Genomic DNA, 144179 nt, shown 5'->3' with positions numbered 1-144179 from the left:
GATGCACAGCATTATGATTTTCTTTTAACAGAGCTGATAGGCTTGCCTTTTATTCATTGCTGACATTGACTGTGCTGTTATATTTTGTTGATATTTCCTCCTTGAAGCTATAAGGAGGCAGTGCAATTCGGGGAATGAGCACTGTGCATTTAAAGTACTGTTGATATTATATGCACATTGTAAATTGGTTATGCCCGGTACATTCATGCTGTTTTGTTGGCTTTTAGTACTTCATTGAATACATTCATACCATGTGTGTGTTATTGCTCTTACCTTTTCATTGCAACAGTGGGGAACAACGAAAAAGAAGGCATCGAGCATTTATTTTTTATTTTACACAATTCGTGATCTTTTGTTTTGTAGTACCTTTGTTTCGAATAATACAGTGTTGGCCATTTGTGCTCATGTGTATGTCATAACTTGTCGAGTTTTATTCATGGATTCATCACTAATGACATCGGTATTCAGTCGTCTGTCTGATTCAATTGCGAATCTGCATTTTTATATCTAAACATTTTCTTTTCACAACTGCAGATTCAAATTTATTGAGGGCTATGCATTACATAGCGGTTGGCTTTCACACCACTTACTTGCTGCTCCAAGCCAGCTTCACATTGTAGACGTTTCCATCATATGCACACATCAAAACACGTTTTCTCTGGACTGTTGCAAACTCTTTCTGCTAACCTGTTCGCCTTGCCAGGTGCCCACAGCAGTCCAGAAAGCAATGTGGCAATTCCCAGCCTCTCCTCGCGCATGCAATAACAGTGACAAGCGACGGGGAACAGGGCGACATTAAAGGGAGATAGCAATCATAGAAATTTGAGTAGAGCGTGCATCAGATGTAGTATGTGGTTATTTTTGTTGTATATCAAAAAGGAAGGAAAAGGTGTTTGCCTGCCCCCATATCTGCTATCTGAAGCACCTGAACTGGGGCGGCGGAAATAGAGAGATTGGGGAGAAAATTTGGGCCAGGGGGCGCTGCGCCGCTCTGTGCGTCAGCGCCCTCCATGGAGACCCCGTCAAAATCTACGCGCAGCCCGGCCGCGTCGTCTGCTAGCCGCCGCATAGGGGAGAAAACCTGGGCCAGGGGGCGCTGCGCCGCTCTGTGCGTCAGCGCCCTCCATGGAGATCTCGTCAAAACCCACGCGCAGTGCGGCCGCGTCGTCTGCTCATAGGGGAGAAAACCTGGGCCAGGGGGCGCTGCGCCGCTCTGTGCGTCAGCGCCCTCCATGGAGACCCCGCCAAAATCTACGCGCAGCCCGGCCGCGTCGTCTGCTAGCCGCCGCATAGAAAAGCATGTTGTCGTCTGCTCCGCGCTGCTTTCTAGCACGTGCTTGCGCGCGCGCGCTCGGTTGTTTCTCTCCTCCTCCGACCGCATTGTGGCCATCGTCGCGCTCTAACAATGAGGGGGGGGGGGAAAGAAAGAAAGAAAAGAACTAGAATGAAAAAAAAAATGACGGCGCACTTTTTTTGCGAAGCTTGTGTGGAAACGGTAACGGAAAGGTTGTGGGCCTTTCCTTTTTTTTGGTGGGGGGGGGGGATATCTCGTACCGTTCGTGTGTCGTACTTCTCTAACTGGCGGTGCCGAAGCAGCCATCGTGGAACCGAGTCGGCCTCAAGAAACAGATATTCGTCATTAATGCGATCACTTTACGTCAATCATCCTCTCCTCAACGCGATCCTGCTTCGGGAGCTCAAAACTGCGCGTTCGCTATAGGAGATAACTGAACTAGGAATTGCGCAGCGTAACAGTGGAATTAAGAAGACAAAGGTTTTCGTGGAGAGATGTCTCCGTCTGCATGGAAAGTCGTCAGACATTTCCTCGCTGTTCGTCTCGTGGAGAGGAAACTGCCGCAAAAATGGCATGCCTCGGCTTCTGGGGAAAGACCCAAGTCGTTAGGAACCCCTCATCGTTAAATGTAGATAGGTCATTGATTTCGAACGGCAGCGCCGCAGCAGCAAACTTCCCTTGGCCGGTGTCGACAGGAACCAAAGGGTAAGGCGGCATGCTTTGTGCCTTTGTAGGGAACGCATCCTAAACGCGCCGAAAACAGGCCCCACGGCGCCGGCAGCACTGCCTAAAACGTTTGTCCCCAAAGAGCTGAATAGGCCCCTTTCAAGTGACCAGTCACATAGGGAAAGGCCTCGTCACTGTGTACAAGCCTATCGGTTATTCTCAACCAGAAGGCCGGACCCCTCATTCTGTGAACATGGATAGAGGCATCAAGAGGTGCCGCCTCAAGTCCTTCAAGATACCTGTCGTTTGCCTCCCGCCTTCAAGTAGCGAATTCGCGTTCATTTTTTTTTATGTCTGAGCCTGCCAACAAGCGCTCTTTGAAAACAATGTCCGGTGATCAATTAATCATAATTTCTTGCTTTCGAAAGCACCGATAAAAAACATGCCTCCAGCCAGCCTCTATGTCAGCCGGGGCACAGAAAAAAGCAAAATTAAGAAATCCCACTGGCAAAGAGCGCCGGCTTTGCGCGCGAAGACGCGCCACCAACCCCCCTCGTCCTCATTCTCCTTCTCCCGCTCCGCGTGCACGCGCGGCTGCACGTAGCACGCGCTCCCGAGCGAGCAGGCTGCGCAGACTCCGCTGACAGCCGCGCGCAGCGCGGGCGTGAATGCGCGTTGCTTTTGTAGTTCCTCTCCGCTCCGCTGGAAACCGAGCGCTGGCGTCGCGGAGCAAACTCCAGCTTTGGTTCCCTATGGGTCTGGTGCGCTGCAGCTTTGGCCGAACATGTGGCGCCGTCTGGGAGGCGCCGCTGTAAAACGCGGCTGTCTGGATCCGCAACCGTGGGTAGCACCGACGCTGTGTTCCGATTTCTTTTTGGGTCCCCGTAAGAATAAAAAAATAAACACCGACTGAAACAAGGGCCTGTACTTACTTACTTACGCTAGGTTTTTTTCAAGCATGCACGAGCGATCGCTAGCACGCGAAAATCACAAAATAAACGGGTCTTTTTTTTTTCTTTTTTTTTTACTTCTGGACCCAACTTGAGCTCTAAAAGTTGTGACAACTACTAAAAGTTGTTGTAACCAGAGCTGGCAGGCCTTCGGACACGGCCTGTATTGTAGAGAGCGCGGAGCCTTCCTGCCCAACGGGAACTTTTTTTTTTCTAACGACTTCCTAATGATAGTTTCCAGCTGTTCTCGGCGCTCGCTTTTGGGAAGCCTAGCCTGACGTAGAAGACGTAGAAGCACGACATGGAGAGCGAAGCACATTGGAGGAGTGCGCGCTTTCTGTCTTGCCACACGTTCAGAGAAAACGTCCTTTTAAACTAACAGCTCGATCTGCTCTTGTGTTTATGGGTGTCATAATAGTTATAAAAAAAAAAAAACCATCGGGAAGCAATCGAAAATCAAGTTTTTTTTTTTGCGATTTCCTTGGAAATCATACGAGAGCAATGTGTCGCATCGTTAACAGTGGCACCCGGCCTTGCAGACGCAACTGGCATCCGTGATATTGCGTAGGTTCGCCAACAACTACATAAAAAAAAAAGAATTACATATGTGGTGAAGAGATGCCGAAAGGGCCGAATAAAACTTACCTCCAAGCTGACGTCGTAGAAGGCGGTTTTCATTTCGGCAGCGCATTTTCTGAAGATATCCGAGGGCGCTGCACTGTGAAGTTCCCCGCGCACTCCATGCACGCGCTGGCTTCGTACAGTTTCTTACCGCGCACCAAGCAGTTATTCTTAAATTAAGTCTCAACATTCCCGATCGCCCAAAATCCCCCGAACAGCACGCGCTGTGGAGCTTGCTTAGCCATGGCTGTTTTTCCGCGCACTGAACCGTCACCACTCGTTTCGACGCATCGAGTAGAAAATAAAAACTACGGTAGAAATGCCGAGCGCCGAAAAAGCACGTGCACGAAAGGCCCGTCGCCTTAAGGCCCGTTCACACTTGCGACTAGCAGCGGTCGCGCGACCGTTTTGGTCGAAAAGCGACAGTCGCAAATGGTCGCATCGGTCGAAAAGCGACTGCCGCGGACCGATCGGGCACTGCTCGAATTTTCAGTCGCGCGACTACTAGTCGCAAACCATTTCACCAATCAGCGAGGTCCCGGAGTACTCGATCGAGCACCTTCTCAATGCAATTAAAGAATACCCCTACCTTTTCAACAAACGGCACCCGGAATTCAAAGGCAGGGAGCAGGATATGGCCTGGGAGGAGTTTGAAAAATGGGTTTTTCACGCAGGCGCAACATTTTACATTGACACGTCGGCGTTCTCCTGGAAACACGAGAGCGCGGCATCCGCACGGGCTCGCCTAAAAAAGCTGAAGTGTCTGGCAAGCGGCTGTATACCGACGTTCGCTGTCATCGCCTAGCAACTCTCCTACTCTCAACTCGTTCGGAACCAGAACAGAACGAGAAGGCGACAGTCGCAAGTGTGAACATCGGTAGTGGCGAGCTCCTCTTCTCTGTCGCGCGACTACCAGTCGCGTGACCTCATCTAGTCGCAAGTGTGATACATCGCCATATACAGCCTGCTTGTCCCGTCCTGGGGAAGACGTGTTTTTTTTTCTTCTTTTTTTTTTTTTAGAAGCCTTTTTATTGACCAGCGGAGCCCAGCTCTCGGCTGTCGCTTCTGGGGGGTCTAGCATGCCGTTTCCACATACACTAGCTGCCACCGAAGCGAAAAGCCAGTGCTGCGCATTGCACACTGGCTTAGTTTGTGTTTTATTTGTTTTTTTTTTCTTTCAAAATACCATATTGTTCAGGTTCCGAATTCCTACTTCAAAGAAAAAAGCCCGTAGAGCCGCCAGCAGAAGCGCTAGCGCGCCGACGATGCGCTGCGCCCAAAGCGCCGGCGGCCTTCTACCAGACGGGTCTGGCATGAATGGGTAGCGGCTTTCTTCGCTTTGCTTTTGCTTTATTTTTCAACACACACACATGGTACAGTACTCACGGATTGAAATAGGACACTCGGAGCGCGTGGCCGTCGCTGCATGCAAGGCAGTGTGGTAAACAACAGGGCGGCTTATTGGCGACCGGAAAGAGCAGTTCTGCTTTTTAGATGTTCTCCCCCTCTCGCTATACCACAATGCAGCACCTTGATTCCATAAGCACCCACGGGCGGCGCTGGATGCAGCGACGGCCACGCGCTCCGAGTGTCCTATTTCAATCCGTGAGTACTGTACATGTGTCTGTTATGTACGCGTGTGGCAGGAGGCAGGAAATGACCGACAAAAGTTTTCTTCTCACAAGGTTTCTGCCGAGAAGAGTAGACTTCGCGTTCACTCCGCCGCCTCTCTCCGACGAGTAGACATACCACATATGGGTGCGCCGGCGGGAGGTGGCGCTACTTGTTCCGGAGCAGTGGCGCCTCCATACCAGCGCACTAGGCAAAGCATGTTGTCGTCTGCTCCGCGCCGCTTTCTAGCACGTGTTTGCGCGCGCGCGCTCGTTTGTTTCTCTCCTCCTCCGACCGCATTGTGGCCACCGTCGCGCTCTAACAATGAGGGGGGAAGAAGAAAGAAAGAAAAGAACTATAATGAAAAAAATTATGGCGCACTTTTTTCGCGAAGCTTGTGTGGAAACGGTAACGGGATGGTTGTGGGCCTTTCTTTTTTTTTTTTTTTTTTTGGGGGGGGGGGGGGGGATATCTCGTACCGTTCGTGTGTCGTACTTCTCTAACTGGCGGTGCCGAAGCAGCCATCGTGGAACCGAGTCGGCCTCAAGAAACAGATATTCGTCATTAATGCGATCACTTTACGTCAATCATCCTATCCTCATACGCGATCCTGCTTCGGGAGCTCAAAACTGCGCGTTCGCTGTAGGAGATAACTGAACTAGGAATTGCGCAGCGTAACAGTGGAATTAAGAAGACAAAGGTTTCCGTGGAGAGGTGTCCCCGTCTGCATGGAAAGTCGTCAGACATTTCCTCGCTGCTCGTCTCGTGGAGAGGAAATTGCCGCAAAAATGGCATGCCTCGTCTTCTGGGGAATGACCCAAGTCGTTAGGAACCCCTCATCGTTAAATGTAGATAGGTCATTGATTTCGAACGGCAGCGCCGCAGCAGCGAACTTCCCTTGGCCGGTGTCGACAGGAACCAAAGGATAAGGCGGCATGCTTTGTGCCTTTGTAGGGAACGCATCCTAAACGCGCCGAAAACAGGCCCCACGGCGCCGGCAGCACTGCCTAAAACGTTTGTCCCCAAAGAGCTGAATAGGCCCCTTTCAAGTGACCAGTCACAAAGGGAAAGGAAGGAGCACTCGTCGCTGTGTACAAGCCTATCGGTTATTCTCAACCAGAAGGCTGGACCCTTCATTCTGTGAACATGGATAGAGGCATCAAGAGGTGCCGCCTCAAGTCCTTCAAGATACCTGTCGTTTGCCTCCCGCCTTCTAGTAGCGAATTCGCGTTCATTTTTTTTTTATGTCTGAGCCTGCCAACAAGCGCTCTTTGAAAACAATGTCCGGCGAACAATTAATCATAATTTCTTGCTTTCGAAAGCACCGATAAAAAACATGCCTCCAGCGAGCCTCTATGTCAGTCGGGGCACAGAAAAAAGCAAAATTAAGAAATCTCACTGGCAAAGAGCGCCGGCTTTGCGCGCGAAGACGCGCCACCAACCTCCCTCGTCCTCACTCTCCTTCTCCCGCTCCGCGTGCACGCGCGGCTGAACGTAGCACGCGCTCCTGAGCGAGCAGGCTGCGCAGACTCCGCAGACAGCCGCGCGCAGCGCGGGCGCGAATGCGCGTAGGTTTTGTAGTTCCTCTCCGCTCCGCTGGAAACCGAGCGCTGGCGTCGCGGAGGAAACTCCAGCTTTGGTTCCCTATAGTGAGGAAGCGGTAGGGAGAAAGGACAGGGTAGGTAAAAAAATAAAGATAAATATGTACATTATGACACAGTGTGCAGTAGTTCGCTAGAGGCCCGCCCTCAGATGTCTTAGGTGACTAAGCACTCGGCACATCGGGAAGGCATTCACAATAGCTCCAAGGGCAGATGCACAAAGGTCCAGGTACAGACCTGCCTCAGAAGCACTGGGTCTATTTTATTTATTTTTTTTTTGTGCGGATAGTTTACCGCATTTCAGAAAGTCGCAAATTGATTCCTGGAACTCTGATTCGTCAGCCTAGGCAAAGCGGCCTTAGTCAACAGGGATCCTGGACCTGGTAAGACCGCTCGAGTACACTAAATGATCAGTGAAATTTACTACTTTGCGCTGTTCTTTTCGTCGCACGGCCTGTTTTGTGCGACAGCTTCGATACGTAAGAGCACGAAAGCACTTGCAAACGCGCGCGCGCGCGCACGCACGCACGCACGCACGCACGCACGCACGCACGCACGCACACACACACACACACACACACACACACACACACACACACACACACACACACACACACACACACACACACACACACACACACACACACACACACACACACACACACACACACACACACACACACACACACACACACACTCCCTTTTGGTGATCATGAATCAAGTCGGATGGAACTGCGGGAGGTTTGAATCACTATACATGCTAACAAGGGACATTAATTGTACAAGCTCCGTTCATCAGCCCAAATAATGAATGAATGAAAAAAATAAGATTTTTGTAGAGGGAGGGTACGGGAGCGATCCTTAAGGTGTTGCTCCTTACAATCACTAGGTGAGCCCATTGGCATCGGCCGCAGCCCGGGCTCGCTCAACCAAGGCCCGCTGGAGCGTCAGGTCATAGTAACCGAGCAGGGCTGCAGGGACTGGGAGTCCTCCTGGGAAAGGTTGGGTAAGATTTGGGTTTTTTGACATGCCCTCACCACGTGGAAAATGTCCGAGGACTTCTCCTCACAGTGCTGACATTTGCCCGTGCAAGCAGAGTCAAAGCCAGGCACAGCAAAATTTTGATGTAAAGGCGAAGAATAATGCACTCTTCAATTCCTTTGTAAGGTCCTTGCAGGGCTTAGAATAGATGGATTGGTAGAATTGAGTGATCTCTTTGAAAGTATAGGCGATCCTTTCATCAGCCCAAAGCTTTCACAAAACAGGAGGCTACATGCAAACGCCTAGCTGCTCTCCCCATAAATAAATAAATAAATAAATAAATAAATAAATAAATAAATAAATAAATAAATAAATAAATAAATAAATAAATAAATAAATAAATAAATGGTTCATAGGAAGGGAAAGGCACAGTATCGGTCACACTTGCTCTGTGGACACCTGAACTGCGCCGTGAGGGAAGGGAGGAAGGTGGGAGTGAAAGGGTAAAGAGAGAAAGGGGAGCCGTAGTGGAGGGCTACGGAGGAATTTCGACCACCTGGGGATCTTTAACGTGCGCTGACATCGCACAGCACACGGACCCCACTTCGTTTCGCCTCCATCGAAACGCAGTCGCCGTGGTTGGGTTCGAACCCGGGAACTCGGGCATCTTTCAAGCTATCGTTGTAGCTTTTCGCCCGAGGCCCATTTCCTGTATATTACTGGAAATAATTTTTTTTTTTCAAAATTTTTTTTTTCAACTCTGGCACAGTAGTCGGGCGTCTTACCACTGCACCACCCCGGCGGGGCTGCTGTCCCCATCATTTGCATTTATCGCATAATATATGTTCCTTGCCAGTGATTCTAATCAGTGCCAACTTTTCTCGGCGATACACACAAAGTTAGAGTCGGAATATGCCCCCCCCACCCCCTTTCTGTCCTACGAAACATAGTCCCTGTTGCAGTGAATTTTCTTTTCAAATGTTGCTGATAACACTCACTTTTTGAGGCATTTCTTTCTTCTTTTTTTTTTACGTTGATGGGTTTCAATCATCGGCTCTCTTCCTCTGCGGTAAAAAGGTCTCGAATCTAAAAATAGCTGCTGCCATTTGTATTTATTTACAGGAAGGGGGCGGGGGGGGGGGGGGGGGGGGGAGACAAATATCAGCAAGAGCAGTCTGCACATATATCAACTGTGTAGGCACCGCGGACACTTACATGTTCGCAACGCTCGGTTTCAATCAACAACAAAAAGAAAAAGAACAGAGTTATACATACTTAAACACGACATAAAAAAAAAACAAAAAAACAAAAAGAGAATTTATTGGGTACATACATACATACAAAAACACACATTACTCACAAAACAAAGCACTATACAAAACACTATAGGGTACATATGCATAATAAACTAAATAGCAGGTGATTCCCTTAGAGGGGAAAAGAGTATGAACGAGGAGGGTTCTAATAAAGGACGACAGGCATCTCAAGTCTGCTGCCTCGTGCAACATAGAAGCGCGTGTGCCAGCGCCGCAGAAACCGCGTCTCGCAGTCAGTTTTTAACTGTCCAGGGGCGGGAGTTCGGCGCGCCTCAGAGAGGCACGTGTGACGCCATTAACACAAACAGAACCACACTGAACACAAGGTGTTCAAAAGGTGTGCGCCGGCGCCTAACGCCGAAGGACACAAAGCATAGTAGTGCAACAAACACACCGGAGATAAAAACAAAGCACCAGTGGCTAGATATGAAACGCTGCAGGTGTGTACAGCAAGGTTGAGGGGTGCGTGACAATATTTTGTGGTAAATTATTCCACTCATGCATTGTTTCCGGAAAGAAAGTGTATTTAAATAAATTAACCCTAGACCTTTATTCTCGGACTTTCATCGAATGATCAATTCGACGAGACTCTTAGGTTGGCGGCTTGATTAATATGTCGTTATCACTTTCTGTTCTACCTACAAAAATGTTATATAGCAGGCACAATTATCTTCTATTCAAGTGGTGGCCAACGTAACTCATTTCGAATCATCGTAGTGATTTTTGTGTAGTCATAGTCTTCATGGCACAAACCGAGCTGCACGTTTCTGCACACGCTTAAGCTCGTTGATATTTTCTTGGTGTAGGCGTCCCATGCAGGACAACCGTATACCAGTATTGGACGGACATTAGTCAGGTATAATATTTGTTTGAGTTCAACAGCGACGTGCCAGAAATTTCTTTGAATAAATTTAAGCACGCGGCTAGCTTTGGATGATAGGTAGTGAATGTGAGTGTTCCATGACACATGACTAGTAAACATAACTCCCAGGTATTTGTATTCTGAAACTGCAGTGGACTCGTACACCACCCAGATAAGAGCTGTTGATTTTAGTTTTTTTTTTCCTTTTTGTGAACGTTACATTTTGAAAGGTTCAGGGTCATATTCCAGTTCTAACACCAGGAAAAGATGCAATCAAGATCCTGAACCTGTTTCACGAAGAATACTGCGGTAGACATAACAGTTGTCTACATATAATCTGATTGAACTGGGCACACGTACTGATAGATTATTGCCATTTATATAAAAAAAAGTGGTCCTAAAACACTAGCACCATGCACTGCTTTCGCTCACCCAGATGCGCCTTAGCCATGTCAACAACTTATCCGGTACTTTAAGGGAAAATAACTTCTGTGATAAGAGTCTGTGTGATACAGAGTCAAATGCTTTTTTTAAGTCTAAAAATATGCAGTCCACTTGACTGCCAGTGTTCTTGATTCGGCAGTGTTGTGCGTATATTCTATCAGTTGATCCTGCACCCTACGTATCCTTTTTAACTACACGCCCTACACGTCATCATCATCCCAGTGCACTTACTCCATACTTTGCTCTAACTGACACATTTAAATTTTCCTTTTTCCCACGTACCATAGCAGAGTGGAATCTTCCGGCACAATGATTGACAGCGCATAGTCATGCTGCATGTTTCGTTTCATTTTGTTCATTTTACTTCGTGTTTTTGTATTTGTAATATCTACTTGTGTATTTGTTCTGCTTGGATCTGTACAATGATCTGCAGTATGAAATAAATAAAAGAAATAGTAGTTCTGAATCCATGATGAGTTCCGCAAAAAAAAAAAAAAGAAGAAGATGATAGTTAGATTAGTGTAGATTACATGGTCAAGAGTTTTGCAGATAACTCTTGTTAGAGAGGTCTGTAGTTGCTTGTGTTTGCTTTGTTTTCAGTTTTTAGTACGGGAACATTTGCACACTTCCAATCAACATTAAGAGATAGAAATCGTGCAGAGTGGGTCAGAGAAATAACTCAAGTTACCGGCATTCTAGTGGAAATTAAGAAGAAATGGACATGGGCAGGACATGTAGTGCGAAGAGAGGATAACCGATGGTCGCTGAGGGTAACAAACTGGATTCCAAGGGAAGGAAAGCGTAGCAGGGGGCGGCAGAAAATTAGGTGGGCGGATGAGGTTAAGAAGTTCGCAGGGGTCAAGTGGATGCAGCTAGCACAGGACCGGGTTAAGTGGAGAAATATGGGAGAGGCCTTCGCCCTGCAGTGGGTATAATCAGGCATGATGATGATGGTGATGATGAATCAAGTGGTAGTTCACCTAATTCAAGGGACATTGTGAATAACGTGGTCAAGTTAGGGGGAACAGAAACAGCACGCTTCTTTAGGACGTAATTGGAAATTCTGAGCCAGGAGCTGAGGATACCTTCATCTTTTGCTGCAATAATGTGAAACCGTCTTCAGTTAGCAATATGTCACTCGTTTGTGCAAAACTGAAAAATTCTGGTATTCCTTTAATCGCATTTGTCGGCTGTGTGAACATTGGTGGAATGTATGAATTAAAATGTTCTGCCTTTCTTTCAGGCTATAGTCTATTGCATCGGTGACATCTGGAATTGTGCTTTTGGTATATTTCTTGCTTTTTACCTGTTTCCATAATTCTTTTGGGTACCTTGCAACTTTCACAGAGGCTCTTAGTGTACAAGCTTGCTTTCTAAGGAAGCTAACGTTCTCTTGCCGTTAGGTTGCAACGTTTCCAGCGCGTGGCGTCCAAACACGATTGCAGCTGAGCTGGGCAGAGGCTAGGCCTTGTGCCTCCGTTGCCAGGCTTGCGGAGGTAGCTTTGCCGGCGTCTTTTGCAGCAGCACCAGATCTGCAACCAACACCTTAACTTCGGCCCCAGGTGCATCTTCTTGCTCCTGGTTCATTGGCGGCGGCACCCATCCCGCCTTCCCGAAATGCTCAACAGGAAGGAAGTGCATGATCTGCTTCCTGGGCGCTGATCACGCCAATGGCCACCCAGTCTATATACTCCGAGTTGGGCCTCCCACTGTACAGCACGAAGAGTCAACCCTTCCAATGGGCTTATCAACACCACCAACCGGGATAGCAAGCCCCCATGCCTCTCACAAGCGCTGTTCGGGAGACAACAACAACAACAACAATAATAATAATAATAATAATAATAATAATAATAATAATAATAATAATAATAATAATAATAATAATAATAATAATAATAATAATAATAATAATAATAATAATAATAATAGGTTCACAGGAAGGGAAAGGCGCAGTAGCTGTCACACTTGCTCTGTGGACACCTGACCGCGCCGAGGAGACAATCAACCGAATCCATATTTGGAAAGTGATGACTCTCAAGGCAAGCGCTCCTGTCTTGTAATCGAGAACCCGGTTGCACCTACTCCAGGATCGACATCTTATAAAGTGGCCATTAATCCTTTGGCCAACAAAAGCCTCACGAATATACCTAACATGATTTTCCAGGCTAACTTGGACGCGTGTATCGGAACCAGAGATTTTCGGATCTTCCCTGCCACAGAAGTCGAACACTACGCTGTATGACTCTCGACTCTCACTGCTGTCGAATGATTACAAACGCTGACGAGTATTTCACTAAAAAGCGAGATCTCAGTGTTTGACCAGGTGCATCTATAGTTGAAGTTTCCAACTTGCAGTGTTGGGTCGTTTACAACGTCGGTGTCAACGAGAATCAGGCTGCAGTTCAGAGTGAACCCCACGAACCGTGTCATCCAGACCCGACATACGGGAAAGGGGCGCTCTTGCATAGTCACCATGCAAGGCCCTCTGACACTATACCAGCCTGCCTGTACTACTATGGCTGCATTTTAAGGCCTCGGCCATATAAACCGAGTGCAGTTTATTGCTACAACTGTGTCTGTACTGGGCAAATGCGCAAATCTTGCCCGGTGTCTTTCATCAATTTAGAAAAACGCCAACGGATAATTCTGCAGCATTACTGCTACGGTATATATTGCTACGAAGATGACGAAGCGAGCAGTGGCGCGGGGCGGAGCGTTCGTGCCAGGCCCGCTGGCCATTGAAGCATATTTCATCGTCATATCATCACGTCGTTCTGTTTCTGTTGTGTCGCCGTGTTCCATCGCTTGTCATGCCACCACGTAACATTTGGTTGGAGGTGCGGTTCATCCCCATCATCGCCTTGCACCGTCGAAGCCAACCATACGCCGGGTCCATCGGCCGAGAGCCCGTGGAGATCTAGATATATCGCCGCCCAGCTTTGCCCCAGCCCTTTGTGCTCAGACCCGACCAGCCGCTCTCCCCAGCCCCGTCCCCAGCCCTGACCATAACACATGACGACCAGGAAGAGCGCAAAGCCGACCCGACCGACCCCACTTGAAGCGACCTCACGACCACTCAGCGAAGACAGCACCCCCGCCCAAGCCGTTCGGCGTGTCCATGAGCACTGGCCTTCGGCAAACGGTGAAGATTGGACCTGTTGCTCCGGGGCAAGCATTCATCCCATCTTCGCATTCATTGTGGTGTCCAGCGCTTCATGTCCTAATCCTGCATATGTGTTCATCGTCACTTCATGCAATGGATTTCTAGCACTCGATAGGGACGATCGCTCGGTGGCCCCGGGTAGTGCTACGAAGATGAGGAAGTGGGCAGTGGCGCGGGGCGGAGCGCTCGCGCCAGGCCCGCTGGCCATTAAAGCATATTTCATCGTCATATCATCACGTCGTTCTGTTTCTGTTGTGTCGCCGTGTTCCATCGCTTGTCATGCCACCACGTAACAATATGTTCAACCAGTTGTTCAACCTTACATCCGTGATACTACGGGTCGTCCTGGTATGCTGCAGTTGAACTGCGGAGGCATTTCCACGAAGGTGGGAGAGCTCAAGGCTCGGCTATGAATTAACAAGCTCTGGGTGTGGACCATGTTGCTTCAGTTCAGTTCAGGCGTTCAGTCGTGTCCGACTCTTCGTGACCCTATGGACCATGTCACGCCACACTTTCCGGTCTCTCACTATCTTCTTAACATCACATAGCTTCATCTGCAATGCCTCGAGAATGCCATCTAACCATCGCGTTCGCTGCCTACCCCTTCTCCGGCGACCCTCAACCTTTCCCAACATCAAATCTTTCTCCAGAGACTCCTCTCTTCTCATCAGATGACCAAAGTAGCTGAGCTTTAACTTTAGAATTTGACCCTCCAATGAGCAGTCAGGGTTTATGGTCGACAATATCGGCTGATTTGATCTTCTGGCAGTCCAAGGAACTCTTAAGAGTCTTCGCCAGCACCACAATTCAAACGCGTCAATCCTTCGGCGGTCAGCCTTTTTCACAGTCCAACTCTCGCATCCATACATCACAACTGGAAAGACCATAGCACGGGTTATAGGGATCTTGGTTGGCAGACTAATGTCTCTGCTCTTTACTAGGCGGTCAAGGCTAACCATTGCTCTCTTTCCCAGAAGCAGGCGTCTCCTAATTTCATGGCTGCAGTCTCCTTCCGAGGTAATCTTGGCGCCCAAGAACAGAAAATCTGTCACAGCTTCCACTTCTTGTCCATTGATGCTCCAGGACTTGATAGGGCAGACGCCATGATCTTCGTCTTTTTAATGTTCAGTTTAAGCCCAAACTTCTCACTCTCTTCTTGTACGCTACATGAAGTATATTGGGCGGTTGTTCGATATCCTCCAGGCGTCGCATTTCCTGGGGTTGGAAGGTCTTCTGTAAGCTTTGCGGACGGGGGCCAAGGGGCGGCGTTCAGGAGAGGCCTGCTCGCGTCGAGGGGGCTTGGAAGATCTCGTTGGAAAACAGGTCGTCGTAACGCAGCAGCATAGTTATTGCTGTTGGTTTTTGAGTCGGAGCTGTTGGAGCCGTCGTTTCAGGAACGCCCAGTGCCTTCTGGACTTCTTAGCAGACGACGTCCGCGAGCGACGCCACTTGAGGTTGCATGGACGGCGCAGTTCCTCACGCACGACATCGCGGATGAGTTCCTGCAGGCTATCTGCGCTTGTAGCTGCAGCGTCGCTTTGACTTGCAGTAATCATGTGAAGTGGCCGGTTGTGCTGGCGCGTCCTAATGTCCAAAGTCTTTTCAATTGTTACCGCTTCCTTGCAGACCTGCGCCATCGTCTTTGGCAGCTGGTGTAGAAGACGTGCAAATAGTTGATCTTTCACACCGCGCATGAGCAGGTTCAGTTTGGTGTCCTTGTTTATATTTAGATCTGCGTGGCAGAGACGCTTCATCTATTCAACGTAAGCCAGGACCGACACATTAGGGAGCTTAATACTTGATTGGAGGAGGCACTGGATCCTTTTTTTTTTTCTCGTGTTGTGTCCTACTCTTGGTCCTCGATCGTTTTTCGCGCTACCTTCAAAATGAGCCAGATTCAACTGGCCCAATGTTCAACCTTACTCTTTTTTTTTCATTATACTCGTGAAAGCCTTCAAAATTTTCGTCTTGAATGTGTCGCAATCCTTCAAATAAGTCTCATGATTCTCAAACCATATTCGGGCTGGCCCCTGGAGTGCACAGTAGACTTGCCTTGGCCTCGCTTTGTTGTTCCAGGCGTTGAACGTTGCGACGCGTTCGAACAGGTCGAGCCAGTCTTCCGCATCCTCATCTGGTTGTTCTTGAAAGCAGGGGCCTCACGAGGTTGGACGAAAACCAAAGGTGTTTTCTGCTCTGCCTTAAGTAATCCGCAGCACGGTTCGCGAGTTCGGAGAGCTTGTCCAGAGTGACATCACCCGCAACCACGAGGACCAGGACCATGTTCTGGGGAAGTTGCTGGAGAAGCAACTCACACAGTGAACTTTCCGGCCCCGAGGAGGAGTCTTCAAGCAGCTGTCGCATGCAACGGAGGCTCTGCGAAGGACGGCTATCACCGAGTTTGTAGCGGTAAGGAACTGCTGGAGTTGGCCGCGCTCAGACACTGATTTGCGGTCAACTAGAGTCTCTTTCAACGTTTCAAAAGGTTGGGCCGTGTCCGGCGAGGCGATAATGTCCGCTAATTCCTCAGCGACGTCAGGAGGCAGGGAGGACATGAGATGGAGGAACTTATTGGTCTCCTGGCTGGCGATACACCGCAAGTGGAATAGCGCCTCAACCTGGAGTAGCCAGACACGAGGGCTGTTGGGCCAAAGTGGTGGTGGTGAAAACATTTATTATAATACATAGAGGTATATGCACTAGGTGGGATGCCTAGACAGGCACTCCATTGGCGTTTGCCGCAGCCCGGGCGCGCTGCGTTAAGACCTTTTGGGCCTCTAGGGTGCAGCAGCCGGACAGGGTCGCCTCCCAGTTTTCTCGGGTGGGGTTAGGGATAGTGGGCAAAGATGGGTTTTTCTGGCAGGCCCACACCATGTGGTAGGTGTCAGACACCTCCCCACAGTGCGAGTACAGCCCGTCGAATTGCGGATCAAAATGTTTTAGAGTAGCCGGGCACAACATTGTATTGGTGAGCAGGCGCAGAAGCACCCGCTCGTTAGCCTTCCCCAGCCCTTTGCACGGGGTGGGAAGAGTTTGGCGCGTAGATCTGTAATATTCACTTATTTCTTCAAATTTGTAAACTGTGCTGAAATCAAAATCCTGGTCCGCGTCTGGTCCCGTGGGAAATGCCCGGAGAGAAAGCGCGCGGACGGCGGCGTCGGCTGCCTCATTCCCTTGGAGACCTTGGTGACCTGGAGCCCAAACGAGAGATCGGTACGCGGGATCCGAATCTCGACTGCAGTTTTGGTATATGCGGTAAGCTAGGGGAGAGTGATGGCAGGCTGACTGGTTGGAACGCGGCCAACGAAGCGCCATTCCTGGGGCGGGTCGCCGGCTGTAGAAGGAATGGAAGAGCCAGTGGAATCCGTGTAGGAGGGCGGGGTTGCGTGGTCTAGGGTGCCTCGATGCCGAGTCACCTAATATGTCGGGGCTAAGGCGAGGCGCTACACCCCTGACATGCACCGAGAGTGCCTTCGGGTAGGGCACATATAAACCAGCCAAACATTATGTAAACGCGACAGTTTTAAATTATGTTATTATCGATCACATACTATGTTTGGTCAGAGTGGCGTGTTGAAAGCGACAACATAAAAACATTAAAATACTGAATGCCAGGTTGTGGTCAAACTATACATGCATCTTATGGTATCCTGCATTGGTTTTGTTGCAGTTATTTGTATGACCTTTCTGAATGGAGATGCACACGTGCAGTGTCATCTGGAAAAGCAATTGAGAGAAACTGACAGTTGCCCTTGGATCTAATCAAAGCTCAGCACAGTTAACTTCGATTTTATTGTCTCTTCTTATGCAGGAGGAGCCCATCCTGCTTTGTCCAGCTTGCAAAACCAGCAAAACCAGCAAAGGCTAAGGATAGTGGCGGCTCTCGGCATCTCGGCCGGAGGAGGCCGCGCGCAGACAACACCCTCTCTACTTTGCTAAGGCCTCTCCACCGGTCGTATGATGTCACGCCAAGGGACCGTGCCGGCGGTCCTTTCCGCTAGGGAGCCGCGACGCAACATGTAGGCTCCCTATACTTTCCGCGATCTCAGAGCTCCGCGCCCGTCTGCGCTGTTCGGGTACTGCCGCACGTAGCTGCCGAGTTCCGAGTAATCTTTTGAGTATTTAATTTTAAGGCGAAAGCCTTTCTACGCCCATGGAACGAAATCCCATGCGCGAGATCTGTCATATTCCACTAGATTCCGTGAGATATGTTTTTGTCCGGCGTTCCTGCCATCTGCAATCCCACACTTGAACGCGCGCCAAGGAACGCCACGTGACATGAGCGATGGTGTACCGGTATGGTTTGGTTTGTGGGGTTTAACGTCCCAAAGCGACTCAGGCTATGAGACGCCGTAGTGCAGGACTCCGGAAATGTCGACCACCTTGGGTCCTTTAACGTGCACTGGCATCGCATAGCACACGGGCGCCTTGCTTTTCGCCGCTACCGAAAAGCGACCGCCGAGGCCGGGATTCGATCCCGTGCCCTTGGGAACAGTTCGTCCGATCTCGCATCTTGCCGGAGTGTGTGTGACAGATACTGCGTCTTTCCTCTCCTGTAAACCTATTATTAATTATATGTATCACTGCAACGAATGCCGATAAGAGGCAAGCGATGAGCGGCAAATGATAAGAGAGGAAGGATAAGTTTTCACCATTCTCCTCTTAGAAGACAAGAGACCCTATATTTTTTTTTTCGTAGTTGCTGCAAAAAGGAATGCGCGAGTTTGTGCGTGCCTAAGACCTTTATCTTGTCCGCTTTACATATAACTTTTCTTTACTGTAGACACCTTATTCACAAACGTATTAAGCAGTTAAGCATACAGCCACCGATTTCTTAACACAATATTGGTCCTTACTATAACAAGGTTTTTTAGTTAATTTTAATTAGTCGTCTAAGTATTACACTCAATCACGTATGTGATGTCCGCCTTACAGTAAAACCCACCTGCACAGACCGGACATGCGTATCTCGTTTTAGAGCGCAGCTCTTTGGCGCCCGTTCCTGGGTTTCGCGGCGTCGGCGTTGTCCCTCGTAGTTCACTCCCACCTTCCTTCCTTCCTTACAACGCGATTCAGGTGTCCACGGAAACAAATGACAGATACTGGGCCTTTCCATTGCTCATATTTAACCAGCCAAATGACGAGACACAGGGAAAAAGAGGACAGGACAAGGCTGGACTAGCAATTGAATGCTTATTGAACGGAAGAAAACAACGAAGACTCCTTCCGAAAAGCACGCGCACAACCCAACCGGTGGAATGGCAGGAAATTGAGAAGAAGATGAAGAAGAAAATTCAAAGGCAATTCGAAGTCAAGGCCTAACTAACGACTTTTCTAATGAAGCGAATTCTTTACAATGAAGGCTAACCGATGCCTTAGCCACACACTTGTCCTCAGCCTTAGCAATGTAATATGCTTCAACCAACTCTCGACAGAATTGTTTACTATTGCTGTAAACTACACCCGTATTACCGAAATCAGGCACACAAAGAGACGGATCATCCTCCGACTTACACTCTCGGGATTGCACATGTAGCGCCAGATTAGATCTCGGCTTCCCTCCCAGGCGCTGCATATGTGTGTGTGTGTGTGTGTGTGTGTGTGTGTGTGTGTGTGTGTGTGTGTGTGTGTGTGTGTGTGTGTGTGTGTGTGTGTGTGTGTGTGTGTGTGTGTGTGTGTGTGTGTGTGTGTGTGTGTGTGTGTGTGTGTGTGTGCGTCGACGGCCGATAAGGGGAAGGTCTGGTTCTTCGTCTTCCCGCGCAGCCTCGACAGGTGAACGGGACAAGCAGTCAGCGTCGTTGTGCTAACGTCCAGACTTATACACGATGGTCGTGTCTAACTCCTGTAGCCGTAAACTCCATCGTGCAAGGCGTCCGGAGGGGTCTCGCAAGTTCGTTAACCAGCACAGAGTGGTGGTCACTCACAACCCGAAAGTGCCGGCCATAAAGATAGGGTCGAAATTTCATCACCGCCCATACAACAGCCAGACATTCTTTTTCGGTGGTGGAATAGTTCGATTCGGCACGGGACAAAGTCCGGCTGGCGTATGCGATAACTTGCTCGGCACCATCTTGCCACTGGACGAGTACAGCGCCTAGACCCACGTTGCTGGCATCTGTGGGAACCAGAGTCTCGGCATTCGCATCGAAATGGGCAAGCACAGGTGTTGTCTGCAAGCGGTGCCGTAACTCGTCGAATGCCTTTTGCTGTTCGTCCGACCAGGTGAAGGTGACATCATCCCGGGTGAGACGTGTCAACGGAGCGGCAATGCGTGAAAAGTTTTCAATAAATCTGCGGTAATAGGCGCAGAGGCCCAAGAAACGGCGAACTGTCTTCTTGTTATATGGAGTAGGGAATTTGGTGACGGCAGTTGTTTTAGCGGGATCGGGACGAACTCCTCGATGGCTGACGACGTGGCCCGAGAACAGGAGCTTTTCATAGCCAAAGTGACACTTTGTGGTTTTAACGTGAGGCCGGCAGATCTGATAGCCCGTAGCACAGCGGAGAGACGTTGGAGGGGTTCCTCGAACGTTGGTGAAAACACAACAACGTCGTCCAGGTAGACTAGACACATCTGCCATTTAAGACCAGATAGAACTGCGTCCATCATTCGCTGAAATGTCGCTGGAGCGGAGCACAATCCGAAAGGTAGGACTTTGAATTCATAAAGTCCATCGGGCGTGACAAACGCTGTCTTCTCGCGATCAAGTTCATCGACTTCGATCTGCCAGTAACCGCTCTTAAGATCAAGCGATGAAAAGTAGCGCGCGTGGCGCAGCCGGTCTAATGAGTCATCAATGCGTGGCAGCGGGTAGACGTCTTTTTTGTGACTTGATTGAGCGTCACACGCCTTACCACACAGCCCTTAAGCCACACAGAACCTTAAACTTCCGTCATTCTTCTTAACGAGGACAACAGGCGAAGCCCAGGGACTCCTCGATGGCTGTATGACACCGTCATTTAACATCTCGTCTACCTGTTGAGCAATGGCTTCGCGTTCCCGCGGTGACACTCGGTAGGGGTTCTTTTACGCCCTGCATCAGGTGGCGCAACTTCGCTGATTCTGTCATGTCGGGATCAGCCCGTCGGCAGAGACGGGTCACGTCCTCAGCGAACATGGCCACGCTCTCGTTAGGTAGTTGCACACGAGCTTCTAGGAGGCGGCAAGCGCGATCACGGCGGCCATGGCTGGCAAAAGTGTCCCGCAGCTGCTGGCGAAAGGAATCCCAGCTTTGAAGACTGGCTTCCCTATTCTTATACCACGTTTTTGCGTAGTCTTCAAGGGCAAAATATACATTGCGCAGCTTCTGAGCAGGGCTCCACTGATTGAATTGCGCCACTCGCTCGAACTGGTCGATCCAGTCGTCGACATCTTCCACATTAGCGCCATGGAAACTGGGGAGCGTACGAGGATGCTGAAGCAGCAACTGGTGCTGACTTGCCTGTGCCATTACAGAAGTCTCGAACTGCTGGCCAGCTGGCGTCGGTTCAGGTCGAGGAGCGAATTCCGGCGCCAGACCTCGGAGGCGACGGCTGCAGCGATGAACGGGTGTCGACACGAGCGGAAGCCGGTTGGGACTCGATGAGCGGCTGCGAGAGGCCCGAGACATGTAATTCAAGGCCTCACCTCCACCAGTGTCACGTAGCCGTTTAGGCCCGTAACCAGAAGGTTGGTTTTAATAGGGGGTTGACATAGCAAGCACAGAAGAGCAGTTTCAGAGAGCACTGAGTGACAGCAGCAGACTTCAGCTTCTTCTCGAACGTCACGGGGCCACTTCTTCGAGTCCGCGCTCGAGACTCTCGATGAGCAGCCGCCTAGCGGCTGCTGTTGCACACGCTACAATATATATATATATATATATATATATATATGCCCCCTCGACCTGTGCGGCTCTCCGACGTCAAACCCCCGTCGTAACAACTTGGTGGAGGTGCGGGTATGAATACCCTCACGATGCATCCTCAATCGCTGGAGCCTCGCCGAAGCCGTCGCCCCGCTGGTCTTCCTCCTATTCCTCCGAGAATGCAGCAGACAACAGAGCAGTCTCGAACATCAACATCAAGCAGGGGAAGATGTTGATGAGTGGTTCACTCACTTTGAACGTGCGAGCCGCTTCAACCGCTGGGATTCGATGGCGAAACTAGCAAATGTGGTATTCTTCTTGACACAGACCGCATTGATGTGGTACGAGAACCACGAAGACTCTCTGACCACTTGGGAGGGCTTTGTGGAAGCTATCAAAGAATGTTTTGGAGATCTCACTGCAAAGAGGAAGCAGGCTGAGCAGACACTCGCTCAGAGAGCTCAGACAGCAGGTGAGATATGCACCACATACATTCAGGCAGTATTGAAATTATGCAAGACCGTCGACAGTCGAATGACCGAGGAAGATAAGGTAGGCCATCTGCTCAAGGGCATTGCAGAAGACGTCTACCACTTCCTCATTTCCAAAGAAAACTTGAATTCAGTCACCGACGTTATTCGACACTGCCGGACATTCGAGGCCCTCAAGACCCGCCGGATTACACCGAAGTTTGGGCGACTGGCAAACGTCACTACCGTGGCCAGCATCGAAGAATCTCCATCCCCAAGTCTCCTGTGCGCCATTTGTGAAATTGTTAAAGATGAAATTTCACGACGTGAGCTGCTTGCCCGGCTGCCCTCTGGCTTCGCGGCTGAAGCATACGCTTTTCCAGCCCACGCACGTACGGGCCCACCAACGTCCACCTACACACCAGCCAATGACGCCTACTTCACCTTCCGGGAAGACCTGGACACCCGCGACCAAGGCCCAACCAGATTTACCGACAATTCTCTTATCAGCGCAGAGACCCTCGGTCCTACTCAAACCGTACACCGCGCCTACCGCTGGAAAGCTACGTCGACCCGGAACCTACATTTCAATATTCGTCGCGTCCCACCTCGCAAGAGTCCACCGAAGCGCAGCTGTTTGATCGGCCTATTCCCGTGTGCTACCGGTGTGGTGTCGCGGGTCATATTTCCCGCTACTGCAATCGGCGCGCACAGTTCAGGAATCCTTCGATGGCATCGAACCGAATAATCGTTCAGCCCTACTCGACAGCTATCGGCCAGAACATCCATCCCGGAGGAGCCGTTTTCAAAACGAAGGGCTCCGCAGCCATTCTCCAGCAGCGTCTGACCGTAGTGTGACACCTCCTCCGTCATTTCGTGCGCGCCGTTCCCCGTCACCATGGCGCCGATCTCCACCACCAACGCAGGAAAACTAGCCAGCGCGGCCAATGGAGGTGAGGTCGCTGGACAATGTGCGCTGCTACCTATTATTCCTCCATCAGTGTTCATGTTAAAGAACAAGGTTAATGTGTTCGTTGATAGTTTACCTATGATGGCGTTGGTAGACACTGGTGCCACTGTCTCAGTAATGAGTTTAGATTTTAAGAACATTTTGAAGAACAAAGTTATGTTTGTTTGGGACAAAACTGCTAATTTTTGTGGAGTAAGTGAGAGTTATTGTGCCTGGTTGGGGTATGCAGCGTTAAAGTTTTTTTGGGGGGCACAGTATTTCCGGCGGAATTTGTAGTACTGCCCCGATCAACACACGATGTAATCTTGGGAATTGACTTCCTGCGTATGTGCGGCGCTATAGTTGATTGTCGAACGGTAGAGCTAAGTGTTAGTGGTTCTCTTCCTCGTGAACTTTTGGAAGAGACGTCAAATTATGAAGACGTTTTGTGTGTGTGTGTGATGAAATCGTCGTACCGCCACATTCTGCAGTGTGCGTTCAGGTGTCCTGCTCCTGACCTATTGATGACTCTTTTGAGGTTACTATTGCGCCTTTTAATTTACAATGCGTAAAGAAAAATGTATTAGTGCCGCATTGTTTGGTTTGCGTGAAAGCGGGCGTACCGGACTGTGGACTATAAATTACTCACCGGAACCGGTTGTTTTTCCAGCGGGCTCTAAACTAGCTTCATGTAGTGCAGCTATCCCGAATTATGTGACTCTCCTTACTTCTTCCCTTGATAACCCCGCTACTAACTCACCTGCTGACGGAAGCTTCTTCCGATCATCAGCGCATCGTTGAACACCTCGCAACGACAGATGTTGAAGAACCTCTTGTCCCAGCACATGTCCGCCTTTGATTTCGCGCAACCCGACGGCTCTCAACGTTTTCCGCTGCCGCGCGCACGCCACAGGATTAACACGGGATCTGCCCAACCGATCCGCCAAAAGCCGTATCGCGTGTCACCGTCAGAGCGCCAGGTGATCACCGAGCAAGTAAAAGACATGTTGAACAGGGGCGTAATTCAGGAGTCCTCCAGTCCTTGGGCTGCTCTCGTGATATTGGTAAAAAAGAGGGACGGAACATGGAGGTTCTGCATCGGCTACCGTCGCCTCAACTCCATCACTAAAAAGGATGTGTATCCTCTCCCGCCCATCGACGATGCCTTGATTGCCGTTTCTCTGCATCTTATTTCTCTTCGGTTGATTTGCGATCGGGGTATTGGCAGATTCCGATGGACCCCGCTGATAATGAAAAAAAACTGCATTTGTTACGCCGGATGGCCTATTTGAATTCAATGGGATGCCCTTCGGCCTATGTAATGAATGCGCCGGCCACTTTTGAGAGATTTATGGACACAGTACTGCGTGGCCTAAAGTGGGAAATCTTCATGTGCTATTGACGACGTCGTTATTTTTGGCCGGACTTTTACTGAACATAACACACGATTCGCTATTGTTTTAGATTGCCTGCAGAAGGCTGGCCTTGTCCTGAATTCTAAAACGTGCCGTTTTGGCGAGCGGCAAGCGCTGGTACTCGGACATCTCGTCGACCGCGATGGAGTTCGGCCAGATCCACAGAAGACTGCAGCAGTTGCAGCATTTGAAAGACCCCAGAATCAAAAGGAGCTCCACAGTTTTCTGGGGTTGTGCTCCTACTTTCGACGATTCATCCCAAGGTTTGCCGACGTCGCTTACCCTCTGACGTCCCTTCTACAAAAGGACGTTCCTTTCGACTGGACCTCAGATTGTGACGCGTCTTTCCACCAGCTAAAGTTTCTGCTTACGTCACATCCCATACTACGGCACATCAACCCCTCCGCTCCGACGGAAGTTCACACTGATGCAAGTGGGATCGGTGTTGGCGCTGTGCTTGTGCAACGTTCGCCAACAGGCGAGCATGTAATTGCGTATGCAAGCCGTTTCCTCAGCAAACCTGAGCGTAACTACACTGTTACGGAGCAAGACTGTCTCGCTGTAGTTTTCGCTGTTCAGCGGTTTCGGTGCTACCTATACGGACGCCATTTCACGATTGTGACGGACCATCAAGCCCTCTGGTGGCTCGTCAACCTTCGTGATCCATCTGGTCGTCTGGCATGCTGGGCCCTTCGTCTGCAGGAATACAATTTCACTGTCTCGTACAAGAGTGGCCGCAAACATGCCGATGCAGACTCCCTATCACGTCTTCCCCTTCCCACGACCGAATGTGACTCTGCTTACTTCGATCACTACATCTCCTCCGTTGTTCCCGAGTTTCCTGACGCCTCGGCTCTGCGGACTGCGCAAGAGTCCGACATAAGCCTCGAGCCACTGCTTGCGGCTGCGCGGGATTCCACAGCTACCAGCCCATTCTGTCTCCGTGATGGCCTTCTGTACAAAAAGCTTATTCCAGCACCGGCACGAATTTTCTACTTGTGGTTCCCGAGAGTTACCGCTCGTGCATCCTGCGTGCCATGCATGACGACCCCACTTCCGGTCACCCAGCTGCACGAACCCTCCACCGTGCCCGCGACCGGTTTTATTGGCCGGAGATGCACCAGACGACTGAGCGATATGTGGCGAGCTGCACTGAATGCCAACGGCACAAACGGCCTACGTCCACGCCACAGAGCCTGCTGCATCCTGTAACGCCACCACATGGTGCATTTGAGAAAGTTGGAATCGACTTTATGGGTCCCTTCCCGAAATCGTCTGATAGAAATCGGTGGATCGTGGTTTGTGCCGACTATCTCACCCGCTACTGCGAAACAGCCGCTCTTCCTTCAGCCACCGCTCACCACGTGGCCATGTTCTTGCTCCGTTCCATCATCCTGCGCCATGGACCTCCGCGAGTGATCATCAGTGATCGAGGTCGGTAGTTTACGGCAGATGTTGTGGAAGAGCTTCTCCGTTTGTGCTCGTCCCATTTTCGACACTCCACACCATACCACCCTCAAACCAACGGTTTGACGGAGCGCCCCAACCGCACACTCGTCAAGAGCTTCTCCGTTTGTGCTCGTCCCATTTTCGACACTCCACACCATACCACCCTCAAACCAACGGTTTGACGGAGCGCCCCAACCGCACACTCGTCAAGAGCTTCTCCGTTTGTGCTCGTCCCATTTTCGACACTCCACACCATACCACCCTCAAACCAACGGTTTGACGGAGCGCACCAACCGCACACTCGTCAACATGCTCTCTATGTACATTGCATCCGACCACAAGAACTGGGATACAATACTGCCGTTTATAACGTTTGCCTTCAACACTGCAACACATGAGACGACCGGCTACAGCCAGTTTTTTCTTCTCTATGCCCGTGATCCTCGGTATTCCCTCGACACCATTCTTCCCTATTCCGTCCATGATGAACCTTGCATCGCCGGAACTCTTGTCGGGCCGAGGAAGCTCGCCGTCTCGCCCGTTTGCGGATTCTGGCTTCGCAAGACCGTTCCAAAGCTCGGTACGACAGACAGCATCGCCATGTGTCTTACGCACCTGGAGACTTAGTGTGGCTTTGGCGACCTCTCCGGAAACGTGGTTTAGCCCAGAAAATGTTGGCACATTACGCTGGCCCTTACGTTGTCCTCGATCGCATCAGTGACCTGACTTACGAAATCGCACGCATGACCGCATCTGGTCGTCGCTCAGCTACAACAGAACTCGCTCATGTCGCCCGGATGAAGCCGTACCAATCCCGTGGAAACGACTAACTCCCTCACCCAGGGGGGGCTTCGGCTGTCTCGGGGGGAAATGTAGCAATCCTGAGAAAGAGGAAAACACATAGAAGAAGAAAGGGAGAAGGACGTTGAGAAAGACGAGGAGACTCTCGTGCCCGTGCCGGACTCGCGGCCGTTCGCCAGCTGAGTTCTCTGCCCCCTCGAACTGTGCAGCGCGCCGACGTCAAACCCCCGTCGTAACACACACACACACACACACACACACACACACACACACACACACACACACACACACACACACACACACACACACACACACACACACACACACACACACACACACGCACACACACACACACACACACACACACGCACGCACACACACACACACACACACACACACACACACACACACACACACACACACACACACACACACACACACACACACACACACACACACACACACACACACACACACACACACACACACACACACACACACACACACACACACACACACACACACACACACACACACACACACACACACACACACACACACACATATATATATTGTCACGTATACGGTGACTAAGGATACCAATTAAAGCAGGGGGTAGCTCAGACACAACAACACAGCAGCACAGACGCAAAACGTGCCAGCGACACTTTTTCGTCCTCTTCAACTTCGTCCTCCTTTCACACCTCAATCATGCGCCACCTGGCAACGCTAGATGGCGCATGCCACCTAGCGTTGCCAGGTGGCGATATATATATATATATATATATATATATATATATATATATATATATATATATATATATATGTGTGTGTGTGTGTGTGTGTGTGTGTGTGTGTGTGTGTGTGTGTGTGTGTGTGTGTGTGTGTGTGTGTGTGTGTGTGTGTGTGTGTGTTTTAGTGTCGACAATCTATGTAATTTGTCAATGAAGCCTTAAAAGAATTGAAAAATGCTGTTTTTACAACCGTGCATGCTGGTGTGCTTATGCGCTTGGCATGTTTTCAGAGTACAGTGCATTTTTGTAAAGCTCAGCTATTATATGAGCCTCTTGGATGGAAATTTTAATTGTATACTGCTGTTAGTGAATTATTATTAATGAAAGTATAGCAGAAAACAGGAAACGTAAACACCTGTTGCATATTATGTTGTATGCTTTACTATTTCGCAACAAGGCATTGAGCCCCAGTATGTAACTGAAATTTCCGTGACACATGCTTCCTGAGTTTTAAAAAAGTGTTATTGGCAAGTTTTTACACCAATAGTAAGTTCCGGGTAAGTTCCGGGAAACGTAATCCGGATTCACAGACGATAGTCCGGCGGATGTCCGCGGTAGGCATGCCGAACATAAACGGATTTCCGTCGAACGTTAGAACCTCCGAAAAAGGACGTCCGCCGGTCATCCGTTCGTCCGTCGTACATCAGTGGCCGCGTGGGACCACAGTCCCTGCGTATGGTTTCTGGATTTCGAATTATTGTCCACCGTTTTTCTCGGCGAAAGCTTTCGCAAACTACCACGTGGCAGCCTCTGTAAAAAGCAAATATTTGACGAGTTTCTGTCTGGCCTAATGCTTGCCTAACTTTGTCCAGTGGCAGACATACCGCGTAGAATGCGCGTAAGCAGTAAATACTCGCTGTTTCGGCATATGTGGTTCCATAAGTCCCGTTAGAGGGACGCTGTGAGGTACAACTCTATAAAATTTGTGTTTATATAAATCACCTATACGCCTTTTCTTAGTTAAGTTGATTTTTTTCCGGCAGCAAAGGACGCATTTATAGATCAGCTTCCAAAAATTTCCGGCAACCTGTTGTGCTCTCATCACGGTCTACTAGAGCTCGTTCTCGTAGGTGGCCCGGCAGGTCGCCCCGCTCGCCCCGCTCGCCCCCAACTCTTCACTAACAGGCATCGCTTGCGAGAGGGCCGCTCTGCGCCTGCGAAGATTTACGATATTGGTCTCTGGACCTCTGAGCTATTTCAAGACGTACAAGCCACCACGGAATCAGTCTACACGGAAGATCCTCTGACCCTCTACGACTCACACCTGCTCGCCCTATGGCATCGCAAGCAGCAGCTCACTTTCCAAACGCGCAGGTATAAGCTCGACCGTTATGCACGTAAACAGCTAGCAGCGCTGAACAAAGAGATTGAACCCTACGCCCTCACTCTGGATCGCCAAAATTTGGATGATTTATGTAACGAACTAGATAATAACAAAAGAGCAGATGCGTGGTGCTTCCTGCGTCATCTCATAGACCCCTCTAGCATTCGTGTAGAGAACGCCCAACAACTGGAACGCCTCCTACATCAGTTGCCAGGCTCTCTAGATGAATTGCTCGCCCAGCTGAGGAACAAATACATCAATCCGCAGCTCTTTACTTTGCTCCCAGACGAGACGGGTCCCGGCAACCCTTCTCTCAGCGCCCTGATCACAGTGGCTGAGGTCCATGCAGGCTGCACTAGCTAAGTTACGTCCGGGATCGGCAACCGGCCCAGACCGCATCAATAACAAGATTCTCCGTAACCTCGACGACCGCGCTATTCATGCACTCACAGTCTGCATGCTGCAATGCTGAGGTCCGGCGTACTCCCGAAGGAATGGAGACATGCAAAAATAATTCCTAACCCCAAGCCAGGTAAGCTTCCAAGCCTCGACAACCTCCGTCCGATTTCATTCACGCTGCGTGGGTAAGGCCATGTAGCACGTTATATTGGCGCGGCTCTCGACATACATAGCGGATCGTGATCTCTTCCCGCCAAGCATGATCGGCTTTCGGCCCCATCTATCCACGTGTGATGTTATGCTCCTACTCAAGCATGAACTCCTGGACCACAAGACTCGAGACACTCAGGTCATCCCGAGCCTCAAAGTCGCTAAAGCTTTTGACAACGTTCAGCACACTGCTATTCTCTCCAACCTCCAGAATCTGCAGGTGGGCGAAACTCTGTACAGCTACATCCGCGATTTTCTTATGGATCGCACTGCCATGCTCGTTGCCGGTCCCCACTCCCTCGGGGATATCTCCCTGGGCAACAAGAGCACGCCGCAGGGCTCCGTCCTCTCTCCGCTACTTTTTAACATCACTATGATGGGTCTACCGGCTCGGCTCGTCCACCACGAGGGCCTTCATCATAGCATTTACGCGGATGACGTCACCCTCTGGATGACTGGCGACAGTGACGGACACATCGAAGAAACCAACCGCGAACCACGGACCCTTTTTTTTTTCTTTTTTTTTTATCTCGCCGAAGCGAAAGCGGATGACGGCGCCGTTGAGGCGGAAGCCTAAACGGAAGCCTGTGTCAATATCTCCTCTCGTGTTCGTCCTATATTCGGCGCACCGATAATGTCTAACCAACATACCCAAGAGTCTACCTTATCAGACCGTTCCTCCCGCCTCGTACTTGGATAAAAAAGCGTTCACTAGAGCGCTTCCGGGCATTGGCGTTGGAAAGAGAAACGTACGCGGAGGAACGTTATTTGCGCCAGTATCGCGGCGGCTCTGCACGAGCACTCATGTGTTCACCCATATTCCGACGACGTGCCGCACAGTTACTAGGTGAGTTTCTAACTGCGACTGGCGCCATCGACAGGGAATTGCATGCCGCCATTCTCAATACATAGCTACTGGCAAGGGGGGGTCGATCCATGTCGATGTGTGAATGACGCACTTGGAAGGATAGAATTTACTACGGTTTCTAAACACCACATATCAAGTTCCTTTCGCTGCCAAATCCTCACTTGACGCCACACTACGCGGAGCGATTGGGGGGCATCGAGGGTGCAACCATGAATATGTTGGTTTCGACCGTTGTGTGAATAGTAGCGTGAGCCTATCTTTCCTTTTGTCAGTGAATGTTTTGCATGTCTGTCGGACCTGCGCTGCACTAGGAATGTGGCTGCTGCACTTTGCAAGGTTTTCCGCCGCGTGCGTTTCTCTGGAACAACTTCCACAGAATAAAATGCTAACTCTGACCAACAGAGGCTAACCCTTTGCTGAGATATTTTCAATGCAGCATGTTTTCAATGCAGTTTTGCGCTCGGTGGGATCCATGTGTAGTTACGTTCCGTGGCAGAGTTATGCCGCACGTGGGGAAGCTCCTATTGACAGAGGTAACTCTTCGCCGAGGTAAACAGCATGCTTTCAATTCAGTTTTTTGTTCGTAACAATCCTTGTGTAATTTTTTTTTGTGGCAAAATTATGTCACGCATGGGAAACTGCCATAAAGCGCAAATATTGCTTCCATCGTGGTCGTGAGCAACTGTTTGATTATTAAACTCGCTGAGAACCGCCTAGGCCTCTTGATATGTATAAGTGTTTCTTTGCCTTTTTGACAGGTACAAGTCGCCTTGCATTATTCGCGCACAAAGTCAGAGCTACTAAGCGAATAGCGAATTAAAGCAGTCAAAAAATCGTGGAAGTTTTACAACTCAGAAATTTCCCTTTTAACGTGAGCTCTTTGTGAGCGTCGCCTCCTCGCTACCCTGTCTTACCTGATTACGCCAGATTGGTATATTTATAACGTTGTGGACACCGGGAGAAAACGAGTGTTTATCTAGAGGCGCAGTATCTCTCAGCTAGCTTCTGTCAATGGTTTTTCTGCTTTGCATACAATTCTGAAAACTGATCGCAAGAGTACCAAGTCAGGTTGCAGCGCACGGTATGCTCCATTCGTGCATCCAGCATTACACTCTTCATCTTCAGGCTAAATTTTCCGCGTCCCCTTGGCAACGATTTGAAAATGCATAATCAGTAATGGTAGACACTATCTGAGCGAGTCATTGAACGTAATGTTTTTAACACGTCTAACTGCAACAAACTATCGATATCTCCGCAGATCCTCCCAGGGAAGGATAATAGTAATTTTGCTGTTTATTAAAAAATGCCACTGTTTTTTTTCTCACATTCTGGATTGCTTGTCGTAAACGCAGGACAAACTTCATAAACGAAATTTCACAGCATATCATATTGTTACGGGGATGTACTTAATGTGACAGCACTGCGATGGGCTGAACTCGACGCTAAGACTTCGGTAGCCGTGCAGAATCTACTCTCTCAGCGTCGTTCTCTTTTTCAACGCTTCGTCGTGCCCGCGTTCCTCGATCGTCGTCTTTGTCAGTGAGCGCACTTTGGTCCCGCGTTTCCCGGTAACACTACCCCCCTCGGCAAAAGGCACCGTCCCGGTGCGTATTAGGCGTGCGGTGTGGAGGGGGAGTAATATGGCTTGAGGCGGGCGACATGTACAATTTCGGAAGTAGGTGTAGCAGTCGGTGACTTCGGGTGGAGCGGTGCAATCTCATAGGTCACGTCGGTCACTGGGCGTAGTACACGGTAAGGACCCGTGTAGTGGGGCAAAAGTTTCTGACACAATCCCACACGACGGCACGGACGCCAGAGCAGCACCAGAGATCCGGGGGGATAGTGCACATCGCGGTGGTGAGCGTCGTAGCGGCGTTTTTGAGCTTCTTGAGAGACGGTGATATTGTGACGAGCAATCTGGCGAGCAGCGTCGGCTCGGGCGATGGTATCGCGGGCATAGGTTGTGACGGGGCCAGCGGCGGGAAGCAAAGTGTCGAAGGGCAGTAAGGGGTGTCGTCCAAAGAGAAGATAGAATGGAGAGTACCCAGCAGTGTCATTACGCGAAGAGTTATATGCAAAGGTGACAAATGGCAGACTAATATCCCAGTCGCGATGACTGTCGGATACGTACATTGCGAGCATGTCGGTGAGTGTGCGGTTAATACGCTCCGTAAGGCCGTTCGTCTGAGGGTGGTACGCAGTGGTGAACTTGTGCCGAACGGAGCAAGAACGAAGTATTTCCTCAACAACTCGGGAAAGGAAACAGCGGCCACGGTCGGTAAGTAGTTGACGGGGAGCACCATGATGTAGTATGACGTCGTACAAAAGGAAGTCAGCAACGTCTGTGGCGCAGCTGGTTGGAATGGCGCGAGTGATCACGTACCGCGTGGCATAATCGGTGGCCACAGCGATCCATTTGTTTCCTGACAAGGACTCGGGGAAGGGCCCTAGGAGGTCAAGGCCAACACGAGAAAATGGCTCAGTCGGGATAGCAATCGGCTGCAGGTGTCCAGGTGGCAGCACAGGGGGTTTCTTCCGGCGTTGACAGAGGTCGCAAGCGGCTACATAACGTTGGACAGAGCGGTAGAGTCCAGGCCAGAAGAAACGCCGGCGCACGCGGTCGTATGTGCGTGAGAGGCCAAGATGACCAGCTGTAGGGGCGTCGTGCATTTGTTCTAGAACGGCAGAGCGTAGGTGTTGGGGAACGACGAGCAAGTGCTCAGCGCCATCAGGTCGCATGTTGCGGCGGTATAGCGTATTCCCATGAAGGAAGAATAGGGCGAGGGAAGAGTCACGGCTGTGTGTGCGGAGGCGGTCGATAAGAGAACTGAGGGTTGGGTCCAAGCGCTGTTCGTCGGCTATGTGAGAAAAGTCCGATATAGAGAACACACAGGGGTCCGACTCGTGGTCAGTAGAGGAAGGGGGATCGACGGGATAACGGGACAGACAGTCTGCATCCTGGTGGAGCCGACCTGATTTGTATACAACGGAAAAGGTATACTCCTGCAAGCGCAGTGCCCAGCGGCCGAGGCGGCCAGCAGGATCCTTGAGGGAAGAGAGCCAACATAGGGCGTGGTGATCGGTAATTACAGTGAATGGTCGGCCAAACAAGTAGGGTCTGAATTTTCCAACGGCCCAGACGAGAGCCAGGCACTCCCGTTCCGTAATAGAGTAGTTCTGTTCCGCTGATGACAGGAGACGACTGGCGTAAGCAATCACGCAGTGTTGGCCGCGTTGTCGCTGTGCAAGAATGGCACCAATCCCGTGGCCACTGGCGTCGGTGCGAAGTTCCGTCGGGGCAGACGGGTTGAAATGGGCCAACACAGGAGGATTGGTGAGAACAGCGATGAGGGTGGAGAATGCGTTAGCCTGCTCTGGTCCCCATGAGAAAGGAACGCCTTTCTTCAGGAGATTGGTGAGAGGACGAGCAACAGCGGCAATGTTTGGGACGAACCGGCGAAAATAAGAGCACAGTCCTATAAAGCTGCGGACATCACGGGGTGAACGAGGAGATGGAAAAGCACTGACAGCACGAACTTTGTCAGGACCGGGTTGCACGCCGGTGGAATTCACCAAATGGCCAAGCACTTTAAGTTCGCGGCGACCAAAACTGCACTTCTTTGAGTTCAGTTGAAGTCCGGCACGGCGAAAAAGTGCGAAGATGGAAGAAAGGCGACGAAGATGGCTTTCGAACGAGGGCGAGAAGACAATCACGTCATCCAAGTAACATAGACAAGTCGTCCATTTGAAGCCGCGGAGTAAGGAGTCCATCATTCGTTCAAACGTAGCAGGGGCGTTGCAAAGTCCAAAAGGCATAACCTGGTAAAGACCATCTGGTGTGACAAAAGCTGTCTTCTCGCGGTCTTGTTCGTCAACAGAAATCTGCCAGTAGCCGCTACGAAGGTCGATAGAGGAAAAGTAGCGGGCTCCATGTAAACAGTCCAAGGCATCGTCTATTCGCGGCAGCGGGTAAACATCTTTCCTTGTAATCTTGTTCAGATGTCGATAGTCGACGCAAAAGCGCCAACTGTTGTCTTTTTTTCTAACGAGCACGACAGGAGAAGCTCAGGGGCTGTTCGAAGGTTCGATGATATCGTTGGCCAACATCTTGTCGACCTCCTGCTGGATGACTTGGCGCTCAGAAATGGACACACGATAAGGCCTCCGATGTACAGGTTTTGCATCGCCGGTGTCAATGCGGTGAGTCACAACTGATGTTTGGGCCAGAGAACCGGCATCAAAGTCAAAAATGTCGGAGAAGGATAACAAAAGGTTGTGCAGGTCCTGAGCGTGTTCGGGGCTGAGGTCAGAGGCAATCATTGCGGAAATAGGGTCGGTAATTGTGGTGGGGAGTACGGATGTTGGAAGGACGCTTGAATGTAAGCCAGAGTTGAGTGCACAAATGGTGCAGTCTGTGAGAGGAGACAAGGTAGCAAGGGATATTCCTTCGGGGAGAACTTGGGGTGACAGACTGAAGTTCAGGATAGGAAGGTAGGTGTTGTTCTGTGTAACGCGTACGATGAGATGAGGAAGAACGACGTTACGGTCAAGAAAGACCTCGGTGATAGGGCAGGCAACATAGTCACCCTCAGGCACAGGCGGGAAAGGTGACAGAGGTAGGTAAACAGCAGAGTCAGGGGGCAGGCAAGCGAACTCGGTGGAGCGAAGGCGGGGTGTAGATGGAGGATGTTCTGAGCAGACAGGTAGGTCCAAACGAAGAAGGCCGCTGGAACAGTCGATAAGGGCAGAGTGGGCCGTTAAAAAGTCAAGGCCGAGGATCACATTGTGAGGGCACTGGTGGAGGACGGTGAACAAAACAGGGATGTGATGACCGGCAAGGGTGACTCGGGCAGTGCACAGCCCAGTGACGGCAGCAGTACTGCCATCGGCAACACGAACGGTGGGCGAAGCGGCGGGGGTCTGTACTTTCTTGAGGCGGCGGCAAAATGATGAGCTCATGATCGAGACTTGGGCACCAGTGTCAATGAGGGCTGAGAATATGTTCATAAGATATCTTACTCCATAGTTACTTCATGAATATATAGAAACACAAATCACTGGTTTTCTATGACAGTCTTAACTACTCATAAGCGCGTGCCAAACCTCAGAAGCAAAATTTTGCATCGCATTGAAAGCTCGGACCATTTCAGTCAACATTTGCATAGCAGTAATAAATATCGTGCAGTACTCCCCAGTTTCTTGACAATAAAAGGCCTCCCTGAAAGCTAAATTTTGGTCACAAGACAGATTATGCATCCAGTGTGGGCCCTGCAGCCATAGTTGCCAACAGTATTTTCTCTGTGTTTTCTTTGTATGGATGTTTTCAGATAACATAATCGAGGTCCCATGACAATTTTTTGTTTCAATGAATTTTTATATGTTGTGGGCAAATGTTTGAACACAAAGGAATGAACCTTAGTTTTGCAAGGTATGCAGTAGTTTGTTCTCGGCAAAAAAAAAAAAAATGCATATTACTAGAGGTGGAAAACGACGCTTTTGCCATTACAAAATATTACAATTTTGGAGCCCTCATGCTTGCACGCAGAACCTTTGTCGTGTATAATTTTTACTCAATAAATCTACGTAACTGTTACTTTAAGAAGCGCTATTAAATTTTTTTTCTTGCCACAATTGTTTCAGGAAACAAATAGCAAACGTACTTCCAGGGAAACCGCATTGCAAAAAATTTGATTTCATACACTACATTCTAGCACAAAGAACTAAGTTGTTGCCACTAAAACTTTTGTCTTGATTATGGAGGCTGTCTTTCGATGGACGCGAAACGAAAAGGTGTCCGTGGATTGTGCGATGTCAGTGCACATTAAAGATCCCCAGGCAAAATTAATTTGAGGTTTCAGATTGTTAGGTGTTTTCTTCATGATGCATGAAATTCAGCCAAATTTCGAAAACAACAAGAAAAGGAAAACTGATTTCAATCATAAAAAAAAAATACCATCTTCGGCTTTTATTAACATCTCACTGCACACAACTCAGTAGTTCAGAATTATTTGGGACTATAAAGGCGTTTCATTATATTGTTTTAAGTTATAGAAATTGATGTAATACTGAGACCTTGTACTGATAATTGTCTATATTTAGCCCTGCATTATGGCACCATACGCTGAGTTGCTGCCTTTGAAACTTTTCTCGGTATTACGGAGGCCTTGTTCTTTATTTCTGCAAACATTTGCAGCTCTAGGGTGGTGTTTGTACTCCATATTACCTTTTAAATTGGTCGAAATGCAGAAATATAAAAACAAAATTGACTTTTTGGCCAATTTCGAAGTAATGTGGTGAACGAACACACGACTTGAGAGCTACACATTTTTGCAAGATCTCCGTAACACCGAGAAAAAGTTTCAAAGGCAGCGACGCATTGGATGGTGCCAGAATGCAAAGAAAATTATTGGCATTTTTCTGTACAAGCGTGTCAAGAAATGAATTGCCCCACTGCATTTCCATTAGACTCGCATGGTATTAGGTACTTGCCAGTAGAGAATGAGGATGGAGCGCCATTTGACCTTATTATGCTAATGGCCCTCCACTGTATTTGGCGCTCGAGAATGGCAGGATATCATTGCGATCCTGTCGTACGGCCAGCACGGATCTATTTTCGGGAAGGCATGAATAGATATATTGAAATTCAGAAACTTGCTCCTGAAGCTCCCGAGTGGCTCGGAAGATTGGAGCCATTAGTGACCCTAAGAGAATTTTAGAATGACGACGCCACAACCCACCTGGCTGATTGTTGCATTAATGAATGCTCATTGCACCCTGTAAGTGGTTTTGTGTATTGTGCCGAAGTCAGGCAATAAAGAAAAAAAAAAAACAGCGGTGGTGCAGTGGTCAAGATGCCCGACTACTGTGACAGAGTACCTGGGTTCGATTCCGACTGCCGGCGGCTGCGTTTCGATGGACGCGAAACGAAAAGGTGTCCGTGGATTGTGCGATGTCAGTGCACATTAAAGATCCCCAAGCGGTCGAAATTATTTTAGCCCTCCACTTCGGCACCCTTTTCTCTCTGTCCGCTTTCACTCCTACGTTCCTCCCTTCGTTTACGGCACGGTTCAGGTGTCCACAGAACAAGTGTGACAGATACCGTATCTTTCCTGTCCTGCGAACTAATTATTATTATAAAAAATCAACACTTCGATTCGAATTTAAGGAAACATCCCCATCTTCGATTTTGTTATAAACCACCTAAAAACAATACTCAGATCTTCATAAATATCAGGAATTAACAAGTATTGCATTATGTAGAATAAAAATATAAAAAATAAATATACAACTGAGCACGTGGTTTTATTCTGTGAAATTGCTCATAGCCTTTCCTTTAAGGAGGTGTCTTAAATTTTATGAAATATTTTCTGAATTTCGTTACATTATCTTTCATGCAATAGCCAAAGCCTTCTCAGCTTTTATAAAAGTCATTTTTGTGCTTGATGGCATTGTTGACGATAGCTTAAAATGGTTTGGTTTGGTTTGTGGGTCTGACGTCCCAAAGCGACTCAGGCTATGAGACTCCGTAGTGGAGGACTCCGGAAATTTCGACCACCTGGGGTTCTTTAACGTGCACTGATAGTAAATTCCCTATTTCTTGGGCGGCTCCGAGGGTGGTGTGGGAACGTGGCCCCCGCTGCGACGGTCCGCTAGCTGGGGAGAGTTGTGGAGAGCCGAAGCGGGCGGACGCGCTTCACATGGGCTCCGCGAATTTTGGCTTTTTCGGCAGCCTGTCGATCTTGCTTTCCTGGCTTTTGTGCTCAATCGACGGCAGAAGAGAAGAGGACCACGAAGATACCATTTTTTCGGCAAGTGGGACTTTATTTTGCCATTTTTGACTTTGTTTGTTCGACGCAGCACGTAGCTGAATTGAGCTTAAAGGCGCTAAGCCTAAAACGGCCGACCGGGCCCACGGCGTCCCTACCGGGGGATCGTTTGCCGCTCGTGGTCGTGCGAAAGCTGTGAATCATGGATATTGTGGAAGGAACCACGATTACACCGGAGGAATTTTCGGAACCAGGATAATGGTTCACGAGCGAAGGAGGAAGGTACGTGCCGCTAGAGAAGAGCGGGCAGAAAACTGCGAAACAGCGAGCCAAGGAAAAGCAAGCACGCAGGAAAATGGCGGCCAAGTCGATCGAGCGTCAGCAGACGCGCATTCCAGATGGCGCCGAGAAAATTGTTCTCCGACCTCGTGGAGGCCTACTTAGGCTTACCAAATATGGAACAGCACATCTCACTGACATCATCAAAATGTCGGCAGGGATCAATCCACGCGAAGAGAAGGAAGATATAATAATTCCAAATATGAAGCAGCACTCCGTTCTGGTCATCACTACAAGTGCGGAGAGGAAGCTGAAGTACGTGAGCGTGAAACACCTCATGTTCGACGGTGAAAAAGTGGACACTTCTGCCTACGTGGCCACCCCCGAGCACTGCGGCAAGGGAGTCATCCACGGGGTTCCGCTCGGATATTCTGTTGAAGAAATTCTATACCGCCTAGATCGCAAGGACAACCCCGAGATTCGAGGCGTCCGCAGACTGGGCAAAGATTCCAAGTCGATCTTCATTCTCTTCAAGGAGAAAGAAGTGCCAAGATGGATTTATCTGAACGGGACGCCGCACAGGTGCCAACTGTACCGCAAAAAATACGAAGTATGCGTCGCCTGTGGCCGACTCGGTCATCGCGAGGACGTGTGCCCGGATCCGACGAACGTCAAGTGCCGTGGCTGCGGCCTCGAGAACCCGTCAAGAGAACACAAATGTGAACCAACATGCCAGCTCTGCGGCAAAGGCCATGCACTAGGAGACCCCAAGTGTCGAGAACTTTTCCGCACTCCCTACGAAGTGAAGAAGCGACATTGGGAGAAGATGGACCATGCAGCGACGACTGGTGGGGGACATCAGAGTCGGAAAAGCGAACCGAAAGTAAAAGAAGACTTCGAATTCCGCGAGGACTCTTTCCCGATTCTGGAAACGAAACAAGGCAGACCACCGCCGCCGCCCAGAGACCGCTCCGATTCTTGTGCCAGGAGCCAGTCCAGGGGACGCTCAAGCTCAAGGGATACTGCCAACGCATGGAGACGAGGTAGGAGCATGGAACGTAAGGGTGTGAGTTTTGCGGGCAAGGTCTCCCAGGAAAATAATCACAGGGGTAAACGAGACGAGGAAATTGAGAAATTAAAGCAAATGATCGAAAACTTAACGGGGATAGTCGAATCGCAGCGGTCCGAGATCCAAAACTTAAAGAAATCACAGAGGCAGGCAACACCTCCTCCGCAACAAACCATTAGACAAACGACCTCCCAAGCGGTACGTCAACAGCCGCAGGGACAGGATAAAATGGTCACAGAGCCGTCCCTCCCACCACCGGTGAAACGCAAAATTCAAGACACCGACCCTATTCAGGCTATGGAGAAAAGGATGGAAAATTTGGAAAGGTTAGATGCCAAGATGAGTGAATTTATGAATCATATCAACATCCAAATTCAAGCTGTCCTCGGGGCAGTTCAGAAACAGGCCGAGGAATGCCAAAGGTTAAGGAATGAGATGGCCACCATAAACGGGTGGCAACAAAATATAGAACAGGTCGTCTCGCAACTGCAAAATGGCCAGGCGCGCAAATGAAAATCAAATCTGGCAGTGGAACTGTCGCGGCTTCCGGCGCAAGCGGCCGATTCTGCAACAGTACCTTTTGCTATTAGATGAGACTCCATTGGCAATTGCTCTCCAGGAAACCGGGGGGCCCGCAAAATTGTCGGGATATCAGTCATTTCATAGTGACAGGGGAGAGAAATCCTCGGTCACAACACTCGTGAAAAGAAACATTGCAGCCATTGAACACGATCTAGAGTCGAGAGAGATCGAGAACGTGTTTGTAGAAGTTTTAACTGGAAAACAGAAAGACCCTAGTCTATTCATTCTAAATTTATACAGCTCACCCAGGCAAAGGAAGGTGAGGTTCAGAGCTCTGCTTCGCCAGGCCCTCAAAATTTCAAACAACCAGCCACTGTTGATAGTGGGGGACTTTAATGCACATCACCAGGAATGGGGGTACCCGCACCAGTGCCCAAAAGGTAGACAGCTGTGGGAGGATACGCATGACCTATGGCTCACTTTGCACACGGACCCCGAGAGCCCAACGAGGGTGGGCAATAGCGTCAGTAAGGATACATCCCCAGACCTAACATTCTCGAAAAACGTAAAAGGTCTAGAATGGCATAATTCGGATCAAAATTTTGGCAGCGACCACTACATAATTGTCTCCACACTGAGGAAAGGCGTTAAAACACGCCGGGCTCGCGCACCGGCCGTCGTTGAGTGGGATGAATTTAGAGATATGAGGAGGGCTCAGGAACTAGAACCCATCAGAAGCATCGAGGAATGGGCGACGGCGCTCAAATCGGACGTTAGAGAGGCAACAAAATTGCTCGAAGGTGATAACGCCCCGGAGATTGCGGACAGCCGTCTTCTGCATATGTGGGAAGCTAAGCAGGGCATGGAGCGTCGTCTCAAAAAGCAGAAATGGAACCGCAACCTCAGAAGAAGGATTGCGCGACATAATAAGGAAATCGAAGACTATACTTTCAAATTATGCGAACAAAATTGGGACAACAAGTGTGACGAAATGGAGGGGAGCATGAACCTCTCCAAGACTTGGAGCTTCCTCCGGCACTTGTTGGACCCAGACAACTCGAAGACGCAATCTGGTATAAGATTGGCAAAAGTGAGGCACGCTTTCGAAGGGAACGATGACGATTTCGTGAACAAATTAATTGAGACGTATGTGGGGGAAACTTCACGAACCCCACTTCCTGACTATGGTGGAGCGCCTAACGAGGCGCTGGACGCCCCCATCACAGAAGCGGAAGTGAGGGCGGAGATTGTAAGACTTAAAACGAAGTCGGCTCCAGGCCCTGACGGAGTAACGAACAAAATGCTCAGGAACCTAGATGATGACTCCATTAGGTATCTAACGGAGTATATGCAGGAATGTTGGGAAAAAGGCGAGCTCCCACAACAGTGGAAGACGGCAAGCATTATTTTAATACCGAAACCAGGGAAGCCTCCTCAACTAGCAAATTTACGACCAATTTCCTTAACCTCATGCGTGGGGAAATTGGTGGAGCACGTCGTCCAGACCAGACTGATGAATTTCATGGAGCAGGATGATCTGTGGCCACATGAGATGGTCGGGTTCCGTCCTCACTTGTGTACGCAGGACGTCATGCTCCAAATCAAACATGACATAATAGACTCAAAGTCTAAAGATGCGAAAGCAATTTTGGGGCTCGATCTCACGAAGGCTTTCGACAACGTAAAACATGAGGCGGTCCTGGAAGGGCTGAACAAGATTAATGTAGGTACCAGGGCATATCGGTACATCAGGGACTTTCTGACGGGTAGAACGGCCTGCATGAAGTTCCAGACGCTGGAATCCCCCGCAATAGAGCTAGGGAGTAAGGGTACGCCCCAGGGATCAGTGCTGTCCCCCCTACTCTTCAACGTGGCTATGAGGGAACTCCCCGAGCAATTGGCAAAGCTCGAAGGATTAAAATTTAGTATATATGCGGATGATATCACCCTTTGGGTCAACCGGGGAAGTGATTCGTACGTCGAAAACCTGCTCCAAGCCGCCACCGACATTATAGTCGATTACGCGGCAGAGAGAGGCCTAGCGTGCTCGCCGCAGAAATCAGAATTGTTTATATACAATCCGAAGCACTTAAGGTGCAAGGCACCGTCGGAGATCAAAATTAAAGTGGCTGGTAACGAGGTACCAATAGTCGAGCAAATCAGAATATTGGGCTTGATTCTCCAGTCACACGGACATAATGGCGAGACCATCAAGAGGCTGGAGAATCACGTGATGCAGACCCTGAGCCTAATTAGGCGGGTGGCCAACAGAGGCCGAGGGTTAAAGGAAAAAATTTGATGAAACTGATACAGGCCTACATCTTCAGCCGAGTGAGCTACGCAACGCCGTATCTAGATTTGAAAGCGGTGGAAAAAGAAAAAATTGAGTCTCTAATGAGAAAATGCGTAAAAAGAGCGCTGGGACTGCCCATATGCACATCCACAGAGAGACTGATGGCTCTAGGGGTACACAACACATGGGCAGAACTTGTGGAAGCGGTGCGAACCTCTCAAATTGAGAGACTTAGCACCACGAAGACAGGAAGAGTCATTTTGACGAAAGTTGGAATAAATCCGGATAGGGGTCCCACGGTCAAGGTGGAGGTAGCTGGAGAAGTCAGACAAAATTTGGTGATTCCCCCGCTGCCAAAAAACATGCACCCGGAATATAACAAAGACAGGAGGAAAAAACGAGCCGAAGCATTAGAAATTAGATTCGGCGAAATTTCGGAACATGAAGTGGCCTATGTAGACGCGGCGGGAGGTGGTGGCAGTTTCACGGTAGCAACGGTCGTCAGCGGCCGGGGCAATCCCGTGACAGCTGCCACTTTGCGCGGGCGGAGCATAGAAATAGCCGAGGAAACTGCGATCGCGTTAGCTTGCGTCGGAACGGAAGCGAAGTTTGTCATAAGTGACAGCAAAACTGCCATACAAAATTTTAGCAAGGGCAGGATCTCGCCCTTAGCAGCCAGAATCCTAGGCCAGAAAAAGTTGGATAGGAAAATTCAAATAATTTGGACTCCTGCGCACGAAGCCGTCCCCGGCAACGAGGCGGCCCACAAGCTGGCTCGAGATCTCTACCGCCGAGCCGCTACAGGGCCACTTGATGACCGAGGAAGCGGAGAGCGCTTGCTAAAATATGGGGAGATCACGCAGCACTACAGATTGGATCGTAGACTGGTACCCCCACCAGACCCGAAATTAAACAGCAGACAAGCAGTGGCGTGGAGGCGACTGCAAACTTATACATATCCGCACCCGGTTATGGCGAACCACATGTTCCCTGAGGCTAGGAGTGACAAGTGCAATCTTTGTGGGGCGAGAGGGACCCTCGACCACATAATATGGGAATGCCCGTATTCTCCCAGGAGGACGAACAATATAGGCTGTAGAGACACCTGGGAGACCCTGCTGTGCAGCTCGGACCCTGAGCTCCAGCTCCTACTCGTCCAACTGGCTGAAGAGGCTGCTGGGACCCAAGACCTCCCGGCCTGCCTCTGAGGCGGCGGCACCCGCCCCTTGACCTGCGTGTCGGGGGGTGGGTAGATCACCTTATCTGTTGGACATTAAAGTTTAGTCCATCCATCCTATTTCTTGCCATTTCGTGGGTAAACGCAAATGAAGGTTTACCTTTTATTATATCCTGTAATTTTTTCTTTATCTTGCGGTGCAGTGATATTCAATCTAGCTCTTAATTATATTGTAAGCACTTTTAACAGCACTTTCTACCACTTCTCGATTATAACTGCTGCGGACACGACTTTGCGGACACGTTCTGCGGACACGGTCTGCGGACAGAAATCGGTGAGCATAGCGAAGTAATGCTTTCGCATTAATAAGTCAAGCAGCACAACGGCGCCCACGCTCACTCTCGTTGTCCTATTGCTTCGCCATCGCAGTACCACCACTCGCCTTCCTTGCCGGCGCCTTCGGAGCCACACCGTTCAGAGCTCACAATCATGACCGCAGCCTCCATTTCTCCCGCACCAGAAATAGACTGTGATGCCGCTCACCACCAACGTACTAACCCATACCGTCGAAAGCTGATTGATCACCTGAGTGGTGTTACCTTGCCTTCAAATGCTCATCTCCGTCGCCGGCGCAACACTTTCAAGTTACAGGATGGCACGCTATTCCCGTAATTCCCCGCTCTTTGAGCCGTCAAATTCTGCAAGCCTTTCATGACGATCACACCGCTGACCATCTTGGCTATCAGATAACCTGTGACCGCATCAAGAGCCGTTTCTTCTGGTCTGGCCTCTCAACCTCTGCATTGAAATGCGTCGCGTCTTACATCCCTTGCCAACGAGGCAAGATGTCTACATCTCCGGCCGGTCTCCTTCAACCTCTCCTGTGTCCTTCCACGCCTTTCGAAGTGGTCGGCATCGATTTGTATGGACACCTGCCCTTGATTCCAGCGGGCAACCGCTGGATCGTTACTGCCGTCGACCACCTCACCCGATACGCTGAAATCACAGCTGTTCTTCTTCTTCTTCTCCTCCCCCGTTATAATGGCACATACCCACAGAGGGGGATTGGCCAGAATCGCCAACTTCTTTTTCCACACCGTACTTCTTCGGCACTGCGCCCCGCGTCTCCTCCTCACTCGGCTATCGTGGAAAGTCTTTCCTCTCCTCCGATCCGTAACTCGCAGTAGTGATTCATGCTTCGAGCGTGCTGTGCGATGTCAGCGCACGTTAAAGATCACCAGGCGGTCGAAATTACTCCGTAGCCCTCCACTGCGGCTCCTCTTTCTCTCTTTCCACTTTCACTCCCACCTTCCTCCCTTCCCTTACGGCGCGGTTGAGGTGTCCACAAAAACAAGTGAGACAGTTATCGCGTCTTTCCCTTCCTATACATGAATCAATTATTATTATGCTTCGAGCACGGTATACACAAAACTACTATCGCTTACCACACTCAGACCAATGGCCTCACAGAACGCTTTCATCGCACCCTTTCTGCCATACTGTCCATATACATTCACCCTCATCACAACAACTGGGACTCTTTGCTCCCCTTTGTCACCTTTGCCTACCACACGCCCCGCCGGGGTTGTGCAGTGGTAAGACGCCCGACTACTGTCCGGAATACCCGTATTCGTACCCGACCTCGGCGGCTGCGCCTCGATGAAGGCGAAACGAAGAGGCGTCCGTGTGCTGTGCGATGTCAGCACACGTTAAAGATCCCCAAGTGGTCGAAATTACTCCGTAGCCCTCCACTACTGCTCCTCTTTCTCTCTTTCCACTTTAACTCCCACCTTCCTCCCTTCCCTCGCGGCGCGGTTCAGGTGTCCACAAAAAACAAGTTAGACAGGTACCGCGCCTTTCCCTTCCAGTGAACCAATTATTAATTATTATTAGAATCAGGCTAAACGAAGAGGCGTCCGTGTGCTGTGCGATGTCAGCGCCCGTTAAAGATCCCCAGGTGGTCGAAATTTCTCCGTAGCCCTCCACTCTGGCTCCTCTTTCTCTCTTTCCACTTTCTCTCCCACCTTCCTCCCTTCCCCAACGGCGCGGTTGAGGTGTCCACAGAAAACAAGTTGGACAGTTACTGCGCCTTTCCCTTCCTATAACCGAATCAGTTTTTGCCTACCACACTGCCGTTCAACGAAACAGCACCTATTCTTCGTTTTTTCTTGCTTATGGCCGTCACCCTACCTTCTCGCTCGAAGCATCTTTCTTCTCAGCTTCCATACCTTGTGACGCACATTCCCACGAATAATTCGTTTCTCGTATAACTCACTGTCGTGAGCTTGTCCACCTTAAAACTGAGGGCACTCAAGCTTCCAGAAAAAAAAAACACATATGATTCGACCCACCGCTCAGTGTCCTTCTGCCCTGGCGACGAAGTGTTACTCTGGACATCCACTCGCATCCCCAGCTTGCGTGAAAAATTTCTGAGCCACTTTATTGGCCCCCTACTCGGTTCTGGAACATCACCTGTGAACTATCCAACCCTCCTGCATCGCCTGTTCATGGCCGTCGTTGTCGCAGGACGTGTCGCGATTGAAACACTTTAACCGCCGACCTTCATATATAACTTCCGTTCGGGAGTTGTTGTTGTTGTTGTCGTCCAAATAACAGGGGGAAGAGTGTAAGCAATGTGCGTGAACGTCATCTTCATCTGTACGTACTCATCATCATAGGTCTTCTCGTCCGAAGAAGACGAAGTGTGGACGAAACGCTGCTGGTTTATTGCTGCTGCTTTGGCTGGGCTGGCATTAGAAAAGTGAACCTGCCGGTGCTTCCTCCTGTTTCACAATATTATTTCTTATCTCTTTTAGGTTAAAATTAGCAATAACATATCTTTGAAGGCCGAAGATCCAGTAGCCGGAACGGGCACTTGCACTGGATTTCCCCACTATGCGGTGGTTGCTGACGCTTTCCGGGATTACTACTCACGATAGGCCGGAGAAAATCCACTATTCGCCGTAGAGTACGAGAGAAATAATTAATAAGTGGAACTGTTCTTGCAAGGTGTGCATCCTACCGGTACATGGTGGTGTGTTGGTCAAGAAAAAGACAAGTGATAGAGGCCCTGATAACATGAACTCGGAAATGTTGGATATGTAGATGAAAATACGGGCTAGGAAAATGTTGAGAAAGTAACAAATGTCATCAAATGGCAGTTGCGAGAGTTGGAAAGCACCTCTTTATTGACATTCTTTCATACAGTTTTTCAAATTTTCTATGCCCTGTTATGCAGAACATGAGAGCCGTTTCGTTTGTTTTCTTGAAACATAATCCATAAAAGCCAGAAGAAACTCGGCACTGTGACAGCTAGGCATGTAAAGTATTCGCTTTGATATACCGCAAATTCAAATGCATTGCGATGCTGGAGGCTCGCGCATGACGTCACGGTCGGCTCAAACGGTCCACGTAGCTTTTGTTGAAATGTGGTTTAAGCGAACGTGAGCCTTGCGCTGTTTCTGGTTGTTCAACGTATAGTGGCCACGTACCATCGGACACAGGTTTCTAAAATGCCCTAACAATAACTTAGGCGCATATAATAATCAGCTAGTAGCTGGATACTATACATGTGGAGGTAAAATCAAAACCCACCTTCACTGTATACTGTAATACGCGTTAAACAGGCGCCCTTCAGTATGCGCCTATGTCCCTGCATGGTATTCGTGCGTGTCGTAGACTTTTGTCCTCTGCTGTACACGTGGTCCTTCCCCGTCCTTTTCTGTGCAGGTGGTTCTGTACGCACGTTCGAAGATGACTGAAGAGCATGGAGTACAAGCTGATCGCTTTTGCTGTGATCGGCGTGGCGATGGCTCTTTTCATTGTAAAGTGCTGCTGGGTCATAAGGAAGATATGGGCCATGGCGCCGTCCAAGGATGTCAGCTTGCGGAAACTGTCAGAAAATCAGGATGGTGATAATGAGGCCGCAGTAGGGAACAAGGCCGTGACATGAACAGGCCCACGGTAGCCGGTGTTCCATGAATCCTGACGCGCTATAGTGGGGCGCGTCTTGTGATAGACGAGCATTTTTGTTTCTTTTGGCGATTGACGTGTTCGTGCAACCAACATAATATCAACGGCGCTGGTGTGCATGCTCTTTAGTTCATTTTTGTTTAACAGCAAGACTTTAATTCTCTTATTTCAAATATTATTAGTATTTCAATGTAGCATTTTGTCATCCGTCGCTATATTATAATTCAAGCAAACATTAAAAATGCTAGACTCAAGGCATATAAGAAATGTCAGGGCTTCAACTTTCGGTCTCAGTCCGGGTACTGGATTTGTCTTCACTTTGCCCTTACCGGCCAATACCCCCCCCCCCCCCCCCCCCCCCGCCCCCTTCCACCTTGGTTGCAACACTGCGTTTTCCGAGGCTGCCCGCATAATTGAGGGCTTTATATGACTCCCCTACTGAAGTCTGCCTACTGCAACCGTGCGGCCTCACGAACAGAGCCATTCTATGAAAGTTTCCAAGTCCCGAAAAACGCAGTGTTGCAGTCTCGGGAGCTCGGAAACTTTCATGGAATGGCTGTTTGCGCGGTCGCACGGTTACAGTATATGCAGGCCCTAGTGGGGGAGTCATATACTGCACCTGTTCTCGGGGTATATCACTTCAACAGGGCTCCGCTTTACTGCATCTCTGATTAATCTCCTCTGTTGCCTCCTGTGTTTACCTTCACACGACCTGTATTGCCTCAATGAGACAGTGCATCCCATACAACCAAAGAAGAAGCAAAGCACTCACAAATAAAGACACTTTTTGCAAAAAAAAAAAAAAGAACTTGGGGCGAGGGTCGATTCGCTTGATTGTTTGATTTCTGAGGAAAGCCTCCTCAGAGCTGGGTACCTGGAAGACAAAAGTGGCTACGTATACCTACCGATAACTGAGGGGCTGGTCATTGCAGCGTGTAGAAGCGTCGCAGGTGTGTCTCTGGCCGGCAAAGTGAAAACGACAACGGCTGCACGCATGTCAGAGCGACACTCCGGGTATCCACGATAAGATTACATGGAGCGGAGGAACGCCGCGTGCTCGAAATCCTGATGCTGGGCCGTGGTCTTAGATAAGAGGCGTTTATGTCGCCCTCCCGTGCTTGCGAAGACGGGGACAGTGGGAGGCCAGTCGCGATTCTGGCGCCAGGACGTCATCCAGCCGCAATCCGTGCCGCCCGATGACAACTGTGCCAGACGGCGTCGGTGAGCAGGTCTTGAAGTGGAGACGCCTGACCTGGTGCAGCAAGGCACTCTGATGCTCCTGTGACCTCAGGTTTGCATACCTCTGTTCTGCATGTGTGACTTCAGGAAGCCGTCGCTTTTTTTTTTTTTTTTCGTGCACCTGCTTCCGTGGTGCGCTTTCTTAGTTTATCTGTAACATGTATGTCTGTGTGAATTGCTTCGAATGGAAGGAAGCTCTATATGCATGAGCACTCTTGTCAGGGCAACATGAGCATTCTTAGCATTCAAGCGATGCTTTGCAGAGCGAAGGAAGCAAAATTTGCATGCGGATACAAACTTTCAAGAAAAATTGGAAGAGAAAATCCATTCGTGTTATTGAGAAGATGCTGTAAGAAGGATTTTCTTTTTAGTTCTTTTTAGTTTAGGAGTGTGCTGACAGCGTACGTACGCATTTTATTTTTGTTTTAATATTGCATCCCTACCCGGGAAAGGTGTTGAACTGTGTTCGCGTTGCAGTCCGCATAATATGAATAATATGTGATAGTCCTGTCATAATAGAAGGCTGCTTTCCACATATGCAATAGTAATAAATTATGCGGTAGATGTTATGCTGAGCGTTTTTGTTTAACGTTGACAGGTATATAGCGTGCTGGTTACAAGGAAGTGTGGTAAATTGATGGAAGGACCCCAGGTGGTCGAAATCTCTGGAGTCCTCCACTACGGCGTCTCTCATAGCCTGAGTAGTTTTAGGACGTTAAGACCTACAAACCAAACCAAACCATCTTCAGAAGCTTCCCGCATAGGAAACTTTGGAAGGATGCTGGCTCATAGAATAGTTAATTTTGACTTGTATGTCCTTTTCATTTTTATTTTATTTCCGGCATTATGAGTCCATTGACCTATGCTGTTTTCACACCGCAGCTGGGAAAGCATCTGCACTACATGCCGCCAGCGAAAACAGACTGCGAACTAGTGTCACTTCGTGTAATGCGTGAAATGCGTCGACGATAGTTTACAATAGCCTAACGCCAATTCCACGCAACTATTGCAGGTCTGCCGCCTTCTCGTATTTGCTTTGAAAGTAGGAAGCTTAACGCGTACCTCAAGTACACAAATGGGAAAGAAATTCACTCAGCCTGTACGATGGTGAACCCGCCACTTCTGTCATGCTTTTGGAAGCAGTCGTATGTTACTTTGTTTACAACAATAAAGGGCAGCGCGGGGGCTTCAAATCTAGTGTTTCGTTTAGACACGTGCAACCTGTTTTGCGTGGCACCTTGTTTCGACCAAGCAGACAGGAAGGCGTTATCTTCATTGACAGACACGTGCTGGGGCATGCGAAGGCACGAACACACTGTGCTGATTTTACTTTTGCTAAACAGAGAAGGCAGAGCATGGTCGTCGCGTCAATGTCAACACTGAGCGCATTTAATTGCTTGTCTTACCCCCGCTGTTAACGAGTAGCTACGAAGATAACCGCCTCTTGAAATAAACAGTCTATTAGATATGCGAATTTGTTGGGGTGAGTTTACCAACCCTAATTGCAATCGGTCCTTGCCCTTATTTTAGGATCTGTTACGACGCGGAAGTATAATGAGCTCTGACACGTGCCCTGGTGATGCGCTTTTCGCTTCCTTCCTCCCATTCTTCTTGCGAGCCTATGTAATTTTTGAGCTGCGTACAGGGCTGTGTTCACAGCATAACTGATAATGGTAGCAGCGGCGCCGGAAAGCAGATAAATCGACCGCATTGTCGATCTAGTCGGTGTACTTGTATGACATTTGTAAACGACATTTGTAGACGACATTTGTAAACCGCCTGTGGTTTATATTGCTACCGTTAAGCGTGCGTATGATGTGAAACATGAACTAAAAATAACCCGCTTCCGTAGAGACAAGTTGCCGTCAGGCTGACAAATTCTGCACCACTAGCTCGTGATGGCATCACTAACACCTAGCGACAAATATTGCTGAATGGATGGTAGCTGGACGCCTGCTGCGGGGGTAGCGATCACCGTCATAGCACTAACTGCGCCGAGCGATGCACTGTTTTCGTTTTTCTTCTTGAAATCAAGAATATGACGTAAACATCTGTGGTCGGCAAGGATCAATGCTGAAAAATATGTCTAAGTGGAAAATGCTGGTTGGAAAAAGGAGACGTTTTGTCTCTGCAGAATCCTTGCTCACAAGGAAAACGTGAAGATGAATGTTGATTATGGAAAATTCTATGATGATGAACAATCCTGTGACATAAGCAGTGGATGTCTGTAGAGGATAGATCGCCTTTGCGATCCTGAGTGTGAGCTATTGTGTGAATGTCGAGATTCTGGGTATATATAGCCTTGCCGTGTCGTTCCACCTCCGGTGATTGTCTTCGTGTTAACCCAGCCGATGTGATGCCCCAAGAATTCTGCATGATCCCCAAGTGCCTTTGTTGACCCGAGCTCCTTTTTCGCGTCATCTCAGCACTACTTGATGTCCTTCTGTTTTTTTTTTGTTTTTTTTTTTACGTTCTTCTTTTGTTCTTCTTTAGTTTGGCTTAGCGTAGCTGTTTCACTGACGCAGGCCACTCCAGTGACGACCGCCCGACCACATGTAGCGCAACCCGCCACCTCCAAAGTGGTGTCGTGGTCCACGGCCAGCAGAATGCGCAGTTTCGGATCCGGCACGCTGGTCAACTAGAGCAGAGAAAGCTGTAGGCGGAATGCGGCTGTCTGTACGGTCATGCACTTGCTCCTACTAATGGCCATCGTCCTCGTCGCGCTCGTCGTGCTAAGTTTGGGGGTCTGCTTCTGCTACGGACTCGACACGGCTTCCTGCATGGCAGCCTTCAAGCTCAACTCCGCCGCCCACAGCGTGGCGGGACTGTACAACGGCTATGTCGATCCAGGGGTGAACAGCGGCCGCAGCAATGGCAGTTCCGCCGTTGTTGCTGCCCCATCGAAGAGACCTAACTGCTCGACCGAGCAGAGTTCGTCTTACTCGAGCACCATCGAGTTGTATGACAGTACGTGGCAGATCAAAGAACCTCCACCACCTCGCCCTCCTTGTCGTATAAAGACATCCACTCACCACACCCAGGGCGGAGATTGCGACGGCAAGGCACCTTGGCGGTACGTCGGAGATATTCTCGAAGGAGATGTTGTGCACGGACAAGTGACGCTGGAGAAACTCGACTCCGGTTGCAGCAGCTCGTCGATGTTGTTTCCGGATCCCCGGGACAATAAGAACGGCGTGCTGCCCTGTTCGAGGTTCGCGGGCGCCGCCGTATCGCTGCCCAGTGTGCTCAAAGGGGGCAGCTGGAACCGCAGGCACTCGTGTTCGCCTTACACGGACCTGGATGCTGCCGATTGTTCCCGCCTGGAGATGAGGTCGTGCAGCCTTCTGGAAGAAAGTTCTCGCGGCCGCCAAGTGTCACCCATCGGTTCGTGATATGGTGCTGGTACTGTTCGACAGGTTTATGTAAAGTGACAGATATTCAGAATCTCTTTCTTATGGTACTTTTTGACAATGTGTGTGTAGAATTTTAATCTTTACCACATATTATCGGTTTGAAAGTACTTGTCGACACTTTAGTGGCCGTGACTCAGATTTCTCTTGATGCCTGCGGGGTTGCTTCTTTCACAGCTGCGCACGTTATGGGGCGATGTTATAAAACACATTTTAGGCGTTTTTGTGAAAAACGTGGTTGTGAATGTAATTATGTATGGTGATTATGTGGAATGTCTTTATTCGCTCGAAGTCACAGCGCACTCTTCGCTTTTTTCCTTTTCCTTTCGCAGTAGGTGGTAACACATGAAATTTCTGGAGACTCTACGCTTCCGAAATGCAACAAAAAGTGTATGAAGTGTGCCAGTAAAGAAAGTGTGTGCGTTACTGTCTCTAACTTGGCAGGCTCATGTATGCAAATCCAGCGAAGTGATATTTTCTTTTTTCGACCTCCCAGATTTTTATTTCCGTGGAATGCACCCGTGTGTAGTACATGACTACCGGCTAAATATTTATCCGCGCTTACCAGCTGTGGAATCCCTCTCAAGTTTAGGCACGAACACAATGGGGCGCGACTGCAGCATGGATCCCCTTTAAAAAACATATTATTTGAACTCACAGGCTTTACAGCACCAACGAACTTTTCGCCGTATTTTTTCGCGGTTACCAAACATAACTGTATCCACGGTAACCGCAAGAAAAAAAAAACTTCATGGCGGGCGCGAAGAAACAAATGACCCCTTTTTGAGAGGAGGAAGAGAAAGAATAAGCTGAATGTTGAGTTATACCGTTTTTATTTTTTACGAACGTGCATGCACTGTTTCTTTTGGTGATCATTTCATTCTGGCTCCGTTAAATATTTCGTTCAAGGTGCCATCACAATCGCATAATTCACATTTTATTTGAACTCACAGGCTTTACAGCACCAACGAACTTTTCGCCGTATTCTTTCGCGGTTACCAAACATAACTGTATCCCTGGTAACCGCAAAAAAAAAAAAAAAAAAAACTTCATGGCGGGCGCGAAGAAAGAAATGACCCCGTTTTTAGAGGAGGAAGAGAAAGAATAAGCGTAATGTTGAGTTATACCGTTTTTATTTTTTTACGAACGTGCATGCACTGTTTCTTTTGGTGATTATTTCATTCATGCTCCGTTAAATATTTCGTTCAAGGTTCCATCACAATCGCATAATTCACATTTTATTTGAACTCACAGGCTTCAAAACACCAACAAACTTTTCGCCGTATTTTTTCGCGATTACCAAGTATAACTGTATCCATGGTAACCGCAAGAAAAAAAAAAACTTCATGGCGGGCGCGAAGAAAGAAATGACCCCGTTTTGAGAGGAGGAAGAGAAAGAATAAGCTGAATGTTGAGTTATACCGTTTTTATTTTTTTACGAACGTGCATGCACTGTTTCTTTTGCTGATTATTTCGTTCACGCTCCGTTAAATATTTCGTTCAAGTTGCCATCACAATCGCATAATTCATTTTAAATCTTGCCTTCGTTTGGTGAATACTATTCAAAATTTATTTCTTCTTGCCACTGTTCTAAAGATCGTTATACGCACCTTTAATATTCCTTCCTTTCCTTAGAATTCATTCGGCACTTTAGAATCCAGTGTCATGTGTATAGCAGTACATGTTATTCAAACTGGTCAACGGCAACAGCATAGAGGGCAAAGTGGAAGCACTGACAAGATTGTTAATTTCGCAGCTATAGTTAGCAGAGCTGAAATGATGTTTCACTGTGAACTTACGCTTCTCCTGCCCGGGCAGTGAAATCCAACTTCGATTACTGGTGCCGATTCATGATGTATACCTATAGTCTCGTACAGCAGCATAGCGTCCTCAAGTGAGACCGAAAGCAGAGGAGGAGCAATCGGAACAACGTATGACACTATAATTATACGAAGTATTCAGTCGACGTCACGGGCGCCATTTTGTGGTCTTGAGCATTACTTCTGAAGTACAAGCTTAAACAGATAACCTTAAGCTGATTTTATATGCCTGCAGGCTCTTGCCGTGCTACCCGCACCACAAAATGGCGGCAACTGTGACGTAGTTGTATGCTCATAACATTGTGGTGAAAAGCGGCGTTAGAAGTTTTCTGCTAGGTTTTGGATGGGACATAGTGTAAGGCGTTCAAAGGCTAGTAGTTTTATCCACTACGTGATAGACGGCATGTTTTTTTTTTTTTTTTTTTTTTTTTTTTTTTTTTTTTTTTTTATAGGAGCACGCATGTGCCCTAGATACGACCGCGAAATTTGCTGCGCCTGTTTCAGTACATGTTGCTTTGTCTAGGCAGGCAAGAACGGAATTTGTGCATGTTACGCAAATTACAATACTTCTCGATGCCCGAGCTCGCCGTGACATCTGTACAAACTGAGTAAGCGTGATGCTACGTCTTCAGTATGTTCTAGTGCAAAGCTACAAAATGTCTACCAACGCCCGGTAAGCGTGCAAAATATTGGGCGGTTTTGAACGATGTAATGCTGGACAGTGGTAGCTGAGGTCGCGTCACCGTATTGGGAGCTTATCCTTATTATGCATCTTCTTTTTTGATGGCATCTAATGATACACACAAGCAATCATGAAGAGCTGTGTCGTGACGTGCCATTTCATCTCGACTTCGCTTAAGGCATGTTAAAGACAAGCTTTCTGAACCCCGTTTGATGATCACTCCTAAGTACATAACGTCTCGTAATTCAACCCAGCGTGTCAATTTGAATAACCTTTTTGAGGACTCGTTGGTAGATAACATTAAATTTGTGTTCTGTAGAGTCATTCGCCTTGAAAATAGGAAAATAGCTTAGGCTTTGTTCACCACTAACACAATTACTGGCTTTGTATCTCATTAGTGCAACGAGTTGGGGTAGTCATCTCGCCAAGGTGTGATATCTTTTTGCGGCTTCTCTATCCTTGAACGTTGTACAAAGGAATGTCGTCACCACTAACTTCGTATGCGTATTGATCACCACTTCCGCACACTGACAAATATATATTCCCTAAGATTGCGAGTAGTGACCGTACCGGCCGTAATACATTCTCGCCTTACGCTTTAGAATGATACTTTCCAGGTATTGTCTGTAGGACTCGTCATGTTGGGCCTTGCCAAAGAAGGCCTGGTCGGCCTCGTCTTCGTCCGAAACGAGCAGGCTTCCAGAAGAGGCCGCTCCGCAACGCAATACGGTGCATTCTGGAGCCACCCGCTGGACATATCTGTGGTTCTGCTGCTGTCCTGGGCAGTGATCGACGAATGAGTAGCAAGAATATGAGCGTTGAGTCTTTCGGAGACCGTGGTGTACACCCGAAATGCTGGAGTGGCCATCCGAATCCTCCTCTTCGTCATTCGTGCAGCTGTATTCGGAGTCGGTGTGGCCTTCTTCGTCCATGGTGAACATGTCCTCTCTGCACTTCCCGGGCCACTTGAATCCGGCGTAGTCCCACAGCATCGGCGACAGAGACAATTCTTCGCTGTCGTTCCCTGGTTCGCCATGGTGCGCTAAACCTGTCTTTGTGCGGATGGTGCCATTTGTTGCCGTTTCGTTCAAGCACGTAGCCTGGCATCGAAGAACGCCAGGGCAAGGTGGTTCCAGTAGTTTGTCACGACTCTCTTTCACGCCTGATTCAGGGCTTGCATCATGGGTCAGCGCTTGCACTACACAGAGGCTTTGGGTTTGTGGGCTTGCAGAGTCGCACTTACTAACATCGTGTCCCACAGTTGACGGGACCGGTTGGTGCTCAAACGAATCTCCGTTGGTAACCAACTTGGACTGAACAAACTGTGTGGTGTTTTCGTGATGCGTGCTTTCACCTTCTGGTTTGCGCGGTGTGAGTGACAGCAGAGTAACTCCCGAGTTTTCTGTGGCTTCTCCGCCTGCTTCGACGTCCTTGGCGTCGGTTTCGTCAGTCGTGGCGGCTTTCGTTGACCCGTTGAGGAGCCGAACAGGTTTGCCCAAAGTCAGCTCTTCCACTTTCTGCGGCTTGTAAGACCCTTTGTGGTCCTCCCAAGACATTTGTCTGATCAGTTTGAAGTACAACCAGGTTAGGGTGCCGGCCGAAAGCAGGAACACTGCGACGGCCAAAAGCACCGCCACTAAAGGCAGCATGGTGGTGGTCGGTAGAGAGGTGCTGTCGCTCTTGTAGAGTTTGGAGCAGACTGTCTTTTTTTTTCCCTGGAACAAACGACGTGAGAGAGAGGAGAGCTGGGATGTTTGCGAGTAGAGAAAATTTGAAATACGTTTTATAGTAATGAAATGAAATGAATTAATAACATTAGTCGTGCACGCATAGATACTTGAATCATTTGTAAAGTTTTATCACTTTGACCTTGAATGCACAGTCTTTACCTATCGTATTCGTTACGTTTATCTCTAGCTATAATGCATAAACGTCCCATTTAATGAGCCAGCTTGAGGAAATGATTTCCAACAGAGACGTCCTGACATTGTATCGTTTTTTGATTTCTTTGTTTTGGTCAGAACGAGGCTATCACGACAAAATAGATAAATCAAGACGCAAACAAGAACAATTTACTTCGCTGAGCACTGGTGCCTGAATTATGTTCAGGCAATTCAAGCAGCACACTCAAATCTCGGTTGCCCGTCGGCCATCCTGCACTGACGTCGCCTCAATGACCCTACGAGGCAGGGGAATAGTTCGTTGTTAGAGTACTCTTGCTCTTAACAAGAGGAAATTGCAAGTACCACAATCTGGAGTCTTCTCATTTGTTTAGCAGAGTGAAATATCAAAATATTATTTAATTTACTGCTGTACTTGGCTAGACGAGCTGGGACAGCGCCCTCTGATGCACCGGCGATAGTTAACTTCTGCTCTATTTTTATTTTATCTTTTACCTCCTGATAGACAGAATGACAAAAAATTGACGGCTGCTGAAGCTCATGTCAGCCCATTGTAAATTTTATCTCGTTATCACCCAACGTTAACGGTGAAACCAGCTGACAAAGTTATCTTGAATCAGAAAACGCTTCGTCACCAGTCGCATTGTATTAATAAACAATGAAAAGTATGCTGCTCACGTCATTTTTCTAAAGCATCGAAAAAGAATTATCAACAGCGGTGCTCCGAGAGGTGATGGCTCCTGCCATCTACTGACCGTTATGTACTTTTAAAGTAAGGAAGTATTTCTGCAAAATTTGCATTATCCTGTTTACTCACGCTGTCGTAAGACATTGTTATATAAGAACAGGAGTTTTCAGAAAAGTGGAAGGTTTATTCCGTTTCCTGATAATTAGAACTCATCGTGGACGTTGTGGGAAATGCCATTGTGTACCAAGGTACTCAGAAAAAAAAAAAAACGAAAAAAAAAAAAACGAAAAAGTAGGCGACGGCAGCGACGCGTTCATTCATACTGGAAATAAATGCGGTGGTAGCGTCTTGCTGGGCGAACTTCATGTGCACAGCGGTATTATCACTCCGTACATCTGTGCAATGCGCAACATTTTCACCTCCCCCAGTTACATACAGAAAGCCGGCTCAGTAAATTGCTTGCGATATATTTCCTTGTCTTGATGCGGGTAGACATTCTTCAGTTGATGCTCCCATGCAGTTGCACGAACGTGAAGCAAAATGGTACTTACCTCGCTAGCTGATCGCTCTCCCTGTAGCGACCTTCAACCCTGGGAAGTGCTGCAGTGTTCGGCGTTTCACTCCTCAAGCCATGACCAAGCGACCATCTCGAACTTCAAGGCAGTGACGTCAACGACGGTTTACCAAACGTTCGAAGAGGCTAATGCACAAACCGTTGTCCACGAAGGCTACTTTGTTTCGCACTCCACAACGGAGCCTCCCAGCGCCTCGAGCCGCGATAGGAGACCGAGGTTCCATGGCTGCCTGGCTGCAATACAAACCCGTGTACACCGCAGCCCTTATCAGCGGTAGCCTTCGATAACGGCTCGGAGGCGCCCAGGAAAGGTGCTGCGGAAAGGTTGCATTGAACGGAGAAGTGTTGTCGAGTTATTGACTCGTAGCTGCAAACGCGAGTGAGATATCTTGCATGATGCGATGGCTGCACTCTGGGTTCAATGTGTGCCTTGGCTTCGGAGAGCTGTGAAACCTCTCAGATGAAGGGCCGCATCTAGAATTTGCTCACAGAAAGGGGCACATTTTGTTTTCTGCCGGTTCGTCGTTATGTCTTTTTTTGTACAAGGGGACGCCTCACTGAAGCGTTAACGCTAGTTTCTCTGCTTAAAGTTAATCGAAAATGTCTTATTTATGCAGTAATTGCCTTCCTTTCCTTCTTTCATTAGTGTAAGTGCAGAATATTTGCACAATGCCTCACTGCGCGTGCGAATATAAATACCACGTTAATTGAGCTCTCATTTCTGTGAGTTGCGATTCCGAAACTACGAGGACGGCAGTAATTACCTCACAGCACTAAGAAGACAAGGTCGATAGCCCCAGAAAAGGTACTTCGAAACGCTTGGCTTTCAATCGCACTCAACCGCCAAGGAATGAGCTCGAAACCGGAATTTGCCAGTGTTTTGGAATCTAGACAGCAGCGACAGACGTTAATTCAAGAACGACTCATGCGCGCTACTGCATTTCTTACTTTCTCGATTCCTACATTCCAATAAAACATTGCCCTATACTGAAATAATAGAGCACTAAAAGCTTTGTGGTTTTAGCTTATCAACTTATTTAACATTTAGTTTTCACTAATATTCAACTTGTGTACTGGGTGATTTATTAGCGTATCCTAGCATTCCTCCGTGATTTTGGCTTATAAGTGTTGCATAAAGTCGCAGGCACGTGTTTGCAAAAAGCAAATAGAGCAAAGTGTTGAGCCATCGGTGCAGCGATAAAAGAGCGAAAAATGGTTTGAAATATTTTCGTGCGGTGAGAGTTATAGTTGCCGATACGGCAGAGGAAAAAGGATTCCCAAGTTATTCTGAACACATGGAGGTTGCTAGTGTCATAAATTTTTTTAGTAAAAAGCAGGCGCCAGACACCAAGCATTATTTACCCCGATTTCCCTTCCAGGGGAACACCTCAGTCACTTAAAAAAAAAAAAAAAAGAATAGTAGAATCTTTTCGACAGAAACCAAATAGAAAAGCAAAACAGTGGTTTTGAGTGTTTAACTTACCAAAGCGATTCAGGCTATGAAAGACATCGTAATGGAGAGTTTCGGAAATTTTGACCAACTAGGGTTTATTGACGTGCACTCGTCGCACAGCACACGGGAGCTTCGCATTTCGCCTCCATCGAACAGCTGCCGTCGCGACCAGGATTCGACCCCCACCTTTAGGTACGGCAGTCAAGCGCCCTAATCACAGCACCACCGCGACAGAGTAGAAGAGCGAAACGAAACTGCAGAGTGTTCGGTGAAGAGATAAGTTGCTTCATCTGTTGTCAGAGGCAAGTTAGTTGTGATGGTACTACGTGTAAAGTTCCCTTCAATGCATCCGTTATTTAAATGTAAGCTTTAACGGAATGAAAGATGCGGAGAAAATATTTTTCTTTTGTAGCTACGAATGCGCTTTTGACTGGAGTGGTAATTTTATCTCGCAAAGCACGTGAACAATGTTCCTCGACATCGTTTGTGCAAGGAAGGAACAAAGTACAACTTTACTGTGGAAAGGAAAGGTGGTTAGCACGTGCTTCTGAGGCAGTGAAGATCCCGGGCGACACAGGCTCATGTCACAGCTCCGCATTGAATTTCCGGTTTGTTGTTGGCCTTTACTTTACTACACCTGTCAAGGGAGGTAAAGGCCGTTATATACTTAGTGGCACGGGCAGAGGCACATTATTTTGCTTTAATTTTGGCCTGCCTCACCATAGTATACGTCAAGGGAGCTAAATGAACCCCCCAGTCCCAAATTACATCGCTTAATGAGGCTATCGCATCACAGAAGCGACAGGTTGAGCTAATTTCGTAATTAAGGAAATTTGAAACAATGTATTGGTTAGGGAATCTATCGGTTTGAAGTTTCCTCCACACCGCATGCGGCTATCTGGGCAGTGCGCTGGTGGTTGTGTTCTTTAGAGTCTGCAGTGTGTGGTGAATGAAGTAAGCCAACTATTCTTAGCTGTCTTCGTCTTTTAAAAAGAGTATAACTGCCTACAGCGGCTTCCGCCACCTTACTAGAGCCGTATTCATGGCGTCTGTAAGGGCTTCTCAGAATAACAGCATGTGCGGCGGGTTGGTGCATATAATACCCAGAACTGCGACGCAACGTAGACGAACACGGAGAGAGAAATACAACACATGCGCGCACTATCAACTGTAATACAAAACAGAACCCCAACTTCCTCTTTCACACCCAGGCACAACTTCCTCCTCTGCTCCCGAGTAGAGTTGGTGCATGGACTCGCCGTTCAGGTGCATTGGGAGCGAACGTGAACATGAGTCGTGGCAGCTGCAGATGTGGTGTTTTTTATTATTATTATTTTTTTTTGTGTGTGTGTCTAAGTGGTGGAAGTTGTGACTGCCATGCTTGGACGATGTGAGTGGTGAACTTGGTCTTGTATTCGTTGCTTGGACGCTACCTTGGACGTGAGGGTTGCTAACATTTACTGCTAGCCAGACATCACTACTTGGGAAAGAAGAGGGGTGCGAGTGTGTTGCACTTGGGAGTAGATGAGGAAACTGTGCCTGGGTATGAAAGAGGAAGTTCGGATTTCGTTTTGTATTACATATCTGGTAGTGCGCCTCCGTTACGTTTCTCTCTTCGGGTTTGTCTCCGTTGAGCCGCAGTTATGGGTGTAATGGCTTCCATAATGCAGCATAACGGACTTGAAATTTAGCAGAATGCGAACTATATTGATGGTACAGTGCACATTTAACATTGGCCGCAAAAATTAATTGTGGCATGGCTAGGTATCTTGCGAGTCACGTGCTCGTCGAAGCCTTTCAATAAATATTTTCCAATCCAATCCAATCCAGTTTTTATGCACCCCATAAACCACTATGCTCACTAGGCAGGAACCGGTGGGCTCCGGTGGCATGATCCTTTTTACGTTGACAGCGTTTTCGGAATAAATTCGGTAATTTTATTCCGGACTTGGGCATAAGCCAAAAGTCTTTTTTCTTTCTTTTTTTAGGTTTATCGCATGATAATGGGGGGCGGCATCCGGAAGACACCTGCCAGAGAGATATTTGACTGCACCCAGTGGACTCAGGCTTCATGCAGCATGAAAGAAAATAAAGAAAGAAAAAATGAAAGAACGAGACAGTACAGGTCCCGTCATACGTGCGAGTCACTTATGAAAGCAGAATTGTGCATAATACATATGATTTTATGTTTCACAGGTCACGTGAAAGGAAAAATAAAATTAAGTGCACTCACTGCCCTGAACGGCTGCCTTTTCCTCGTCGAGATAAAGATTGGCACAACGAAGATAAGAAAAGTGATGCATTAGCTATCTGCCGAGTGGTAAATGAACCACTGTCAGGTGAGAGAGCACTGCCGGCTTCCGCTTTTCTGAGTTAAATTACTTTCGTTATGCTGCTTCTGTCCTAGGGGTTCTCTTTTTTTTTTTTTTTTTTTTTTCGGGGGAGGGGGTTGGTATGCAAACGGCCGCGTGACTTTCCGTCCTTAGAGTGAAAAAAGCGATAATTGTATCGGATTTCCTTGTCACTTATATCTGCTTTGTGTGCACTACAGAAACAAGCCTGCAAAAAGAACGCAAACCCAATTTGCTGCGCTCTCTCTTCTCAATGTTTTCTTTTTTTTTTTCTTTTTTTTTAAAGCTTTAACTCCGCCTCTGCAAGTATGTACCGAGGTCTGCAAATACGAGCAGTTTTGAGACGAACGCTTTCTTGCGTGTCCTTGGTGAGGTTCTAGTCATGCGTTTAGCTGAGAAAGCAAGACGGTTGAACCGAGTAAAAAATAAAAAAATAAAGAAATGTTAAAAAACAAAGCGAAAAGAAACTGGCATCCATCTTAAGCGTTCTGCATACCATAGAGCTTCCTTTCACACTGACGGGAGCTGCAGCAAAACGTGAGTCATATGCATACTACAAATGTTCTTGATTTCACCCTCTCCCTCATGCTTTGCTTACTTTTCTGATCACGAGACTGGCAGTGGAAAAACGACGTGTTCGGTCAAAGCAGTTCCTAGCTTTCTATCAGGAGAAAATTGCGAAATTGCCCGGAAATTCGTGGAAGGGATTGATGCCTTTGTGAAATGTCCTCTGCGCGCGTCGCGCCCTTTCCCTTCGTTTCGCGTTTGGCAGCAGTATCGCTGAGATACGCTTGTTCAGGGCCGCCACCAATCATGGGAGAGTGAAACAGGGCTGACCCCGTCAGCTGGTGACGCGCCCTCTTTTTGTGTCAGCAGATAGCGAACGACACGAGGTCCGACGTGGTGCGGTTCGCTGGCTCCCGGTGGTCAGTGCATAAGCCTAACGTAGTACAGCGTGGACGACGGCGTGGTGAACAGGTGTGGATCGGCGGATATCTCGGTACGTACAGTTCTTGCCTAATCGCAACTTTGTGTTTTAGTGGTTTTCATTTAAGCGTTGAATGTCACGAGCGGGAGAAAAAAGTAACTTGTTTCTCTGTTTCGCAAATGCTCAACCAGCTCGCAAATGCTCAACCAGAAATGGGAGACCCTTTGTGCTTTTCTAACCGAGCGTTTTCGGATTTCGAATGTCCAGCTCAAGGGGACCTGCATGCTATGCACAGTGTTTGGAAAATTTCGCACGGCTACAGGCAGGACAATAAAGGGGGCACAAATGGCGCGATGCATGCTTTTTTTTTTTCTTTTTTTGCCTGTCGATTGCGCAAAAATTTCGCCCAGAACGTAACGGTGCTGCATACTATGCTTTTTGTATATTTCAACCCTGTTTTTTTTTTCTTTTGATTTTTACACGTTGCTGGCTACAGCGCCTACGCGATGCACTTACTGCCTTCTTAGGCTATTACAGATGCGACGGATGGTATATGCATACAGCAGAACAGCCTGACAGGAATTATGGGGGCGCTGCGTATCGACCACGTCTGATTTAAAGTACAATATTTTAAAGTTTTGGGATCAATTCACTAAGAAACAACGAAGCCATATTCGCTAGTAATGCCGCTAACGGCCGAAAGGGACACCGCAATGTGTTGACGGCTTCTGCCGTCGCACTGAAAGCATGCTCGGCCTACCGTGGTATGGAAAGCGTTATCCGGCCGGCTCGTTTCCCAGCCGACACGGTTGGCGCGCAGGAACGCACCGCTCCGCATCGCGCGACATTCAGTGGATCGCGCTTCCTACGCTCAGAGCAGTGCTTCTCTCTGGTATACGCTGGGACCTACACGAATGTTCATCTCGTCTCCTACACAGATCCACGTGCAGAGACAGGAGCCATGGGCGACCTCATCGTCGACTCGATTATGACGCCTTTCAGCTGGTACAGCCTGCTGCCCATCATCGGCTTCTCCATTTTCTTGTTCCTGGCCGTCGCGTACCAGAGGACCGAGTTCTACTGGATCACTGACAAGGTGCAAGACATCTACCGCTCACTCGTCGCCCGCTACAGTAAGAATCCCCAGCACAGTCCTGAGTCTCACGTACCCTGGTTCATCGCCGGAACTTCCGCCCCTACCCACGGCATGGCGATGAGCACGTTCCAGAGGCAATCTCCAACGGGCTACCCCGAGGAAGTCGGAGGCGCGCCCAGTGACGCCGTTCTGCTGAACACCGCAGCCTCTCAAATGGATACCCCGCACCAGACAGTTCCTCTTCAAGGGGATGCTGGTGACAGCGGCGGCAACGTGCACCCCGCGTCGCCAATTCCTGCGCTGACCAAAGTCAGCGACATGGACGAGTGGAACGCCACCGTATGAGCAGTGCACCCTTCACGGCGTCTGGGCGCGCTGCCCCAGCCCAGCCATGATCTGGGCTGAGGCACGCACCAGCCCCTTGCACCCAGCCCTGTATCGGGGTGAGCTGTATTCATGTGCCGTTTAAGCCGAAAATGTGTTCGGCTCTGCGGCTTTTCTGGTCAAGTTAGCGGTAGTTTACTGCGACTGCTTCTAACAAAGCACTATGCCGAGCCTGTGGTTGCATTTCAATGTGAGTGGTTGCACTGCGTGATGACCATGTGTGGGCCTTGTTTTATCACTGACTCTGTTGCAGTGCAGCTTCTTATATTTCATGACAACGCTGCCGAAATATGCGCGGCTGTATATTCTCAATAAAAGATATCCTGTATAATCGTCGCGCTTTCATCAATGCCGGCGAATTTTCAGTGTAGATCTCGTTCAAGATGGTCGCGAATCTTCTCCCTGGAAGGAAATGAGAATCCAGTCATGTAACTTTCGGGAGCCTGTCGGCTTGCTGTGTTTCCACAAATGATGGCTAGCGCAAGCATTCCTTACCGTCTTCTGATCGTTAAGAAGCTTGTCGTTGGTTGGGACATCTCCGTTAACAGCGTGGTTGTCGACGCCTCCTGTAAGCAACAACATGGCCCATTAAACGAAGCTTCGAAACTATAGTTGAGGTCCACTGGAGGAAATGTTTCACCCCTGTCATTAGTCTTCGAGCCTTAATTGTGTGCATAATCTCAATTGCTCGCGTGAAGGAAGGTTACCTGCATATCTTAAACGAATTGTTTATTTTATTGCCGTAGACACGGTTTTGTTGAGTTTACTCTCTAATTAATTCCGGTGTAATTTGGGGAATAATTGTTCATTCGCATCAACCTGACGTAGATTGAACATTCCTATTGGGCCGGGTGTCGAACTAGAAACCATCGCCTCTCTGGGGTAGTAGGACTACCACCTAAGCTAAGTAGAACCGCTGACATGGACGAGTGACTGACACAGGCCAGGAAGGACATGACAGCATAACGGTGGTGCTAACTTCACCGGGAGAAATATAAGTACTAACTCCTTCGTTGATATCTACTGCATCTTTCAGTAAATGCTTGTGATGACATGCGTCGAAGCGGTGGCAGGCAATAACGCGATCATTTGCGAGTTACTTTAGTGAAGTCACCACTTTGTTGAGAAACGCTGTGATGAAAAAAGAATGCAAGAAGGGGGAAATAGGGGTAATTAAAAAGTTACTCGTGATACGCGCGAAGATGCGGGCTTCGAAACGCAGCTACAGTTCAGAGCATTCTTCATGGTTAGCCCATCGGTGTGCCTGATACCTACCACCGTGAGTCATCATGCCCGCTGTGTTTAAAAATAAGCTGCAGCGGCCAACTTGTTGCTAAAAAAAAAAAAGCGGACCAGCAGTTTGATTGCGATAAGAAATAGCGCTAGGGTGCGGCCCCTATATCGTTGCTACCCCCAGCGCCTACACGCAGATATGACTGCCTTTTCGAGCCAAATGCTGCCACATCTGATCCCTCGATGTAATTTGAGCTTACCCTAGAGACAATGCTGTACCTGCTATGTGAATACTGTGTACTGCTCTAAGGTGGGTGTTTGGGATAATTGGCACAGCTAGGGTTGATCAAAGACTAGCGGACCACTGGGTTTGCTCCGAGTGTCTGTGAAAACCGCCAGGATGAGACGATTCCTCACTATTCAGCATGTTTTAGCTTCAACACTCCTCTGCAAAGCTCAAAAGCAGACCCTATGGTCTTGGAACATTGATTAACCCTGTATGCATTCACGGTTAATCCACGCCGATAAGACGGTAAAGCAAATCACCGAGACAATATAAAAACGCTGCGTTATTGCTGCCCTCCGTGGTCACCTACCATTCGCGAATGATCCGTTGTTGTGTCGCTTGATGTAGTTGGCCGCAAACTGGTCGGCGCGGACGATGATGAAGCGCCTGCCCACGGCCTCGAGCACATTGCCCACGCGGAAGTCGGGAAGCGTGTAGTAGCGCGGCTCTGTTCCAGGCGCCGCGATAGAAGGGGGCTTGCGCAGGCGCATCCGGCGCAGGAACTTCCCGCCGGGCACGCCGGAGTTTGGCAGTGGCCTCTCGAGAATAGACACCGTCTCATCCGACGGGTAGAAGCACACCACGAAGCTGCGCTCCCTGTCCAGGGACAGCGTGCTGTCCTGCGGCCAATGGAGACGAAAAGTGAGCAGTGCATATCTTTCCCGAAAGTGCAGTGTAATAGAAGGTTCCGAGAGCTCTCCCTGGGCGCCGCCATATATGTCTTGTTCTGAGCGCCTCGATACACATACATCGAGGGCCAGCGTAAAGTCGTAGCGTGGGTTCTGCAAAGCACCCGCTCGCAACAGACGGAAGAGCTGGGGTTTTGACATCTGCATGTGCCCAATACTTGCGATTGCCGCGTCTTCAAGGCTTCCTGAAGGTAAGAAGAAAGACGTGCTGCTGTCTCTGCATTTTTCCCCAAATGAAAATAGCCAACTGCGTGCTCTAATAACTTCGATCTTGGGCTTAACAGTTCTGGTTTTGCAGGACTCCCGTATCTTCCTACCGAGCGAAAGGGAGGCATGCGCCAAATAATTTCTCAGATAAAGAGAAAGAAGAGCCACGGAGCTCTGCGCCGCTTAGTCGTCACTCTTCTCTCCCTGCTTCTGAGAAACTCTATTTGCGCCGTGAGAAAAATAGAGTGCTTTGTAACTGCACATGCATGGAGAAAAATATGTCGCCATTTTATGCTGCAATATATCGAAAAAACGCTTAAAAACCTGCGCTAGAATTTTGCGTTAGAGAGCATCGTAATAGCGCTTAAAATTCTTTAAGAGCACTTCTCTGCATCGTTGAGAACTTATGGGCACCTAGAGCGGCAGTGGTGCCCCCGAATACATACGGTACATTTGCTCTTGTCACATGCTCTCATTTTGTGAATCATTAAATGTAAATTGACATTCACGGGGTTGATTTGCAGTATGTATAAGACGGATGAATTTGAATTGTTATATAAAGCCGGCGGCAACGAGCAACGCTTACTACATTCATCGAAGAACGTTTTGATAACGTCGCATTGTTCAAAACCACTGAATTCTGAGCAGTACTTGTTCGCGGGCTGGTTGGTGCGTGCTATGTTAAATGAGTTAGACAAATGTTATAAGCTGAAAGAAAGAAGAATACGCAAAGTAAACATGTTTAATGATACTTGGCACACGAAACATCTGTCCCTCTTAGAAATGCACATAAAGAAATCAACGCCATGCTGCGGTGGCGCTGCGCACAAGGCTAAGAAGAATTGGTGCCACGCGGGACCATTTGTTTGCTCGTTTAGTTGTGAGTGCAACGTCGCATTTGCCAAAACGTTCGGGTGAAGATATTGACCAATTTTACGCCATGTCCACCATACTGTGGCCACGCAGCGGTTCCATGCGAAGAATTCACTCAGTAGATTTGCGCTGCGCGTTGCCGATGTTTGGGATGAACCTTCCGAGCGTCGTGGTAATAAATGAAAGCTCGGTAGCACCGCTGCATATTTTTTTTTTTTTTATACAGCGTTCAGCCTACCGCTGAAACTGGGCTCTCGAGTCACGGCCGCAGATAATTTCCTTTACTCGAACCACGATTGAAAGCGCCGCAATCGTGGTGCGTGAATGCGTATAGTCAGGTAATATATATATCCATTTCGCGGGCTTTCCTTAGAGCTTGTAAAAAAAGGATACACGTGAGGCTTCCTTTATCGGAAATAAATGAAATGATGGTTTCACATAGGACTCTCCAACTTTTTATACCACATTTATTGTCTAAAAATAATAGTTTGTTAATTAGAAAGAAATTAATTAGTGATTAGTTAACTTCAAAATAAATAAAAAATGCTTGTGATGTGCCGGATGGCTGGCATTTGTATACAAGTGTTTTGTCTGGCCTACCTCAAATGTTTTATTTTTTAACCCTTGGCTAAATTTAGCTTGAACTCCGTGTATACTTCTAGAAAAGGGAAAAGCCGGGTGGTATAATCCAGTTGCTTTTTTACTGCCAGCGATCAGAAGAGAAGTAAGCTTTGGGTGCAGAAGCAGCGGATTGGCAAGCTAGTCACAGTATACAGGGTCAGTGGAAAATCGTATGTTCACTGCATTTTCAGTGAGATGTCCTCTTTCTTCTTCGAAGTAAGGATGTGCTGCCGGTTAATTTTAAATTAAACATCTAAGGTGATGATTGTGGTATCTTTGTAATTTTCGCAGCGATGTAGCCATAGCGCTTGTACAGTTGTGCCATGTTGTAATCCGGGCTGCAATTACAGCCCCAGCATTTTACTTTTCCTTCACGGTGTTTTATATTTTCGTTTTGATGCATGTTTATTCTAAACACTAAAACTTCCTAATCCGCAATACGAAACATCCAAGCGAAGAGACCGGATCTGCGAGAGACTAGGTCATTTGAGGAGGAATAAAGCGGCGAGGCAGGGAAAACTAACTCGCTGGCAAGAGTTCAGTTTACACGCTAGGTCCGTTCAGGAAATCGTACTTCGTCCCTTTCACACCTGAGAATTGAATTACTGGAGAGAAAGCAGAAACGGAAACATGTGTCTACTATATCGCGCTGTCGCTCCTCTGACGGCGTGCCACGACTCGACCGTATCGATTGAGTTCACGCCACAGAGTATATAGATATGACCAGGCTTGTCTGTAAGCGTTCAAGTCATCTTCTGCAGAACAAGCGAAGTGCAATTCTGCACCAGGCGCAGGCTTTCACGATCAGTGCTTGCGCTGAAGTGAGGCTTCGCAGAAATAAAAAGAAGGAATGAGTAGATTGATATTGATGTGTATGACACTGTTCCTGTGTCATACACAAATTTGCGTATGAATGCACATATGCAAGAAAGTTATTTATTCGACTATGGGGATGGACACACGTAACTGGTTCTGGTATTTGTTAAAATGAAATTCAAGCAGACGACCGGGTCTAAAGCGAAAACATCGGTAAACATTGTAACGTTCAGCGTCATTCAATGATTTTGCAAGGCTTGCTTACCTGCAGCAATTCGGCATTAAACTGGAGACGTGCTCACACTTTTACAAATTTCTCGCCTTCTGGAACACTCACTGCTGTCGATCTTCGCATTGTTAAAAAAGCTCTAGAGAGGGCGATAGTCGTGCGCGGTTCCAATCGCACGGCGGACGTTTGTAGACACAGGCCGGTGGTTTGTAGTTAGTTTTACACAGCTTAGCACATAGTGCTCAGCTAATGCTGACAATAGGCGCTCCACTTCAAGAAAATAACGTGATTCATTTGTGAAAACAGGGAAACACGTTATGGCGCCCAGGATGTTTATAAACATGGTCCTTCTTTCGATCGCCATCTCGGCTTCATTTCGGCAGTGTATAGAAGCAGTGGCATTCTATATATACGTTATCGAAGACACGAGGTCAGAATGCAGTAGAATTTGTACGCTTGTGCCGCGGTTAATTCGTATGATCAAATGAGTTGAGTTGAGTTTTTGATTGGCACATAGGCAACTAAGGCTATCATGCGCCAAACACATGCGCCAAGCTTCTTTTAGGAGTGAAAGTGAAAAGCGTTTAGGAAATTACAGCTTATTCGGGATCCCTAATTCTTTAAGAAAACTAAAAACATATGAAATTTCAACAAGTGGGTTGTCTCCTAAAAGTAAGCAGGGGTGAAATTGGATGTATTCGTTGTAGAATGGAGTAAAATGTTTTTTGAACTCACCTTCACATTTGCCGCATCGAGGTTTTTGCTCTTTTGTGAGTATTGAGTAGGCAAAATGCTGCAAACTGAAACTGCATGCCTGTCTTTGCCTCAGTTTTACGGATTAGACATAATGGTATGAGAATACCGGTAGCGTAAGGATGATGTCGTATCATATGTCGTGAAATGGGAGCCACTTGGGAAAGTCGCAAATGCAGGTGCGAGGCTGTATTGGGCGCGAGAACATACCGTGGCGCCACCTCCCGGAAGCGCCCGCATAACGAAGTAGGATAGCGCACGTTGAACTGCTGCTGTAGGATGCTTTCCTAGGCAGTTCAGTTGCGCGTTAGCAGTACGTTCATTTATTTATTTTTTTAATATACACCTCGGTCTGGGCCTGTTTAAGCTTGTTTTGAGATATGAGGCCCACCCATTCGGTAAAAAAGTACTTCACCTGAGTTATCGAAGTTGGCGAGCTTTACTGCTACGACGACGTGCACCGGCTGTAGCATTTCTGCTGTTATGAAAAGAACAAAACAGCTGAAGCTAGTACGCATCCAGTCAGATGTAAGCCGTCAGTGCACAGGTAATCGGATATTCTTCTGCAAGAGCAGAGAACTGAGCGCCTTCGCATAGCGCCGGTGAAAGCGGCACCGTTTGCCTACTCCCTTGAACGTAGTAGAGAAAACAAGTTTGACTGTGGGGATGACATAGAATAATTGTTTAGCAAGTGTGAAGTCGTGCGTTTCACGCAGCAAATTCTTGCACACTGACTACCGTCATTGGCACTCTTGATTAGAGCGGGTATTTGTTTTCCCCACGCACGGTAGTTTTTTTTGTTTTTGTTTGTTTACGCATATCTTGATCAGCACATCACAACACGCATGTCATACTCTATCTTTCGTTTATTCACGGACTCTATCATTCGAAACTGCTACAGTACTGGAGACGCTGCCAGAAACAACTCACCATGCATACCGCTGCCCGAGGTGGCCGAATCTTCTAGTTCACTTCGGTGAAACTTCCGTGTCAACGCGTTCATTTATAATATTTTGACACCTTCTGGCCTTCGCACGATCCATCCTTTTTTTGGCAGGGTAATGCGACAAGAAGAAGAAGCCAGCTTCTTTTCCATCCTTCCATCAGTAGTATTGTTAGCTTCACAAGTGATTGGCGCAAATTAAAACGCGCGCGCCGTTTCTTCTGCCACTCACCAAACTTTATTGCCAACTATATGGGCGAAATATCGGTCGCTTAAATGCCTGCTGTGCACATCATGAAAATGATCACTCGCTGATTCACCCATTCAAATTTTGATTAAGAAAGGTTCTCTGAGCGTATGTTTCGGATAGCAGTGGGAGCTTGCACCGGGTTCCCTCGCTTACGTCCGGGTACAGAGCAGTAACGGACCGTAGCAACCGCTTAAATAAACCAGCCTCAGTCACGATGCAAGATTAAAAAGTGCAAAGCTGGCACTTTATATCAACCCAAACTACGGAAATAAACGCGACTATCAATTGCTTTTAAAACGCGGAAATTCAACCAAGCGTCTGCTTCAGTAGCAGTAAGAGGAATCACGTGATCCCACTTACTCCCCTAGGTCGACGCTATAGCGCCGTTCGCTCCAGTGGTGGCGCTCGCGCCTAATACTCACGAGTGTCGCCTGGAAGCGCAGGACGATGCCTTCTTTCTCCAGCACCTGGCGGCTGTCTCTCCTCGCCCTCCGTGGGGTTATCCTGAGCACCGACTGCAGGGTGTCCTCGGGGGAGCCGAAACCGTTGTGCGGAGGAACAGGCTGCGGGAGAAATGAGATGGGCGCAGGGAAGTTCTCTCGGGGTTTAGATATACACAGGTTGTTACGGATAAAAAATAAGGATACTGGATGCTATTGGAAGTAATTTGACGTGGTACATAGTATCTTTTTCTCAGAGCAGAGTCGGTGAGAACTGTCAGCAAAAATTTTTGAAATCTTGGCCTCGCGACCCAGCGAACATTTAGGAATGCTGTGAAGCAGATTGTTATGGATACCTTGGGGTCATTTGGAGCTTTTGCAACAATATGTGCAGCTTCTTTTTACCTGCTGAGAAGAAAATCCCCGTAGTACAGAACTACAGCATAGTAGCATCAAGGTACAAAACTACAGTATAGTAGAATCTAGATTTAGTTCTCAAAGACGCTTTCGAAAAACTCGTCCTTTCGTTCAAGAATCTCAGTATCCGACGTGTCTTTCCGTTGGGAAAGTCGCGAGGTCTGCATCCGGGAGCTTTATTTCTTTTTTTTTTTTAATTGGGCTCCCTGTCAGGGAAGTTTCAATTTCATACCAAAGACTGTGCATGTAAAAAGCATTACGGAATATTAATGCATCTATCGTGCGAATGCAAGCTGTTCTTTCTTTTCTACAATGAGTGATTAGAATGTTCGCGGAAACTGTATTCAATTTTAGTTGTTTGCGTTGGTTCACCGCAGACGTCAGCAAAATGCAAACATTCAGGGACTTTTCGCTCTGATTAGTCGATAAAAATGATACTCAGCAACAGCTAGGCGGTGAAATTTTTATTCAGCAAATTATAACCAGTGTACGAAAATTTACGACTTCGTGAGAAGTCTGGCACGTCACAAGAAAACTCCTTCGTACCTGCTGGACCCTTTCCTCTTCCTTGACATCAACGTCTATGACGTCGAAATGGTCCACGCCAAACTGCTCACGGTAGAAGTTCTTGGTGAAGTCGTCGCAGTCGTAGATGAGGAAGCTGCGTCCGTATATGTTCAGTCGTCGACCCGGCTGTAAATCCTCGGGACCGATGAACTCCTCTCCTTCTCCGTCCGTTTCGTACTTGTGGAATAAGCCTGGTGGCAGCATGTGGGGAAAGTGGGCTTTTTATTATCGCAGTTGTGATGTATGGATGCGAGAGTTGGACTGTGAAAAAGGCTGACCGCCGAAGAATTGACGCGTTTGAATTGTGGTGCTGGCGAAGACTCTTGAGAGTTCCTTGGACTGCCAGAAGATCAAATCAGTCGATATTGTCGACCATAAACCCTGACTGCTCATTGGAGGGTCAAATTTTAAAGTTAAAGCTAAGCTACTTTGGTCATCTGATGAGAAGAGAGGAGTCGCTGGAGAAAGATTTGATGTTGGGAAAGGTTGAGGGTCGCCGGAGAAGGGGTAGGCAGCGAACGCGTTGGTTAGATGGCATCCTCGAGGCACTGCAGATGAAGTTATGTGATGTTAGGAAGATAGTGAGAGACCGGAAAGCGTGGCGTGACATGGTCCAGAGGGTCACGAAGAGTCGGACACGACTGAACGACTAAACTGAACTGAAATCATTTGACGGTTAAGAAAACTATAACCTTTCAAGCCACACATACTCAGACTCAATAAAATATGCAAAAATTTGTTCGATTTGCAGTACTGACAGATTTTCCTTAACGGGGACGTACTCACATAAAATTAAGCTTCATTACTGGTGGCCAGCTACACAAGCGCACTGGCGGTTGAGCCCCCATGGGTACGCGTCTGAGTAGGCAAGCCTCCGCTAAGCTCTACATCATATTATTTTGCAAGTGGTATGCGGCCAGAGACAAGACATACTGGTAAGACAACAACGTTCATGAAATTCACACACTAGAACATTCTTCTTTTTTTGGGGGGAGGGGGGGGGCGAGCACGTGTCTGTAACTGTGTGACAACGTTTTTGAAAGACATTCAGAATGACTCGAAAATGCAGGCCAAAAAATGGGCAGCAGAGTGACTACCCTACTTATTTCACCAACGTAGATTGAGCTTGGTGCTCATCAATTAAGTTCAGAATGGCTGATAACTTTAATAAAGCAAAACAGTTTGTGTAAATCGATCGGCCTGTAATTTCAAGAGTAGGCGATATGCGAGTATGTCAAGCTTTTCAGCCTATTTCGGACAGCTTGTACTCATATATTCGTACCTTAGTATACATCAGTATACCTTAGTATACATCAGTATCAGTTAAACATATATTTTGTGGTCCTCAGTGAATATTTTCCTTGTGTGCCATCCGGGTCACGACCGTACACAAGCGGCTGAAGGGCGTGTCGCCGCCGTCGCTCAAGTCCAGCCATGTCTGGGTCCGTCACGACAGAAAGTGAAGTTTGCCAAATACGCAGTACTTAGAGTGTTGTATTCCTGTGCTCTTCAGGATTTGAAAATCCACATCAAAATCAATCAAAAACGTAGAATTACTAACACCTTAATATGAGGAAATCAAACACTATCATAGCACCACCGTCGCTAATTATGCTGAGATTAACAAAGCCAATGGCATGATGTCGAAATCACTAAATGAACTGCAACAAATTGTAGATATATTTCGCCAGAAATGTCCACTTTGTTGGAAAACTAGTTTTTTATGTAAAACGTACATTACCAAGGTATGGCATACACTTCATTTCGATCCCCGCTCTGCAACCACGCAAATTTATATAGTTTTTAAAACTTTTCTGAAGTAGCCGATCACTATTTTTACTTTCCGCAAAGCATTCGTCTGACGCTACTGTGCCTATCGCCATCGACGCTGTTACAAGAATTGATAAAACACTGCTGCTGCATAACATATTCAAAACTCCTCTTTCCCAAATGTGCATAAACGAGAACTTCGAAACATCTGTCTGTTCACCACACATTTTTTGTTTCGTCGTAATGATTACAAAAAAGGGGACATAGCGGATTTCCCAAAAAGAACGCACACCAGGAGGCTGTGCTGAAAACTATATTTGTGCTTCCTTTATACACGGGCACCAACCTCTGCTTTCCTGCACCTTGGGTATCCTCTGACGGCCCAGCAGAATGGGTGCCAGCTCTCGTTGTTCAAGAGGCCGATGCATCTCCTTGAGGTCCAGTGTGTCATCCACCAGGAAGTACTGCGAGAATATAAGGGGCACACAAGGGAGGGCGGAATATAATTCGAACCCCAAAGAGAGAAGTGGACACCCATTGAACTACAACGATAGACTGTGCGCACGTAGTAGAGGTCTGAAAGGAAACGCTTGGCTACTCACTATACACTGCGCAAATATTTAGTTCAGGCACTCCAGAGATATTATCTTGGTAGCTGTAACGTGTTTCGTTCCAAAATAGAACAGATAAAGTCTTTAATCTAGCGTCAAGCCCAACGTTATGCTCTTAATACTTGAATGGTTGTGAAAGCCGAGTCTGTTCCCGGTCGAGTGGCTCGCATCTGAGTAGCCATTACGCAAAGCGTGTAAATTGGCGCTCACTATGAAGGATACCGCTGGCTAAACTGACCGTATTACGGCTAATGATTTGCAGGAGTTCTACGTGGCGCAAATAAAAGCATAATCTTCAAGATATTATCAAGAAACCACGCAGTTTCCCTTCATACATCAGTGCAATAGGCTGTATATTTAGGACACGAAACACCTACTACAATGCTTACATAGCGAGCAAGCATGTTGAAAATAATTCTCTTCTCCGCTGTACAGAATGTACACGAGTCTCCGAGAAGGACACTTCCCGCAACACAACAGCATCACTAAGCGCAATCAATACACCTAATTTCGCGTAGGCGCTGTAGTATATATAGTACACTTGTGTACCTGAAGTACGAGTTTCTTTCTGCGCCTGGGGTCTACGCTGGCGCCGTCCTCGACGCAGAAGAAGCGCAGTACGTGCCGGTCGTACCGTAGGAATCGCCACAGCTTGTCCCGCTGGCTCTTGGTGGTGTGCAGTTTGCGCTGCTGTTGTGACAGGCTGCGCCGCGCGGCTGTGTACGGGTCCTCGGGAAGAGGCTCCGGGGCGCACACCGACACGCCGTGGCCCCTGAGAAAGTCCTGCGATGCGCACACGCGATCATGGGAGCTGGCATACACGGCATACCAGTCTGATCGACGACCGCAGTACCTTTCCCCGCTGCATGCTGCTTTCGTGTGCGAAGTAACCAAACAACGTAAACTTCTCCGCAGCATGCGTCAAGTCTAAACATGGAGAGGTTTGAACTTAGTGCGATAGGTCACTCCCTCTAACTCACGCGCAAGGACACTTGCGTACTCGTCGTCGTGATTGTTACCAGCCCAAAATTTTACAGCAACATTCACCACTCATCGTGGCGTCAAGGGTTGTTGAACAATGAGGACCGCTACAGGTCTTTACAACGTTAGCAGCGTGGACGTTCTCTCGGAAATTGCTCGATGGTCCGGAGCTACAAAGCAACATCAACTCTACACTCTACGAAGGATCACCTGCGGCGTCACATGAGATGCAAAACTTGACATCCCGCAGAGGATGGTATGGCATTCGTCAAGCCGGTCGCTGAGGTCTGTCGGGCTCAAGGATAAATGAACCCTTAAGATGGTTGGTCCGTTGAGTGTTTGAGTGTATACGCGTGCGTAGGTTTGTGGGTCCGCAGTAAGCAGCCGCTGAATTGACGGTAAGGCGTTCGCGCGCACATATTTCGTGATATGAATAGCGCGGACAGTTCGCCGCATGCAATTCTGACATCAATCCCTATAGTATCCTTCCAACGTACCAGAAGAGAAACCCTTAAAGCAGACTTCGAGACCACTACGAAGTATTGAACAGGATTTCTTAAACAGATATCTAATGCGGGGTGCTTTCCTTTAGATCACTCCGCGGGCCATGACTGTTGGCCCGGGCCGGGAAATTTCTTCCGTTACCCATGCGAGCATGGCCCCAATGTCTCCAATACATAAGTTTTGACCCGTCCGAGCTCGAGGAATTTCTTATGTGCTCGACCCGATCAGTTCTGCCAGGTACGCATGTCCTGAACCAGCGAGAGAACTGAGCCCCTTCACGAGGGCAAGGTAACGGGCTAATTGGTATTGCATAGCCAAAGAACAGCGCTGGACACGAGTCAAACACGAAGAACGAAGAAACAGACACATGCACTGACTAACAACTGCTATTTTATTTTCGAAGCAGACGCATTTAAAGGTACATGAAAAGGGGGGAGGGGGGAGGGGGGTATGAAGGGGATGGAGCCATGGCGATGATGCGCGATCTCACACAGCGTAGTCACGTCAAAAACTACGCAAACGAGCAATTTGTAAGCATACCTTCCCGGTGTTTGTCAAAAAAAGCAGTGCAATTTTTGAGAGGCACGGTAACTGTTTAGTCTTTCCCACGCTTTCTGCCATTTTAATAGCCTTATGCAGATTTTTTACTCCGGGTTTCTACCATCGTCTTTTAATGCGTTTGCATGCCGTTTTGGCCAAACTATTGTGTTTTTATGTGGTTTCATCGGTTTTTGTCTCAGCATTTACACCGTGTTTTGTCGCTTTTAGATTTTCAATGTTTCTTTGACGTGACTACGCCGTTTCGGTGAACGTTGTGTTTCAACGCTTCTAGGGCCGTTTTGGATAAGTCACTGTGTTTTTATCTGGTTTCATCTATTTTTTTTCCCGGTTTCAACATCGTTTTTATCGCTTTTAATTTTTCAATGTTTTTATCTTTTTTTTTTTACGTGACCACGCTGTGCTTCGGAGATTGCGCACCATCGCCATGGCTTCACCCCATCATGTGCACCCCCCCCCCCCTCCCTTCATGTACCTTTAAATGCGTTTGCTTCGAAAATAAAATTTCAGTGGTTAGTCGGCGCCTGTGACTGTGTTCTTCTTCGTACTTCGTGTTTCGTCTCGTTCCCAGTGCTGTTATTTAGCGCCCATTCGTTAGCGTGAAAAGTTATTGTTAGTGTGACAGAAATGAATGCTTGAAAAGCGGTACGTTGGCACGGCCTGCAGTTCGTTAACGTACAAAAAATATATATAGGAGAGTGTATTTATTTATTTCTCAAATGCTCTTAGGCAGGGGTTTTACGTGAGGCGTGGGCATCTTCAATGAAAAATGACGTCTTCAATGACAGTCTCGAAATTGGCAGCATTGGAGTGGCGCACAGCTTCTTCGGGCACATCATTCCAGTCCTTTGCTATTTGCACGAAGAAAGAATGAAGATGCGACGATGTGCACGCATGCGGATGGTATACGCCGTTTTTGAATAGTTTGTACGGGAAGAATGGTGATGGTGCAGGGGAAGTGATAGAGCAATCCAATGGAAAAATGATAAAACTTGTGATAGAGACTAAGCCCGATAAGTTTTCGCCTGTTTTCAAGGTTATAAGAAGATCTGCATTAAGTCTGGGTGATGGGATTCTGGTGTAATGTGAATAGTCATTGTATATAACGTGATTCTGAATTGATTTTAGGTTTTTCGAAAGGTTAATCTGATGAGAGTCGCGAACTGCGCATGCATTTTTCAGTTTGGGTGTAACAAGATATTTCTAAGCAATAGTTTTTACAGGAGGGGAGGCGAATTTTGAGTTTTGGCGTAGAAGCCGAGGGTGCGGTTAGCCTCGTTAGTAATTCTTGTTATGTGATAGGAACACAAAAGATTGTGTGCGAGGATAACTCCCAATTTATTTGTACGACGACAAAGGTGATATTGCTAAGTTATCAAGAATATTGTCACGTACACGGTGACTAAGGATACCAAAGATAGCAGGGGGTAGCCCAGACACAACAACACAGCAGCACAGACGCAAACGCGCAAGCGACACTTTGTCGTCCTCCTCAACTTCGTCCTCCTTTCACACCTCAGTCATGCGCCACCTGGCAACGCTAGGTGGCATTACCCCCTCCTTCCAAAAAAAAAAAAAAAATGAGAAGGGCCGGTAAAATTGGTGTGAAAAGCAAGAGAGTGGTCACAGCGGGTTACCATACGCTATCGGTGGTAGTACGGCTTCAGTCGCACAATGTGCACAATGTCCGAGCTGTGCTTTCGACGTTTTGGTTGTGTGGCACCGTCTGGGATAACTTCATAATTGAGGTCACTCACACGGCGCAACACTTTGTACGGTCCGAAGTAGCGGGAAAGGAGTTTCTCTGACAAGCCTGGACGGCGAACTGGTGTCCATACCCAGACTTGGTCTCCAGGCTTGTAGTCAACCTGGCGGTGCCGGAGGTTGTAACGGTGCGCGTCAGTGGTCTGCTGCTGCCCAATGTGCACACGGGCGAGCTGGCGGGCTTCCTCAGCGCGGATGGCATATTGCTGGGCATCTGAGGATAGCTGGTCATCATCTGGGCACGGGAGCATGGAATCGAGCATGCTCTGAACTTCGCGTCCGTAAACAAGTCGAAATGGTGTGAAGCGCGTTGTCTCTTGTAAGGCTGTATTATACGCAAATGTGACGTACGGCAGCACCTCGTCCCAGGTCTTGTGCTGCACATCGACGTACATTGCCAACATGTCCGCAATCGTCTTATTCAATCTTTCTGTAAGGCCATTGCTTTGTGGATGGTACGCTGTGGTCTTGCGATGGGTCGTGCAACTCAGCTCAAATATGCGGTCGATCAGCTGTGATGTGAAAGCTGTCCCTCTGTCGGTAATGACGTAGGAAGGGGCGCCATGCCGCAAGACTATGTTGTGCATGAAAAACTCTGCTACTTCGGAAGCTGTGGCATGAGGGATTGCCTTTGTCCCAGCGTATCGAGTCAGGTAGTCAGTAGCGACTGCTATCCATTTGTTTCCGGCCTGCGACAAAGGGAAAGGGCCAAGGAGATCCATTCCAATTTGGTCGAATGGAATGCGGGGTACCTTAACGGGCTTGAGAAATCCGGCAGGCTTCTGGGGCGGTGTTTTACGGCGCTGGCATTCGCGACAGCTTCGTACATAGCGTTTCACAGCTGCGGAGAGTCCTGGCCAGTAATACATGTGCGCACTCGAGCAAGAGTCCGTGAGCAACCCAAATGACCAGATTCATCATGGCAAGCAAGTAGAATATCCTCACGGAGCTCGCATGGCACTACCAGAAGGTAAGTTCTGTCTTGGCCCTGGGAGTTTCTTTTATACAAGACGCCTTGCCGTATGCAGAAGGAACCAAGGTGCCGAGATAGGTGTCGAGGCAGGGTCGTATCACGCCCTTCCAGATTATCGATGAGTGGAAGGATGTCTGGATCAGCTCTTTGTCGATCCCTGAGCTCAGATGCGCTGAGGGCTCCTAGAAAACCGCTATCGTCATCGGCTGTAGTATCGCCAGTGTCAACGGGTGCTCGTGACAGCGTGTCGGCGTCTTCGTGTTTGCGGCCGGACTTGTAAACGATGGTTATGTCAAACTCCTGAAGCCGTAAACTCCAGCGTGCAAGTCGTCCAGATGGGTCTCGCAGATTTGCCAGCCAGCACAAACAATGATGGTCGGTGACGACTTTAAATGGCCGGCCGTAAAGATAGGGACGAAACTTCATAGTAGCCCATACGACCGCCAGGCATTCCTTTTCTGAGGTGGAATAGTTCATTTCGGCACGAGAGAGAGAGTGCGGCTAGCATAGGCTATTACTCGCTCAAACCCGTCTTGATGCTGAACAAGGACCGCGCCAAGACCGATACTACTGGCGTCAGTGTGCACCTCAGTGTCAGCCGCTTCATCGAAGTGCGCCAGAACAGGGGATGTTTGAAGGCGCTCACGAAGCAAAGAGAAGGCCATCTGCTGCTCAGAGTTCCACACAAAGGAGGTGTCCTTCCTTGCAAGGCGCGTCAGAGGTTCTGCGATCTGAGAAAAGTCCGCAATGAAACGCCGATAATATGCGCACAGGCCGAGGAAGCGCTGAACAGCCTTCTTATTAGCTGGAACGGGAAATCGTGCGACGGCAGCGGTCTTATCGGGATCCGGGCGCACCCCATCAGCGCTTACAACATGGCCGAGGAACTTGAGTTCTGTATACCCGAAGTGGCATTTCTGGGGCTTCAGCGTGAGATCAGCAGAACGGAGGGCTTCCAGGACAGCTCGAAGGCGTTCGAGGTGTTGATCAAATGTTTCGGAAAAAACAACTACGTCGTCCAAGTACACAAGACAGATCTGCCACTTGAGGCCAGTGAGGACGGTGTCCATCATCCTTTGGAATGTAGCTGGGGCAGAGCACAATCCAAATGGGAGTACTTTGAATTCATATAGGCCATCTGGAGTGACAAATGCGGTTTTTTCTCGGTCTCTTTCGTCTACTTCGATTTACCAATAGCCGATTTTTAAATCAATAGATGAAAAATACTTCGCACGTCGCAATCTGTCCAGTGAGTCATCGATGCGCGGCAACGGGTATACATCTTTCTTTGTCACATTATTCAATTTCCGATAGACGACGCAAAATCGAAGAGTGCCGTCTTTCTTTTTGACCAGGACTACTGGTGAAGACCACGGACTTTGTGAAGGCTGCACAACACCATCATCCAGCATCTCCTGAACCTGCGTCTGGATCACTTCTCGTTCTTTGGCAGACACACGATAAGGCTGCTGTCGTATTGGGCGAGCGTCGTCATAAGTAATGATGCGATGTTGTGTGATGGGCGTTTGACGAACCTTCGAGGAAGAAGCAAAGCAGTGCTTGAAGTCTAGCAGCAGTTGCTCTAAGGCCCGCCGTTTTTCCTTTGACAAGTGACAATTAATGTCGATGTTGTCAAGAGATGGCTCGTTAGTTTCTACTGCCGTGGATGCAAAACAGACCGGATCGTGCGCAACATGGTCAGCAAAAGCGATAGCAGTCCCCGGGAACAAGTGTCGGTGCTCATTAGAAAAATTTCTGACAAGGAGTGCAGCCCGGCCATTGTGAAACGACAATAAACTTCGGGGAGCGCAAATGCCATGAGCAAGCAGGAGTGTATGGTTCGCCTCCGCTACAGCATCACCGGTACGGAAATCGTCACAGGTAACTTCCACAAGAGCACTGCTTCGCGGCGGCAGCGAGACGCTCTCAGCGGAAACACGAAGTGCGGTATTGCAAGGACTGCTACTATCTTGTTCGGTAGATTGTCCTATCGAAAACGTAACGAGTCTATTTCGCAGGTCGATAACTGCTCCGTACTCCCGCAGAAAGTCAATGCCGAGGATAAGGTCACGGGAGCAGTCATACAAAACAACGCAACTAACGACGAACGTATACGTCCGTTAATCTGAATGCGAGCCGTGCACATCCCCTTTGGAGTAACTATATGACCGCCGGCGGTTCGGAGGTACACACCTGGCCAAGCAGTGAGCACCTTCCTCAATACAGTCGCCATGCGACCACTCAAAATTGAATAATCGGCACCGGTGTCCACTAATGCACTGACCGTAGTGCGACCGTCTAAAATAACCGGAATGTCCAGAGAAACGCTTTTTGCTTCCCTAGGTGACGGTATCAGCAGCTCGCGGTCGGATCGAAGCGGCGACGACGGGAGGTCTTCAACGCAGCGACTACCAGCGGCCTCGCCACCGAAGGTAGCTGTTTTCAGTTTTCCCGATGAGGGCTAGATGACCGGCCTTGGTCCTCTCGCGAGGAACCGTGGGTGGACGAGGAGGAGCGCCTTGGCGAAGGGGAGCGGGGCTGACGCTGTGAACGAGATGAACGCTGCTCCTCCAGGTACTCCTCAATAACTCGGGGTCGTTGACCAAACCGGGGAGGAGGCGAGTCGATGCGGAAGCCGTGGAAACCGAGGCGTCGATATGGACAATCCCGGTAGAGATGTCCTGGTTCACCGCAGTGGAAGCAAAGCGGACGGCGTTCAGGCGTGCGCCAAATGTCGGCTTTGCGTCGGGGCAGCGGACGATTGTCGAAGTTCTGCATTGGCTGCACCGAGGGCAGCGGAACTGTAGGTGACGCGAGAATGGGCGGTGGTGAAGGGGGAGCCTGACTCTGCAGAACTTCCGCATATGTGGGACGATTGTCGGTCCCCGACAGCAATGGCGGGCTCGGAACTACCGGCGAAAGAGGGTTCTTGAGTGCCTGCCGCACCTCCTCCCGCACTATAGCAGAAACGGAAGTTGGCGATTGCTGCAGAGGGCTTTAGAACTTGCTTAGTTCTTCGCGCACGACGCTGCGAATCAGTTCGCGCAATGCATCGGGATGTCGGTCTAAAGATGCAAATGATTCCGCGATTGTGCTTGTATGAAAAGGTCGGTCATAAGCCACGGCACGTTGATGTAGCACCTTTTCCATTGTGGTGGCCTCCGCAAGGAATCCGTTTACAGTCGACGGTGGGTTTCGCACAAGGCCTGCGAACAGCTGCTCTTTCAAACCCTGCATCAAGTGCCTGACCTTTTTGTCCTCGGACATGGCGGGATCGGCACGCCTGAAGAGGCGCGTCATGTCCTCGACGTACGCTTGACACTCTCATTCGGCCTTTGGATGCGAGAGTGAATGGCACGTTCTGCATGCTCGCGACGATCTGCGCTAGTGTAAGCCTCGAGCAGTTGACGACGGAATTCCCGCCACGACGTTAATACTTGCTCTCGGTTCTCGAACCAGATACGGGCACCGTCCTCAAGGCTGAAGTAGACGTTCCTTAGTTTGGCAGCATCGTCCCACTGGTTGAAAGCAGCGACACGTTCAAACTGAAGGAACCAGTCCTCCACATCCTCAAAGAGGTCCCCATGGAAAGATTTTGGTACCCGAGGGGCCTGCAAGGTGTAGTTACAGGCCGGTGCGACGCCCGTTACCTGCTGAGCAGGAGCACTAGATGTCATGGCGGCGGGTGATGGCTGAAACTCCGGAGACAGTCCCTGGAGCCGTCGACTGGAGCGATGCACGGGGGTGTCCAATGGTACAGGGTTGGCGCGACGTCTTTTAGATGGAGATTCTTGCATAGGCGATCGTTTTACCCAGCAGCTCCACCAGAATGTCACGTACACGGTGACTAAGGATACCAAAGATAGCAGGGGGTAGCCCAGACACAACAACACAGCAGCACAGACGCAAACGCGCAAGCGACACTTTGTCGTCCTCCTCAACTTCGTCCTCCTTTCACACCTCAGTCATGCGCCACCTGGCAACGCTAGGTGGCAATATAGTTGAGGGTTGCGTAGGAATGGTCGCCACTCTTGAAAGGGTTTGGTTTGTGGGGTTTAACGTCCCAAAGCGACTCCGGCTATGAGGGACGCTTGAAAAAGAGATAGTTGAAGTTCTCCTAATGTTACATGATATTAACCAAGTTTCACATCATTTCTCTAATGTGTTTAAGTCGCGTTGTGATGCGAGGAACTCCAATATATATTTAATGGGCTTGTAAATAACACAATCATCAAACACCCTTCGGCCATTCAGCAAAACTTGCTGTTGAAGCCTTAACCTCGACCGCAGCTCAGGGCCGAAAGGGTATGGACTTGGCCTGGGGCTTTCAATGAAAACCGAAACCCGTGCGGTGCCCTCCTCTTCGTGTAATGTAAGCACTGGCGACTGCATAAAAAAATGAACATCATGAACTTTATAAACAGTCCCCTTTTTATACTTCGTCTTGTCATGTAGATGACTGTTCGTTACCGTTCTCAACGCTGCACTTTACTAGGTGTCGATTTTCCTCAGTGTTTTTGCTGTTATTGTCGCCATTTCTCTCTTTTTTTTTTGTATTTTCACACTGGCATTATAATTACGAATATATACTTCGTGGCAGGGAAATGAACCTCAATTGATAGTAAGCGTTGCGTTCGTCTGTCCTCTCGTCTCTTGTGGCTGTCCCAAACAGCCCGCCGAAACGTTTTAACCCTTAGTGTAAAATGTAACGTAGCTCTGGCCCTCAGCGACTCAGCGCGGCTGTCCCTGCAAAATTGCATACACTGACGTCCCGTAACGTTTTCTTAATCCATAGGCATCCAACTTGTTCTTCATGCAACCAGCGTTAACCGCTGCTATAATACACAATTTCCTGTTTTTACGTTAGTTTCTCCGCAATGCACTCTGCCCAGACAGGCAGATTTATCAGTAGAAAATATGGATGCAGTTTTTTCCTTTTTGTACAAATCAAATGTCGGCGCGGTTTCACCGAGGTACCCATTAGTTTTCCTCCGACATTAGAACGCGTAATTAGCATTTGATTTGCTTTTTTCTTTTTTGCCCACGGTCCCGCAGTTGGGCAGTGTGAATTAGAGAAGATTAAGGATTATCAAAATTTGTCTAGAATAGCGCTCCGTGGTGCTTTCAGCATTGATCGAAGACGGTGCTTGGGCGAGGGGTCGCGAGTTTCGCTCGATTTCAAACCTCGAGAAGCGTGGTTAAAATTTTTTTTGTTGTTTCGCGTTTTTCTTGAAACCTCCCCACATATCGGCAAACTAAGATATGTAGCGATCTTTAGAGCGGCATCCACAGAGCTGCATATGCAACGGTACTCCGAGCCAGCCTTCAGCATTTGAATATTAAAAGATATATATCCCTAGGACAAACAAGAAACGTGTCGACCGAGATAGCGACCAGCCCTCATGTCCGGGTGCGTACGTGGCTCACCCTAGTGAACTTGTCGCAGTTGACGATCCTGTAGGTGATGCCGTAGAGCGAGATGGCGATGCCCACGTTCAGGTCGCTCCAGTGGAAGCAGCGGCCGTCCGACTTGCGGATCCGATGCCGCCGCAACACGCAACCCTGCAACAGGGGCCACGTGGCTCGGAACCCAACGGGTCAACAGAGTCGCGTGACTGTTCTTAGCCGCATCATCAGTACGATGCAGCACTGAAGGTCTTCGATGAGCTCTTTCTTGGAGAAGATACCCCTCCCTCAAGCTGCATGTTATCAGCGCGTAATTGACTGCAGATGGCAGTTATCAGGTTGTACATATAAAGATGGCTGTAGAATGTTGTGTTTCTTTCTATTTATTATTATTGCGTAGTAACGGCTGTCTTTAACAAGTTATCTCCAAATTTCTGTTTCCTTTTAATTATACTTTTATCTCCAAACGTCTGCACGCATGAACTACATTTGAGCACATGACTAGCGTGCAGCTTTTCTTCTTCAAGGACATGTTATTTCTTGTTCTTTTTTGAAATGTCCGAAACGTGCTTTAGGATGTATAAAAATAAATAAAACTATCGAATTCATTCTGTACACGAAACTTCCTGCAGTAGTATGCGCATCAATTACTTTCTGAGGCGATCATTTCACGCAAGAGCTGAGATACGATTCGGGACGAAGGTTGCACAGTATCTCTGAGATACAAGCACATTGGAGAAGCCAGCCCTGGGCTGGTTTCAAGCTTAGAACTGACATCATCCTAAATTGTATAATTATACCCATAACCACGAATCCCTTAGATTAAGAAAGCGCAAGTAGGCTTAAAATGTCTTGAGGCTCAAGCTGAAACTACAACCGGCTCCACAATCTTCCGTCTTAGTTTGAACAACTCATAGCTTTACTTCACGCATGACCTTGGCTATGTCAAACTAGGTGGATTAACAACATTATGAAAGCAAGGTTGCCGATTTTTGTTAATACGAGCATTTTTTTTTTTTTGCGTGTGTATCATTTCTCTCCCATTTCGCTGTCCTTTATCGGCAACTTCCGTCATTTTCTTTTGTGCTGACCTTTAAATTCCTTGCGCCACTTGTAACAAAGATATGACAAAGCTTATGTGTTCTGCTCTTCAGATCAGAAGAAGACGCAAACAACTATTGTAAGCTATCACGTATTTGGCTAAAGAGAAGACTCGAAAGTCTCGAAAAAGATATCGGAATGCGTGTAACTATGCAGGCACATCATGCAAAACTAACTTTTACCGTAAAACTAATTTGCTATTTATTGGCAATCTTTACAGAAGTGAGCAAACGTTGTTAATATCGCATGATGCTAACAGCACATATTTCTGGCGTCAAACCCACAGCGTTATTGAAACCCATTAATACAGTCGTTCCAGGTACTCAATGAGGTATTCGCATTTTAACAGCTTCTATGTAACCCCCCCCCCCCCCCCCCCCTTAAAAAAAAAAAGCAGCTGCTCTAAAGTAATTAAGGTAATAAGCTAAACCAGCTAATGGGCTTTAAATGAGGACGACAGGGTGTCATTTTGTAAATTTATAAAATCTCAGTGCTGCCTTATCCTCCAAGTTCTGGAATGCACGAATCCCGCGTTCTACGTCATGTCTTCATGACATATTTCTCTTCTAATTTTACGATTCATGGCAGTGCACAAGAAGAAGTGAAATAATACCTGGCTGAGGCCGCTATTCTCTTGCTTGGGCTCGCGGACAGAGATGCTGTCGTCCTCAAGGAAGTAGAAGATGTCTACGGGGCGAACGCGGTACTGCTCGAAGGGCGAGTTGTCTATGTCCTCTCGGAAGTAGCCCTGGAAGTGCAACACCTGCAAAATAAGAAGACAGGGGGAAAGTCCTATCGATACTCTCTGCCAGGGCTCTCCTAACAGTATGCATATAGTATACCCTCGGCGTCAAATAAAACGCGGACAACTGATACGGGAAGACCAAAATAAGAACGCTTTATTTAAGGGAAGCTGAGTCCTATAGCTTATTTTTTCTGTTCTATGATCCGAAGGCGGCTGCATAGACGTGTTAACTATTTCGGGACAGCCCCATAGGCCATCGATCACATACGACCGATGGTTTTGCACGCGCTATTGGACTCGATATTTTTGTGCGATGGGACATGTATCCTCATTTAGGAGATACATTGGCAACTGTAAGTTCGATTACCGCGTGGGTAATTATCTTCTGAGTTAACCATAGTTCATCAGACAATTATTTGGGGTGGGCCGGTTTCACACGTGGACAAAAATGGCGTCGAGTTCGCGTCAGGATACGATTGGAAATCGTCGTCAGTCGTGTGATTCCGCTGCTTCTACTACCGATTTTGCTTTCATGGCAGCAGTAGCGAGGAGTCTGAATGCAACTACACTAGTTCTGACTTCAGTGCCTATGATGATTCAGGCAACGATCATTTTAGAATATTGTGAGCACTGTGTGGCGCTTCATCTTCCACACTGCTGAACGTGCTGCTTCATCTTCATCCTGCTCCCTCTTGTAGATACCCATCGTCATCGCGGAGTGTGTTTGGCTGCAGTGTGCGACCAAGGCTTCAGGTCTGTAATAAAGCCTGATTCCCCAAGTCCGACCTTCGCGTTACCTTACACGTGGTGGAGGTGCGCCTTGATTTCCCCGCTGCTTCGTCACCTGCATCCACCTGGAGCTTCGTTCTGGCCGCCGTTTGACCCCGACCACCATCGTCATGACACAAGAGGGCCACTCCGCTATTCCGGCTGCTACCAACTCGACTCCAGCTCCCCTTGCCACTTGGACTGTCAGTAGCCGTCAGCGCGACCCGCAGATGTTCGCCGGTCTCCGCGGCGACGACGCTGATGACTGGCTCGACAGCTACGACCGGGTCAGTGCTTTCAACCGATGGGACGATTCTCTTAAATTAATTAATGTGTCCTTTTATTTGACGGATGTGGCCAAAACGTGGTTTCTAAATCATGAGTCGACGATTCCGGACTGGGCTACCTTTAAACAAAAGTTACGCCAGGTTTTCTGCGCTCCTACTGTTCGCACGGAGTCCGCCAAGAAGAAGCTAGAAGCCCGACTTCAGCGGCCTAATGAGACCTACACCTCTTATATAGAAGATGTACTTTCACTTTGTCGGCGCATCAATGACACAATGCCAGAGGCCGAGCGGGTTCGGCACGTCCTTAAAGGTATTGGGCCACTCGCCTACAACGCCCTGGCCGTGCAGAACCCTACCACAATCGATGCCATCATATCCACTTGTCAACGCCTTGACGAACTACAGTCAATACGCCTGCAGCCTGATCCCACTTCATTTGGTTTCACTGCCGAAGCTGACCTCCGTGTGCTTATTCGCGAATTAATTCGTGAAGAGCTCTCGGCTCAAGGTAATTTGTGCCGCCCTGCATCTGAGCCACATAATTCAAGTGCCGGCCTGCGTAGCATTGTTAAAGAAGAGCTGGCCTCAATGACCTATTCCCCGCCAACATCGGTCGCTCCTACCATTTGTCAGGTGCCAACGTACGCCCAGATCACGTCCTTGCCGCCCGCAGTTGGAGCGCCTACGCCACCGGCGCCTACCACTGCTCATGTCGCTGCATTGGCACCACCTGCCGCAGCGCCGACATACTACCCCAACTGGCGCCCAGCCCGCCCTGTGTGTTATTACTGCGGGTACCGAGGCCATATTTCCCGCTTCTGTCGTCGCAGGCTCCAGAATGAACGCCGCGGCTACGAATCATTTGAAGCAGACTACCCTCCTCGCTTTTCCGGCTCTAACCACCGTTCATTCCCCGATTATCCCCGACGTTCATCACCCCCGCCAGAAAGCCCCGCTCCGCCTGCTGGTTACAGGCCTTCAAGACGCCGTTCTCTTTCGCCTTTTCGCCGCTCAGCCTCGCCTCTCCGTCAAGCTTCTCTGACGACCCCCCGCCTGTCGGAAAACTGACCACTGCAGTTTTAGGAGGGAAAACTGCACTCTTCGGCCATCCCAAAAATCCTCCGGAACGTCCCTGGAATATTATTTTAGTGCGGGTTGAAGGATTATCTGTTGAAGCTTTGGTTGACACGGGCGCCGCTGTTTCTGTGATACACACTGACTTGTGCTCCCGCTTGCGAAAAGTGAAAACGCCTTATGATGGACCTGAACTCCGTGGAGCTAATGGTGCAATAATTCGGCCTTCTGCTAAGTGTACTGTGCGAGTTTTTGTTGACGGTGTCCGCCACCATGTACAATTTGCCGTGATGTCACCGTGCGCTCACCCAATTATTTTAGGCTGGGATTTTCTGTCTGCCGCATCAGCCAGCATTTCGTGTCGCGACAGGATCATTTACATGAACGAGAGCGATCCGTCTTCTGAACATCCCGAGCCCCGTTATCGCCTGCTTGCCGCTACTAACTCAGTGTTGCCCCCTGGATGCGAACAACTTGTCGCGCTTACTTCTGCTGACATTGATAACGGAGATGTGCTAATCGTGCCTTCTGATCGCCATCTGACCCGCGGAATCGCGCTACCACCAAGTCTTGTTCGGTTTGAGCATGGCACAGCGCTTGTCGCTGCTTCGAACACTTCCCCAGAGCCCATTGTGCTGACTAAAGGGACATGTTTTCCTTGTGTCCTGGACATTCACCCGGTGTCCCTCACCACCCTTACCGCCCCCTCTTCCTCACCAGCAGCTTCTTCCGATGCTTCTCTCTGTGTTCTCTTTGGCACCATCAATCCTGACCTTCCTGCGACTCACCGCCAAGCTTTGCAGGAATTACTTCGAAAACACCAAGCCTCCTTTGATGTCACTTCTCTGACCTTGGGCCGAACGTCTTCTGCACAGCACCGCATTATTACAGAAGGTACTTCTATTGTTAGCCGCCGCCCTTACCGTGTTTCCTTATCAGAACGTAAAATCATAGAAGATAATGTGAATGATATGCTCCGGCGAGACATTATTCGGCCATCAGCTAGCCCCTGGTCATCTCCGGTCGTCTTGGTCAAAAAAAAGGATGGGTCCGTGCGTTTTTGCGTTGATTACCGCGCACTTAACAAAGTCACTCGAAAAGATGTTTACCCTATGCCACGAATTGACGACTCCCTCGACTGTCTTCAGGGCGCCGAATATTTCTCCACTTTGGATTTGCGTTCCGGTTACTGGCAGATACCGATGCACGAAGCCGACAAAGAAAAAACAGCATTCGCTACTCCCGATGGGCTTTACGAATTCAATGTCATGCCTTTTGGACTTTGTAATGCCCCCGCTACGTTTGAGCGCATGATTGACACTGTTCTTAGAGGACTTAAGTGGAAAACATGCTTGTGCTACCTGGACGACATAGTTATTTTCTCTGCGACTTTTTCTGATCATTTATGCCGCCTTGATCAAGTATTAACGTGCCTGGCATCCGCCGGTCTCCAGCTGAACACAAAAAAGTGTAATTTCGCCAAGAAAGAAATCAAGATCCTGGGCCACCTCGTCAGCCGCGATGGCATTCGACCCGACCCTGACAAGCTTGCTGCAGTTTTGAACTTTGCACGCCCTCAGCGGACTAAGGAACTACGCAGTTTCCTTGGCCTGTCTTCGTACTTTCGCCGTTTCATTCGAAATTTCGCTACCATTGCTGCACCGCTCCACCGCCTCCTTACAGACCGTACTACTTTCAATTGGTCCGAAGAATGTGAAAAAGCTTTCCAAACCCTAAAGAATGCCCTCACTTCGGACCCTGTTCTCGCTCACTTCGACGACACTGCTGCCACCATTCTTCACACCGATGCCAGCAGCCTCGGTATCGGCGCCATACTTCTGCAACGTGATACCGCTTCTCGGGAAAAGGTAATTGCGTTTGCCAGTCGAACTCTAACACTAGCGGAACGCAACTACACCATCACTGAGCAAGAGTGCCTAGCCGTCGTTTGGGCAGTTCAGAAATTCCGCCCCTACCTCTACGGCCGCCATTTCACGATCGTTACCGATCACCACGCTCTGTGCTGGTTATCAACCCTCAAAAATTTGACTGGACGCCTGGGCCGCTGGATTCTGCGTTTGCAGGAGTACCACTTTGATGTCATATTCAAATCGGGACGCAAACATCGAGATGCCGATGCTCTTTCCCGCTGCCCGCTATCAGAATCGCCACCTAGTGCTTCCTCGAGCCTTCCTGCGTGCACCCTCGACGTCCCAATGTCGTCCAGAGCCCCAACCTTAACCTGTGCTACTCTTGCCGCTGCTCCAGATCGCTACGCCATTATTTCAAACCAGCGAGCAGATCCCTACTGTATTTCCCTAATCAACCTTCTCACCGGTGCTTCTCACCCTCCTACCGCTAGGATGCGCAGGCAACTCCAAAAGTTCAAACTTGACAACGGCGTGCTCTCCCGTTATATTTATTGCTCCGAAGGCACCCGTTGGGTCCCCGTTATTCCGAGAGCGCTTCGCACCCGTATCCTGGCGGCTTTCCACGATGATGCTACAGCCGGTCACTTAGGCTTTCATAAAACTTACCACCGCGTGAAAGCCCGTTTCTTCTGGCCAGGCCTCGCCTCAAGTGTGGCAAAATACGTCGCCTCTTGTCTGCCATGTCAGCGCCGCAAACGGCCCACTTCTCCTCCTGCTGGCCTACTACAGCCGCTACCTTGCCCTGCTACTCCTTTTGCCGTTGTTGGCATAGACTTATACGGGCCACTTCCATTGTCCGCACGAGGTAATCGCTGGATCGTCACCGCCGTCGACCACCTAACACGCTACGCTGAGACCGCTTCCCTGCCTAATGGCTCAGCACATGAGGTCGCGACCTTCTTTTTGGAATCGCTCGTACTGCGCCATGGGGCCCCTCAAGTGCTTCTCAGCGATCGTGGTCGGACATTTCTGTCGAAGATTGTTGCCGAAGTTATTGAAGCCTCAACCACACATCACAAATTGTCCTCCAGCTATCACCCGCAGACCAATGGGTTGACTGAGCGGTTCCACCGCACGCTTTCTGACATGTTGTCTATGTATGTCGACCAGGACCACCGAAACTGGGACGTAATACTTCCTTTTGTTACGTTCGCCTACAATACGGCTGTACAGCGGACCACAGGTTACACCCCGTTTTTCCTCGTTTACGGCCGTTCTCCCGCTACCTTTCTTGACGCCTCTTTTCTTTCTACACATGCCAGTTCCTCATCCTCTCTTCCTGACCAGTTCCTTTCCCGAGTGGCCAAATCACGCCGGCTTGCTCGCGTCAACACGGAAGCTAGCCAGGAAGACCGCAAGTACCGCTATGATGCAACCCATCGCCAAGTTTCGTTCCGTCCCGGCGACGAGGTGTTACTTTGGACCCCATTACGCACTCCTGGCCTTTGTGACAAGTTACAGCACCGTTACATTGGTCCTTACACAGTTCTTGCAAAAACCTCCCCGGTCAACTATCGCGTCTCCCCTGTTTACCCTCCTCCGGACTGTCGTTACCGTGGCACTGAAGTTGTCCACGTTTCACGTATGAAACCTTTTGTTCGGCGCATTCCTGCGGACTAATTGCGGCCAGGCTGGCCGCTTGAACTGCGCGGGCGAAATAGTGTGAGCACTGTGTGGCGCTTCATCTTCCACACTGCTGAACGTGCTGCTTCATCTTCATCCTGCTCCCTCTTGTAGATACCCATCGTCATCGCGGAGTGTGTTTGGCTGCAGTGTGCGACCAAGGCTTCAGGTCTGTAATAAAGCCTGATTCCCCAAGTCCGACCTTCGCGTTACCTTACAATATAACTAATTATCCAAGCTTGTAACTGCTTCAAATTGCTCTAGAATACTGCTCACTGTGCGTTCTAAATGTTTTATCTATTTCGTGGGCATGACACTGAAAAGATGATTGAAAAACTTCACATCAGCCCTTTCTGTGCACAACACGAATAAATATGCATTTAAGAAAAGTCGATTCAAGCTCGTTCGGACGGGCTGTAGAATCAAGTCACCCCGTTGGAATGCATGTCTCTTTTTTTTTTTTTATCTAGTGATATACATAAGCATAATGACGTTTTGGCAACTCAAAAACAGTGGGATGTAGGAAGTCTCTACAGCGGTCTTCTTCGCCCAATAATCATGCCACGAAGCTGCTTCATGGCTGCTGCAGCGAAAGCTACATTGGCCACAGTCTGCCTATTTTGCCGTGCCTGTCCGAGGATAAAGAAGGAATCGTGGGAGGCTGTAGCTGGCAGCTGACATGGCCGAGCACTAACTGGACGTAGGGCTTCCTGACATTAAATTTGGCAGGAGCTGCTAACTCGGGCTTTTCCTTTCATGTGGGAGGGTGATATCACAATAAGCCTGCCAAAACACTTGCATTCACGTCACCCTTAGACCACGCAAGCACGTTCATACGGCTCGGTTAAAGCGGGGCTTTATATGTTGGCTGGTAGCTTACGCTATCGCGTCATCGCGAAGGTGGCAGTGAAAACAGAGAGAAAGAGATGCCGTAGTGAAGGGCTTCGGACCACCGCGAGATAGAGGCTTTCACCTCATCGCACTTTAGTGGTCAAAAGTGCCCCTCTCCCTATTCTGCTGGTCTAGCAAGTTACAGGTAGCACGACGCCAAACTGCACAACACCAGGAAAAAACCAACAGATGGGCGTCCCAAATTTCCACAACTAATAGCATCGACAATATAGCGAACTATTTAGATTTAAGACTATTTTTATTATGCTTCTGTTATTTTCATATCGATGTCTTTTTCGACTGAACTTTCCGTGTGATTTTTTAGCAAGTTCACAAGAGAGTTTTTTTTTTTTTCTGTTATATGTGGCCCTTAAGCACATTATTATTTTTTTGCACGTTAACGGTAATTTAAATAGCTACATTAGCCTACGTATTACATGAGGACAGTATAAACACGTCGTTTAGTAAAATCTCTTTTACGCGGCAGCGGTAAAGGCCCTGTACACCGAAAAATTCCAGGACATTTTGGCGACTAAAGTGATGAAAGGCGAAAGCCTGAGTGCTGCTTTCTGCTACGCGACTGTTGCGCATGTAACGATGAATGCTGCTACGAGTAAAGCGAGCGACTACTCTTTCACATTCTGCGAGTGCATTTATTCAGTGGATTCTGCTTGGCAGCGACGAGATCGCGCTCCTTGTATCTTAGCAGTTGCTCTACGTTTACTGCTGTGTGGGTGATTTACAGAATGGGCGGTATAATTAGCAATAAATTAATTACACAACGGTCACTGATTAGTAATTATTAATTAGTAACTGATCTTTGATTGGCATATGGCCATATAAGGCACGCATTCGCGCATACTGTGGTGATGCTCTGGGATTGGTCCAGATCTCCATGACGTCATCCCGTCTCGGCCATTCAGAGCCGCTGCAAAAGCGTGAAACTGCATAAGCGTGCAAAAGCGTGAAGTGTGAAAGCTGACGGCAACGATCAGGCAATAAAGACTTTCGCCTTAAAGTCTGCGTCCGACGCCGGTGTTGGTGTTGTGGAAAATCACGTCAGTGTGTGAGCGAAAAATTGCGAACATGGCGCTGGCATGCGGTTGCTGGCAGCTGAGATAGCCGCACACTGACTGGACTTAGGGTTGCCAGACATTACGTTTGGCAGGAGCTACCAAGTGCCAAGCGACAATTACAAGCGGCAAGAGGAAGATCAGCTGTATGCCTTGTGAACGAACTTTACCGCGAAACCATAAACGGTCAAAATACAAGGTGAGCAGGCCCCTGCTGTCGAAAAAGCGCCGCACGCACTCGGACGATTCAAATCAAATGGTCTCACTTATCTATCTCCATGGAGCAAACCTCCTAGATTTTGTGCAGGCTCTTGTACAAGAAATAAATTCAAAGGGAGAGAACATATGTTCTCCTTTCAGTTGCATAATGTTTATTAAGCTCAACACCTTCCATTTCCTCCTTGATCGAAGCATCACACCATCTATACTCTGTCGAGACGTTTTAGCGAAAGGTCTGCGACCACTTTATTTCGCGTTAACGTTCACGCACAGTGATGCGATGCAGCAAAGCCCCCTCCCCGCCCCCCTCTTTGTCGATCGAAGGGTCGTCAACCATTCTTTTCCAGGAAACAAAGGCAGCAACAAAGCGCCGCTGCCAAAAAATGATGCCGCCTTGGCGGTACAAGTTGACCGAACCCACCTCGTCCGATCACCTGACCGCACGACTGCCCAGCGCATGGACTCACTCATGCGTGAGCGAGCTCGATGGCACACGCTATGCGGCCAGTGCTTTTATTTAACGGCAATTCTGGGAGTGCTCCCTCGCAGAGACCATTTCTGCGCATCGCTAATGGTACGACAAGAGGTAAGGTCTAGGGCCGTAGCAACGCAAGCTACGGGCGTCATATAGGGTTCTGTTGATACATTTAGAATATCAGGTGAAGAGACAGTCTTCGAAAAAGACGCAGAAAGATTTTTTTTTTTTTTTTTTTTTGCTACTGGGTCCTTTAGTTGCGTGCCATTCAATATGAATGGTGGTTAAATTCTTGAATTACTGACATTTTAAATATAACTATTCAAGAGGCAAGTGAACTTGATATTACCAGAAGAATGCTTTGAACACTAAGGATAACTTATAGAAGAAAGTTATGTACAGACGTACGCAGGACTAGTTGTGCGTTCACTCGTAGCTAAGAAGGATTATGAGCACTTAGCAGACTGACAGGGAGGCTCCGAGTTGATTAATCAAGTTACACCATACTGGCCTCTTGAAAGTTTGCATACGCCTGCAAGCGCGGATGCCTGTCTGTCCTCAGCCTGGGCGTGCAATCCTGGAGTTAATTTTTCCTTTCTGTTTCCGATGTCAAGTCTCCTGGCCATATCTAGCACTTCTTTCTTTTCGTCAGCCCCTGAGTTCGCGTTCATTTTTTTTTTGTAAAAAATTTAATTATCAGTAATTTTTTTTTAGTTTCCAACTCTTGTCCTTTGCAAATTTATTTGCCTCTTATTGCCTTCCACACAACGCCTAACGCAATCTCATTGGCTTTCATGACGTCAGCACCGCCCATTCTAGCTATTCACGTTCCTTGAGAAACCACTGGTGTGTTGGCTGCGGTGCCCTCAAACATACAAATGAACATAATTGGCTATGTTGTGCCATCTGTTGACCACATCTCACTGATTTCATTTAGGTTCTAGCACGCACCAAAGCTATTTATGCGACGCTGATAAGAGGAGTAACGTTAAAGGATGCCAGAAAACAGCTCGACCAGGACTGCAATATACAGATGGAACAAAGTGTTCTGTTTCGTCATGAATTTATGACAAACAGGTTACTACTCTACTTAAGTAGCATTTTAATGCCGAGCGGATAGCAGCATCATTTTAATGCATCCGGTATGAAACCTCTCAGAGCATAGTAAAACAGACATTTGAGTTAGTTGCCACATCTTCGAAAACTTTGCCAGCGCTGCAGCAGACGACAGAGCCCTTCCTTCTCTTTTTTGTCTTATTGTCTGCCCTTCCCTTGTTCTCTGTCCTCTGTCGCAGCAGTGCTAAAATTTTCCCAGAACCAACTCCCACGTTTTTTTTCTTTTTCATAGAATATGGTAGCCTCAATATGGCCCCATAACTGCGCGAGCAACTTTCCCATCCCATAAGCCGTGTACATATCGGCTCTTTTAAAGCGAATCCTCGCCCTTTGAATAAAGTTGGACTCATTCTTTGGCGCAGCGTTAGTAGCTAGGAGGTGCTTTGTTTAAATATAACACATAGCTCGGTGTTTGCACGGTGCCTTGCTCAACACTTTCGGTAACTGCCTTGCAAGATGTGACTGCAAATTTTGAGTAACAGAAGTGATGTCAACAAACGGTAATTTTTCTTCTTTCCTTCAGGGGACCTGCATTCCTTCGTTTCGTTCAGAATTCAGCAGGGGAGTATTCCTAGGCGATATAACCGTACTGTTCCGGTGATCTCGGTGTCATAAATACAAGAAAAACAGGTTAAAATGCCTACATCACTCTATCGGCTCGCCTGGGGCAATGATGTTCCTTTCAGATGTAACCCCCCCTCCCCTTCTTTTCATTCGTCTACCGCGCAGCCCTGGTAAAACAAAACGCTATGTGGCTGAAACGCCGTATAGTCGAAGACCTCGAATTCATTTCTACCGTGCGCCTGAAATTCATTGACTTGCTACAACGGCTCTGTACACGATGTTCGTTGCAGTTCGATCAAATCGAAATGCAGCCGCGACCTTCAGACAGCGTTCCCGTGGGTTTGTGCAGATGTTTACAGATCAACTGACAATGTTTAAGAAATCGACGAGCTTCAACAGGTAAAATGAATGAAATTTGAGAGAGAATAGCGCAGTCTTTTTGCGCTAGAAATGGAAATGGTCACGTAAGAACCTAGTAAAGCTGCGCCGGCGTTCTGCAATGCCTCGGTAGGCGGCACATGAGAACGCTATCTTAAGGGGGAGGCTCATTCCAGGAACACCTACCCGAAAGTAAAAGTCAGGGGCCACCGGAGTTAAAGACCGCGGTGGTTTTGGTGCCTTTGGGCGGGCACCAAACTCCTCAACATGACGTCCTCAACGAGGTTCTCCCCGCTACAAAAAGCTGTAAAATCCTGCAGATCATCGAGGATTGAATTGTTTAAATGCTTGCGATAAAAAAGTAACCTGGAATATTTTATCTACGAGGGTCTATATTCAGATCTTTATTAATACCGCCTTATGTAAAAAAAAAAAAAAAAAAAAAGAAGAACACTTCAGCTTCTCTATACGAACAGAGCGATAGCGGCAACCCGCATTTCCATGCCCATTATTTTCACCTTTTTGCCAATCTGCATGGCAGCCTTTTGGTTACTTCTATTGACAGCCTACCGTTGCTACGCTAATATTAAACAAGGCATACTATTACAGCAGTAATAGTACTTGCAGATATCCCAACTGGTACCACGATGACCGCTCGATATTGTGGATCTCAAACCTTTTAACGATCCCAATTATCATCAGACGTTTAAACGCCCTTATTATTTATTCAGGATAGAAGTTATGTACCTCTAGGTCATTCTTTTGCAAACGCGTTAAACATTGTCTCACAATGTATCCGGTAATAATTTTGCAAAATTGCGTTTTAATTCTTTTTTTTTTTTTTTTTTTTTTTTTTTTGCGCCTTGTTTCTACGCTTGCGCCCTATGTCATGGGGAAAACCAGCGTAGCTGCTCCATCGCCCCTTTTCGTGCCGCTTCCCACACTCGTTTTGCGCCACGGGTGTGCAGCGACATACTTTTCCGAGAAAGATTGTGCGCGGCTAATAGGAAAAGTACATTTGCCCTAATTGCGGTTCCTGCTTTTTTTTATTTTTTTTTCTATTGCCAAGCGTTCCTTACATTTAGCTTAGTCTTTTGTTCTGTGGTCAACAGAGTGCGTCGCAGTACTAGAAATCTGGGTCAGCTATTCGCGCTTAAAACGTTGGGGGAAAACCCCTGCAATTCCTGCCTGTTAAAATATAAAAGCAGGCTGTTGTTGTTGGGGGACACCGCCGTAGCGGCAGTGATTCATTTTACGGGCGATTCTGAGCTTGTCAGCATACTTGAGAGATATGCTGAAAGGAGCGAGGAAAAAATGTAGGAGTCGCGAAAAGTAATCAGCAACGAATTCTGTGATGTAAAAAAAACCGCACCAACTGGTTGTCTTCCAGATGTGTGAGCAGAACCGGATAATGTAAAGTGAGTTGCTTTTCAGTGGCTGAAAGAATAATTTCGAACTGTTTATTTTGTTAACTATATTTATATATATATATATATTTTATGTGCAGTTAAAACTCGACTTAACGAAGTTGAAGGAGCCAAAAGTTATTTCGTTAAATTGGAAACTTCGTTAAATTGAGTGGGGCATTTCTCTACCGCTTAATTCGGTTAATTTGATTATATGATGTAGCGACATCAGGGAAGCTGCCACGGCATCATTTTAACCAAGCATAATTACGTCGAAAATGAAGTTGTGACCCACGGAAACAATCGACATCGCTAACGCGTATGAAAAAAAAAACAATGACAATTGCTACCTCAACAAGAAGAGTCCCAAGGGACTACAAATTGAACTCCCAGGAAAGAATTAGACGATTTTTACATGGGAGCGCTCTGTTAGCAATGACCACATGAACTGTTCTTAAGTTTGAAGTGCGTCCAGCAAGCAAACTGCCGCAGTATAGATAAAGAGGATCCACCACTTCACCCACCATCTAGTGAATTCAATTCAAAATTATAAATCTCGTTTTGCAAGGCGCAGTTTGGTAAAAGCGGGGCGAAGTTGCTTCGTGACGTTACCATTGGATCGCGATCAACAAATTTTTGGGAGTTCTCTTTCTTTTCCATTTTTCGAAAAAAGTTCATTAAATCGGACAGATCACGAAATCGGTTTCATTTTTTTGGGTTAGAGCATTAGACCTTATTGTCGCCGGAGGGGTAACCGAGATACCTTCGCTATATAATGAGTTTTTTAAATCAGGTTTTGTTAAATCGAGTTCCGACTATGCTGCAAAGTCGCATGCGGTGATGTTTGCAGGAGATAAAAAGAATCTCGAACACATGGTGACAGTAGGTACCATTTGAGGTACTATGAAAATTTGTCAGCTATAGATCACAGAATCTAAATATTTTCAAAGGTAAAGCGGGAATTGGGCCAGGAATGCAAACTCCTCTTTAAACCAGGAACTACGATAACAGCAAGGCGGAATGTTGAGCGCATAGTAGCGTCATAGTGATGATGGTTTACAAATTTCCAAATAGTTGTCAGGTCTCAAATGATGAGGAGGGGGGGGGGGGGGGGGGGGATTAATGTGTAAGAACTTTAAACATTCATTGCGAGGACATGATGGAAGTGAAGTGAACCTGAGATCACACAAGCAAAAAGCCGAAAACCCTACCATATCGGGGAAATAGGAAATTGATAGCCATTTATTTGATTAAAGCGGAATTTCAGTTTGTTTAAGTCCATAAGCTTATAGTGGTCAGAAACGAAACACCCGTATTCTAGGCAGGATAGGACGTGGGCTTTCTATGTAAATATATCATAAGTGGAGCAACACACTACGTGCAGGCCAAGTATAAGCAAGTGTAGAGCTTTGTGTAAAAATCAAATCGATGTGCTCAGACCTGCGCGAATGTAAGATAGAGATATTTTTATTCTAGAACTGTTTTCAAGCAATGGTTTTTGTACGAATATGCACGCGAGGAATTGGATATGTGTCTGAAACGACGCAAAAGCAGCTTTGAAGAATTTAATGCTCTTTCAGCATGTAGAATACCACATACAAAAGTGTGAAAAAGACTTGATAATAAGGTCAATGATGCAGAGTTGGTTTAACTATAAATAAGGACCACAATCATCGCAAGACGTTACCAAGGAGTCATCGGCTATCTTGCGTTTTCCGTACATGCCCTACCCAAACCCATTTCTTCTGCATTATTACTAGGACGGCATTAAGGTGCGTTTGCTCCCGGGCAACTTTGCTTGTTTTCCATAGTTTCCATAGCTTTCCTTTCTGGTATCCTCCAATTTTCTTCCCAGTAAATGAGCACCCGTAAGAGATTCAACTTAAAAAAAAAAAAAAAAAAAAAAAAACGAACATTTAACTATGGGCAATAGTATGCGGCATGTGTATTAGCTTAACATTAATATAATAATAATAATTGGTTCACAGGAAGAGAAAGGCGCAGTATCTATCTCACTTGTTTCTGTGGACACCTGAACCGCGCCGTTGGGGAAGGGAGGAAGGTGGGAGTGAAAGTGGATAGAGAAAAAGAGGAGCCGTAGTGGAGAGCTACGGAGTAATTTCAACCACCTGGGGATCTTTAACGTGCGCTGACATCGAAGAGGTGTCCATGTGCTGTGTGATCCCTTCCCTTACGCAAAATCAGGTTTTAATACCTTGCAATGCCCAACCATCGATATTCTTGCACGTTTAATTTCATCTAATGGCTAGCTTTTTAATTGAATAACCAGAGAAAACCTTTACAACTAACTGCTTTCTGTTGCGGAATAATTGTGAGTGTCGGTTACTGCAAACTAAAGTTATGTCCGACTGTAGAAACCGGCTCATCCTGATCTGAGACTACCAGCCAAAGCACCCCACAACATTCTTATTCCCCTAGCTATTTCGTTCTCATGGTCGAGGTTGGTCACTGCCTTCCCTGAATGAAGATTTGCCACGGTGTTGGCGACTGGGGCTAGGTTAACAGAGCCGGTACAGGTGGAATTACACGGTCCAAGGTTTAGGTACGTTGTTGTTGTTGTTGTTGTCCCAATAACTTATGGCACATACCCACAAAGGGGGATCGTTCAAGAATTGGGTAGCAAAGAAAATTTTTGAAGTATACTTGCCCTAAAAAAAAAAATTGATTTGTGGGGTCGAGGAAAGGAAACAGAACGGGAAATAAGGAAAATATAAAATGAAAAGTGGTAACACACACGGGATATTGACACTGCAACTGTAGAACAAGTGATGCTGAAATATTTAGCAAGGCAAACGATTTGATTCCAGTAAAAAATTTTTGCATCCTGCGAGTCCGGAGCCGATCCACTTCAACGTCGTTTTCACTCCGAGCGCCCCCTGGCATTATATTCCCTCGCCAATCACGATGATCCGTTATCTACTGCTCTGCTGTAAATTGTTGGTGCCTTCCGAAGTTACTGAACATTACTTTTCGCTATACCAATTTTTAGGCCAGCCGTCCTGCGTTGCCAGACTAGTTCTCAATCACCATCTTCAGTTCGTCCCGTGAGTTACTTAAGGCAATGTCACAGGGGATCGCAGGTTCCTAAGCTGTTCTCAATTAATTTTGCAACCAACTCTTCCGAAAAACTTTTTTTTTAATAACTCCTGTAAACACGCGGTGAATTATGCTAGAGGTGTGCAGAGGAGGCCCCCGTCCCTTATTTGTATTTTGCCAGTTCCTCTTTTCAGGGCTGCAGAGGCTGCACAGGCGGCGAATATATTCCCATCGCTTTCTCATAGCTTATTGGTTTGGTTTGGTTTGCGGGGTTAAACGCAACAAAGCGACTCAGGCTATGAGAGACGCCGTAGTTAAGGACTCCGGAAATTTCGACCACCTGGGGTTCTTTAACGTGCGCTGACATCGCACAGCACACGGGCGCCTTGCTTTTCGCCTCCAACGAAAAGCGGCCGCCGAGGCCGGGATTCGATCCCGCGTCCTTGGGAACAGTAGTCGAGCGCCGTAACCACTGCACTACCAAGGCGGGTAGAAAAAAAGATTATGTTAAATGGTCAGGCGTTAAAGGCGAAACGGAGCAGAATTAGTATAATGTGTACAGGTGGTGACAGCAGCGATAGATTAGCCTCTTGACTTTCGCAAAAGTCGAATGTATCTTTTCGACGGTTAATTACGATTCCAAAAGTTACGAGCTCCCTTAGATGCAGTGCTGCTCTCAAGATTATGCACTTGCGTCAGATAGATAGATGGATTTATTGAAAGGAAAGGCAGAGAGGTTGGCCGGAATGATTAATATCTGGCCTGCTACTCTGCACTGAGGAAGGGGAAAGGGAGAATAACGATGATTGGTTGGTTCGGTTGGTTTGTGGGGTTTAACGTCACAAGAAAGAGGATCATGATGGATGACAATGTGGGAGAAGGCATATGAAAAAAATATGCAGGCATGACAGTTCACTTTAGAAGCGCGAATAGAGTACGGCGGCACACAAAAAACGGCAAAGAGCCCGCACTGCCTGGACACCCTTTCCCTTTTCCTGCTAAGCACCCAGCAGCAGTTCCTCCGACAGAGGCCTCTTGTCCAAACGCTTCAAGGAGACGGCTAGAACAGTTCTTTCAAGCGTATATACTGGGCACACTAATAATATATGGTCCACAGTCTCGGGGAGGTCGCAAGTTGATCATTCCAGGGAGTCCACCTGTCCAATAAAATGCAAGTACCTGCGCGTGAATGCTATGTTTAAACGCAGTTTATGTAACAAGCATGCATGATGGCGCGAAATTTCACATGCATGAAACATAAAATGTTAATGTTCAATCGAGCCTTTTTAGACGAATGTGTCGGGCTTCTGGCTGGGCCCAGTAAGCTGCCGTAGCCTTCTTCCTAAAGTTTATTAGAAGGCACGCCCTATCCGCTCTTGAAAAAGGCACAGCAGTTTTGAGATCATTACTGAGGGCACTGTTTTCTTCAACATCTACCTTTTCATTTCCATGGAGCCCGCAGTGGGCAGGGATCCATTGAATCATTATCTTGTAGCCTTGCAGTCGAGTAGATGTAAGCAGATCCATAATGTATAGTGCCAGAGACCGGTAGGCGGTGTGGCGTAAGAAATTTTCCAACATTTGCAGTGCAGTCTTTGAGTCCGTGAATATACACTAATTTTGAGGTGGCTCTCCGCATATGTAGCGAATGGATTCCCGAAGGGCTAAAAGTTCATCAGCAGATTACGTAGAAGTATGTCCCAAAAGGAAATGTAGAGTCTTTTTCTGAGCAGGTATGACCGCAGCTGCAGCGGATGCCTGTGATGACACAGATCTATCAGTGTAGACGTGAATATTGTCACGTCTCGGTAGAAGACCAAGGAGAACCTAGCGATAGATGGTTTGAATGGTCGACCAGAACAAGTCTTGGGTTCAAGCTTCTTTCACTTCCAGGCTCGCGCTTGTCGTCCTCTTTTGCGTCGTCTTCTATGCGGCATTTGCCCCCCTCCTTAGGAAGCATCGTCCCGATGAGAACAAAAGGAAGTAGGAGGTTAAGGTCAGACTGAGTGGTATGGCTTCATACGCACGACGTGGACGACGTCAGCTTGGTGCTGGCGTCGCTTTGATGTCGACACCCCGTCCGGCATCACCTCATAAGTGACGTCGGTTAAACGTCGCTGAACAACATAGGGTCCAAAGTATCGTCGCAATAGTTTTTCGGAGAGTCCACGGCGGCGAATAGGCGTCCAGACCCACACTTTGTCGCCAGGTTCGTACATTACATGCCGGTGTCTCTGATTGTAGAACCTAGGAGAATCTAGCGATAGATGGTTTGAATGGTCGACCAGAACAAGTCTTGGGTTCAAGCTTCTTTCACTTCCAGGCTCGCGCTTGTCGTCCTCTTTTGCGTCGTCTTCTATGCGGCAATATAATTACGATATTCTGACCAGATGTGCGCCAGAGTAAGTAGTTTGAGACCACTAAGTGGCACTATTGATTGCTTCAGTACTCCTGGAACACGAAGGTGCACGAAAGGTTTATCCATCACCCATGGTGGTTGGGCGGGACTGCATGGAAGGGCATATCCTGTTGGTACTTGCGACTAATGGCAGCGGAGTGCACTTGTAAAACTGTAGTCCGACCGCTCGTCCAGAATCTTGCTCAGTGGGTGAAAACGATTTCGTGTAAGTGCTCGCAAATATACATGAAGTGGTTCGTGTCGATGCTGCTAAGATTATATATGGAACGAGTGTTCACGTTGCCTACATGTCCCTATTTTATTTTTGATGCTCACGCGAAATACGAAACGCTTAAGGGTGTGAGAATACAGACTCACACTTATCCATATTACACTGAAAATCCATGTGAGATCACAGCATCGAACTTGACGGCCGCTTTTGAAGCATTTAAGGCGGCGCCGCGCGATGCATATGCATCTCTTACTGGGTGCAAGCGCTGGTGCAACATGCGTCAGGTATCGCTTGCGTAGCCCATTATATTATACGGTCAATGTGTGGACCCTACGCTGTCTCTTTATTTTCGTAATTCTTTCAGAGCTGCCACTTTATAAACTATATCCTGTGAGAAAGACGTCATTTTGGCTGACTTTTTTTTTTCTCAAGTTCTTACTTCTTCGAGCCTTCAGCGTGGCGCGGCCGCACCCACATGACGCTGCGACGTCACACCCCATGTGACACTAGGGTGAGAGCTGGGCTACCAAGTCAAGCGATTGGCGTAGCGTGGCCGCACCCACGTGACGCTGTGGCGTTACACCCCACTGGACATACCAACTCAAGCAGTCGGCGTAGCGCGGTCACAGCCACGGCGCAGCGCGTGACGTCGCACGCCACGTGACACGAAAGTGGTCGGCGTGGCGCGCTAGAGGCGCAGCTGGTGCTCACGGTATACGTGACGTCAGGCACGTTCATACGGCTTGGTTAAAGCAGGGCTTTATATGTTGGCTGGCAGGAGCTGCCAACTTGGGTCTCTCGTTTCCCATGGGACGGTTATGTCAGAATCAGCCTGCTAGGACCCTGACGTTCACGTTACCCCTATAGGCTACTAAGGCCCGTTCATATCGGTTGGTTAAAGCGGGGCTTTATATGTGGGCTGAGGAAGAAGAAAAAGAGAAGAATGATCGGTCACCCGCAGCTAATGCTTTCGCTCAATATTTGGTTCAGCAGCGTTGAACCCTTGTCATTTTTATGCCTGTACACGAAGTGCGTTAATGTGGATCGCGGTGTGATGGTTGTGACAAATATTGGGCGTTTAGCACTATCTACATATTTACTGAGGGCATTAAAACCCATTAGACTGACAGAATCGCTCAAAGAGGACTCGTTCAAGCAAATTAAGCTTAGCATGAAGGCTGTTTCAGCATATCGGAAGCTCCTAAATGTCCATTCCATTCGAAGATTAAAAACTAGCGATGCGTACCTTCTTTTCGTTGACGGCGAAGTTGGGCAGGAAGTTGTCCTTGATGGGCCTTCTCCTTCGGTGCCTGTAGGGGTCGTCTTCGTTGCTGTGGGATCCCTCCGACGTGTGGCCGCTTCCCACCGCAACGCCATTGTGAACCTCGGATGGCGGCCTCGACTGCCACGTATCGAGAGGTTGCGCCGGTTGCTGCACTCGGTGCAGCGGAGAGACGGAGGTCGGCAGAGATCGGGCCATCGGCTGGCCGCTCCGGTAGTCGAACGTGTGGCTCAACGGGTAGCGGTCCTTCTGCGAAAGAGCGAGAGAGAGAGAAAAGTAAACGTTTTCGGGAGGTTTATCAGACAGTGTCGAGCTGTTTGGAGGTGTGTAGACTTTTTCGCAAATTCAAGAGCCTGGCAGTTCAATTACGTCACTTTTAGTGCGCAGCTCTGCGTGATATTATGAGTATCATGAAACAGAGGTGCCCCTGTTCACGATCTATGATTCAAGAATTGCTTTTAAGGCGAAAGCTTTTAGTGGCTCACACTGTCGGCGTCCGTTCGTTTGGTCACACTATAGCTGCCAACCAAACGACGTCATCAAGAGAAACCCAAATTAACGTCATCAGAAAATTAAAGATCCTATCTCCATCGGTAATCGAGCCTCCACACCTTGGATCTCCAGCCGAGTCACCCCTTTTCATGGGAAGAAACAAATTAGAGCGGGTGTAGTTCGCTCCCAATTTGAGCAGGCAAACAAAAAATGAAAATATTCTGTGCAGTTTCTGCACGTTCGAACGGGAGATGCATAAAAATTGCAGCAAATACCAAATTTTGGTAATCAAAAATAAAATGCACACACTTTCACATGCGAGCACTGAGAAATCGCGTCCTTTCCACCCATCCGCTTTGTGCTTAGTTTTTTGCGTTGTGTCATTCCACAACTCTGTGCTGCTCTTATAATACTGTAAGGGCCTACCACTTCGCCGGAATCGTCGGCTACCGCATATTAATTAGCAAGCACTGCCGGTGTATTATTCTATTCACCGTGCCAACAACCAATGCTCTTCTCCCAATTGATGTCGCACACTGTATTTTTGCAGTAGTCGCCCGCAACTCGAACGACTTTTTTAACGCCCCCCTTCCCAATCTGCCCCGCCGGGGTGACGCAGTGGTTACGGCGCTCGACCACTGTTCCCAAGGACGCGGGATCGAATCCCGACCTCGGCGGCAGCTTTTCGCTGGAGGCGAAAAGCAAGGCGCCCGTGTGCTGTGCGATGTCAGTGCACGTTAAAGAACCCCAGGTGGTCGAAATTTCCGGAGTCCTCCACTACGGCGTCTCTCATAGCCTGAGTTGCTTTGGGACGTTAAACCCCACAAACCAACCAAACCAACCTTCCCAATCTGCACACAAAAAGAACAAAAACGGCGATATCGTCAGCCTAAGCAAGTACCTTTACCTGCATAGACTGCAGAGTGAACCGCGGACACGTTCATTATATATCAATGATAACTGAAACGGCTCAAGATAAACAGCAAAAAGCCGAGGTGAGAGCGGACAACCTTGCCGGACTGAAGAAGAGGCAGGCACACATTCTGATGGCTGATTATTCACAATTATACGTGCAACACAGCTTTCATACGCCATGATCGGGAAACGCACATCATAATTCTCCTCAGAATTATAGTTAAAAATAAATAAATAAACAAATCCTGTCTCCATCGGGAATCGAATCTCCATCCCTCGGATCCCCAGCCAAGCGCTTTAACTAACTACTTTTCTTTTCGTCCTTATTGCCTTTACTTAGCGCTTTAACTAACGGCGCCACGCCCGGTATTCTCCTTGTCTACCCTGAGGATGATAGTTAAAAATAAATAAACAAGCCCTTTCTCCACTGGAAATCGAACATCCATCCTTTGGACCCCCAGTCGAGCGCTTTAACCAACGGCGCCACGCCCGGGATTTTTTAAACCAAATGCCTTTCTAGGCTCATTGAACGAAATCCCGTGCGCAAGAGTTGTGCGCGAGATCTGTCATATATTCCACGAGATTTTTCATATTCCGCGAGATTCCGCGAGGTGTTTTCTTGTCTAGCGTTCTTGCTACTGCAATGCCACACTTGAACGTGCTCCAAGGAACGCCACGCGACAGGAGTAATGGTGTACCGTCCAAACGCACACTTTTCGGAGAAAGTTTGACACATACTGCGTCTTTCCTTTCCTGTAAACCAATTATAATTATGTGTAGCACTGCAACGAACAACGATAGGAGCGCCGGGGTGGCGCAGTGGTTACGGCGCTCGACCACTGTTCCCAAGGACGCGGGATCGAATCCCGGCCTCGGCGGCAGCTTTTCGATGGAGGCGAAAAGCAAGGCGCCCGTGTGCTGTGCGATGTCAATGCACGTTAAAGAACCCCAGGTGGTCGAAATTTCCGGAGTCCTCCACTACGGCGTCTCTCATAGCCTGAGTTCCTTTGGGACGTTAAACCCCACAAACCAAACCAACGATAGGACAGGAAGGGTAGACTTTCGCCATTCTCCTTTTGAGGGACATCTAAGAGACCCAATTTTTATCTTTATTGCTTGGAAGTACTTCAAGCCCGATTTAACCAGGTTGCATTTCGGGACCTGTCATACACAGTCGCACCCGCATAGGATCGTGAAACACGTATCATAATCCTTGTCTACAATAAAGATTATAGTATCAATGATAGTGACACTGCATTTTGTGATAATGACAGTGATGACATTAGCAATTATAATGACGGTACATTTAATTGATAATGACAAAGAGAGCAAACGAGATGCACCGTGTGCACCAGCCACGCTCAGGCTTTCGCATTTCCGCGGTGTAGGTTCCACAGTGCTCTCGGGTGGATGGATGGGAAAACATTTATTTTCACCTGCTTTAAGAGGTGAGGGTTCAGTTGTTTGATTGTTGGCCACGCCAGATGGCCGCCAGTTGCATCCGCAATTTTTCAATGCTAACTTCTTTCTCTAATCTCCAAAAACTGTCCTAGTTGACGAACGTTTCGCTCCGGTAAATCTGCTGGCAGCGCTGGCAGCATCATGCTTATATAATGATCTCTCTGACATAATAGTATTTAACTACGCATAACTATATCACCAGGAAAATAAGGCTCAGCTGCTCGCCATATACAGCAGCTCTCAGGAGGTCGGTCGCCTTGTAGAGTCAATTATTCCTATCCTCATGCTTGACAACCCACCTGCAGATATTCGCGCCTACCAACCCACTACGCATTTAGGTTGAGTCGGGAAGCTCATTGTGAAGACAACTGATTTATTAGAGTGGTGTGTGCCACGTAGACTACGCCTTTAATCTCGGCAGTATCTATTAACTAGTACGTCTATCCTCTACTGCATTTGGGGAGGGAATAAAGCGCGTTAAAGAGAAAAGGGAAGTAGAGCAGAGTAGAGGACATATATGAAAAATTGTCATGACCATTCGTCTTTTATGTTGTATAGAAAGAAACAAACAGCACGGTGTCTCTACAAATGGCCGCTCCAGTTTGCGCTTTCATCGCGTCAAATGGTATGTATAGAAGCAACTGGCACAAAGCTTTACTTATAGTGTGCCACAGTAATAACCTGACGTCAGTGCAACCTAGAAACAAACAAGAATTGACCAGAAAAGACGAACGCAAATTAAGACGCGTTCTTATCTCCACCTAGTTTTAATGTTCGGTGTACTATCCGGAAACATTGACATGAACCTAAATAAATGAACGTTATGTACACAGAATGACCAAGACATGCCAACAGCAGTTTAGAACGATTGAAATAAAATATTAATTACCAGTATGGCTATGCGTTACCGGCCAGAAACATTAATGAAAACGGCAATTTGTTTTTCTGAGAGCGAAAAGAGACAAGAAACCACCGACAAGTAATGGCTTGCAGCCAGTTTCTTTAGGTCAATCAAAACATTTTTATTTGGTAAACTGACCTAATTTCACTTGTTTGCGCGCTTCGCTGCTTTTTATGGGTGCCTCCGTTAATAGCCTCCCTGCCATTTTTTATGTCCTGCTTTGACTTGTGGGCTGTCGGATATTATCCTAAACGAGGGAAATGTCCAAAGAGTACCACGTTGTCACTGATGCCGAGCCCAATCTTGCAGCACGCATTAAGCAATAAGCACCCCGTACGCGCCCAATAGTTCCTGTGACCCCGACGCCTTTCCTCAGCTGAACAAGCATGTGGGTCATTCTGGGATCGAAGGCACCACGCAGTAGCAAAGAAAGCAACACAAACGCAGATGCAGAGAAAGGGGAAAGCAAGGCACGCTTGGCCGGGAGCGTCGGCCCTTAATAATCGGGAGAGGCCGGAATAAACGCATTGGCGTCGTGTTCGGGCGCCGGCGCGAGCGAGATAACGCGCGCGTGGTACGCGCAGAGATTCGTCTGGGCGCTGCTCCAAATTGGGACGCATCGATTCTAGGCAGTGATGTCAGCTTCACAAAGATCGCGCGCAGGCCGCTCGCAGTACGGGCACCGTGACGTCCTGTGATATTTTAAGATTCCTTGGGGCGTCCTTCTGCTGTGGTCGCTGCCTCGTTCTACGCCTGGGTGCCCACTTCAATAATCGCACAACGGCGCCGCGGAGACGACAATGCGAATGCTTACACCCGATATTTCGAAATCCAAGTTCATTTAGATTCGCAAAGAGAATTGCTGTGAATTAAATCGTCTCGTCGCACCTCGCAATTGGCAATGTTGTTTAAGTTCGTTTAGTAATGGGAAAACAAAGAAACGCCACTTATTGCATGACTGGCAGTAAAGAAGCCCGTTGAACGATTAAAAAAAAATAATTGAAGGCACTTGGATCTCTCTTAAGTGCGATAAGGCGAAAGCCTTTCCTGCGACTTTTTGCTCTTATTTGTTGCTTTTTCCCCCACTTCCTTCTTCCTTCCTTTTCTTCCATTGCTCTCTTTTCTCTTTTGTTTCTGTTTTACTCGTCCTACTTTTTTTGTTTTGGTTGTTTTCGTTTTTTCTACGGTTTTTATTGTTTTTTACTCTTCTTCTCCTTTACTACCTTTTTGCTCTTTTGCTCTTGACGGGCTGTGTTCGATGTTGTAGCTCAAAGACTGACATTAAAGCTTTGCAACGTTTGGTACTTTTTTTTTTTTTTTGCACGAATTCGATGTCCGTAGCTGTTTTGACGTCTGCACGCTACATCGACGTCCTTGGCTTTTTTTGACGTCGAATTGACCTTTTTGCTTCCAATTGATTAACTGCTCCACATCAACAAAATTTTGCGCATAGACAATTTTTTTTTTCACTCGCTACCTCATACAACCATTATTTTAGCGATCAGTCAATTCATTTCTCGACAATGACGGTGTGACACCCTCCGCGGACGCGGAAGCACTGTCCAGTGTGCTCATGGGCCTATTAAGGCTTTCGCCTTAAAATGCGCAAACGGTTTCTATCTATCATCAATTAATGTTTCTTCTACGTCCATTTCTACCATTGCGTTTCTATTGCAGTGACACCTGTCCGCTGAGCCGTCATTTTCATCCGGTTTAACATACATCACATGATTTGCAGTTGAAAGTACTCTTCTTTCGAGACCATCCGTCACCATGATATTATTTTCAATGAAACACGAAGCAGGCTAAAATAATAAAAGTGGACCTGTACCATGTGGAGGTGAATGTCCTGAATCTGCACATCTCCATGTCAGCTTATAATCACTCCGCTGGATCATTTCGACCACCTGGGCTTCTTTAAAACGCACTGATACTGCAAAGTACACGGGTGTCATGATTTTCGCCTCAGTCGAAACGCGGCCGCCGTGGCCAGTTTCAAACCCTGGTACAGTAGTTGGGTGCCTTAACCACTGAACAATCGCGAATGGGCAAAAGTAAATAAACAAGTCAGTGAACGCTATCTTTTTACTCAGCGGGCTCAAACCCGGGTACCCTAGTCAGTTGCCGGGCGCTTTAACCACTGAGCAATCAAGGCTGGGAATAAATAAATAAACAAGTCCATAAACCTTGACCAACACAGATGCAAGACAAAACAGAGTTGGTACACACATGACACCGCTAGAATTAAAACTGATTTATTCCGAAGAAGAAACAACTTTTACATGTTCTTTTGCTACGCAAGCGTGTGCTCCCAACGAGGAGATAGACGGCATCATGACGATAAAAACTGGCGCTGTTATTTGGGGATAAAAACTGAGGGATCACTGGTGCATTGCTAATTCTGTGTGATTAAAAACGCTTCCAGAAGCTCACGCTCCCGTATTGATTTCGCCCGACATACAATACTGGCCTTAGTGAGAGATACACTAAATGTTCTTGGCGTTTAAGGCTAAGTCCGTGCCGTGCCTGAACAGAAAGCTGTTGGGTGCTTCTTCAGTCGTTCACTGAGGAATTTTCCGGTTTGGCCAGTGTGTATTTTGCACACAGAGAACGGGTTGGGATAGACCACACCAACTGCGCACCTCGTGAACACTTTATGGCGTTTGGCTCTGCAAGCGCCAGCTTTCCGCTGGCCACCGGAGATTTTGGCGCACGAACAACAGAGTTTAAGGCGAGCAGAAAAGACCGTAGTGACATCAATTTTTAAGCCCCCTCTTTTTTTAGCCCATTGGAGGTCTTGTCAAAGTAAAGGGCCACTTCAATATTTTGTTTATCCTCTTCCAATGGGCTTCAGAAGCCTTCTATCAGGAGGATGAAAAAAGCTCGTTCTGTAACGGCGGCGGCCACTACTAGGCTTATAGGCTGGCTACCATCTGGCTGAGACCTGCGGAGCTCGGCGGCTGCCTAAGCGCACACTTCGACATCCACATGTTCATTGTTGTTTGACGCCTTGGGAGGTGCACAGTCCTGAGAGAAGGGAGGCGGGGGAGGCGGTGCGCTGTAGTCTAACAGGTGGTGCGACGTCATAAGCGAGGCGAAGATGTTCTACCAAGTCGGCTTTTCAGCGTAGCGTGGCTCGTGGCGACGCCGGGCGTTTCGCGCTTCTCCCACTAGGTGCGCTGTGGTCTAACAGGTGGTTTCGTCTTCCATTGGAGACATTTCGCCTCTCTTGCTTTCGCAATCTCCTAGGCTTAACTACAGCTAAGCCACTGTGAATTTTTTTTTAATTGTCTCTGTATTGACCAGTGTTTTATACTACGCTCGTGGCGTTTCTCTACTTGCGTGACACCACATCTCACGAGCTCATCTCATTAGAAGGTCTGTCACAATTTAAGACATTATTGATTAAGTGAACATAAAACTCCATGTACAACGGCACAAAAAGATCCGCTAGGGAAGTCGCAGACGGGAGTTTTTAAAGATGTTGCGTCATGTGCTCAGTGTTTCTCAAATTTTATATGCTTAATTAATAGGCGACTACTGGTGCGCTTTGCTGCTTTACGGGTCCTCTACTCACTGAAAACTTGCGGTGAAACATGCTGAAGGGGCGAGAATCTGCGAGAATTGGTGAATTGGCTTGGTTTGGTTTAGGCGGTTTAATGTTCCAAAGCGACTCAGGCTATGAGAGACACCGTAGTGGAGGGCTCCGAAAATTTCGACCGCCTGGATTTCTTCAACGTGCACTATAAACGCACTGCACACGGGCGCCTTACCTTCCGCTTCCATCGAAAAGCGGCCGCCGCAGCCGGGATTCGATCCCGCATCCTTGGGCACAGTAGTTGAGCGCCGTAACCACTTCACCGCCACGGTGGTTAGAATTGGTGAATTGGCCTCGAGATCGAGCAGAGTTGCCACCTTGCGGCTCAGCGGCGAAACCTACTCAGTGTGGATGCGTTTTCGCGTCGCGTGCCAGCCCGCAGGGATTTACGCGCGCGCATGCGGCATGTACAGGAGTGTTTTTGTTTGTTTCGCAGTTCCTGTGAGCTTTTGCTTACCTATATGCCTCTTGCAAAATAAATATGAGCAGTCTATAACCCCACGCTTCATTAAAGAAATATATACTTGTCCGTATCGAGCATGTCATGTTTGGATAAGGACATCATCCATCGCGGTCTAAGGCGTTTGAGATCCTTTGACATGCAATGTCTCAAACGAAGTGGTACTGTCGTTACCGCCGTGTCAAAGCAAAACAGGTCGTTGCCGTCAATAAAAGTTAATGCAAACGCTCAGAAATCGCATATTCCCGTTTCTGTTTGGAATACCGCAGCTACTAAAACATATGCCACCGCAGACTGCTTCATATAGCAGAATGCAGTTTGAACAGACCACTCTATGCCTGCTATGCCGTCTGTATGCACGATAGAGTTGTGTGAGTACTTTTTTTTTTTTTTGCTTTTAAACCTCTGTCGCGGTGTCTCAATGGTAAGGGCGTTCGACTGCTGATTTCGAGAAAGGGGGATTCAATCACAACCGTTTCTAAAGGCGTTCCTCTGCTGTGGGATTTGGCTGCACAATAAACAATCCCACGTGGTAAATGTGTTAATAATGAAAAAAAAAAAAAAACTGCACCAAAACCAGCCTCTGCAATCATCCGTCATAGCCGATGCCGCTTTCATGCGTTAAACCCGGGCCAATATGCATTTCTTTTCTTTTATTTTGTTGTTGAAGGCTTCTGTGCATCCGCAAAAGTTTTAGTGAGCACATTTTGTTTGGGAAACATATGGGAAACTGCTGTAATCGTACATCTGCCCCTTAAGCCCCAAGGATGTCATATTATCACCAAGGGACTGTCACGTAACAATTTTAAACTGAAGTGTTTTTTTAATCCTTTTTTTTTTTTTTTTTTTTTTTTTTTACCCGGGCATATCGCGCAAGCCCAATCTCGCACATGGTCTGCTGCAGCAGGGAAATGTTTGGGAAACATATTCCCTGCACCTAATTATTACCCTTAATATTACATAATACATCTAGATCAATGTACTTTACTGGTAGCCTATTATAATCATTATAATCCTTTTTCTTCCAAGTGCTGTCTTCCGACAAAACTTGTCATTTCTGACAAGGGGAGTAAAACAGCTTCATGCGGGCTTAAATATCAGTGTTTAGTTCGGGAACAAATACATCTTTATAGTCACATGATAAGATGACCTCCATTTCTTTCGGAATAGTTTTATATCCGGACTCTGTTTTGGAAGCAACCCTAATATTTTACTTCGCATAAGATTTATTCACTGCTAAATAATTAGTGATAAAGAAAGTTTCAGCCTGTAAAATTGCTTCCCAATCACAGTGCCCATGCGCAGTTTATAACGATGTCTTCGCAGCGACAGATTCGTAGCTTGCACTTTAACGTTACTGAAAATTAATCGCTGATCATTGTAAATTCTGTCAAGTGTGTGAAAGTCCTCTCACACGGTGAAGTTTATTCGCATTGCAAAACAAAAGAATTACACTACTAATTTACCGTTATATATTAACATCACACACATCAGAAGTCCCTTATACTTTCCTCGGTTTCAGGAAATCATTTACAGTTAGTGGTGCATGCATTAATACACTAACACATTCTATGACAGTGGCCGCAAAAAGCATCTCGGCAAATTCAATCCACTCAGCGCTGTACACGTGAACAATCAGCTTTCCTGTGCGCGAGGTTTCCTGTATGGTGTCGGCCTGATCTCATTTTTGGGGAATACTTGTGTGTGGATGTCTGGGCCAGAGTTGATGTGCACTCAGTCTAAAGCAACTCGCCATGCAGTGCGCTGCCAATGCTACATTTAACCAGCTTCCTCGAGTCAAGTACGATATAATTAACCAGGCTTTCTCGATTCAATCTAAATTACTGCAGGTTAGAGCACGAACCTTGTATCTGCGTGGTCTTGACACTAATTTCGCCGGTCTCACTCGCATGAGACACTCGCAAGCTGTTTAAAAGTCGATAAGAAAAACAAAGCTGCCATTAGGCAGGCCCAAGCATTAGGCGCGTGAGCGCGGTACAGCGTAAGAAACGTGCAAAGTAAATCTGGAAGTCTGGTGGTTGCGTGCTTTGTTTTCCTAAAATCCGCTCTTCTTCTGCTGCATTGGCGAAATCCATGGATCTTTTTCTGCAATATTGCAGAAATACTGCACAAGACACGTTTTCATCGCCAACAAACCCGCCTTAAACTCGGAAGCAGACCTACGCAGCGTGCGTTTCTGCGAGCGCCGCCGGCTGCCGATCCACACTACCGGAGTGACGGTGGCGCCACCTCTAGGTCGATCTCGCGGCGAATTGTCGAGAAGTTTGACTCAGTATCACTGACTGCGCATTTAATTATGAAAAATTTAGAGAGCACAGCAGAACCTGCACTAGAGAAATGCGAAAGCCTGAGCATTGCTACTGTTGTTTTTGCGACTCTAGATACGTCGTCATGTTTGTTTTGTTATAATTTTTTTTTGAAATTGTATTGTTATTTTCAATTCGTGCAGTCACATTTTTTTCTTAATTTGTGTTATTCTGTTAATGCATTTATTTGCTCATTTTCGGTACGTCCTTAAACTAGGCAAAAAAAATTATGGATACGTTCGCAGGAAGCCGGTGTAGAGTAAAGGTTAGCGTCTGGGCTGGGACACGGAAGTATGATGGTTGGCGTGGACACGATTTTTTCTAGAGTGCCAATACATGAGGACACTCTGTGGTGAAAAGCACTGATGACAAGCTCTGATGTCACCACCCATGAGCCAAAAAAGGCTTTCGCCTTAGAAACGAATGTTGCTGAACCTGCGCTCGCGCTCCCTTGTGCAAATGAAGGGTCTTCAAGCTTAAATTTGCGCTGATAAAGTATTGTGGCCCAGTTACTAAGACCATCTTACTGAAAAACATTGTATGACGCAACAACTTCATGCTTTAACATACAATGTAATATAAATATCATTCAGTGTCGTCCATTGTCGCAAAGTTTGGTATGATACTTTATGATATTGTAAGACATTTTTTTTTTGTGATATTTGTGTGGCATCAGATGATAAAGCCAGTATGATGTTATTGCAATATACAATCTTGTTCAGAAAGGCAGTCACATAATTTTGACCTAGGGACGGAAGAAAAGTTATTCAACTAAGGCGATCGAAAAACTTCTGTATTTGTAATCGTGATGACAATATGTTGTTTGCAGTAACTTCGGCAGGTTGAATGTCCGATATCGAAAAGGAAAAACGCTATTCAAGCACGCTGTTTCTGACAAACTCAAATATACACATGAATGGATGAAGACCAATTGGCATGGAACTTCTCAATGCTGTGCAGCAGCAACCTTGTTCGATATATATAAAACAAGTAGTAGAATAACTTCGCGGAGAAACTAGAACGGGTTTTGAAACAGTTATTAAATATGCAATTAAATAGAAGTGGCTGCCTGTGTCACAATTTAACTTTAATGGCTCTGTGATGGCACTGACCCACTTTTTTTCGTGTCTCTAGTAACAAAACAATTAGGAGAAAATACGTCCGTAATGTTTCATATTGCTTAAAAGCGATTAATAACTCAGAAGTGTAATGCCAAGGCCCTTATGAAAGAGCTGCTATGACAGCAACAAGATCTCACAGAGAGACAATAGTCGTGACACCCAAATACGGTAACGACTGCAATTTATTTTTTTCGAGACTTTCTTTCACGGAAATAATTTCTGAGTACTAAAACGACATGTATCCCCGTATTACAAAACGCCAACTGTCTCAGTGCGAACGTGAATCGTTTCAACAGTCTCCATCGAGCGATACGTCGCGTGTTGAGCGCCTATTTTTAAACTTGGCTGCCCTTGATGTACTTGTACGTCTACGACTGGCTGCTTGTACAGTTGCGCTGGCCGCGAGATAGCGCTTTCTTTCTTGGTTGCTCAAAGACGACATGACTCTCAAATCTGGCCTACGGGGAGAGCATACCTTGGTCTCTCATGCTAATGGTCCCACTCGCAACCTGATATACTCTGCTGTAATGAGCACAGGGAATGCTTTTAAATAGATAAATAAATAAACGGACGTCGTGTTTCTGCTCAGAAGTAAAAGAGAAAAAATACGAAGGCCGAAATTTTAACTTTAGGGCTAAATGAAGATGAGGAGATGTCGAACAGAGGAGAAATATAATGCAGCAGACCATGTGCGAGATTGGGCTTGCGCGATATGCCCGGGTAAAAAAAAAAAGAAAAAAAAAAAACAGGATTAAAAAAACACTTCAGTTTAAAATTGTTACGTGACAGTCCCTTGGTGATAATATGACATCCTTGTGGCTTAAGGGGCAGAGGTACGATTACAGCAGTTAATTTTTTAGGAATTTTTATTTCTTTAAAGCGAAATTGTTTGGCTCTGACGTCATTCCTCCTTGCCAATCAGGATTTTTTTTCGTCACGGAACTGGCACATTTTGCGTCGAAAAGAACTTTATATATCCCATATGTTATATATATATATATATATATAGTGTAATGAAACGGTTCAGATGGTTTGCATAGCAATATATGTATCTTTTCGTAGCAGCCACAAAGGCCAGCGTTCACACCGACAGCCCGAGCTTCGTTCGCTTTGTCGTCTTCACAACTTCATCGTCTTCGGCGCGCGTCGTCTCTGTTTTCCTCCTCTCCTCTCTCTGCTTTTTCACAGGTCAGGCATTATTATATATATATATATATATATATATATATATATATATATATATATATATATATATATATATATATATATATATAGCATTACTACAGACGCGATTGTTCGTTTTCACAGTTTATCATTTTGTCGACAGTTTCGAGAATGGCATTCCTTTAATTTGTCATTGTCCTGACGAAGGGAATACCATTCCCGAAACTGTCGACAAAACAATAAACTGTGAAGACGAACCGTCGCGTCTGCCGTAACGCTTTACTTCATTCAGTAAACTGGCCCATTGAAATCCACTGAATACATATATACATATATATATATATATATATATATATATATATATATATATATATATATATATATATATATATATATATATATATATATATATATATATATATATATATATATATATTGTAGTGTGGTAATCTTCATCGATATAACCATTGACATGCGTCGCGTGCTGCCGCTCTCAAGGACGAAGAAGTTGTTCGCTGCCTTGCTCTTTCGCCACGCCTGACGCTCCGCTGCAAGTCTCTCCTGAGCGGCTGGATCCATCTGGGTTTACCGAATAAGCACACCCCTACAATTGGTGCAGGTGCTGCTGGGTACGTTCCCGTCCACCCTGGAACTAAGAAGCCGCACATTACCCTCTGCTTCCAGCATGCCGGACGACACTGCCTCGACATCGTCGCCCCTCCCAACCACCGTGCTGTGTTCTGGAGCTCTACGGCAGCGTGATCCGTGCCTCTTCAGTGGCACAGCCGACCAGGACATCGACGATTGGTTGTCGGCATATGAGCGCGTCAGTAGCTACAACAGATGGGACGACGCTATCAAGCTAAGCAATGTAATCCTTTATCTGACTGACGTGGCGAACCTCTGGTTTCGCAACCATGAGGCAGACCTGCCATCTTGGTCTGCATTTAAAAAGAATTTTGCAGAAGTGTTCGGCCGCCCTGCAGTTCGCAAGCTCCGGGCAGAACAACGCTTGCGTGAGCGCACTCAGCAAGTCGAAGAGTCGTTCACTAGTTATAAAGAGGACATCGTGGACCTATGCAAGCGTGTCGATCCGCTAATGACTGAAGCGGATAAGATCGAGAACATCATGAAAGGCATCTCTGACGACGCGTGCCAAATGCTCTGGGTAAAAAATCCTGCCACGGTGAGTGACGTGATCAAGCTTTGCCAAAGCTACGACGTGCTTCGTAAGAAGCACGCTTCTACCCGGAGGTCCGGTGTTAGAGACGACGCCATCTCTACACTTGCGCTGGGCGGTTCTACCCCATCAGAGGACAGCCCTTTACTTCAGCAAATCAAAGCCTTCGTTCGAGAAGAGGTCGCCCGCCAGCTATCGCTGGTCCCTCAGTTACAGGATACTGGCCGCCTTGCTCCTGACATGGCTCCGTCTTTGGCCCCTACCATACGGCGTGCCGTTCAAGATCACATCGCTGATGTCCTTCCGCCCAGCTCCATGCTCCCGCCCAGCCCTGTGCTGCCGCCCAGCCCCGTGCCGGCGCAAGTAACGGCACCACTGACTTACGCCCAAGTTGCGGCCAGGCCGCTCATGCCATCAGCATCTCTTTCCTACCAGGCCGCTCCTTCCAACCTTCCTTCGCCTTTGCCTGGGTCTGCATTCCATGTCCCTATTCCAAGGGTACGCCAACGCCCTACGAACCCTTGGCGTACCGCGGACAACCGGCCAATCTGCTACTCTTGCGGGCTGCCGGGCCATGTCGCACGCCTTTGCCGCCAACGCCTTCCACTTTCTCGACCTGAACTATGGAACTACTCCTACAATACAGACCAGCCCTCGCCGAGAAATCCGCCCAGTTCCAACTTTGTATCTCGTGACAATCAAACGTACACAACTCGCCGATCACCTTCCCCTCGTCGCCGTTCCCCGTCCCCACTCCGACGTTCTACCGGCACTGTTGAGGGAAACTAACAGTCGCAGTTCCCGGGGCAAGAACTGCGCTTGGTTCGAACTCTTCAAGTCCTCGGTGTTCTCCCACTAACGTAATTCAAGTTTTTGTCGACGGCGTCGCAGTACTCGCTCTTGTCGACACGGGCGCTGCTGTATCCGTCATCAGTGAAGCTCTTTGCCGTCGTCTTCGTAAGGTGACCACCGCACTTTCCGACTTTTCGCTTCGCACCGCCTCATCACAGCGCATTCATCCCTCAGCAGCGTGCACGGCCCGTGTTCTCATCGAAGACGTCTTATACACCATCGAGTTTATTGTACTGTCTCGCTGCTCACACGACATCATCCTGGGCTACGATTTCCTTTCCACTCATCATGCCGTTATTCACTGCGCCCGCGCGGAAGTTTCCTTTTTACCTCTTTGTGATACCGTCTTGTGTGACGTCCCTACCCGGCCTGCAAAACTCCTCGTCGCCAATGACACAGACATTCCTCCATTTTCTGCTGCCCTCGTTCCACTCTCCTGTGAAAGCCTTATTAGTTCGACTGTCTTCTTCACACCTTCCGACGCCGCTTCACGCCATCCCTGCCTCCTGCTCCCATTTGCTGTACTGAAGTCCGAAGATGGCCTTAGTGCAATGTACGTCTCAAATCCATTTTCGTGCCCGTCCGTCCTGCTAGTAGGCGAGTGTCTCGGTCGTATTGAAGAACTTGATCCTGCGCTTGTAAATACTCTTCCTGCCACGCCTACTTCATTAGACGTTAATGTTCTCAGCTCTTGCAATATAGCGACCGCTTCGACACCACCCGATGTTCTTCAACAAGCTATTGACGCAGATCTTCCACCCACACAATGCGATCAACTCGCCGCTCTTCTACAGAACTTCACTTCTGCCTTCGACCTTCCTCACACCGCGCTGGGTCGCACGTCTGTCGTTACGCACACAATCGACACTGGTACAAACGCACCTTTACAACAGCGTCTTTATCGCGTGTCGGCCTCTGACCGCCAAGTAATTGCTGATAACGTGGACGACATGCTCCGCCGGGGCGTCATACAGCCATCTAACAGTCCATGGGCTTCTCCGGTTGTTTTGGTCACCAAGAAAGATGGTTCCATCCGGTTTTGCGTCGATTACCATAGGATTAACAAAATCACGCGCAAAGATGTCTATCCTTTGCCGCGAATCGACGACGCCTTGGACTGTTTACAGGGAGCCGAGTATTTCTCCTCTTTGGATTTGTGCTCCGGCTACTGGCAGGTACCGATGGCTGATAATGACCGCTCGAAAACTGCCTTTATAACACCGGATGGACTATACGAGTTCAACGTTATGCCCTTTGGCCTCTGCAATGCCCCAGCTACTTTCGAGCGCCTGATGGACACTTTTCTTCGTGGACTGAAGTGGCAGACCTGTCTTTGTTACCTGGATGACATCGTAGTTTTTTCTACCGACTTTTCTTCTCACCTTCTCCGCCTAAAGCATGTCCTCACGTGTCTCGCCGACGCTGGGCTTCAGTTGAATTAGAGGTGCCACTTTGCCGCTCGAAAACTGACAATGTTAGGCCACGTAGTCTCTAAGAAAGGCATTCTTCCCGACCCCACCAAACTTCGCGCAGTTGCAGAGTTCCCGAAGCCAACCTCCCTGAAGCAGCTTCGGAGCTTTATTGGCCTCTGCTCCTACTTTCGACGTTTCATCTTGAACTTCGCCTCTATCATCGCTCCTCTGACCCAGCTCCTTGCCGGCAGCTCCGACCTTTCCGCCTGGACTTCAGCCTGCGATAAAGCCTTCGACACTTTACGCCGCCTTTTGGTTTCGCCGCCCATTCTACGCCACTTTGATCCGGCTGCGCCTACGGAGATCCACACTGATGCCAGCGGTATTGGGCTTGGTGCCGTCCTTACCCAACGTAAGCCTGGTTACAGCGAGTATGTTGTGGCATACGCCAGCCGAACATTGACAAAGGCAGAATCTAATTATTCAGTCACAGAAAGGGAATGTTTGGCCATTATTTGGGCTATCGGAAAATTTCGTCCTTATGTGTATGGTCGACCGTTTTACGTTGTGACCGATCACCACGCTTTGTGCTGGCTTGCCTCTCTGAAAGACCCATCCGGTCGCCTTGCTCGCTGGGCTCTTCGTCTCCAGGAGTTTGACATTCATGTCATTTATCGATCAGGCTTGAAGCATACGGACGCGGATGCTCTTTCCCGCTCGCCATTGCCTAGAGATACTTCGTCTGACCACGTCTGTACCTACGATTTGTCGACTCTTACCACTATCAACATGGCTACCGAGCAGCGGAATGACCCCTGGATCAATGCACTTTTGGATTTTCTCTCAAGTCCTACTCCCGGTCATTCATCTAAAGCGCTCGTCCGCCAAGCCCACCACTTCTCCATTCGTGACGGTCTTCTCTATCGCCGCAATTATTTGCTTGATGGACGGAAGTGGCTTCTAGTCATCCCGCGTCATCTCCGTGCCGACATTTGTGCTGCGTACCATGGTGACCCACAATGTGCTCACGGTGGCGTATTGAAAACCTACACGCGCCTACGTCTGCGATTTTACTGGCGTGGAATGTACCGCTTCGTACGACATTTCGTGCGCGCTTGTGAATCTTGTCAACGCCGAAAAACTCCTCAGAAGTCCTCTGTTTCGTTGCAGCCGTTACCCTGCCCTGCTCGTCCGTTTGACCGCGTTGGCATAGATCTCTATGGCCTTCTTCCTACTACTCCTGCTGGAAACCGGTGGATTATTGTGGCAGTAGACCATCTGACTCGCTACACTGAAACATCACCGTTACCCTCTGCCTCTGCAAGAGACGTTGCCTTGTTCATTCTCAGCAACTTGATTCTTCGCCACGGGACTCCGAAGGAACTGCTCAGTGACCGCGGACGCGTTTTCTTGTGCGACGCTCTCGAGGCCCTACTGAAAGAATGTCGCATCATTCATCGCACCGCTACTTCTTACCACCCTCAGACGAATGGCCTGACAGAACGCTTCAACCGTACTCTGAGTGACATGCTGGCCATGTACGTCAACGACGCTCATTCCAACTGGGACCACGTTCTTCCCTTCGTAACCTACGCGTACAACACTGCGATACAGACCACCACTGGATTCTCTCCCTTCTTTCTTCTTTACGGGCGCGAGCCAACCTGCACAATGGACGCGCTTTTTCCCTACCGCCCTGATGTTTCTGAATCGACGCCACTCTCGGACGCCGCCCAGTGCGCAGAAGAATGCCGTCAGCTCGCTCGTTCGCTTACAAAGGAAAATCAGTGGCAACAAAAACACCATCGTGACACTGGTGAGGCGCCTTCATATGCGCCCAACTCCCTGATGTGGCTCTGGGTTCCTGCCACAACCGCCGGCCTGTCAAAGAAGCTTCTTGCTCGGTATCACGGTCCATACCGAGTCCTTCAAAAAACATCTGCTGTGAACTAAGTAGTTGAGCCCGTTACGCCATCTGCAGACTTGCGTCGCCGTGGACGCGAAATAGTTCATGTGGACCGACTCAAGCCCTACTACGATCCGTCTGTCCTTTCGGCACCATGAGTCGCCAGGATGGCTCCTTCTCTCCAGGGGGGAAACTGTAGTGTGGTAATCTTCATCGATATAACCACTGACATTCGTCGCGTGCTGCCGCTCTCGAGGACGAAGAAGTTGTTCGCTGCCTTGCTCTTTCGCCACGCCTGACGCTCCGCTGCAAGTCCCTTCTGAGCGGCTGGATCCATATCTGGGTTTACCGAATAAGCACACCCCTACAATATATATATATATATATATATATATATATATATATATATATATATATATATATATATATATATATATATATATATATATATATATATATATTCATTGTAGTGGTTTAGCTATGCACATAGAAGGGAGGAAGAAGCAAGAGAAGGAAAGACAGGGAGGATGCATATGCAAAGACGCGGCTATGCATCAACCATTTGAACTGTTTCTTTTTTATCTAGTCAGAACATTCTTAGGCAACTTGTAAGACGCCGATAAAGAGAGAGGGAAATGATGTGAGCCACGGGGTTGTTCAAGAAAGAAATGGGGCAAAGAGAACTACTAATTTACACACCTGCATGCCAGCATTTTAATGATTTTGCCCCCAGGTCATTGTATGCATAATGATAGCGCCTGTAAAATTTCAGGGACGGGACCGCAGGCGTAATATATTCGCTGCCTTCTCTAGAAGGTTGCTATCATGGTACAATTGGGCCTGCTTTTGTGTAACCGCATCCGAGTTCCCCTTAGCACTATCCCACTAGCGTGTGCCCTGGTAGTAAAATGAGGAAACACTGGAACACGAATAACGATAAATTCGCTTTTTAGAATAAAAGTAAATTTGCCTTATTTTACAGAAATTTTTTACTATAAACGGAATATGACTTTGTGGGGAGATGGATACAATGTTTGCGTCAAGTAAGAGTATCGTTGAAGAACACGCACACATATTTTTCTATCACTACTGCATTCAACTATATTAGGTTAGAAATTGCACCTCTTCAAAATATGGCAATATGGTACCAGAGATATGTTTACGTCAAGCAATAAAGACTACAACTGAAGCCCACGTGCGAATGTTGTTTCCACCGCTAGTGCATTCAACTCGATTAGATTTCACAGACTTGCTTATTTTAACATTAGATACATGTAACACAATGGCAACATGGTTTTTTTTTTTTATTGCTTTTGGAGTCTCTTGTCAATGAGGTGTCGATGTTGTCTTCTATTGATGGACTGCCTTCGTTGTTTCAACGACTGAGGTGGTGCCGTCGCGTTCTCATTAAGAGACATCAGTGTATTTGTCTTTTAGCACGTGATAATTCTGCATTGAGACAAGATAATTGTTTAAATTTTCTACTACAAGAAACGTGGTCGGTTTTCCCCTCGTTATCCACACCTTACAGCGAGGTAACACCGAAAAAGCTGAGTTGGTTTCACAATTATGCACCAATGTCTTACAGCAAAGTGCCCTTTGACGGAGCAATGGAATGTGTGGTTCCTTTTTTTTTTTTTTTTTTTTTTTTGTCGTTTCCTTGTGAGCATTGTCGGGGACGCTGAACGCCGCCATAAATTGGCAAGAAATAATTGTTAGGAAACGAAGAAGAAAATGTGCAGCGTTTTGTTTCGCATTAGCGAACTCTAGCGACGGAACTGCGTGGTTATGCTAATACAACGAGTGGTGCGCTGTAAGATTTCAAGTTAAACCACTCCGCATTAAAAGAAAGAGGAGCACTTTTAATACTCACCACTACTGGCAAAGAGTAGCCGGGCAACATGGGTAGCCTGTCCGTGAGTCTTGCCTCCATATTGAAGCTGACGGCACAGTTCGCACTTCAGTCGAGCTGCCGCAGCATATGATCGGCACCGATGTTTTTCCGAATGACGTCACTTTCAGTTCAACTGTTCTTTCCAAGAACGCTGAAAGGAGCTGGAATGGAGGAGTCAGAGATATCCACAGTGGTCGGGAGATGCACTGCGAAATCTCACTCAAATAAGTTCGGGAATCTTAATGTTGACCTTTCTTCGCTCCTCATTCTTGTTTTCTCCGATAAGTGTCTTTGCCGTTTTAAAAAATTTCCAAGATTACGCGGTTGCGTAGGTCATGCTTGAACATGGAAGGTAATGCGTCGAACAAGAGCATTAAACTTTTAGCAATCAGACAAAGTCAAAAATTTCCGTAACATCTGCACTGCTCTTCACACGTCGGACATATATCACGGTGATTCGTTTTTTTGTTTTTTCACTATCCGCGCACAACCTCGAACAAATAAGCATTTCGGTGAGACACTAGATGCCGGAGAGCCTCACTCCTTCTCATAGTCGATCCTGAATGCTGCGGAGGCGGCTAATTCGCACACGGGCACGTGACCTGCACCCGGCACGGCGGAGTTTTCCCAACCAGCGAGCGCACGGTGCGGCAACCTTGTTTCCCGCGGTTGTACCGCGGTGGCGCGGGCGCATCGAATGAGTCGGTGGCCTACGGGAGCTTTTTCGGCAGCGCTCAGTGGTTCGTATGTTTGGCCCGGCCGGGACGCGTCGTAGCCATGACGACTCGGCTCCTCGCTGTCTACGTGTGTGCTTCCCCCCATGTGCGCTACTTGTCAGTGCGTGTGTGTGTGTGCAGATGCCTTTCCATGCCGTGTCATTCCCGATACCCTCACCTCCTCGCTAGTGGCGCATCTTCCTTTCTCCGGTCCCCCTCTTAACGACCTTTTCCCCCCTTTTATTTTCGCCTTTCTTTGCAGCGCTTGCTTTTTACTTGTAGTTTTACTTCTCGGTAACCGAACATTGATGTTTTCTGGCTGTCAAGTTTTTACCGTCGTTCACTGCCCCCTCTTTTCTTAACCCTCCCCATCGAGTAGAAGGGGAGGGTTCTATTCGATGTCGTGTTTTGTCATATTTGTCTTGTCTGTCGTATTTTCTTCACCCACAAAGCTCACGTGGTCTTGCGTGTCATAGCGCCGGGTCGAGTAGGAGATGGAAAGAAGGGTATAGGGTGAGAGAGGTTAGAGCATCCCCCTCTTTTGATGGCTCACAGCAGAAGTACCTCGGGACACGCGCTGTCGTGACCGCGCGCGGTTGGATAGTACGCGATGACCTATGAGCGCGACCCACTGAAGTCACCGCGTCATCAGTTCTTCGGAAACGAAGGGGAGAGCTTTGGACGATCAGAGTTTTGTATTAGTGACAATTGTAATCGTCACAGTTCGTGCGCCGACTTTTGGCGCCGGGGATGAGGAGACAGAAGGAGGGGCTAGGGCGGACTTTTAATTTAAGGAGTCGCTCTGTCATGCTAGAGTTCTGTTTCAATTTCTTTTTATGCACGTGCTCACCGTAGCGTGTGCGTTGCGCAAAGGAACACCTGGGTGATCTGGTTTCTTCTTTGGCAGTGGCCGTATAACACGCCACAAAGTTCGTGACATGGACGCGCATGGTGGCACATTTTGACCCCATTCCTGTTGCATCATTGGTTTCAGTTGTCCCTGAAGCCTGACCTCTTTGCGTCCATATAGATCTTTTTTCTTTTTTTTTATCCTCGCTGAGCTTTTCATCTCTAGCTTTATGAAACAGCTGTCCCTATGATATTCATATTACTCGCTTGGGCAACTATAAACGTATACATGCGCCTTCACTGACATCGTTCTGAATTAGTTTCCATCACTAGTGCGCTAACGACAGGTCAAGTCTAGAGTAGCTTTATTTTCTCATTCAAGAAAGATTAGTACAAAATATTTAGACCGACAATCTATATGGCTAGTATCTCGTCCAATGCTGAGAAGCCGCTTACGAAATCGAAAAACCAAGATCTCAACAAAATGCAAGCAGCGACATTTTAACCCATTCATGTGCCTTCGTAAGATACCAGATTATATTAAAGACAGCCCGAGATAGTTACCACTTTTGCCCAAGCCGTGACTCAGCACCCAAGGGAGCTGGGGAGCTGGATTCTGATCAGCTACGTACAGTATTTATTATTAAATGTCGCATTTCAGCTGAAAATTTAGTTTAATTATGAAATAATAATTGAATAACCAGAATAAATTTATTCAACAGCAAGAGTTCGTGCCCATTTTTATTTTGCGGCTGAATTCACTTGTAGAAGCACCCTCTTTTGCTGAGAGAGGCCAATAGTCAAATAACCTTAAAAAATTTAAAAGGGGGTCATTTGACAAGCTTGGCCTGAAGAAGGTTGCTCGACAAATAAACAAATGTGCATGGGGTTCATACGCTGTTCGCTTAGACGCTGAACACTGAGCATCCAAATTTTTCTGCTGAGAAAGAAACTGATTTCTTCATCGACCTTAATGAATCAGTTGACTGTAAACAACAGTGGGGATTTCATGTTGCCGAGTCAGGCTCTCGAGTTCAGATATTACGTGAAATCATTGCGGTATTCAAAAGAGTTCAGCATCTACGATGCTATTGCAGAAAAGCACGTCTTTGTTACTCTTTCATTATTTTGCGCGAAGCTGTTAAAACGCTAGGTTAAACCTGTTGTCGAAGGCGGTTGTACGCCTTGCTTCTGGATAAAAAAAAAAAAAAAAAGAAAAGCCTTGGTAGGAGCATGTTTGAAGATTCAAACCACGAAGTCGCGATGTTCTTGTCCATACTGTCACGTGCTTTTGTGCGCGTGCGCGTGTGCGTGTGCGTGCGTGCGTGCGTGTGTGTGTGTGTGCGCGTGTGTGCGTGCGTGTGTGTGTGCGTGTGTGTGCGTGCGTGTGTGTGTGTGTGTGTGTGTGTGTGTGTGTGTGTGTGTGTGTGTGTGTGTGTGTGTGTGTGTGTGTGTGTGTGTGTGTGTGTGTGTGTGTGTGTGTGTGTGTGTGTGTGTGTGTGTGTGTGTGTGTGTGTGTGTGTGTGTGTGTGTGTGTGTGTGTGTGTGTGTGTGTGTGTGTGTGTGTGTGTGTGTGTGTGTGTGTGTGTGTGTGTGTGTGTGTGTGTGTGTGTGTGTGTGTGTGTGTGTGTGTGTGTGTGTGTGTGTGTGTGTGTGTGTGTGTGTGTGTGTGTGTGTGTGTGTGTGTGTGTGTGTGTGTGTGTGTGTGTGTGTGTGTGTGTGTGTGTGTGTGTGTGTGTGTGTGTGTGTGTGTGTGTGTGTGTGTGTGTGTGTGTGTGTGTGTGTGTGTGTGTGTGTGTGTGTGTGTGTGTGTGTGTGTGTGTGTGTGTGTGTGTGTGTGTGTGTGTGTGTGTGTGTGTGTGTGTGTGTGTGTGTGTGTGTGTGTGTGTGTGTGTGTGTGTGTGTGTTATCGGCATATATGAGTGACTGAGCCACCGGCCTGTGACTTGATGTGTTGGACAGAATAGAAACCAGCACCGTGAGAGTAACGGCGTTGAATTATGCAGTATGCGTGAGAAGATAGATGTCATTCTTTAACTGCCATTTAATGTTTTCAGCGATGGTATTTCCACGATGAGAACACGTCGACAAGATACCTTATTGTATCTGAGACGGAGGCAGGAGTACAGTGGAAGTAGAATCGGTCGCAATCTGTCCGAAACAAAAATAATCTCCTTGGCATCCACCCAAGAGCAGCCATGCGGCTACTATGATACCAATAATTTCCTACCAGCAAGTGTTTCTTTTAGTCTGACGTCATTATTACAGGGCACTGCGAAACTTTTACGCATCATCCCTTTGACACGTCTTGCGATGTTCGGCAGGCACTATGGCAATGTACATGGCCTGTCTTTGATATTATGGAATAAAAGCTAACCTCATATATTAATATTCGAGTGTCTTTAAGTTACCACAAGTGCTAGATGTCTTGATCTTGTGCGATACATTGAGCTGTCGTGCCATTATACTGCTACATTATTCTAGAGAACTGGATATTATTTAGAAATGTTAGCTCATGACGGGCGCTGCCGTTATGTAAAATATATGGTTTCCTAAGCTGCAGCGGGTAATACAGTGACACACACATCAGTAGGTGAATTTGTCGCGACAGAAAGACCACTGATGAGCTCGTGAAATAAATAAATAAAGATATATTCGAAAAAATAGGAACACCTTTTTTTTTTTTCTTTTCAGAAAGAGAGCTCGGTCGAAGTAGGACGTCGCCGGCGTGTTACTGCACTATTCGCTAGAACTGAAAGGAAAGGGCATTGCCGTGAAAACAAAATACAAAAAGAAATGTTGTAACATGGCTTCTGCGTTCACTTAATGCTACTCATCGAATATGCAGGGAGCAACATCGGAGTAACACTCACATTATTCATAATGATGTGAGGTAAGCGAAGAAACGTGCTCGACAGGTCGCCCTTTAGCGTATGCAATTTGCTTGCTAGCAGCTCGTCACGTTTCGCGCATTACTTCGTTCTTTGCATTTTTATCATTCTCTCGGACTCTCGGAGGGTGTCCCATGTGACTCGCTGTCAGCGCCCTCGGACACAACGTGAATTAAAACCAAAGGGCGTGGCATACATAGGCGAACTGTGATCCGCATCCGCACTTGACCGTTCATTCGGAGAGAGATAGTTTCGATATAAGTGTTCTACTTTGTCGCATAGTTGCCTGCTGTCAACAGCCCATTTCACGTCAATCTAAGTCCTAGTAGCCTTATCCGGCTTTATTCAGTAGGGTTTTCGAGAAATTGTTTTGCGAAATGTTAGCACTTGCTGAATGGCGTTACAAGCCACACATGGCTGCAATGTTAGTTTTGCAGTTATTAGATGTCGATTTGACATGTGGACACATCTGTATAACTCGCTGTGAATCGAACGAGACGAGGTCTTGTCCCAAACTTTGAACTCTAAAAGCTGTGGTGCGTGTCTATTTGGGGCTTTTAAAGCCTCTTTTTAAGAGGCTTCGCGAACCTTGCGCACCTATAAAGCAGTAAGGATTTGTGTAATCCTTTAAAGGTAATTTGAATACGTATAAATACAAGTATTTCTCGTTCTTTGTCCTGCGCATGCGCAGAGGCAATTATCTAAAAAAATACAGGGGAAACTCAGATTTCGCCTTCTCCACCGCGCTGAACGCCGCTCGTGCGTTGTGGAGAGATGTGCTGAAAATCAAGAGTTCTTATCGTTCGACTTTTGAAAAACTGTGCGCGCTGCGCGTGAACTGCGGCTAAATTATATTACGTTAAAAAAAAAGAAACCACGAAAACGTGCTCTACGATCTTTATGACACTATGAGTCATGTTTCCAGCACAAACGAAATACACTGACAAAGGGAAAGTACATACCACGTACGCCGCAACATGCTTCAACCTATTTAAACACGCTACACTCTCCAAACTCTAGCAAGTGACCTGGTGCCAGCTTCAGTCCCATACCTTTCTATCTCCAGCTCAGATTGCCCATATCCGCCCCGGCATTTTATCCCCTGTATGCACTCTCTGCGGGGCATCCAAAGCAGACTTTCACCATATTTTCTACATTTGCTCTGACCTCCAGCCAATCAGCAATTGGCAACTAGCAGACATGGAGCGATCGGAGATAGCGGTTTCCAGATTGGAGCCGGCTGCACACAAGGAGCTGGTGCAGGCTGGACTAAGAGTCGCTGAGAGCCACAAGCTTGTGGCCACACTACGCGGGATATCGAGCCGACCTATCAGTATAGGCAATAATTGTAAGGCTCAAGAATCAATAAACGTTTGCATCACCCCGTTCGCCTAACGACGATCACTTGAAATGGTGCAGCCTGGTGTCGTAGATGCGCTTTCTTCAGCGTGCGCAGTTTTTTTTTCTTTTACGCAGACTCGTGAGGCCACAAAAGTGATTAATATTTATTTTGTTAATTTATGAGGAGGTAAAAGATAGGTGGTGTTACAAGACATGAACACAATTAAACGCAAAAAGTATCTGGTAGCTCGCAAATACGCATATGGCCAGCCGTAGTTACGAGGCTCTTGCTACAGCAGCCCTTCTGAGTCCTTTGTGAAGGATACGGAGAGAACTTGTAATAGCAGACCCGGTTTGGTTTAATAATTGCATGTTTTGAAAAGAGTGGACGTATGGAAACAAGATAATTACCATGGATGTTTTTAAACATTCTGAGGGTCCCTCTCTTCAGTGCATTACCTTAACCTAATTTCGAGCTGTTGTAGTTTCCCGGACCAATGCGCAGTAAGAGAGGCGAGTCTAGGAAAGGGTGCAATACAACACTCTTTTTTAGCAAAGCGGAGCGATGTTTTCATTCTTACAAAACAATCAAGTGCTCAGCTAGCAAAGCAGAACACTTGACTGTTAGGCGACACGTGCATTGCGAGATAAGTTACTATGCAGAGTACATTCAAGAACGTTTTCGTCATTACGCGATCTAATTCATCACTGCGGAAAAGTATGCGCGATTTTACAACACGGAGGCATTTATTTTTATGAGAAAACATTACATATCTAGTTCATTTCAACCTTACTATTACATATCTAGTTTTGTTTTTATATAATTGTACCTCATCGTTATCCAGTCGGAGATGGCTGAATTCGTAGGGTATTGCTTTACCATCAATGCGTACGGCGTAAGGTGACATGTTCTTGCGTATAAATGCAACTAGCAAACACTTTTCCGTTGATATCTGTAGACCTTGCAGGGGGAGGTAGGCCGCAACTATACTTGCCGCTTTTTGAAGCCTCGCTCTAGCCTGTGGGCGCGTAACTCCTGATGCCCAGATACAGATGTCGTCTGCATATATTGAAAGTTGCGCCGACTGTGGTATTAAGTCGACAAGCCCGACAAGAGTAAGATTGAAGAGCGTTGGGCTTATTACTCCACCCTGTGGGACTCCACGAGAAGTGAAATGAGAAGATGTTGCGCCATCCTCAGTCTGCATAAAGTAAGACCTGTTGGATAAATAACAGTGTATCCAGCAAAAAACATGACCGCCAAGCTCGGCAGCTTCCAGAGCGTCTAAAATGGCCTGGTGAATGACGTTGTCATATGCGCTCTTTATATCCAGGAATAACGCCGCGGTTAAGCGCTTCAAATTTTTTTGCCGTTGTACAGATGATACCAGGTCCACCACGTTGTCATTTGAAGAGCGTCCACGTCGAAACCCGGACATTATATCCGGATATACGCGGTAGCGCTCCAGGTACCACTCAATACGTGTAAGCAGCATTCTTTCCAGTACTTTACCAACGCAACTAGCCAGTGCAATTGGACGGTATGATGTCAAGTCCAGAGGCGATTTGCCAGGTTTCAGGAGCGAAACTAAACGACTGCACTTCCACTCGTCTGGAACAGTACCCTCACTTCATGATTTGTTGTAATATTCGAAAAGGGCGTGCCTAGCTTATTGTCCAATATTTGCAAGCGCAGTGTATGGTACCATCGGGACCCGGCGATGATGACCGTCAGCAAGAAGCCAGCGCAGCGTCAAGTTCCTCCACGGAGAAGGGAAGGTCCATTCGTGAATCCCGTGAAGCTGGAACATCGTTGAAATGTAGCGTTGCCATTGGAGTCGATTGGCCTGCTACCCTAGCGCATAAATCTTCAGCTACCTGGACCTCACCATGTCTTTGGTAGAGTGCGATAGATTTTGATGGGTAGAGCTGTTGAGGGGATGTTCGGAGACCACGAATGAGATTCCAGATGCGTGATAAAGGCTTGAGGGGATCAAGCGTTTCACAGAATGACCGCCAATGTTTTGCCTGGAGGGCTTGAATTCTGCACTGAATTTTCTTTTGCATGCGCCTCGCATCTCTGAGGTTGAGGCGTGACTTTGTGCGTCGGTATCTACGCTCTGCCCTCCGTCGGAATGCTCGCAGTCGCTGTAATTCCGTATCAAACTCTGTGTAGGTAGGCACTGGGGGGAAGAAAGACGTCGCGTTTATCATGGCCTCCTTAATTTTCTCTTCAAAACCTGCAGAGAGGCCTGCTGTGCAAGCATCTTCCATAAGTGCTTGAAATGCCGACCAATCAATGTGGCGCATTCGTGGAACAGAAGTGGATGTGGAAAGGCCATTAATGATCATATATGTAGAATGTGGTCGCTTCCCTGTGTTTCTATATCTGCAAACCATTTATTATTTACGCAATAGGATGGGAATGCATGAATGCAACAGTCAGGCTTGACCGAGTAACAGTCCTAGCGCTTCCACCTCGTCCTTCTTTGCCTCATGCGCAATGCGACGCGGCGAGGCGTAGGTGGCATAACAATATTTGGAGCGGACGGATGTACTCCCACCCTCCATCCAACTTGCACAACATGCAGTGTACGTGCGCCTTATTTCCGGATGTACAGCGCATTGTACAGAACCCGCTGATCTTGCTAGAGCCATGGCAAGGCTTTGATGGCATATGTATGTCCCCTTTCAAGTTATACTTAGCCTTCAGCGCCATGCCAGCTATCTCATAAAAAGCATCATTTTTTAAACTACGTAATATTATTAGTATGTAACGATGGTTGTTCGAGAGCATATACGATTCAGGGAAGCTAGATACCCAGAAAGAGGTTAAGCAGTTTGATCAGAAATGTTCTCGGCACTATATAAATGATATTGTTACGTGGTGGCATGACAAGTGATGGAACACGGGGACACAACAGAAACAGAACGACTTGATGACATCACGATGAAATAAATATGTTTTTAATGGCCAGCGGGCCTAGTGCGAGCGCTCCGCCCCGCGCCACTGCCCGCTTCGTCATCTTCGTAGCATTACCCGAGGCCACCGAGTGATCGTCCTGATCGATTGCTAGAAATCCAATGCATGACGTGACGATGAACACAGACACAGGATTGGGACATGAAACGCTGGACACCACAATGAATGCGAAGATGGGAAGAATGCTTGCATCGGAGCATCAAGTCCAATCTTCACCGTTTGCCGAAGGCCAAGCTCATGGACGAGCTGAACGGCTTGGGCGGGGGTGTTGTCTTCGCTCGAGTGGTCGTGAGGTCGCTTCGTCGTGGGGTTGGTAGGGTCGGCTTTGGGCTCTTCCTGGTCGTCGTGTGTTGTGGTCAGGGCTGGGGACGAGGCTGGGGACAGCGGCTGGTCGGGTCTGAGAAAAAGGGGCTGGGGCAAAGCTGGGCGGTGATCTCCACGGGCTTAGATGGACCCGGCGTACGGTTGGCTTCGACGGTGCAAGGCGAGGATAGGGATGAACCGCACCTCCAACCAAATGTTACGTGGTGGCATGACAAGTGATGGAACACGGCGACACAACAGAAACAGAATGACTTGATGACATGACGATGAAATAAATATGATTTTAATGGCCAGCGGGCCTAGCGCGAGCGCTCCGCCCCGCGCCACTGCCCGCTTCGTCATTTTCGTAGCAATATCAACTAAAGCGCCGAATTCGTTATCTGCAATACCATTCAACACCTTGAAATACCATGCAATATTGCCAGTTGAACGCACTGCTATATTGTAGCGATGTGCAGCAATTGACGAATTGTACAGTAAGCTTTCGGATGATGTCTATATTATGCAGCTCGAACAAGAACGAGGAGCACAACCTTCTTGCGAATATAGCTTGAAATGTAGAATTCGCGCTTATCCGAAATGAAGTCGTCAAAAGTTTGATTCTGCTACAACTTGGTGAATCGCAGTAAGAAAGGAGTGCTGTTCAGGCGAGAAATAACTTCCATCCGTCGTCCGTCTATGGGAGGTCTCTAGCAATCGCCAGGGCACAAGAAAATTTCACGAGGGCCCAGTGTTCGTAACGTACTCGGCCAACGTATGTCTGCGCGCGGATATATCATGTGTGGCTGCGCGAGCTCTTCTGCCGCGCGCTTTTGGTTTCCCGCGCTTGCAAAGCCGGAATTTTTAGTCGACAACTGGGAGGAAAATCACAATTGACTAAAGCTGTGGCCAAGAAAACTTCGGACTGAGCCGGTACATTTGTTATTCCGGGTACATCGGACAGAAGTTGTTTTTAGAAGTACGACCTTACAAGAGTTTCTCGTAGGTTCGCTATCACGAGTAGGATGGCTGGCGCGGTTGCGTAAGAAGGGATCGCGTGTTAGCGTTCATCATCATCATCATCATCACCATCAGCCTGGCTATGCCGACTGCAGGGTGAAGGCCTCTTTATTCCTCTAATTAACTCGGCCCCATGCTAGCTGCATCCACTTGACCCCTGCGAACTTCTTAACCTCATCCGCCCACCTACCCACTGTTTACCAATGTCTAGACACAGCCCAGGATGAGGCAAATGGCGTCCTGTGCTCGTACTAAAAGGCCGGCAGAATGCTGTTTCTGCTGCTGCGCGCATTGCAAGCATCGTATGTTTTTAAGTTGTATATACCAGTTGGCGCATGTCGCTGTGTTGCGGCGTGCATGGTGAAAAATTATTTTACACTTTTTTCTATGCAAAAATGAGGCATGTGTTTCTTCAGACACGTGGTTTTCCTTGATTTCCTTGAAGCCAGATGTGTTCCCCTAGTCTTCGCCGAACAACGTCGAAGTTCACTCGAAAGCACGGAGCGTTCACGCTTCTGGCTTTCCCCTTGTTCCCTCGGGAATTTTAATGGAGCATAAGTTATCTTCGGCAGGCTCGCTGGCCTGGCCATCGCCATAAGTGCAGTCCTGAAATATAGATTCTGCATGCTTTTCTCAATGAATGTGGGGTGGAATCTATGACCTTCCACATTCCGCACAGTATAACATAACCGAAGGGCGTTCTGTGTGGTGTGCCAGGTAGCTAGATGGATGATATGCCGAGTACGAGCGTTCGATCCCAAATGCGCAGGGATTTCCTTACACACTCCCCAAGAGGGAGCACACACCTCCTTGTTTTTCTGAAGGCGCCCATTTAATTCTTAATTCCTTATCATTTTGCACTTATCAAAGGTGCCTACTGCTTCTTAGTACACGCCTATGGTGCCGTCAGGTTCTTGCGCTGGCGAGAAAGCCATGCATCAGTGCTCATCATTGGCACCGATGGAACATCCGAGCGCTCGTCATGGAGCCAGAATATAATACTTCTTCGCGACACCCATGCAAAGTTGTATGTTAATATCCTACATGCAAATCATAAACCTAGTTTACCGCTCAACTTTTATAAGCTGGTGATGATGGCGAGCAAACAATGTTTATCTAACAGGTGGTGATGAGGTGGCTCTTCCACGTTTTCGGAGGCATATAAGTAAGCAGAGGAATGCCTCGAATTGCTCAACTGCACTGCTTATTCAACTATACCACCGCCTAATCACGCCTTTGGCTTCCCATTTCGTTGAGTTTTTAAATCGACTGCTTTTAATTTGCGTTCAACAGTCAGCTATGTCTTGCGTGATGTAAGAATACCGACCTTTCTCAGTTATATCCGTATTAAAAACTGTACTTTTATCATTGTTTTCTTTTGGTTGAAGCCGAAAAGTCAGACCCTTACGATGCACATTGCTTCGCAAGAACAAACAGCAGGTCATTACTGATGGTTAGCTATACAACCCTCGAAATTAAATGAGCTGCCTAGCGGTAACAGTTGAAGAGTTAAACGTTGCATTTCAGTTAGTCAGACGTTTATCGATGTTTATTTTTTAACCAAACTTTAGTTTGTTTCGACATATATTGTTTTCGACAAGTTAATTCCTAGCTTTCTTCGGTGATTTAATGTGGCAATCGTGTCTGGTAACAAATCACTTAAAACCTATTTCGATGTTTTTGTACAGGAAGATTATATTTACCCCACCGTGGTTGTGCAGTGGTTAGGGCGTTCGACAACTGTGCCCATGGATTCGAGATTGAATCCTTGCCGCGACGGCCGCTTTTCGATGGCGGTGAAAAGCGAGACGGTGTCAGTGCACGTTAAAGAACCCCAGGTGGTAGAAATTACCCGAATGTTCCCCTGCTACGCCTTTCATAGCATGATTCGCTTTGAGACGTTAAATCCCATTAACCAAACCAAACCAAACCAAACCATGATCAGTATATTTTAAAGTAATTAATGTGCACATTACTGTACTTCGAATTAAGCTTGTATATAGAATTTCTGTCGTCATCAAAAAGTTAACGAAATTAAAGGGACACTAAAGAGAGAAAGGAAGTGGGTTTACATCGATAGAATGCCAGTTCCTGATTACAAAAAGACCACTCTTACTGAAAACAGAGCTGTTATAAGGTAGTAAAGAAGAATAACAGAAATACAGGTATCGCCACCACAGCCAAACGGACGAGGCTCGCAACTACAAATCACGTGACGCGCTACGGATCCCGGAGGCTGACAAATGCGAATTACGTTGCATGTTTGAATGCGGTAGTACGTTTTTTCTCAAAGATGATAATACGCTTTTATCATACGTAAACGACGGTGAAAAGACGACGTAAACGTTGCAAGGCAAATACAAAAATATACTTGGAGGCGCCACAGGCGCCCACTTCAGTTTTGGTTATGTTTCGGCTCAGGCATTTCGTGCGCACTCGGATAGTTTGTTTGAACCTGCAGCGCCTGAATTACGAGCTTGGGGCAGCAGATGCGCCTCGATGGTTCCCATTTGAGCATTCGGAGGCACGAGCGAGCGAAATCCGCTACCGCCGACACACTCCTTCGTTCACACTTCTGCGCCAACATATCGCCGCCGTTGCCGCTTCGACTGCGACCTGACCGCTTGACTGCAGCTACGTACGCCACGAAAAACATACATATGCTAAGTACCGAAGGAAAAACGCATTATCACTCAATTGTTCACTAAATCATGGCACATCTGACCAACATATACTGCGTCAACAAGACCTTCAACGTGCAATTTGCAGGCGTCGTAAACAAAAGGGGCATACTTGCCGCTCATACCAAGGAGAGCGTCGATATATTGCGCTCGTCGCCCGGCGAAAAAAAAGGGCCTCGGGTAAAAAGTAAAAACTAAAAATAACGAAGCACCAGAAATACATTACAAAAGGTTAAAAAAAAATCTATTTGTAAAAAAAAAAAACAAGCGGCAAGACTCGAACTCGCCACTGCTTGCTCCGTAACGTTCGGCGCTAACCGCTCAGCTACGCCGCGCCACAAGAACCTTGGAAATATTTCTAGTTTTTATGTCATGACCCCATTTACAATAAAGTGTTACTGCTGCCGGTCTAAAGATTACAACTTCTTGATCATCGGCGCATGCTGCCTGCTCTCACGTCTTGCAACTAATGTTCTGGATGCCTATGCGCACTATATTGTGCACTGGAATCATTTTAACATGTGGAATTTCACAGCGCTGGCAAATGTTGTGGCGCCGGCCCTTCGGTCATGTTCTGCTACCGTGGGCGTAATTTTCGCTGAACACGGAGCTGTAGCACAAACCTTGAAGGAAAAAAGTGCGACGAAGCTTCAAAACTGACAAGCGCAGCAGCGAGGACACTATTTTGCTGGTAACTAAATCTTATTTGTATGTAAACATGTCAGGAAGCGTTGCGATGACCGAGGGCTCGGTTTGTTTATACACAGTGCAAGAAGGAGCGCAAAAGCTTGAGAAACATGTAAAGTATTGTGCATTACAAGCGCTCTGTTTTTTTTTCTTCCTTTATGGGCCCATCGCTCGGTAAATTACTGTCTTCATCGTTTTATTTATTTCGCCGTTACCAAGTTGGCCCTTGAGGGATGCGACGCCGCGGGCCGCGCCGGCTCGCTAGCTATCACGGAGTCTCTGCTTACGTCATAGTGTGCGTCACTCAACTCCAACTACGTAGTTGGAGGCCAGTTTGAATTCGACCGGCGGGAACAAGAAAAAACCTCAACTTCTTATCGCAATATCTCAGCAATTATTCGATTTTTTGCTGCCGGATATGCGGCGACAGTGTCACCAAATGTAGTTTATTAGATTTTCATACCATCTTTGGCTGTCTTTAGTGTCCCTTTAAGTAATACACCCGGCAAACTGAAACATGAATGGAAGTTTGCTTACAAAGACTAGGTTGACCTGTTATCGTTAGGATATCACACCGAGTTGTGCAAAAGGGAAATATGTCACGTGCTCTGCGTGCAAACGGCAGCACTAGAACTGCTGCTTAATCTTCTAGGCACCCAGAACACTGTACTTTTCGCGACAATGGTCGGTTTCATGTCATTCATATTATTACAGCTAATAAGAAGGTTCTAACTCGTGACTGCTATGCGGGCTGTATAGAAAAAATTTCGTAAAATAAGAAATATCAATAAAGCATTAAAAAAATTAAAGAGTACTGCAGAATCTATATTGGAGTAATGCGAAAGCACGGATGCTGCTGTTGGTTGCTTCTGGATGCTTCCAGTTCTTTCTATTTGCTTTATTCATTTCTTGTTTACCCATTTTAGCCTTTGGTACTTACAAATTGCGCGCCAATCCCTTCCTATGAGTGAATCAGGAGACACGTTGAACAAAATGAAGAAGGACTAAATTTAGCCAAACATATAAGGTCTTGCCCGTCTCGCTCTTGTGAGCCATGGTTTTCTAATGTGCGGATTTTGTCAAGAAGTAAAGACACAAAAGCTAGGGATTTTTTATCGATAAGAAAGCAAGCATGTGTGATAGTGATACGTCGATATCCTTGTACAAGGCTGAAAAGAACTACTTCACCCGCGCGGTATCATGTTAATGCTGAATCACGATCTTGTTCCTTGTGTCTACGATTTCTATATATTTGCGCGTTTTTTCCTTCAATAAAGCAGTTGTGAGTGGCTCTCCGTCCCGTTACTTTTCTTGTGTCGGTGTGTTTTTTCGCGCCTTGATTTGTGTGACGTCACATCCTCTACGTCACATTAATTCACTTCTTGTTTACCCATTTTAGTCTTCGGTACTTTCAAATTACGCAGCACTCCCCTCCTATGCCCATTTTCGGTTCCACTTCCGGTTGCGTGACGTCACATTCTTGACTTCACCCAAATTGACTGCCTTAACAACTTTAGTCTTTGGTACTTTCAAATTGCGCGCCAATCCCTTCCTATGCCCTTTTTTGGCTCAACTTCAGGTTGCGTGACGTTGCGTCCTTGACGTCGCCTTAATGGGCTGATTTAATTAACTATTTAGTATTTGATACATCCAAATGTGGCGCCAAGTCATTGGCTAATGAGACCGATTTCGCCTTTACTTTTACCTTTTTGCCTCTAATTAATTACCTAAATTATTTATTGGCCTAATTATTTTCTCGGAGACAACATTACGTCGCCCTCTATCGATTGACTCCACTCATTAACCTCTACCACTACTCAATTACTCAACTGCTGCGGACAACGGTTACATTGATTGCCTGTAATTAATTACCTAACTAACTTATTGGTCTAATTATTTTCCTGACACAGCATTACGTCACCAATATCGATCGACACCACTAATTAACCTCTACCACCTCTCAATTACTCACAACTGCTGCGGACACGATTTTGCTGGCGCGGTCTGCGGACAGAAATCTGTGAACATAGCGAAGTAATGCTTTCGCACTAATAAAGTCATATAATAGCAAAAATAAATAACAATATACCAAAACGTCTCTTTGCCAGACAACACCCTTAAAGTGACATCCAGACGCCAAGCGGATGCCACTGAAGGACTACTACAGAAGAGAACTACTGAAGGAGTGAAACAGTTAACAAACAGCCCAGTGTAACTTCCACTTTGCTTTCCAAGAATACTGACCTTTTAAAGTTGTATCTTTATTCAACGCAAAAGTTACCGTCCAGGATGTGTCTGGCAAGTGCCATATCGTTAAAGGCGGAGATGAAGTGTCCTCCTTTACTCATTCATAGGTTGAGTAATTAGGTTGCTATGGGCAAACGTTTGGCTAACTAAACGGAGATACCGCTCATCAAACTGTGTTAAATTCTACGTTAAGCTCTGCTGATGTTTTCATTAAAACCTAATGTCAAAAGCTGAATTCAGCCTGCTTTCATCGTTTTTTTTTATATAGTTTTGTACCTAAATACTGAACCTCTATTCAGGATTAACGCGTATCTCCTGTCTTGTTGCGTCTTCCACCGCTATCCCAAATTACCGAATAAACTAGCACTGCACCGCAAAAAAGCCTACCTTAAGACAATACTCCTGGTCAGCAAACACATGCAGTCCTCTTTCGACTTTCATACATTTAAACTTTGTCCCGTATATACAAAAAAAGTAAGCTTATTTCGCCAGAAAGAGGAAAACAAATAAGAGCAACCTTTTTTGCTGAAGTTAATATTGTTTACCACATGCTACTTGCGGATGCCACATGCTCCCCACTTAAGCAGCGTTCTTTTCTTACGTTCTGTCAATCTGAGTGCAATGTGCAAAAAAAAAAATAATAATAAATCGAGCCATACCAAAGTCGCATAAATGCTTTTAAGTTTTCATTCTTTCCGCGCTCAATTTCAGAGTGAAATTTACTCCTGGATGAGGTCGTATCTGCACCCAATTTTTCACTTGCCATCGAGAACATTATATGAATCTGTTTTACATTACAGGCAGTGTACTTATTGCGAAACTGAGTCACAAATTTTTGTTAGGTGTGTCGTTTACACTTGGCATTGAATGTACTTCCATGCTATTTGTTAAAACTACAGTTTCATTTGTGTGTGTGTGTGTGTGTGTGTGTGTGTGTGTGTGTGTGTGTGTGTGTGTGTGTGTGTGTGTGTGTGTGTGTGTGTGTGTGTGTGTGTGTGTGTGTGTGTGTGTGCGTGCGTGTGTGTGTGTGTGTGTGTGTGCGTGTGTGTGTGTGTGTGTGTGTGTGCGTGCGTGCGTGTGTGTGTGTGCGTGCGTGTGTGTGCGTGTGTGTGTGTGTGTGCGTGTGTGTGTGTGTGTGTGTGCGTGTGTGTGTGTGTGTGTGTGCGTGTGTGTGTGTGTGTGTGTGTGCGTGTGTGTGTGTGTGTGTGTGTGTGTGTGTGTGTGTGTGTGTGTGTGTGTGTGTGTGTGTGTGTGTGTGTGTGTGTGTGTGTGTGTGTGTGTGTGTGTGTGTGTGTGTGTGTGTGTGTGCGTGTGTGTGTGTGTGTGTGTGTGTGTGTGTGTGTGTGTGTGTGTGTGTGTGTGTGTGTGTGTGTGTGTGTGTGTGTGTGTGTGTGTGTGTGTGTGTGTGTGTGTGTGTGTGTGTGTGTGTGTGTGTGTGTGTGTGTGTGTGTGTGTGTGTGTGTGTGTGTGATAGAAAGAAAGAGAGGGGGAGGGGGAGAGAAAGAAAGAAAGAGAACTTGAAGCGCTAAAGAGAAGGTGGCCACGGTGCGTCACACAGCTTAGGCAATGAATAGACGAAGAAAAAGCACAGAGAGAGTGGCGCATGTCACAGTTGAAGCCGTCGCCACTCTTTGTTGTATAAAAGCATGTTACTTTGGGCTGAGCAGTCGCGCATGGATGACTCCGTTCTCTCAACGCTTAGGGTCCTCTGAGCGACATCACCGAGCGACAAATAGCAGAAATATTGTTAAAACGAATATGATCGCAATTACAGCCCGCTTTTCCCGTTGATTCCATGGCGCAATGGATTAACGTGCATACTGGAACGACTGAATGCAGAGGTTCGGTTCCCATTCTTACTGTTGATTCTTGGTACTCTCTTTCTTTTACAGTTTACAACCATTTAATGACCAAAATATTTTCGAGGTGGTTTAGCCTTTCAGGTTGCTTCATGTGGCGTTTTTTAGCCTATACAGCCATAGCCCCAGTAGCGAATACAGCCAGTTGTTGGGGCATGGCAATACTCACACATTAGAATAACGTTCGCCGTAATCTTGCCTCGCTTTCAATGGGTGTGTGTTACCGTTAATTTGCGTTCAGAGACACATTTGCGCCGAAATTACCATTTAATATACTGACAGAAAACCAGTGAGGAGAATGAACTCGCGTGACCCTACCGCTGAGAAGTGGGAATTACGCGAATGGAATCTCAGAAACTGTAATCACCGCCTGGTCGTATCCAATCCTCCTTGTGGGTATGCGCCATTTTGATAAGGACAACGACAATTGCGCGTCGCGTGTCGCTCGCGCCTCAACTTCGACCTCTCTCCCCTAGCCACCCCTCGGACTTTACAGAGCTCCCTCTGATCCGCTTCTCTCGCCGCACCGTGAAGCAGCTTGTGCTGCTCCTAATAAATGTTTTCACCACCACCCTCCGTGCCTTACGGGCGCTTGCCTTCAAGCGCACTTGCTTTACTGTTCAGATGCGCCGCGAGAAGCCGACGCCACGCTTCCTGTTCTTCTTGTTGTTCTTCTTCTTCTGTCTTGGCAAATGGCACATACCCACGAAGGGGGATCGGACAGGGTTCAGAGTGGACTGCCAAATGTACTACAGATACTGAATGTGTGTAATAAATCAATTATCGACTAAAAAAAACCTGATTTAAGATAACAAAATTGAATGAAAGCAAAGAAGACCCCGAGCAAAGTTTTCGAAGTTTGTAAATTTGGAATACAATTACAAGGAAATCTGTCTGTAGCTTTGATGTAGTTATGTAAATAATGACAAATTTGAGGCAACGCAAATCATCTTGCACTCGCACCGAAGGAGAGAAGAAGCGGGAACGACAAAGTAGATCACAGTTGTGCTATTGGAATTTCTAAATGTACCCTTCTCTCATGTGAAAGCCTTCGGCAAGCGAGAGGGAAATACTCAATAGTTTCAATTTCATCGAGAGCTTCAGAAAAGTTTGTGGGACTGAAGCCGCATCTACGTAAGTAAAAATTTAGGCGGGGGATCCTGTATCGCACAAGAGGAAGCGTTACCTCACACTGCCGCTTCTACTTCGCACACCTGCTGCTGCTTCTTCTTCAAGCTTGGCGAGCTTCACAAATACTGCCTTGCACAATCCCACAGTTTTCTAGTCCCCTGCTCCCTCTCCCTTTACCTCCACCGCTGCCCATCAGGCTCGCCTGATTTACCTTTCAATGTACCTTCGACACCTTCGTGTTGCCTTCACCCACCTGTAGTGTCATTGATGTTCGCAGACAGCCATGTAGGAGGTAAAGTGCAGGAAACCGTGTCTGACCATGCTTAAACGAGCGGTCGCTCCGAAAAACTAGGTTTATAGATAGTCTAACCTGGCTTAGCAACACATCATAACCAAGCAAAAACAAAGCGTTCGCTTGCATAACCGGGATAAGCCAAGCTAAGCCGCGACAGTTATTTTTTATTCACCCTGGAGATCTTCCACTGCTCTATATGTGGTGATGAGAAACTCTACAGTATTGCTTTGCGCATGCTCCCTCCTATAATACAAGCTGAGCCCTTCTAGACCGCGGAGCAGTAACGAAGAGTAACAAGTTGCGAAAATGCATAGAAAAGTATGACAGATGTACGCGGTGCTGCCGC

The 144179-nt window shown here is 47.6% G+C and overlaps 5 protein-coding genes across 9 annotated transcripts in view; 3 read left to right on the top strand and 2 right to left on the bottom strand.

The window, feature by feature from the left end:
- LOC146208660 (uncharacterized) overlaps positions 1-405 on the top strand; it is an 11299-nt gene extending 10894 nt beyond the window's left edge. For all 5 annotated transcript variants that reach the window (XM_084595807.1, XM_084595792.1, XM_084595810.1 and 2 more), the window contains one exon: positions 1-405. This exon is cut by the window's left edge and continues 5236 nt beyond it. The gene's annotated coding sequence lies outside the window, so the exon portion shown is untranslated.
- A 47117-nt stretch (positions 406-47522) lies between these two features.
- On the top strand, positions 47523-52477 carry LOC146208659 (uncharacterized). The gene is made up of 2 exons (XM_084595867.1): positions 47523-48401; positions 50875-52477. Exon 2 carries the CDS (start codon positions 51034-51036, stop codon positions 51739-51741), a length of 708 nt encoding a protein of 235 aa, XP_084451993.1. The 5' UTR covers positions 47523-48401; positions 50875-51033; the 3' UTR covers positions 51742-52477.
- Positions 52478-52819: 342 nt separating this feature from the next.
- LOC146208658 (uncharacterized) lies at positions 52820-57665 on the bottom strand. Its single transcript, XM_084595783.1, has 2 exons — positions 57402-57665; positions 52820-55976 (listed from the first exon to the last, which is right to left on the bottom strand). The coding sequence occupies exon 2, from the start codon at positions 55908-55910 to the stop codon at positions 54807-54809; it is 1104 nt and encodes a 367-aa protein (XP_084451909.1). The 5' UTR covers positions 55911-55976; positions 57402-57665; the 3' UTR covers positions 52820-54806.
- Positions 57666-61921: 4256 nt separating this feature from the next.
- LOC146208657 (uncharacterized) lies at positions 61922-63969 on the top strand. The gene is made up of 2 exons (XM_084595769.1): positions 61922-62228; positions 63095-63969. Exon 2 carries the CDS (start codon positions 63118-63120, stop codon positions 63595-63597), a length of 480 nt encoding a protein of 159 aa, XP_084451895.1. The 5' UTR covers positions 61922-62228; positions 63095-63117; the 3' UTR covers positions 63598-63969.
- Positions 63868-124869, bottom strand: LOC146208656 (EF-hand domain-containing protein 1-like). The gene is made up of 11 exons (XM_084595742.1): positions 124810-124869; positions 105112-105396; positions 86242-86391; positions 84549-84683; positions 74891-75124; positions 74077-74194; positions 71940-72151; positions 70959-71099; positions 65466-65775; positions 64132-64202; positions 63868-64038 (listed from the first exon to the last, which is right to left on the bottom strand). Exons 1-11 carry the CDS (start codon positions 124867-124869, stop codon positions 64015-64017), a joined length of 1740 nt encoding a protein of 579 aa, XP_084451868.1. The 3' UTR covers positions 63868-64014.
- Positions 124870-144179: the final 19310 nt, after the last annotated feature.

This window comes from Amblyomma maculatum, chromosome 1 (genome assembly GCF_055883805.1).
Source record: "Amblyomma maculatum isolate TAMU_Amacu chromosome 1, ASM5588380v1, whole genome shotgun sequence".
NCBI classification, from domain to species: domain Eukaryota; kingdom Metazoa; phylum Arthropoda; class Arachnida; order Ixodida; family Ixodidae; genus Amblyomma; species Amblyomma maculatum.
The sequence above is the reverse complement of the archived record's forward strand: the minus strand, read 5'-3'. Positions and strand labels throughout refer to the sequence as shown.

Excerpts from the sequence above, each read along its gene's own strand:
- LOC146208658 (XM_084595783.1), bottom strand. The coding sequence starts at position 55,910 with ATGCTGCCTTTAGTGGCGGTGCTTTTGGCCGTCGCAGTGTTCCTGCTT.
- LOC146208657 (XM_084595769.1), top strand. The coding sequence starts at position 63,118 with ATGGGCGACCTCATCGTCGACTCGATTATGACGCCTTTCAGCTGGTAC.
- LOC146208659 (XM_084595867.1), top strand. The coding sequence starts at position 51,034 with ATGCACTTGCTCCTACTAATGGCCATCGTCCTCGTCGCGCTCGTCGTG.
- LOC146208656 (XM_084595742.1), bottom strand. The coding sequence starts at position 124,869 with ATGGAGGCAAGACTCACGGACAGGCTACCCATGTTGCCCGGCTACTCT. Across the intron at positions 71,100-71,939 it reads AAGAGGAAAGGGTCCAGCAG|CCTGTTCCTCCGCACAACGG; the intron begins GTACGAAGGAGT and ends TTTCTCCCGCAG. Across the intron at positions 64,039-64,131 it reads TTCTTAACGATCAGAAGACG|GGAGAAGATTCGCGACCATC; the intron begins GTAAGGAATGCT and ends ATTTCCTTCCAG.